This window comes from Micromys minutus (assembly GCF_963924665.1).
Source record: "Micromys minutus genome assembly, chromosome: 28".
Taxonomy (NCBI): domain Eukaryota; kingdom Metazoa; phylum Chordata; class Mammalia; order Rodentia; family Muridae; genus Micromys; species Micromys minutus.
Window position 1 is genome coordinate 17370154 of NC_137963.1, and position 102479 is coordinate 17472632.

A 102479-nucleotide genomic window follows, 5' to 3' on the forward strand; every position below is an offset into this window, starting at 1 on the left:
GGAGGAGAGAGAGAGAGAGAGACAGAGTTCAACTAAGATGCAAACTAAAAGAAAAAAAAAGTTGTGAATTTTTCAGTCATAAAATGTATTTTGTAAATTCAATACTTAGACTTAAAAGTGATTTGGCTGGGGCAGGGGTTCATTTGTAGAAAGTTTATCCCAAAATTATTAGTGGTAATTTTTCTAAGCAAATTTAATTGAATTATTGTGATTATTATTATAATTATTGTGATTATGATTATTATTATTATTATTTATGGGTGCTTTGCCTGCTTTTTGCATGTGTGTGCATCTCCCCTGTACACTGTCCAAAGAGACCAGAAGAGGGCGCCAGGTTCTCTGGATCTGGAGTTAATAGGATTGTTAAGATTCCTTGTCGGTTTTAAGATTGAAACCCTGGATCTTTGGAACAGCATCCAGTGCTCTTAACCACTGAACCATCCCTCTAGCCCTAAATTAAATCTTCAAATTAAAAGTAAATAAATAAGCAAATATACGACAAGGCTGAAGAGGAGGCTTTGTGGTTAAGAGTGGAGCGCTGCTCTTGCTGAGGACCCGGGTTTGATTCCCAGCGCTCCTGTCAGGAGGCTTACAACCATCTGTAACTACAGCTCCAGGGGACCATGATGCCTTCTGTCCTCTGCAGGCACCCAAACGTGGGCACACACACACACACACACACACACACACATGCACATGCACAAATAAATAGCCAGGCATGGGGACATAAACTTTTGATCCCAGCACTTTGGAGACGCATAGTAAAATCTGGTCTCAAACAAATTAAATAAATGTTAAGCAATGAAATCTTTTGACTGATGTTAAGTATTTTGACAGGTATTAAAGTGTGACTTGGAGTTATCTACAACCTTCCACAGTAGTGACTAATGAAACACACAAGTCAGCAGTGGTGGCTCTTGCCTCTACCTAGCCTTCGGGAGGCTGAAGCCAGCCTAACCTGCATAGTAAGATCCTATCTCAAAACAAACAATGCTAGAGGTTGGTCGTGGGTAAGAAGGAGAGGACGTATTAATATTAGGTATGGGTTTACAATGGGAGCAGTTTGGTTCAAACTTTAGGATTTCTTCTAGCAGCAGTGTGGATGATACCTTCCGAAGAAGATGGAGACACAGACGCCTATAACAATGCCATGAATAAGGAAAAGCAATAATGGGGGAAATGGAAAGATTTAAGAAATAGAACCAACCAGATCTAACTAATGATAGACACGGAGTGAAGAAAAGAAGATGGTGTCCAAGGTGACTGCCAAGTTTCTGTTATAAATTCCTGGGAATCTAGTGGTGCCATGAACAAAATTGGAAATATAAGACCAGGAGTTCATTCTGTGTCTGGTCACTATCCTCTCCCCGAGACTTCTGTCTCTCCAACCACAGTGATACATTGTGTAGTAAAGTGTTGTGATGAGAGTAAGTTCCTGCCAATGGCACATCAGCAGAGTTAGACAACTTCTGTATTACTATTATGATTTGAACAAAGTTACCCATGATCATGACACATTGTGTTTGAGCCAGTAGGAGTGTCTGAGTCAGGGTTTCTATTCCTGCCCAAGCACCATGACCAAGAAACAAGTTGAGAAGGAAAGGGTTTATTCAGCTTACACTTCCACATCGCTGTTCATCACCAGAAGAAGTCAGGACTGGAACTCAAGCAGGTCAGGAAGCAGGAGCTGATGCAGAGGCCATGGAAGGATGTTGCTTACTGGCTTGCTTCCCCTGGCTTGCTCAGCCTGCTTTCTTATACAACCCAGGTCTACCAGCCCAGGGATGGCACCACCCACAATGGGCTGGGCCAGGGATGGCTCCACCCACAATAGGCTGGGCCCTCCCCCGTGATCGCTAATTGAGAAAATGTCTTACAGCTGGATCTCGTGGAGACATTTCCTCAACAAAGGCTCCTTTCTGTGATAACTCCAGCTTGTGTCAAGTTGACACAAAACCAGCCAGTACAAGGGGGTACTATTTGGAGAGATGGAACCTTTAGGAAATGGGACCTCTCTGAAGAGGTGAGTCGAGTCACTGGGCCACTGGACTTAAGAATTATATGCTGACTCCACTTCTCTCAGACCCCGTGTTCCTGACTGTAACCAGCTCCCTCACGCTCCCTCCACCCCAGCTGGGAGCTTCTCCAAGACCTCCTCTAGGTTGCTTTGTCAGGTGTTTTGTCCTAGGAACAAGAGGAACAACTACCGTGCTTCCTTAGCAGAGCCATGGATATGGACCTTAGGTTCATGCAAACGAAGATAGAACTCGAACACAGGACTGAGGTTCTCAAACTTTAGCACGCACCACAGTCACCTGGAGATTTTACAAAAACACGGCTGGTGCACAACAGTGGTTTCTCAAAAAAGTAAAAATAAAAACTGATGTGTGATTCACCAGGTCTGACTCCAGCAAACTAAAGAGAGGCTTGTGCACCCACACTTGTATTGGTAGCAGCATTATTTAGAATAACCAAAAGGTTACAAGTGTCTGTTCTTTGGTGGGGATGGTAAACTAAATGGAGCACGTGCATGTCATGTGGTATCCACCTTGTTTGAAACAGGGTCTCTCTGTGGTCCTAGCATCCTGGAACTCACCGTGTAGACCACACTGGCCTCAAACTCACAGCCATCCTCCTGCCTCTGTCTCCCAACTTTTGGGATTCCAGGCATGCACCACCACCCCCTGAGGGAGTTGGCCTGGTCTGGTTGCCTTAAGAGGTATTATATGTTTTTCAGGTTAAAGTGCATGGCTCCTGGGGCAGTGTCTGGCTTCATGCTCCCCAGGCTGTGAAGCATTCAGAGCAATTTGTGTTTCTCTGTATGATCTTCTGGTGGCCAAGGAAGCCTGACAGGACAATTGGTCTTAGACATTAATCCTGTGTACCTTACGTAGCTTCCAAACATCATTGTATCCTGGCAACCACAACCCTATTGATTCTGGCAATTTGCCTTTATATTCTTTCTCCATAAAACTGTCACAGCCTCAGTCTTGCTGTGGCCCCTCCCACCCAAGCCTGGTTTCATTCTTTGCTGGCCATGTCAGGTGACCTTGGCCAGGTAAGTAAGCATGGGCGTTCATAACTCCCAGCTATACCGCTCAGTTTTAAGCAGCAAGGACATGCTAACACATGCTGCGACATGGATGAACTTGAAAACCTTAAGTTAGTAAGGTCACCGTAAGGAACAAGTGCTAGGTGACTGCAGTTAAATAAATTTGCCCAGCATTGCTGAGAGGCTACATGAGGAATCATTGCTTAATAGGTACAAAATTTGAATTTTAGAAGCCTTTTTCTTTTAAATACTATAATGGATAGATAATGTACTTGCTATGAACTTAATAATGGACGATAGCGCACTGGGCATGAAGCTCAGAATTAAAGCTGTTCTAAGATGTATGCCACCCTGAGTTTAATTCCCTGCCCTGGAGAATAAATGTTTCTTACTTAATACATTTTGTCACTTTTGCCACTACTAAAAGAATTTTGAAGTGTTTTTTTGCTTGCGTGTTTGTAATCTACTCCATGCATGCATTTCCCTCGGAGGCCCAAAGGGGGCGTCAGATTCCCAGACCTGGAGTTAGAAATAGTTGTGAGCCACCATGTGGGTGCTGAGAACTGAACCCTGGTCCTCTCTAAGAGCAGCCAGTGCTCTTAACCACTGAGCTGACTCTCCAGCCTGCCCAAAAATAAAATAATTAGAAGAGGAGGAACAGGAGGAGGAGGAGGCAGCAGCAGCAGCAGCAGCAGCCATCCACGGTGACACACACATCTGTAATCCCAGTTTCTTGCAAAGAAGAGCTACAAGACCAAAGCCCACCTAGGCTACACTGGGAGCTCAAGGGTAACACGGAGCAACTGAGTAGGACTCTGCCTGAGAGCGACACAGCCTGTCTTAAAACACGGCAAAACCACAGAATGTCCAACATCACACATGGACACTAATGTGAACCTCGGACTTAAGCTATGTCGGGGTTGGTTCGTTAATTGTATCAACTCTGACACACCAGTTTGGGGTGTTCATAATAAAGAGGGGTACACAGGCCACTGACTAATCTTCATCGGCAACTTGACTGACCAGAATCACCATAGAAACAGGTGTCTGAATGTGCCTGTGGGGCGTTTTATAGAAACAATTAATTGAGACACGACTCGCACTGATTGGATAGCTCAATTTTATGGGCTGGACTCTCGGGCTGAGTCAAAAGAAGGAAATAAAGCAAATGCCTTCATTTATCTCTCCTTTTCCAGGCTGTGGATGCAGCTGCCCGAGCCAGAATGAACCCCTTCCTCAGATGTTTCTGTCAGACATTTTGTCCCAGCAACAATTAAAGTATTAGCACAAGAGGAAATCCATACTTTCTGCTCAGCTTTTCGATGAGCACTAAACTGTTGTTCTTAATGTGTCTGTTCTGTTAAACAGCAGCAACGGAAACTAATACGGGAACTGGAGAGCTGGCTCAGCGGTTAAGAGCACCGACTGCTCTTCCAGAGGTCCTGAGTTCAATTCCCAGCAGCCACATGGTGGCTCACAACCATCTGTAATGGGATCTGATGCCTGGTTCTGGTGTGTTTGAAGACAGAAACAGTGCACTCACGTGCATACAATAAATAAATCTTTAGAACCAAAAGACAGAACTAATATAGTAGTAGCACAGAAGGAGGCATGTGGACCTGTGCAATGGAATCGTGGTCCTAGAAAGAAACCCATCTGTTGCCAATTGCTTTCATCAAGTACATAGATATCATTCAGTTTGAGCCAAAACATACTGTATTACAAGGATGTTAAGATGACCAGAAATCCACATGTGTAAAACTAGATCCCACCCTCACACTCTGGGGGCGGGGGGATCTGTGTGCAATCGATCAGAACCCTAAACATACCAACTAGAACTGTGAAGAAAACCCAGAGGTGAACACTCACAGCCTGGCCTTCCGCAATGGCTTTTAGGATTCCACAACAGAAGCACAAGCAAGAAGAGAGATAAAGGTATTGGGGTCCAGCAGGTTAGAACTTCTTAGGCAGAGGGGCTTCCAGGACTGTCAACCCTGCTGCCCCTTACCGGGTACTCAGTAAACTTAGTTTCTCCCTATCAAGTGCTTCCCCCATGTGGGAAGCCACCGCATTCGCCATTACAAGATGGCGCTCAGCCCCAAGGGAGGTTGGCCAGATTTGAGATAAACAACCTAAGTGCGCATGCACATATGCCTGTTTTGCTGACTCATGCTGACTTGTTCTCTAGGCCCAGTATGCTAATTAGGGCGCACAGAATACACCAATCAGGTAGCGACACATTCCTCCTAAGCATATATGAGGAGGGTTGATTTCTGGGCTCAGGGTCTTTCGCAACTGCAATCAAACCCATAATAAACGCCTGTAGAAGGATCCTGTTGTGGCGCATCTTCCTTGCTGGCGAGATAGGCGATTGCTACACCCCCACCCCAATTTTCATGCGTGAGTTGTATGTTCTTACATGAGTGGGGGTATAATTATGTGGTGCACATGTGTTTGCGTCCATGTGGTGGTCAGAGGTTGATGCCCAATGTTTTGTGCTTCAAAAGATGCAATCAAGGAACAGAAAGACAGCTGGGCATGGTGGTACACGGCTGTACTGTGGGCACCAGGGAAGAGGAGGTGGGTTAGGGACTCGAGGCCATTCTCCACTTCACAGTGCTCCTGCAGAGGTCCCAGCACCCATATGGCAGCTCACATCTGCTATAATACCTGTGTCAGAGGACCCAGGGTCCTGGTCTGGCTCTGTGAAATAGTGCACTTGGAGGCTGAGGCAGGAGGATCATTTGAGACCAAAAGTATGGCTTCAGACTAAGCAACCTAGAGACATTCCAACTCCGAAAACAAAAGCAAAAAAAAAAAAAAACAAAAAAAACAAAAAACAAAATAAAAAGGAACCTAATAGAAAATTCTCCCCAAAAGACATGCGAACAGGCAATAAACAGACAGGGAAACACATTAATGCAACTAAATACCACGAGATTACATCGCTTCACATCCACTAGGATGGCTAAAATCAGAAGGATAGAAAATAACCAGTGTTCAGAGGATAGAGAAATTGAAACCCTCAGAAACTGGAGCAAGAAATGTAAAACTTCAAGAAGCATTAGGAAGCAATTTCACAGATTTCACAGTCTCTCAAATGGCGGTCACACCAGTTAGACGTCCGTGCTCACGAGAGAAATGAAGTCAAGACTACCGCTAGGTGGCAGTGTTACTTTAAGATTCAATTTTGTCCACCGGAAACAGCATTGTGATAGACAATTAAAATTAATTTGCGTTAAGGCAAAAAAAAAAAAAAAAAAAAAAAAAAAAAAAAAAAAAATGCAAGGGTTCTTATAGGACTGCCATCAAGAAGTAAGAATACGTATAAATTCAAAGCAACCTTTAAAGAAAACTGTTTTGAGAGAACAAATAGGTTATATAAAATGTAAAGCCCTAAAAGAAGTGTTTTGGCCTCCAGCCCTCAGCGTTCCTGCTTCTGCCTCCCAAGAGCTAAGATTCCAGATACTGAACCCAGATAATTATACTTTATCATCAAACGCTCCTCCATCTGGTGGCTAACAACCGCCTGTAACTCCAGATCCAGGCAACCTAAAGCCCTCTTCTAATGAACTCCATGGGTGTGTGTGTGTGTGTGTGTGTGTGTGTGTGTGTGTTCATATGAGTGTATGATTGGTGCAGATTTGTATTGCTTATATATACATGTGTGTGTTATAATTAAATTTTTTTAATTAAATCTTTAAGAAAAAAAAAAGAACTGTATATCATGACCAAGAGCAGATATTTTCAGTGACTTTAGGAGAGTCAAGGGTTTATTGAAAATGTTCATTTTCTTCAGACACAGGCTAGGTCACTTTGCCCCAGGGTGGCCTTCTGAGAAGTCCCTGGAGTTTCCAGAGTGAGGCAATTGCTTCTGATAAGGTACCAAACCCTACACATAGGATTCTGGTGTCCCTTTGGCTCACTTCGTCACTGCCAGTGGCTCTGCAGACGTAGGAGGCTCTCACCACAGCTCTTTCCTGTGTGTTTCCTCTCGGGCTGTGTAATCCCAAAGACAAGGGAGGGCGAGCATCCTCTTCTAATACTGCTCTCTGTGCTAGAATTACATTTTTCATCTCTTTTAAGATTGAAACATTTACATGAATTCCAATAGATTTTTTTAAAGCAGGGGGAAGATCTTACATCTACTACACTGTATTGAAACATAGTTTTGTTCTTGTTTTTATGTTTAAGATAGGGTCTTCCTATGTAGCCCAGGCTGGTCAGGAACTGACATTTCTTCCATGTCAGCTTTCCAAATTCTAAGATTACAAGGTATGTACTAGGAAGTCCACTTATACCAAAAAACCCTACCTTAACTCTGTGCATGTGTGTGTGTGTGTGTGTGTATATGTATGTGTGTGTGTGCTGTAGGTGAGTGTGTGTAAGTCAGAGGACAATTCCATGGAGTTAGTTCTTTACCCAACCTTTAAGGGAGTTCCAAGGATCAAACTTGAGGAGTCATGACTTCATGATAAACACCTTTGCCTTCTGAGCCATCTCACTGGTTCCTTTCCTTAACTTTTTAAAAGTAGTTTATAGTTTTTCTTCATATGAACATACTCCAAATTAATGTATCTGTGATGAAACACAAGGTAAAGACATTTAGATATTTTCAAACTTGTCTCTATGATAAAGTATCTCCATAAAAAAAAAATACGGACATGCATGTACTCTTGCTCAGAACCCATACTCCCCTCGAACAGATTTCTGAAAGTAAAACTGTTTGCTCAGTGGATATTCACGATGCCACTAATAACTGATACCAAGATTTCCCAACCATGGAATGGTTGGCCTTTGCGGTTAGATAACCCGCTGTTGTAAAAGGCTGCCCATGGGTATTACCTAATAAGACCAATAGCTTCCTGGTCTGTAATCTGCAGATGCCAACAGCACTTACTATAGTAAAGTATACCTAACATAAAGTCCATCACTTTAACGGACTTTATAAGTAGAACTAGCGGGGCAGCATTACATACATCACAGAACATATTTTATATATGGCAGCATTACATACATCACAGGACGTATTTTATATATGGCAGCATTACATACATCACACTGTTGTGTCGCTTGGCCTCATCCGTTGCCAGTTCTGAGTTTGAACAACCAAACATGGCCCTTAAAATTGCTAAAAAAAAAAAAAAAATCTCCAGAGGGCAAGTAGTTGTGATGGTTTGCAGCTCCACAGGGATGACTGAGAAATCTAGAAAGTAAATGTCATGAACTTGTGGCAGTAGCGACAGAAAGCAAAACAGGCTGAGGTGGTTAAAGGAAAGATAACAGCATGCCGTCCGGGATCCAAGTCTCGTTCCTATAAAGAAAAGACCTGGCTACAGAGAACATCACTGAAACCAGGTTGTGGTGGTCCGTGCCTGTAAGGCACCGACAGGGAGGCTGAGGGGAGAAGGGAAGGAGGTCCAAGCAAGCCCTGGACCACATAGTAAGATTCTGTCTCATAAAACAAACAAAAGGAAGTTTGCTTCTAAACCTGTAGTGCCTTTTGTTTGTTTGTTTGTTTGTTTTTGAGAAAAGGTCTTATTTTTGAGGCCCAGGCCAGCCTCAAGTGGATGGCAGCCCTCCTGGTTCAGCCTTCTAAGTAGTGAAGCTATAGGCACGAACTGGTTCCTGGCGGCAATATGTGTACAGGTATTAAACATACACTGGTTTTTAGTATGTTGGATTTTAAGTGGCTTGCTGGATCACAGAGTATGTCAAGTTATTCACAGGCTTGGATCTTTCTAAAACCTACCTTAATAAGGGTTCTCAAATGTTTTGACAACCCCCTACCCCTTCTAACCCACCATCCAAAGGTAGAGGAGGAAAGACAATAGGATAAGAAGATGGGAACCTGTTTAGAAGTAGTTCTTTGGCAGAACTTCCTGCTTCACGAGTGACCTGAAGCTTTATTCATGGCCCGGAAGAGAACAGACGGAGGGATGGGTCCCACAATCCAGTGGGAAGAAAAGCTCCCAGCAACCCAAAGTCATCCCACTAGGCCTCCTCTTCGACATTCCTACCATTTCCCACTAGTCTTAAACTGGGGGCAAAGCTTTCACGGACCTTTCCAATGCTTTTCCAAACCCAAACTATAGCAGGGACGCACCCAGGAAACAGTAAAGGCCTTTTGCCAGTTTTCATATGTAGCTGGGGTTGAGAATCACTGATCTTGGTCAATATAATCTTTATCCTTTTGCCATTGTCTTGGATAGAAATGGGTGTCTAATCAGGTTTGAACCCATCTGGGAAGATCTTCTGGGGAAAATGGCCTGACTTTAGGAAAGCAATCCCATGCTACATATTATTCCTAGAAAGACATCTCTCCAGAGTCTTCGTGGATCACATGTAGAAGATGACAGGTCAGACAGCTAACAGTTCCTCAGATGATGTCAACAAGAGGCAGTCTGGGATAGCACAGTGTGCACATAGCATAGTTTGGGATGGCAGGCCCCAACTTCTCTCACACACGTGTGTGAATAATGCCCTGCTTTGCTCTGTTTTGTTGTTTTTTTGCTCAGTGTAACACTCATACAGTTGATCCTACTGGGTCTTGCCTCGCCTTCCCTCCAAGAATGGAATGACCACAGCTGAAGAAAAGCAAGGAGAACTCTTATCTGCTATGCAGGATTAACTATTTAAACAGGAAAAACTTGAATAGGCCCCCAAACAGGAAACTTCTCAGTAGAGGGTACCATCCCACAGGGTGCTGGAAAATTACAGCTCTAGGCTCTTAGCTGGCCTGTGGAAGCCAACTGACAGCAGTCCTCTGGAGAGTGTGTGGAGAGTGGGCTGCTGAAGTGACAGGTGACAGAAACGGCAGCGTTAGGTGAGTCTATCTCTGGAGTTTTTTCCTTAGTAAATAGCGAGACTGACCTTGAAGTCTTCAGTCTTTCTCTGAAATCTGGGCTCTGACACCAGCCCTCCCCATGCCAAGCTGTCAAACCCTCTCCATTTGTAGGGGCTCAGACAGGCCCTGGTTCCTTTGGTGTGTGTATGTGATACTGGCTAGTAGTCCGTTCTTTTTCTCTGTCAGCTAAAGAATTAGATGACAGAAAAGATTCAGAGCAGCGCAAAAGCACAAACGTATTTGTAAGTGTCACAGACTCTCTGAACAGAGAGAGGTGTCCCAGAAATGGATGCCTCTGAGGACAAATGAATTTGGCTTTTCTTTTGGGTTTTCAGTGCTCTGCCTGGTGATTTCCTCCTCCCCCTCCCTTCTCCTCCTTCCTCCCTCCCCTCCCCCCCAACACCAGTCTAAAAGTGTTGATGAACCCTTTCTACTGGTTCCCTGTCTCTGCCCAGAAATAGAAGTCCCTGACCTGCTATGTATCAGTTACTTTTCTGTTGCTATGATTAAAAAAAAAAAAAAATCACCAAAAGCAAATCACAGAAGAGTTTATTTTGGCTTATGGTTCTGGAAGAAGAGTCAGGAATGGTAAGGGAAACATGCCAGCAGGAAGCCTGAGCAGGAAGCTGGTTGGTCACATTCCCTCACACAGGAAGCCAGGAGAGTGGACTGGAAACAGGGAGAGGCTGTACACTTTCAAAGCCTGCCCCCAGTGATGTACGTCGTCCAACAAGGCTCTAGGTCCTAAGAGTGCCTTTACCTCTCAAGCCTCTCCCCAAAAAGGAACGAGTCTTCAAATACATGAGTCCACGGGAGGACACTGCTCTTTCAAACCACCACAGTGCACAAGTGTGGCCATAGCTGTAATGGTGTCCCTTGCCCTGGTGCATGAATATGCAAAGTTGTTGGGGGCTGGGACTTGCTGTTGGCCCCAACTCTCTCTTTCCTTTGTGGTATAACATGGACAGACAGACTCACTGCAGGTAAGGGAAAGTGACTTGGGAAAGATAGAAACTTACTGCTGGGACCAAAAAGCTACATAAAATGATGATGATGATGTCTGGAACTAGCGGTGTAGACCAGGTTAGTCTCGAACTCACAGAGATCTGCCTGCCTCTACCTCCTGAGTGTTGGGAATTAAAGGTGTGCACTACTACCACCTGGCTTTAATATATATATTTTAAGTTGAGAATTAATTACCAGAGAGAGTGAAACCCGAGGGAGAGAGGACAAGTCAAACTCCTCAAAGGGATTCCCAAGCAAGTTCGGTGGCTCCCGTTTCCCTCTCCTCCCTAAGTTGTCAGAAGGGCATAACTGGACAGCCTGCACCCAGGAATTCACACGTGGTTCTTGGAAGTCTGTGACTCATCACTCGTTAGCTGGAGGCCATCAAAGGCAGTCCTTGAAGGCTCCCCCAACCCCACCCCAGGCTTAAGCTCCAGGCCACTGCCAGGGAACTCCAAACCTTGCAGAGTCTCTCCTGTTTGGAACACTTCGCCATGTAAGAAATAAGAGTTTTCACCTTCTATGACCACAGTTTTATTAGAGATTGCTAGTCACTTTCTGAAGGACCAGAGGCTGATGGTGTGGCTAGTCCAGCTAACCCTGGCCCTAGAGATCGTTCTTCCTGTGGCTGAGATTATGGGTGGGCTGCCACACCGACCTTGCATTTACCTGGGTGCTAAGCATCTCAACTCAGGCCCCTGTGCTTGTGCAACAAGCCCTTTACCCACGGAGCCATCTCTCCAATCTCTGGACAAGCTTTCCAAAAGACCTTTCAGCCACTATAATACTGAGAGTCATGTACTTACATGATGAAACCAAATGGAGACTGGGTTTTTAATGAACGTGAAATGCCAAACCAGCCTTGAGTCCGTAACTTTGAACTTCTTTTGATTGAGTATGAATTTTCAAAAACAAAAATGAAAATTTTCTCCAGTTACTTTGGGTTTTCTGTTAAATGTGGGTGGACCTAAGTCTTAATGGATATTCTATTTCAAGACCAAAGGATGAAAAGAATATGACCCATTATCAGGTTCTTAGGCTCACTTACACTTCTAATGTGTTTCTCTCAGAGAAAATCTCCTTTCTTCAGATTTCCTTCATTAAAATGGCCTTTCCTCTCTTCATCTCCTGCTGAACATCTCACAGAGTTGCTCTCACACTAGAATCTCTCCTTTCTCAAGTCAAATGTCTTCTTGTCTGAATTATTCATTTTGTTTTGAAAGTAGCTTTAGCAAGAAGTTCGGGGTGAGTACGTGGGGTCCAGTTCCCACCGTAGGTATCCCACCTAATTCTTCCTGGTATCCTGTCAGTAAATATATCAATTGTAACTGCATTTCCCAGAGACTGATATGACTTTTGAGAAACAAAATTACTGCATTTACATGTTGAGAAATACTTGACATTCCTTTGATGAACACAAGCTTCCTCCTTCCTCCTTGATAATGGTAAAATAGGGAACAGTTTCTTTACATCTGGCTTTCAGACTGTACCAGATGTTTGAAAGTAGTTTTAAAAATCAAGCCCTATAGCTTCTTCCTACTAGATCTCTTAATGGCCTGTGGTTTGCTACACAAAGGTTAAGTGCTGGAAATACTGTGTTTCTACTCTCCGGCAGATTACATTCCTCCTATGCGGTCCTCCTGCTGCCCTCCACGAAATTAAATTTTTGATTAAGGTCTTGTCCTCCCTATGTTTTGGAAGACACACAATAAGGAGATGTAAACCCTCAGTGCAAATGACCTACTGCATGGTGGGAGTGAGACAGGGAGGTTCAATTTCCCAGTGACATAAATAATACATTCTCGGGGAGAAACTTTCCAGCCAGGGTTCTGTTTTCTTTGTGTGTGTGTGTGTGTGTGTGTGTGTGTGTGTGTGTGTGTGTGTTCTCTTTTAGAATGACCTTTTGCTTATTTGCCTACTCAAGGTTGAACATTTGCCGGGTGTCCTGTGGAATCAGCAGCAGTTAAACATTTTTAGAGCCATACTGGGAAGGGAGAACAGCTCTAGCCAGTTGTCTGACATTCCAGGAACTTTTCCACTGACCTTAGACTATAGCCTGTTTTTTGCGTAAGGCTATTCTTTCAACAAAGGGCAAGTCTGGAAAAGGAAAATAGGTACACGCTAACCAACCCACTTGGCTCTTTGTTAAAGACTTCTGTCAAAGGATTCGGCAAACAAGTTTGAATTAGTGACCAGACTGAAGGCTTTGTTCTAATTGCAAAGTAAAATTTGTTTTTCCTGTTGGGTGTGGTGGCCTAAGCCTCTAATCCCAGTGTTTAGGAGGTAGAGGCAGGCAGATCTCTAAGAGTTAGAAGACAGCCTGGTTTACCAAAGCCAGTTAGGGCTACAGAGTGAGTACCTCCCCCCAAAAAGATTTATATTTCCTTCTTGTCACATAGTCTTAGATAGCCAAAAAGAGGCTATCTTTTCCCACATAGAACAGGAATAATAGTAATACTATATGGACACCTATAATATTTATCAACATAGTACTTCATCAGATGAAAGGTATGGTGAGTTAGTGCAGAAGCTGTCTTATTTTTGCACACACACACATACACAGACACACACACATACATGTGCACACACACACACACACACACACACTGAAGGAAAGTGATTTTCTGCTGCTTTAGAGTAGTTTTTTAGGACGAGGCACCAGTTGCTTAGTCACTCACATGTGGATCAGTTAGGAAAAGCTTATGTTGAGGGCTGGTGAAAGGCTGGCTGGGAAGAGTCAATACTTAATGAGAATGAAAGTCATGTGTGCTGCAGAGCTGAGAGTCATGTCCCTAGACAAGGAGTGAGAGTAGCCAGAAATGTCAACAGTAATGATACTAGCACGCTGATAGAGCCCACACACAGACGAGGAAGAATATTTGGCACTGTGTTCCCAAATCAGGGACAACAGTAGGGTTCGACAAAAATCAAGTCAGCACCATACTTAGCAAGTGAGATATTCCTGAAGGTTCAGTAGCATTTTGAAACTTGACAGAGTAAAGACTGGAGATAAAGTATGCGGTCTATAAATTAGGAACACCTCTGGGGTCCGTTCCCAGAACAGAGGTGGACTTGAAGAAGAGACAATGCGCCATCTGGTTTTATTTCCCAGGATTCAGGTTCCTGATCCAAGGGTGAGCGAGTGCTCTCAATGCTGACCTGTAAGTGTGACTAAAGTAGATTAAGGAGTTTAAGTTTACTGATCATAGCGTAAACATCCTACAACAGACACTGTGACAGTTCAATTGATAAAGAACCAAACACAAGGACTCGAATTTGATCCCCAAATTGTTTGTTTTTGCTTTTTGTTTTCTTAAAGAATGAAAGCTGTGTGTGATGGTGCATGTTTGTAATTCCAGAGCTAGGGGAACAGAGACAGGTGGATCCCTGGGGCTCACTGGGTAGCCAGTCTACCTTTATTGGTAAGTGCAGACAGTGCCTGGGGCTGTCTTCTGGCCTACACACGTGCCCACTCATGCATATACACCTGCACCTATATACATGTACACACACGTACACATACACACGCATACACACTACATGACTGGCTAGATCTTTGGAAATTCTCAAGTTAAAAACTTAGAGGCAGTGAGAATATTTAGTACCCAGATCTTGTTTTTTGACAAATGACTGATCCTCACATGGGGCACAAGATGACTCTGGAACATCTTGTAATACCATGAAAGTCAAGAAGTGTTCAATCAGAAGTAGTCGGGTAAAGTAGTTTATGCCTGTGGTCCTAGGCCTCAGGAGCTGAAACAAGGAGTCCTTGTATCCAGGAGTTTGAAACCAACATGGGAAATGTTTAGAGACTAAACAAAATTATAAAACACTCCCACTGATGTTATGTAGTGCAGATGTCAGCTTAAATAGCTCCCACTGGCCAATGGCTAGAGCAATTTGGATAAGATAAAATGACATTGGTTTAAAATCAGAGTATAAAATAAATGTCTGTGAGTCTGTAATGAAAAAAGTTAAATGATTATATGTACAAATTCATCTCATTTAGGTGAATGCTGTTCCTTCAAGGAAGTTGAGGATGATGCCCCATTCCTTAAGCATGAGCTGCCCATGATGCTGTCCTTTCAGAGAATACAATCTGGATAAAGAATGAAGGAAGGAAGGAAGGAAGGAAGGAAGGAAGGAAGGAAGGAAAGAAAGAAGGAAAGAAAGAAAGAAAGAAAGAAAGAAAGAGACCACTCTACAGTAATGACAACCATAAACTCATATCTTGATTGAGTGTTCAAAGTCAATCTCAGCCATAAAGAATCATGGTGCTAATATGTATTATTTTTATCTTTGTAGTCTTCCTTTCTAATCCTATAATTGTAGGACAGAAACAGCAAATTCCAGTTGAAGGAATCTGAAAAGTATTGTTTAAAGATGTGGGAGTTTGAAAAATGGATCCTCAGGGGACCTATTAACTTAATGTAATTTGCTATCTTCGATGGGATTATAGGACAGATAAACATTATTAGGTAAAATCTAAGAAACTCTTAGTAAAGACTTCAGTAACAACATATCAGAGTTATGTAACTTCATTAAAAATACAATCAATGTAAGCTACAGTAGCAGAAATGGTGTAGGATCTGCATAATTGATATCTTTGAAATTTATCTAAAATTTAAAATTGCTCAAAAATTGTTTATTTAAAAATCTTGCCAGCTGTGATGGGACATGTTAATAATTGTCACATTTGAGAATTGGAGGCAGGGAGATGAGGAATTCCAGGACACTGAATGGTTCAGGGACATCCAGGCAGAAGAGGTGTATATGGAAAGATACAGGGGTGGAGTAAGAGCTCCCATGCCCTCTCTGGGCACACTCTCTTCCCAACACCAACATGAACCCAGAAACATGGAAATTCATCAGATTTCTCTGTGCAGAAATTTTGTCACAGTGGCTGGAGAGATGGCTAGGTGGATAAGAGAACTGGTTGCTCTTTCCAGAGGACCAAGCTTCAATTCCCAGCACCCACATACTGGCTCACAACTATCTGTAATTCCAGTTCCAGGAGATCCAATGCCTTCTGGCCTATGTGGGCACCAGGCATGCCAGCAGTGAGTGCATGGATGTCCATGTAGGCAAAACACACTCGCACACACACACACACACACACACACACGCACACACACATCCTTCCCTCCTTCTTCTCCTTCCTCTTCTTTTTTTTTTTGGAACAGGGTTTCTCTCTGTAACAAAATCTTGGATGTCCTGGGATTCTTTGTAGACCAAGCTAGCCAGAGATCACCTGCTTCATGAATACTGGAACTAAAGGTGTATACCAATACATCAGTTAGGGGTACTAGTTTCAAGGACAGGGTATCAGTGTTTAAGGGGAATGATTTTTTACAATTAATTAATTATATATAAGTACACTGTAGCTGTCTTCAGACACACCAGAAGAGGGCATCAGATTTCACTGCAGATGGTTGTGAGCCACCATGTGGTTGCTGGGATTTTGAACTCAGGACCCCTGGAAGAGCAGTCAGTGCTCTAACCACTGAGCCATCTCTCCAGCCCTGGAACGATTCTTAAAACGTTAGTTTTTAATCACTCAGAACAGTCCTCTGGTCTAAACCCTAAAGATTTTCCTCTGACTAAAAATAGGACAATTACATTAAAAAATCGGCAACACAGGGAGTCTGGTGGTATAGAATGACAAAAAGACAGGGGACAAAGCCTCCTCTCTCTTTGAAAAAAATGCTTCATGCTGAGACCAGAAATGCCAAAGCATGTCCGGGGAGGGCTGGACACTGACTACAGCGAAAGGAGAGTCCTCTGCTCCAGGTGCTGTGCACGTGCAGGTGATTCCTCTGGGTTGGTCACAAGACAAGGAAAACAGATATTATCACAGGAGTTTCAGGGGAGGAATTTCTTAAGGAAACCAGAAGCAAAGCACAAAGAAACACAATAATAGATTATTTAGAACTGTCTTTCAGAGTAATCTGCAGTGAACACACAAGAAATACTTTGTAGGTACTGAAAGGATAAAAAATATAGCCTAACCCCTCCAAGGACCCCAGGCTAAAGGAGCCTAACCCCCGCACCTAAGAACCGCTAAATAACTCAAATTCCAAACCCTGCTCTCTGCCAGTAAGCAGATATAAGGTCACACTCCTTGCTGTTCTGGAGCCTGCTTTCTGTATAAAACTGGGTGAAAGGGCGTAGGACAGGCCTTGGATACTCGAGCTGGGCCTAGTAAGTTAACAGGAGATAAGCTGATTTAACTGCTTATCTGGCTTCTGCAAACTGCTTGCACCAAAGGACCCCCCCCAGTGACTTCTCCAGACTGCCATTGTCACCCCCACCCAGGAGACTGCGCAAATACAGACCTCCGATACTATAGGGAACATGATTGGTCCATGGAGCACGGGCTTAGATAGTTTAACATGATTGGTTCCCGGAGCATGGGCTTAGATGGTTTACAATGATTGGCCTAGAAAGCATAGGCTTAGATAATTTAAAATGATTGGTTTGTGATTCGCGGGCTTTGCTATGATTGGTTTGGGATTCGCGGGCCTTGTAAAAGCTATAGAAGCTGTCCTGATCCTGCACTCCTGGTCTGCAGTCCTCTACCCCTGCGCGGTGTGCGACTGTGGGCCCCAGCACGCTTGGAATAAAAATCCTCTTGCAGTTTGCATCAAGACCGCTTCTCGTGAGTGATTTGGGGTGTTGCCTTTCCTAGGATGGAGTGTGGGGGTCCTTGCTTTGAGAATCTAACAGTATGTCCACCATGGTGGGAAGAAGTTTGAAGAAGGGTTAATGTAACACAAGGGCAGGGCCTATCTGGTTTTGTATGTGCCAGAGAGTACAAGCTCACTCGAGAACCACAGTGAGGTCGCCTGAAAAGGAAGAATGCACTTGCTTTAGCTTTTTAAGTTGGTACTGTATCAGTACTGAACCAATAATCCAAAGGAACAATTAGACAACACTGAGCTCTTAAAACTGTTATTTTGAGATAATTGTAGTGCACGGAAATATAAAAGATAGTGGGACAAGGCCCCATGCATCCCTCACAGTTTCCTCCAACGGTACCATCTAACTAGAGCATATCACCCAAACCAGGAAACTGACACTGGTGCGTCCACATGTTTGTTACTTTTATAGGAGTCAGCACCTGAAGTTTATACAGTATTATCAAGAGAAGATCTGGATAAATACCCCCTCCCTGCGAATCAAGATTCAGAACTGTTTTCACCACAAAAAGTACCCCTTGCACAGTACCTTTTAGTCATAGGGATCTACTCCATGTCCTGTTCCTAATCCCTTCCAAATGCCAATCTGGTTTTTCTCTATGTAATTTCATCATCTTTGAAAATGCTACAGAAATAGAGTCACACAGTATATAAGGTTTTGAAGCTGGTCTTCTTTATGTAGTCTGATTTCACAAGTTTCTATTTTAAGGAATAGATGTTAATAGTTATAATTTTGAAATTGTCATGATATAAGCATTCCAGTAATGCTGTTCTGAGATTCACCTAATGGCTAGTATTATTTTTGAACTACAATGGCATCTTTTTTGATTGCTCTATGTCTTAAGAAGTCTTACCAGTAAACATGAATGTGGGTTAAATGTTAACTAACCACTGCATAGTAGAATAGCTTAAGGCAGGTGTTCAAAGGTTACTTTTGTGTAAACACAATAATGAAGGGGTGTGCCTCTTATCAGATAAACAAGTTTCAGGGGGGATTTCTTAAGCAAACCAGAACAAAAACTTGGGGGAGAAATAAGCTACATTATTTTGAACTATCTTTTCAAAGTATACAGTAATCTACAGAGATTGTTCTCTTTGGCATGAAGAAGACAGACTATTATAAAGTGCTTATACCAAAGTCAGGTGTGTAAAATCATTCTAAAAATCCAGAACCTTTGGCTGAAATTACAAAAGACCAAGTTCCGTCTATGCTATATAGATTATGGGAATACCTAAAATTCAGAACATAGGCTTTAAGAAGCAAACTCCATTTTACCCTCTGGCAGTTGTTGTTTTTGATGTATGTATGTGTGTACACTTGCAGAGACCAGACATTAGCATCAGGTGTTTCAACAATAGCGATCCACTTTAATATACTTAATTTATTCATTTATTTACTTTTTGGTTTTCAGGTCAGGATTTCTCTGTGTAGTCCTGGCTATCCTGGATACTACTCACTCTGTAGACCAGGATGGCCCTGGGACTGGGAGATCTGCTTGACTGTCTCCTGAGTGCTGGAATTACAGTGTCACCATGCGTGGCTGATAGGTTTATTTACTTGATGGATGCTTTATCTGCATATATGTCCGAGCACCATGTGTGTGCCTGGTGCCCTCAGAGGTCAGACGAGGGCATCGGATGCCCTAGAACTGGAATTAGTAATGGTTATGAACCACTGTGTGGGCCTGGGTGCCGTCCTCCAGAGCAGCAAGTGCTCTTAACCACTGAGCCATCTCTCCACCTTCCTTCACTTTGTTTTTGAGCCCAGGTCTCTAATGAGCCTGGAGCTCCAGGATCTGGCTTGATGAGACCACCGTGAATCTCTGCCTGAGTCATCTCCCAGGCCTGTCTACGGATCTGAATCAGAGTGACACTCAGGCTCATACCAGACATTTGAATTTAGGACAAAGGGGCATGGAAACCTTTTTTTTTTTTTTTTCCCCACCTTGTTTTCTGTTTGTAAACTGTTTTCAATGATTTTGACCTCTGTTATGAAGCCAGGCTTGTTTAGGAAATAAGTGCTTTTGTTACTTTTATTTGGATATAGTCTTTTCATCTTAGACATTTCAGAGTGACTGGGAATAGATGAGTCTTGGGTAGACTTCATTATTAAAGAGTGACAACAGGGGCTGGAGAGATAGCCTAGTGGTTAGCAGCACTTACTGCTTTGTAGCGGACCCTATTTTGGTTCTTGGCACATAAGTCAGGTAGCCTGTAACTTTAGCTGTAGGGAATCTAATGTTTTTCTTCTTTTGGCCTCTCCACAGGTACTGCATTCACATGTTCACATACAAACACATTTAATATGCTTAATTAAAAAAAAAATTGCTAGGTGTGGTGGTGCACACTTTTAATTCCAGCACTTGGGATCTTTGTGAGTTCAAGGTCAGCCAGAGTCACAAAGTGGACAGTTAGGGCTGTTACCCAGAGAAACCCTGTCCCAAAAAAACAAAAACAAAAAACCTAGTAACAACTCTTATTTACTTAAAAGCCCAGAGCTAAGAGACATGCTGTTTTCAGTCATTTTTTTAAAACCTTGTATTGGCGTATTGTTTTTAGAATTAACTTCATGGTATTAATCAAACTTGTTGTGCTTATACCCTTTGCTCTGGAATTCTATTTATAATGTCCTCTTCCTCAGGTGTAATCATACGTGCTCATAGCTATGTGATGTTTTGTGTGGCGTTGTTAATTATTTTGAATATCTACAAATAAATTAAGCATCCACTATTTTGGAAAAAAAATAAAGCACATTAAATTATGAAGTACTAGGAGTATTAAAATGAAGTCAATTAAAATTCTGTAATTAAAAGTAGTTACAGTCGGGACCATATGTCCAAGTTAGAGGCCAGCCTGGTCTACAGAGTGTTTCAGGACAGCCAGGGCTACACAGAGATCTCAACCCTGTCTTGAAAAACCAACCAACCGAAACCAAACACAAAACAAAAAAGGGAAACTTACAACAAAATATACCTCTAATACAGCAACAGAAACACTTCATCAGCAGTTTCTCTCTCCCTCCCCTTTCTTCCTCCTCTCCCTCTCTTCTCTAGAGTGAGTTCTGGGATTAAAGTCATATGCTATTACCACTTTGGTTGGCTGCTTTTCTCTGACATTTTATTTATTATTATATCTTTCTGTGACCCAGGATGCCCTGGAACATACCATGTAGATCAAGGTGGTCTTAAACTCAGGTAGGAATTACATATAGGTACAGTTATGTGCCTCTACACCAAGTTGCTATTTTAAAATCCCACATAGCAATGTAGGGTAAAAATGTTTCCAAACATAACTTAATGTTTAGATTTAACATACAAAACGTTTTTGACATCTTGAAAAGGGGAACTGAAATTTCTTTTAAAATGACCTTCCTGAATTACAAACTGATTGTAATTTTGTTTTTAAAAAAATTAAGTGTCTACTTATTTTAAAGTAGGTAATCAGGAAAGATAGATTTAGTTGTGGGCAGGCTCCCTCTTTCATTTCAGACTTTGAAGACATGGTTCAAATCTCAACCATCTCTGAATTAAAAAAGCACTCAGTTCAGAAGTAGTTGTGATATAAAAGAGGGGAGAAAGCTATTCACATTATATATTGTAAGCTGTCCTATGTTTTACGTATAACTTGTTTTAGCTCATACCAGAGGAAAGGGCTTTGGTACAAACAAAACATTTTCTGGCTGTGAAATTTCAGAGATCTCCCGTGTATATGTTTTTCACCTGGAAAGATATTAATCCTTCCCTATAACGCTTTCCCCCTGCCCCGCCCCGCGGAGGGATGAATAAATATAAACTTTAAAATTACGGACATCACGGTGGCCATTAAATAGCTATGCAACGAAAGTTTCTTTCCGTGCTGCGCTGTTCGGTAGAAACGCACTCGGATGAAAGCCGTGTAAAAATGGAGATGGACTTCAGTCCAGGGTTGTCTCATCTACTTAATCTCTTTCCCAACCACACCTATCCGGCCGGCGCAGGTCTCAGAGGTTGGCCACGGCCTGGCGGACAGACTGCCGTCGCTGCTCTCAGGTCCGGCAAGACCACTGCCCTGCCCCGTGGCCGTCGCGCGGGTCCCCTGCCGTGCTGCCAGGAGTGTCCCCCGCCAGCAGCAGCTCAGCTCCGCTTCAAAAGTCCCCTGGGGTCCCGGAGTCTTTCTAGCCAGCCACCGTTCAGGGCCCTGAGCCTGAGTCCGGGAAGCCGGAAGGCCCGCGGGCTCGCAGGAGGGCGAGTCGCGAAGCGGGAAGCACAAGGCGCGCGTTCCCGCGAGCGCAGGCGCGACGCTGGGGGCGGGGAGCGCGCACGCGCGCCGAGGCCCGGGCCCGGGAGCGTGGGGTGGGCGGGGTGAAGAGGCGAAGGCGGGAAGAGGGCGCCCTGGAGTCCGGCCGAGCCCGGGGAGGGCGTCGACGCCGAGGGGGCGGGGCCAGGCGAGGCGGGAACGCGCTCGCGGGCTGGGAGGGCGGGGGCGCGGCGCTGGCGAGAGCGTGCCCGGTCCCCGCCCCTGTTTCCCACTCTTCCTTCCACCTCTGACCGGCCGGAGCTGCGGAGCGGCTCCGCTCGCAGGTTCCCCGGGAGCCGCCGCCCGCTTCCTCCGCCCGCGGCGAGCCCGTCAATCCCCGCGCAGTGCGCTCCTCCATCTGGGCCATGGATGGGTAAGTGCCGGGTGGCCGCTCGGGGGCTGCGCTGGCCTCGTTTCCTCTCGGCGACGCGTCCCGCCGAGGCCGGGGAGCCGGGCGCGACGCCGGCTAGCGGAGGAGCGGCCGGGGGCTAAGCCCGACGGCAGGGACCTGGGGAGCGCGGGGCTCGGTCCGCCGCGGTCTCCGCTTCCTGCGCGCGGCGCCCCCGTCACGTCCGCCCCTCGCAGCCTCGGAGCGCGTTCGGAAAGCGGAGAGGAGCCAGGGCCGGGGTGCCTGGCCGGACTCCCCACACTTCCTCTCAGAAAATGGTGCGCGGCGCTGGCGGGGGCGGAGGCTGAGGCGGCCGCGGCGCTCGGGGAGTTGCTGTTTACCGGTGGGGTGGGGCGCGCGGCGGAGCTTTCCCCGGCGGCGGGGCCCGGGCGAGCGGCGACAGCCGTCTGGGCGGCGACCGGGGCTCGAACCGCGGTCCTCCCGCGGGTCCTGACTCGGGGGGTGAGATGCGTTCGCCACTTCTAAATACCGAGCGTCTGCACTTTATCGCCAGGGATGCTTCCTCTTCGTTCCCCACCCCCAAGAAACTTCGTGAATTCGCCTCGGGCGATGTCTGATATTGTGTAAGTGCAGATTTCCGGGCGCTTTCAACTGCAGGGTTTAAATGGGGTCTGTGACTAAAAGGAAAAAAAAAAAAGAGGATTTACAGTCACCTTTTCCGAGCTGGTTAATTTTTCTGGGAACTCTGGAACGAGGGATAGGACCTGATGTATTTTAATAAAAGCGTGAATTGAAGGATCTTAGTAAATTGGGAGGGTCATATAATCAAGATTTTTAAAAAGCTCCAATTCAAGTAGAGAGTCCACCTTTTATTTATTTAAACCTTTACCGTTTGAGTTATTTCTTAACCCCTCTCCCCCGCCGACTTCTGTTAACAAGACTTCTATAAACTGCGGAACGGTGAAGCATATAACTTGTTTGAAAAGTAAAATCCATTTAGCAGGTCGCCGCGAAGTTGATCAGAGCATGCTACGTGTTTTTACTGAGGACACTAGAATCTTACAACAATTTTTGCCCTCGTTAGGTTTCGTTTAATCTTAATTTCACAATATTGTGATATATGGATTATCTCATTTGAATGCAGATTGCACACTGCTGCAGATATCAAAGTTCGGTTTTGGATTTGATTTATGGTTGTGACGTTCTTTAAAGTATTTTTATGTAGTGGGAACTTGTTTGCGAACGCTTCCCCTTGAGCATTGGCTTCTCTACCTGACGCTGATTCATTTTACGGGTGAAATCATTTTCAGTGATTTATGTCATAAATGTCATTATATCAGTTCAGGAAGGGCTGTGAGGTGTTCGTCTTGAGAAGGTTCAATTTAGAGTCTCGGGAAACCAGCTTTTTGTGTCGTGAGATTTAGTTAAAGGGCTTGACTTGCTTCTTCCCTGTGAAGTGCAAGCTCCACCCCCACAGCGCTCTGGTTGGGGGCGGGGGAGGGAGAGTAGGAATGGTCAGCCTTATTTAGCATCTATGTCTTTATCTGATCCAAAACATTAATTGCATAGACTTTTAGTCATCATTTGCTACTTACTACATCTTGTTAAAAATTGCCTTTTTAGTTGGCTTACAACATAATTGGTTTTATTACATTTCAACACAACACACCATCTCATTTTGCTCCTATTTACCCCTCTTAGCTTCCTTAAGTTAACTTTTGTTGATAGGTTTTGAGCACTGTCTTGCCTGTGGTGTTAAAGCTAAGACAGAGACGCAGATAGAGCCCTCAAACAGGGCGATCTTGTTCTGCCCATCAGGACCAATAAAGATCCGATCACACACTTTAAAGTATAGCCTATCAGTTTCTGTCAGGTTTACATTGCAGAGAGATGGATACAAGGCTCAGAACTCCACAAGGAAAAAAAGGAATGGTTATTGTTTAAAACAACGAAGTTTGCACCACTTGATGCAAAGACAGGTTTGCATACCTTTAGAAATTAGGACTTTATGGATTAGTAACAATACAGAACTTATTTGTAGATTTTTTTTCTTTTTAGGAAATATGGAGATAAACTGACAACTGAAGATGTGGAAGAGATCAATTTTTGTATAGAATAACTGTATAGGGGTTTTTACACATCTTATAGAGAGTGTGGCTTTTAATACAGTGAACTATGCCCTAGGCAAGCTTATTAAATTTCATTTTCCCACAGCTTGCAAAAAGCCCATTTCCTTTATTCTGGGTAGTTCGAAAAACAAAAAACCACTAGCCAACATATTTTTAGTTCCTCCTCAAATCCCAGCTCTCTGCCTGCTTGTCGTCCCCCCCCACCCCGTGTGTGTGTGTGTGTGTGTGTGTGTGTGTGTGTGTGTGTGTGTGTGTGTGTGTTCTCGTGTTCTTTCGTTCATGTTCATTTCTACCTAGGAGGAGTACTTTTATATTCAGAACAGTATTGATGGATAACATTTTTAAAAATAGCAAATCTTAAAGTTTGGCTTGTAAAAATTGGTGTTTGTATCCTAGCTCTGGGAGACAATCTTGTGTATATTTTTGGGGGTGATGAGATGCAGATTTACAACATGCTTTTGGTGTCTGGAAAGTCCAAGCCCAGGTTTTGTTCTTTGAGGCTTTAGGGTGTGATCACTCCTATCAGTAACTTGAAAGAATGAACTTTGGTGATTTAGTTTTGGTTTGGATTTGTCAAAGTGAGATAAATGCATGCTTATTGTATTGAAGCAGAGCTGTTCTTTCCTACACACTAGAGAATAATTTGTGTCTTGCATTGACCTTGAGGCTTTGCTTTTGATCTCTGCTGCTGCTACACTGTCCATTGTTTTTTCTTTAACATTTCACAGTTCATTTTTTCATTATTTGTTATTATAATGCCTTTTCTTTTTCTTTTATCTTATCTGTCTTTTAAAACTGGCTCTCTAACTTTGTTTTCCATTTTCTCTTTTTACTTTTTCCATACAGTGTTGTTACAGATCTTATAGCAGTCGGTTTAAAGGTAGGAATCTTTTACTATCCTTTCATAGTTTTTATATTTTAGTTTTGACATTTCCTCCCCAGTGGTGAAATTATTTCACCTGTTCACAAAATTGTCTTTTGTTCTGTGTGATAATAGTCTTTTACTTTTAACCCCAAAATAAGTAGGCTTGTGGTTAATTTTGGATTTTATGTACCTTTTGGGAGGAACTATAGTATTACACATAGAAAATTAAAACCACCCAAAGTAGTACTTTGTTTTTTTTTGGGGGGGGGGCTTTGTTTTTGTAGTTAAAAATAATCACAGGCTCTGATTTTTTAAAAATCTTTTGTGGCTGCACTTATGAGTAACAAAATAACAATAGCTGATGTTTTTTTATACTGCCAACTGTGTGCCGTGTGCTTTACATGTATGCTCACTAATCATTATAACATTCTTTCAAGATGGATAATTACTATTCTTATTTCAGAGATGAAAAATCAGGTTGAGAAAGTTTGTGCAAAGTGTTCAAATGCTTGCCTTCCTGTTCTGTTTTCAACGACGCCTCACCCTTTTTTGTCGCTGTTACACCTTGTTTCTAGCAATGAATGTTTCTTTATCTAAAGCATGAATATCTAGAGAACTCAATATGTCTCAATATGTGTAGTAATGATTTTTCCAAGATTCAAGTCCATAGTTACACCAGAGTCTTCTCATTGAACTAAAACATACAAATCAAGGAAACAGTGCTCCTCAATATGAGGGTTTTAAAAATATAGTTTGTCTTGGGGCTGGAGAGATAGCTCAGCAGTACTTACTGCTCTGGCAGATGACCTGGGTTCTGTTCCCAGCATGTATATAAGATGACTCGCAACTACCTGTACCTTCACTTGCAAGGGGGTCAGATGCATTTTTCTGACCCATACTCAGGCATGTACACATACATGAAATTTAAAGACAAATAATAAAAGATAGCTGTCATAAAGTTTTCTTTGATATCTTGGGAATTTAGTTCAATAGGCCACACTGTAGATTAGGAGAAAGTAGAACAAAAGCTTTATTTACCTTTGTATCTATTTTAAATAAGCTAGGTTTATTTATATAGTGTGATCACTTTCTAGTCTGTCAGAGTAAGCACACATCCCACCAGTGCTCCCTAGCTCTATGTTTTGTTAGTCATGTCTGGTTTTGTTTCTTTACATTTAAAGGATCTGATGGTAGTGCTTGTATTGTATGATTTCTTAAGAAATAAGCGTAACAAGCAGTTAAAGACTGGGATGTCTGAGACTAGCATAATTGAGAACTGTTACACTGTCTTTTGGGGTTAGGTAGAGTTGATCTGCGTTGGCAAGCTCTGAATATGTTTACGAGTAGGAAATTAATGAAGGCAGCCTTTTCTTGAACTGCCTCCTCCTTAGCAATACATAGAGATTAGAAATTAAGGCCTCAACTGCATGTCTGAAGGTGCCTGTGGAAGAAGAGATATTTAAATGAATTGTTTTGATCTTTAAAGATGTGTTTTCTGATTCTAGCTTTTTACCTGGCATGTAAATACAGCAGACATTTTAAAAAGTTACCATTTTAAGGTTAAAGTGCCTATTTTATTACGGTGAAAACTTATTCATAATAAATGAAAGAAAATTTAAATGTTATATTTAGGAATGAGATGTGAATATAAGATTTGGTTTTATGTTTGTATCTTTTGAAGAAAGCACCTTGAAAGCAACAGCTCTGAAAAGACAGTATGCTGACTAGTTGATTCAGCAGGCAGCCTATATAATAATATATTTATGTTATAAAATACGCATATTATACATTATTCAGTATCTACATACTGAAATACTAGAGTTGTGCTATAAAAATATTCACTATATGTACTTTCTGGCACGATTGTTCTTTCTTTGATTTCACCAAGGAAGCTTAGTTGTTACCACGTAATGAATCAGTAAGACTTGCATTTCATCCAGAATATATGAGAAATAAGTCAGTATTTATTTTCTTTGTTTGCTGTCTGAATACAACAACATAATTAATGGCTTTAATTAGTATCAATAATGGGATTTAGGATGTGTTCCTGAATTTTACTTTCCTGGATTAAAAAGGTATTTATTTAAAATTAGTTAAAATTTATTTTATGTGTATGAGTGTTTTTTTTTCTGCATGTATGTTATATGTGTGTCTGGTGTTTATGGAGGTCATAAGAGGACCATCTGGAACTTTAGTTATGGATGGTTGTGAGCTACTGTATGGGAGCTGGGATCTGAACCTGGAATTTCCAAGAGCAGGAAGTGCTCTCTCCAGCCATAAAAAATTATTTAGATTTTGCAAAAGGTAATTTAAAATACTTTTAAATATGAAAGTAATTGTTTTAACAAAGGGAAACTGAGTTGCTTTTAAAGTGATTTATAATGTGTCACAAAAGACATTTGTGAGACTTTCTTTACTATTGTTTCTAGTGTCTGATTATTATAAACTCAAAAACTGTTAAACGATGACTGAATGCCAGATTGTAACCCAGTGATGTGGCACACATGCTGGAACCCAATCAGAACCTTTCCGGTACTGCTGGAATTCTAATAGGCATACACTTCGTGAGAAAGGATTTCTTATTTAGATTGACATTGTATTGAAGACATGTATACATTTTCAGGTGTTGTAGTATTCATATCATGATATGCACCTTGAATGTTCCTTGTGGGGTATTATTCTTTTGTGTGGCTGTGCAGCCTGGCCTTGAGTTTGAACATCTACCTGCCTCTGTCTCCCAAGTGCTGGCATTAAAGTCATGCACCATCATTGCCTGGCTTGGGGGTATTAATTTAATATATAATATATATATAATATATGTACATACACACACGTATATATAATTTAATGTATGAGTGCTCTGTCTGCATGTACATCTGCATGCCAGAAGGCATCAGATCACATTATAGATGGTTGTGAGCTACCTTGTGGTTGCTTGAAATTGAACTCAGGACCTTTGAAAGAGTAGCCAGTGCTGTTAACCACTGAGCCATCTCTCCAACCCGGAATATTACTTTTTTTAACATCGCCCAAATTAAAAGATTAGCTTATAGAACTCATTGTGAAATATTTTTTGTTTTTGGGTTGTTGTGACGATCTTGTTAGTTTAACCAAGCTGGACTTAAACCTGCTTAAGTCTACCAATGTCTGGGGTCACAGGTATGCACTACTGTAACTGGCTAACTATATATGTATATTACATGTCTATAACACACACACACACACACACACACACACACACACCATCTATTCATTGAGAAGCAATGATCAGTGAATTCTTTAAATGAAGACACAATGTGGTGAGGAAGAGTGCTGTGGCATTCATTTTAGGGATTTAATGTATCATAAACCAGTGACAGCTTTCTAGGTAATGGCCTTTACTGCATGCCAAAGTGCATTTCCACCTTCCAGCTTATGCATTCAGTAGTATTAGCTGGCTACTACTCAAAATCTCAACGCCACATTTCCTATATTCCTATTTATTTTGGTCTTCCATAACTGTCATAGTCTTTTCTAATTTTAGTAGGTAGTTGAATATAGGAAAACACATGTTTAGAAAGGACTGTAATTGGCTTTCAATAATTGTCATGACGGCTTTGTAGAAAAGAACAATATGCATATCAAAATTAACTTTGAAGGTCAGTTTTCTCTGTGCTAGACCTTGGGGATTAACAAGCAGTAGCCCATGGGCACATCTGGCTTGCCACCTGTTTCTGTAAGTAGTTTTATTGGGATCTAGCCTAGCTTATTTGTTTCTATGTTGTCTGTGGTCACTTTTACATTCTATTAACAGAGCCGAATAGTGGTCACAGTCTGCAAAGCATGTGTTCACCTCCTGGCCCTTTACAGAAAAAGTTTGCTCACTGGTATGCTTCACTGCTGGAAATATGGGAGACCTTGGCTACAATTTTTTAAAAATGAGATGTTATTTATCTAGAATGCAATTCAATAAAATTTGAGAGATTTTAACACACTAATCAAAGCAATAGATTCCTGCTCCAGAAAGCTCCATTATCTCTTTCCAGGCACAGGCTAGGTAACTGTTCTGATTTTCATTAACATAGATTAGTATTACCTGTTTCTGCACCTCATATGAGCGGAACCACAGAGAATAAGCTGTCCTGTATGCCAGTTTTATTTAGCAAAATGAATTCTAGACTTACTATGTTGTTGTATATTGATGGGCACTTGAGTTCTTTCCCGTTTGGGAATATTACAAATAAAGCTTCTGTGAATGTGTGTGTAGGTCTTTTTTTTTTTAATTTATAGATTAGTGCTTCTTTCTCTGTCTCCATTTATGCCTACATGGCATTAGAGGGCAGTAGATCCCATTACAGATGGTTGTGAGCCACCATGTGGTTGCTGGGATTTGAACTCAGCATCATCTGGAAGAGCAGTCAGTGCTCTTAACCACTGAGTCACTTCTCTATCCCTGTGTGTACGTTTTTTAGTCTACTGTTCTATATCTTCTAAGCCCAGGAGTAGAAGTACAGGATGATAGGACATTTAGAGTTACCAGAAACTGTTACATTGTTTGGATCTTGAATGTTCCTCAAAGATCTGTATGTTAAAGGTTCACTCTGCAGGGTAGCATTTTGGGGTTAATAGAACCTTTTAGTAGGTTTAGTTTCCTGGGAAGGTTTTTAGGTTTCCTTTGCTTTCTGGACTCTAAGCGAACTGTTTATCTGTCATTCACACACTGGCATTTCTACCTGACCTTCTTACAGCAGTAAATCTGCTTGATCTTAGACTGAAACCCTCAGAACTATGAGCTGTAAGTTAGTTGTCTTAATTATTTCATTTTAATGATGGAAGAGCTGTTGAACCATTTTTTAAAGTATATGCACTTTACATAGTCTGCTTTATATTCAAGATCACATCTATGGTCATACATAATACCTTGAATATGCCTGATCTCCTAGTCCCATCTGTATTAGAAATCAGGTTGTTTTTCACCCTTTGCAATTCTTGGTGCTGTTCTTTTTTACTTTTAGGTATCTAAAGGGTGTAGCTGAATGGCTAGTATCAGTAATGTTTTATTATACTTGCAGCGTTGTTACTGATTTGATGACTTATTAATTTGATTACTTATTAATCTATGTTCTGTCTAGCTGTTCACTTGGTGGGGATATTCTGTGAAGTCTTTTTGTTGTTGATGGTTTTTCTTTTGTTGTTGTTTTGTTTTGGGACAGAGTTTCTCTTTGTAGCCCTGGCTGTCCTAGAACTTACTCAGTAAAACAGGCTGGCCTCAGACTCAAAGATCTACCTGCTTTTGGCCCCCCAAGTGCTGGTATTAAAGGCGTGTACCACCACTGTGTGGCTTTTTTACACCCTTTAATATAGTCTCTCCTCTCTTAACAAATATATCCAGTGGCTCTTAACCTTCCTAAGGCTGCAACCCTTTAATACAGTTCCTCGTGTTGTGGTGACCCCAACCATAAAATGATTTTCATTGCTACTTCACAAATATAATTTTGCTATTGTTATGAATTGTAAAGTAAATACTGGTGTTTTCCAATGGTTTCAGGTAACTCTTGTGAAAGGGTGATTTGACCTCCAAAGGGCTTTTGACAGCAGATTGAGAGAACCATTGTCCTAGAGTTGCAGATAGTTGTGAGCCACCATATGGGTACTGGGAGTTGAACCTCAGAGCAACAACTGCTCAATCCCTGAATCCTTCCAGGCCATCTATCTGTTAAGTCTTTAATTTTTTTTCTTTCCCTTCCTGCCTCCTCTTCTCCCTTTCCCTTACCAGACCAGGCTAGCCTCTACCTGTCTCTGTCTCCTGAGTGATTAAAGGTATGCACTATGACCATCCACCTCTTTACTGTTTCTTAAAGACAAAATTACTTTTTAAATGACATTTATTTGTGTGCTTACCTATTTAATTGTGTGTGCATATACCACAACATGTGAGTGGAGGTCAAAAAGCATCTTAGTGGAGTTGGTCTCCTCACCCTCCTCTCTTGTGAGTCAAGGGGACCAAACTCCAGGTTGTTAAGCTTAGTGACCAGTACTGTTCCCACTGAGAAGTTTCATCAGTCCCCAAAATACAGTTACTTTGTTTGCTTTTGTTGTTTTTGAGACAAGGTCTCTATGTAACCTTGGCTGTCCTGAAACAAACTTGTTTTTCTTAAAGTATGTTCTGATTATCTTTTAAATTTTATCTTTTGGGACAGGCAGGGTCTCACTATATCTCTGTGTAGTCCTGGCATCCTGGAATTCTTAGACCAGATTGGCCTCAAATTCAGAAGTCTGCTTGCTTCTTTCTGTCTCAAGTGTTGGAGTTATGATGAGCACCTTTACACCCACAGATTCTGATGATCTCTTTTTTATTTGATGTGATAGACTGACTGATCATGTTAGTGTAACTGACTAAATATATTAGTTACTTTCTTGTAGCTGTGACTTCTTGCCCCAAATATAGCTGATAGAACCCGTTTATGTATATCCACCAGCAGCTGGGGCATCTCCACCCTTTGTGTTTCTGGTGTAAATGACTTGGGCTCTGTGCTTGTGAAACCAGCTTGCTAAGTCCTTTACTAAGTAGCTCCCGAACGGCTGCCCTGGCCAAGGAACCTGGAATCCTCAGTCTGTCTGATACCATGGCTGGAGCAATAAGCTTATAGTTGGGAACTTCCTTACAGAGTTTGTTGTTTGTAGCTTTGCCAAGCAGGACGAGACTGTTCAGTTGTTACATCTGCCATCTTTATAACTTTTTGCTCCTTGTACTTGTTCTTGGTTTCTTCTGATTTTTGTTTCTTTTTTGTTCTGCTTTTGAAATGAAGTATTGCTAAATTTCAGGCTGGTCTACAACTTCAAATCTTCCCACATTAGTCTTCAGAGTAGCTGGAGTTATTCAAATTCTCCACCACATCTAGTTCCTTCTCCTGTGTTAGTTGAACATGTATTTGATTCAAATTTTCTCACTCAGCATATTAATTAGTTATATATTATGTAAACATTTTCTTGTAAGCTTTCTTGTAGTTAACATACGAATTTATAACTCACAAGTACAGCATCCAAAATCACTCTATTGCTTCATATGCACTGTAGGTACAATAAAAATAGCAGTCTGTTCTTTTCTGTCATTTATGACCTCACTACCCTTCATTTTTCCTAAGCATATGCGTTATCATCTTATACTTGAGAGCTGCTATTATTTTATGTGGCTATAGCATAATTATACTGAAAATATTTTATGTGTGCATGTCTGAGAGTAAGTTTGTATACCACATATGTGCAAGAGCTTGTGACGATCAGAAGAAGGTGGTGTTTCCCCTGGAACTGGAATTACAGGCTGTTGTGAGTTGCCATGTGTATACTAGGAATAGAACCCAGGTCCTCTGCAAGAGAAATAAACATTCTTAATCACTGAGCCATCTTTCCACCCCTGATAGCTCAATTAAATTAAAAGATTTTATTTTACCTTTACTTACTGATTTCCTTCCTGTAGATCCAACTTCCTGTTCAGTAATCAGAACGAACTTCTGCTTCCCCAGATAATTTCTTTTAACCTTTCTTAGAGATATTCTACTAACATTAGAGTCTCTTAGTTTTGGTACATCAAACCATACTGTATTGTGTGGAGGCAGTGTTGGGGATTGAATTTAGAGGCCTTGGACATTCTGTAGATGGGCTATGCATAACCCCAGCCCCGGCATGTTTAGTTCCTTTATTGTGAAAGGTACTTTCTGTACTAAGAATTTGGCATTGGCTCTTTCCTTTTCTCTAACACTTGAAGTATTTCAGTCTTTTTATCATGCTTCTGATGAAACCTTGTTTTTGTTTTTTTTTTTTTTAAGTTTTATTTATCCTACGTATGTGAGCACACTGTTGCTATCTTCTGATACACCAGAAGAGGACATCAGATCCCATTGCAGATGGTTGTGAGCCACCATGTGGTTGCTGGGAGTTGAACTCGGAACCTCTGAAAGAGCAGTCAGTGCTCTTAGCCATTGATCTCTCCATCCCACCCCACCCCCCATGAAACTTTGTTAATTGTTACTCCTAATGCTCTGTACATATAGACCTATCACTCATTTCTCCTTCCTCAAAGGGTTGTTTTTGTTTTTTTTTTTTTTTTTTTTTTTTTGGTCTAGTTTTCTATAGTTTGAACAATATACTGAAGTATAAGTTTGATTTTGGTATTTATCTACCTTGGTAATCTCTTAACTTCCTGGAACTGTAATTTGTAGTTTGGTATAACTCACTGATTATAGAAAATTGCAAGTCTTTGTTCCTTTTTTCTCTTTTCACCCCCTCCGTGTATGTGTGTGTGTGTGTGTGTGTGTGTGTGTTGTGTTACATATTATGGCCTCAAAATGGCTCTTGGGTCCTTCTACTTTAGTTTCCCCTGTAGCTGGGTATATAGAATGCACTAAGGAGTCCTATTAACCTTTTTTTTTTATTTTTACATTTTAAAAACAATTTTAATTTTTTTGAGGTTAAATTACATCACTGTTTCCTTCCTCATGACCCTTTCATGTATCCCCATTTTATATATGTCTCTCTGTGTGTGTGTGTGTATGTGTGTGTGTGTGTACGTATATACACCCACATTGTTTTTCCCCTTTTGAACATTTTGGCTTTTGACTCTTACTTATTTGAATTATCACACATTATTGGATGTTCTGGGGTTTTCGTGTTTATTTTCCCTCAGCATTTCAGTTTGTAAAGTTTATACTGAAATCCTTTCTTTTAGTCTCTGTAGCACTGGGGCTGAGCGTGTATTCTAGAACTGAGCTTGTACCTACAGCCCCTATTGAAATATCTTCAAGTTTATTGATTTTTTTCTTCAATAATATCTAGCCTATTAATAAACCTATCACAAGTTCTATTTTTTGTTACATTTGTATCTGTGTATATACACCATAGCATCTAGTTTTAAAGGTTTTTGTCCTATCTGGACATGCTGGTGTGTGCCTTTAATTCCAGCGCTGGGGAGGCAAAAGGCATGTAAGAAACCCTGTTTCAAAAACAAAAATCCCAAAAGACTTTCCTGCATGATTCTGTCCAGGGGTTTAATGTGTGCTTGTGTTTATATTTATTTACTTCTTAAAGTGACTTACTTAATGGAAAGTCAGATACAATATGTCAGAACAGAAGTTTAGAGGCAAAAGGTCCTTAGTGGGATGGGTTCTATGTTAATCTGTCTAGGTGTTGGGTTGGGTTTGGTATTTGCTTTAGTCTCCCCATTGTTCTTATGTGAGTCCTTCATTTAGAGACTGACCATGCAGCTCTTTCATCTGGAATTCATTGCTGTTACAGTGGAGCCTGTGACATGGTAAGATGCTAAGAAGGGGCGCATTCTTACATCCTTAAATTTCAGCTTTTAATAGACATACATCCTGTTCTGTGCTGTCTTAAATTCCCCATACCTCTATAGGTGAGCCAGTAAGGCTAGCCCGGGATAGAGTATGGGGAAATGCCCTTCTTTGAATAAAGTAGTTTACACATTAGTGTAGGAATGCATTAGTCTGTGGTCTCTAAAGGAAGGGAACTGATAGAATGAATATGTATGCGTATATGTGAATTTACTCAGTTGGCTTACAGGTGTGGACTGGGTAGTCCTATCATGACTGGAAGATGACTTTCTTGTTTAGTCCAGAAGGCTAGGAGGTGCCCCTGCAGTCCCAATTTGGTGCTTGGTATTGGGGGTAGGCTGGGGTGGATTCCTAGAGAGTTTTCATTCTAAATTGGATTTAATACTGGGCATAGAAATGGGATAGACGAATTTGCCAGGAAGGGCAAGCAGTCAGAAGAAAACTGCTCTGGCCCAGTTACAGCAGGTCTTCCTGCTTCGGATCTGTTTAAGGACAATCCCTCACAGGAAAGCCCAACAGCTTGATTTTTTTTTTTTTTTTTTTTTTTGATAAATATTCTAGGGCTGGGTGTGGTGACACATGCCTTTTTATTCTAGCACTTGGGAGGCAGAGGCAGGAGGATCTCTTTTAGTTTAGGGCCAGTCTCGCCTACATAGAAAGTTTCAGGACAGCAAAGCCTGCATGATTTTTAAAAAAATCATGCTTTTTTAAAAAAAAGCCCTGAGTTTAAAAATGAAACAAAACAAAAGTTGTGTATTCTGGTGATGTAAAGAAAGATTTTCTCATTTATTAAAAAAAATTTCTAGGCTGAATTGTTGGGCACTATTGTTTGAAATCAATTTACCACATGTGAGTTGGGTTGTTTCTGCTATATTTGTTTCTTCTTCTGTTATTATCACGTGTTCCTAATAATAGCAAGAATGTAATATATCTTAAAATCATCTGCAGTAGTTCCTCTAAATGGTTATTTATCAAAACTTGCTTCAGCTGTTCTAGGACATTTAAAATTTCGTTTTAAAGGTGTCAAAACTACCTGGATAACCATATGGAAACAAATGTATCTGAACTGCTTACAGGGGAATTTGAGGCTCATTTTCGTCATAAAACGAATGTGTTATATGTACTCATACATATACACACCATACATAGGTATGCACTAATGTAAAATTTCATTTTGTTTTAAATTATAAATTTAAGGGACAGTTGCAAGAATAGCACAAGTAATGTATATACCCTTTACCCATTTAGCTAATTGAGAACAATATTGCTGTGATAGGGTGTGTATGCTGACGTCAGAGGAAAGCCTTACTGAGTCAGTTGTCTTCCCTACCCTGACCAGGGTCCCAGGGATGGGGCTCACTCATGCTCACCTGCCCCTTTGTTCCTCATTCCCTGTTCTGTGTCTGTCTCTCTCTTTAGGGGATTGCTGGTCTTTTCAACTGTCAAGCCACATAGCTTTTCTTTTATAATCAGCAGTTTTAGAGATTTTTAAAAAATAGTTTATTCCTCCTGGTTTTCCCAACTGGGATCTAAGCCAAGTGCTACTTAGCACTCTTAAGTCCTGAGCACTGCTTTTCCCCACCTCTTAATTTTATTTTGAGACAAAAAAAAAAAGTTGCTGAAAATGGCTTTGAAGTTTCACACTTTTGATTAATATTTTCATTATTTCAAAATACCTTACAGTTTTCTCTTTTGTTTTCTAATTTTTCCTTTCAACCCATGGGTTATTTAGTACTTAAAAAAACTTGAATTTCTAAATACAATCTGTTCTTTTGTTACTATTTCTAATTCACTTCTTCTTTTTCTTCCTCCTTTCCCTCCTTCTTGCCAAGTCTTTTTTCCTTTCCATTATTTAGCTCCAGTAGCCTGGTGTACAATCCTCTTGTTTCACTGTCCTGAGTGCGGCCTTGTAGCATTGTGGCCTGCTTATTGCTTACTTGTTCACAGAAAAATAGTCTCAGTGGATTTCTTTGGGTGAAATTGAGACTTCTTTAACGAACTAATACAAGAATTAGCAAACTAAGGCTGAAGGGCTAACTACTCACTGTCATCTGTGTTTATATATCTTGTAAGCTAAAATAGTTTTTATATATGTGAGTGTTAAAAATAAGATTAGTAACTCATGACAGGTGAAAGATAGATGAATTCTAAACCTTAGTGTTTTACTGGAATAGAGCGGCTCATTTCTGTGTTGTGTATGTGTGGCAGCGTAGCTGAATAGTTGGCTCAAGACTCTTACTGTCTGGTCTTCAGTAGATAAGCTTACCAACCAGATACAGTATCTGTAGGATGCTGCCTTTCTTTTTGCACCTGAGATAAATGCTCTACCACTTAGTTATAACTGAAGTCCAAAATGTCTCCTTCTGTAAATCTTTATTCCTAGCTGTGTGTCTGGGTCTACATTTATCTGTTAGCACAGGTTACTGACTCATTGTTTCCTCTTGCCATATTTTTGTATGTTTAGTTTTTTAGTCTCTAAGAGGGATTTATTAAAAATTTAAATTATACTATAGATTTTCATCTTTCATTGGTATCATTTTCTTTGGGTTGCAACTTTTTTTTTTCATGCTAAGTGTTTCACCAAGATATCTCATTTGAGTGTGGGAGGGGTGTGTAAACATGGATGTTCCTCTGTGTGAGAGCTTATATCTTCATCAATTTCTCTATCTTGTGTGTACGAGGTATGTATGTGTGCATGTTCATGAGTTTGCATGTGGAGGTCAGGGGTTAATATATGTTGGGTTTGCTTCCACAATTGCTTTCTACCTTATTTTTAAATTTGTATTTATTTTGTGAGCATGCATATGCTGTGTGTGTGCCCATGCACTCACACATGTGGAGGTTAGAGGATAACTTTGTGGAATTGTTTTTCACCTTATCATTTTATGTGTGTGTTTTGTTTGCAGGGGTCTATGTGCATTACCTAGGTGCTCCTAGAGGCTAGATCCTCTAGAACTGGAGTTGCTCAGGGTTGTGAGCTGCCATGTGGGTTCTGGGACTCACACCCAGGTCCTCCAGAAGAGCAGTTAAGTGGAGCTATGTCTCCAGGCCCTATTTTGGTCTTTCTTGAATTACTGTTGGCTGTTTTTCTCTCTTGACTTGAATGATTTTCCTAAAGAAGTCAGCGTTTGCTTATATGGGATTATAGTTAGTGCTGGGATTAAAGGTGTGTGTCATTACCTGGCTCTCAGTATCTTAATTTCTGGAGCAAGTACATTTTTCTGGCTTTTGTAAATATCTAGATTAAATTCAGACATGATACTAAGTAAGCCATTCATTTTAGTTTCATTCTGTAGACCAAAGACCCATTGGCTAGCTAGTACCATGAGTATGAAAGACCGTAACCTAGAGACGGTTTTCATGAAACTTCCAAATTTGGTAGGTGATGACATGATTTTAAAGCTTCTGGGGAAAAAGAAGTGAGTTTTAAATAAGTGAAGGTTTGAGTCGACTGAAGGTCAGACTGGAAGCTTAGCAGTCCCACTACATGCTCAATGAAAACAGGAACACTACAATTTTCTTGAGAAAATAATTTTAACCCAGCACTGCAGTCAAATGACCTTTTGCATAGGTACAATTCTCACATATGCATGGGCCTAGAAACCTTACCTTGTTTTTAGTTATTTAGGGATACACTTAAGCAAAATGAAAAAGTAAACTATGGTTAGAAAGCAGTAATTCTAGATTTGAACAAGGATATTTTGGTGGGATGAATACCATCATGGAAAGCTTGAAATCAAAGTTGATATGATATAGGGCAATAATATGAGAAAAACCAAAACTAAGATGTCATTAAAGTTGTCATGGAAATCTAAACAAACAGGGTAAGGAAATTAAGGTAGTTAACAGACCAAATTAGATTGACATGGTATTATGAAATTAAATAGGACTGTGATAATTTATTTTATCTTAAATCTAGGAACAATTTTTGTCTTCAAATAACACCGTACCATAGACTAGAAAATGAACTGTATCAGGAATATGATTTCTTAATAATTACATAGTTTAAAAAGTGCTGTTTCTTGATTTTCAACTTTGAGTCAGCCTTTAGTCACCACAGGAATGGACAGAGCCTGTAATTTCAGGTCAGAATGTGACAATTACAATAATAAAGGGGTAACTGGGTAGAAGAGGCAGGGAGAGTACTACCTCTAACAGTTTTGTTTTTCACAGAGAGAATCAAGAGGTAATGCTGAATGGACAGATACACAATAAACATACGTTATTAAAGTTCAAAGGGCCAGGTGTGGTAGTACACACCTGTTACCTCAGAACTCTAGAGGCAGAAGCAGGAGGATTGCTAATGTCTTAGGATTTTACTGCTGTGAAGAGACACCATGACCAAGGCAACTCTCCTTTTTTAATGATCTATTTTATGTACATGAGTACACACACTGTAGCTGTTTTCACACACACTAGAAGAGCGCATTGGGTCCATTGTGAGCCACCATGTGGTCCCTGGGGATTAAACTCAGGACCTCTGGAAAAAAACAAAACAAAACAAACAAACAAAAAACCCCAAAAAAACCTCTGAGCCATCTCTTCAGCCCCAGAGGCAATTCTTATAAAGAGAAACATTTAATTGGGGCTGGCTTACAGTTTCAGAGGTTTAGTTTGTTGTCATTATGGTGGGAAGCATGGCATTGTGCAGGCAGGCATGATGCTGGAGCAGCCAAGAGCTCTAAATTTTGTTTAGAAGGCAGCAGAAGGGGACAGTATCACAGTGGCCAGACTTGAGCTTATATATGAGACCTCAAAGCCCTTTCTCACAGTGACCCACTTAGTCTAACAAGGCCACACTTCCTCCACCTCCTATTAGTGCCACTTCTCATGGGCCAATCATATTCAAACTACCTCAGCCAGTTTGAGAATTAACATAGCAAGAGCTCATCTCAAAAAGTCTATTCCATGAAGTACTTGAAGACTTTCTAAATTTTGGGAATGTCATGGATATCCAGCTCTAATAGGCTCAAAGGATTCATAGATTTGATCTTTCTTTAAAGATGCTCTCCAGGGCTTATAATGAATCCATCAAAAGAAGCAGATAAAGGGAATTCTAAAAATAGCAAGAAAAAAGGTGTCAAGTTAGGTTGTGGATTTAGCTTAGTGGTAGCGTTCTTGACTGGCTTGTATAAAGTTATGAGTTTGATACCAGTACCACGGGGTAGGGGGTTGGGTGGGGAGAAGCCAGAGAAATACATAATTGGAAGTTAAACTCACAACAGATGTTTCTGGAGAAACCGTTTAGTATAGAGTCAAATGGATGTCCAGAGGAGCATTGGGAGGAGCAACTAAGATTACTGTACCAAGTAGAGTAACTCTTTAGAATTGAAAAAGATGTGCTTTCCAAGAAAGCCAAAGCCAAGGGAATTAGCTATAATAAATAAAAATGTAAGAAAGTATGAAGCTCAAAAAAAAAAATCACTCTTAGAGAAAAACAAAAAACAATCAAAAGTATTTTAACAGAATAGCAAGACCATGTTTTATTAGTAATAACCTTGAATATAAGGGTTTAGTTCTTCAGCTAAAAGATATAAACTGAAAAAAGAAAAAGAAAATAAAGCATGTGGGACCAGTTTGTATTGCAAACTGCCTGTGAGAAACCCAGTTCATTAGTGAAGACACAAAAACTGAAAGTGAAAGGATCAAAGAAGATCCGCTTCACAAGCAGACACCAAAAGTGAGTAGATACACAGTAAATTAAAAACTGAAAAGATACAGGTCACTCTATAAAGATGAAGGGGTAGTTTAGCAAGCTAGAATTATAGTTATAAATATGTATTTGTGGGCTGGAGAGATGGCTCAGGGATTAGGAGCACTGACTGCCTTTCCACAGGTCCTGAGTTCAATTCCCAGCACCCACATGATGGCTCACAACCATCTGTAATGAGATATGATGCCCTCTTCTGGTGTGTGTGAAGACAGCTATAGTGTACTCATATATAAAACAAATAAGTCTTTAAAAAAAAGTATGTATTCCATTCTGGAGCCACCCCTTTATATAAAGCAGACATTACTAGTTATAAAAGAGTAGGCTTATAAGGCAAAGGTAGGCAGATTTCTGAGTTCAAGGTCAGCCTGGTCTACAGAGTGAGTTCTAGGACAGTCAGGGATTTGAAACCCAAATCCCTTGCAAAACTTACATGTCTAAAAATATTTATATTATAAATTCTAACACCAAAACTACAGTTATGAAATAGCAAGGAAAATAATTTTATGAGGGTCATCACAACATGAGGAACTATATTAAAAGTTCACAGCATTGGGAAGGTTGAGAACTACTGCACTGAATTATTTAAGCAAGGGTGCTTTGCGGCGTGCATGCATATTTAACGTAGAGTACATGAAAAAAGTTACACGTTCTGTGAAGGAAGTTATAAAGGAGAACAATCAGTAGGGTAAAAGCTCAATACAGCAGGGGACAAGATCCAGGACCCTGGCTGGGAATGGCAGAGGAAGTAAAAGGGGAAATACAATTAGACTGTCTTCTAGGCAACTAATATGCACATGTAATATAGTAACTCTATATAATTATACTTTATTTCTGTTTATAGATTACTAAGAGCAGGACAAATGAATGTTTCATTCTGGAAAGTTTTACAAAAGGTTGTTAGTTCATCTGCTTGAAGGTAGTACTTGGGTATTTATTTTAGTATTTCAAGAGTATGTTCATTTAATTAAAGATCCCAGAGATTTAAGACTTTTTTGATAGTTTCTCTTACAGTCTTGATAGGTAAAGAAATGATACCTTATCCTAGAATTACATGTGTATGTTATATCTGGTCTAAATTTAGATTTTTGGTTTAGTTTCAAAATCTTAAATTTTACTTCAGTGGCTTTCCTCAGTTGATGGATTGTCTTCTAATCACATTAATATTCTTTCTTGAATTGCAAATAAAACCAATTCCCACCAAATTTGAAAATGAAACTTTCGTACTGTTTACTCACAGTATTTCTTTGCTTTGTTGGCCCTGTATATTTAGTTTTCAGTCAGAGGGAGCTTCAATAATTGATGCTTGAAGCAAATGAAGCTGATTTATGTGTTGACATCATCATCAGAGAGCTAACAAGTCCACAGGAAATTGCTGGACTTACGTAAACTAACCATGTGTTTCTAAGGAGACTGTTGCTGCAGTCTTAACCTCTCTTCCACACCTGCCACATGATGTCTCAGTTTTCATTCTAGTAAGACCTTCTTGGCAGTACTGTTACTTGTTTACTCAGATGCACTCTTTCCTCCTGCTGAGCATCTTTGTTGTCTTGGAGGAGAGAACTGAGTCCCTTGCACACATATGCGTCACACAAAGGAGTAATAATAAACCTAACACAAGAGTGTGTCCTTTGTGATTGACCTCTAAACATTTGAGATTACCCTGTTCTGTGGGGTAGTAATTCATGTTCTTAATAAACAGTTGCATGCATCTATAAAGATATATTCTGTAATTGACAGTAGGTTGTTTCAGCTGCTCTGGTATGAACAGTGTTCTGGGAATATTCTTATATCTGTCTAATCCTGTATTGTGTATAAGTGAGCATATCTTAGGTGTGTGCATATCATTAGGTCACGGGGATCCTTCAGCTATCCATGTTTGGCTTTCGTAGGTTGAATAATGTTACAGGTTGTACCAGTGTATGTTCCCACTAAATCACATCCAGCTAAGTCCCAGTTAATTCTAAGAGTTTTGTTGCTCTGTTTTGCTACCTTTCTTCACATAATGGCATTTTGTTAGGGTCTTAACTTAGGTGTTCCTGAGTAACCGGTAAGAGTAAACTTGTTTTCCTGTGTTGATTGCATGTAATGCTAGGAAAATGTTTCTTGTTTATTTACAATGTGTGTGGTTTTACTTAATTCCTGTGCTGGGCTGTTAGACTTCTCTTGTGTGGGAAATAGTCTTGTTGTAGAGTGAAAGCAAAGAAAATAAAACCAACAAAAGCTATCCTATGCTTGGGTAGATGTTGTGTCCATACTTCAGAGGCCAACGTCTGTCACAAAACTACACTCAGTGTTGGTGAGGCAGAAGTTGTTCTCTCAAGCCAGGCTTCGAGTCATGGGGCTGTGTGAATGGAGGAGGGAGATCCTTTCACAGGAAGGGACAAAGTACAGGTGCTAGACAGTGGCCTCTTGGTGAGTTGCTGTTCATTGTCTTCCATTTGTATCTTAACTTATTCTCATTTCTTGTCTTTTGCTCTCTTATATATATTTTTAAGGCTTTTAAAAATGTTTTTAAGGTTATAAATGCTTTGTTTATTATACACACAAACATTTTCTTTCACTTGTTCATTTACTCTAAATACAAAACTTAACTTCCAAGTATGTATCTGTATTTTTTTCCTTTGCATTTTTGCTTTTTGTTGTCATTGTTGGTTGTTTGAGGCAGTTTCATTGTGTATTTTGGGTTGATCTGAAACTTCTGGCTCTCCTGCCTCAGCCTCTTGCGTTCTGGGGTTACAGGCATACACCTAGTTACTACTACTACTACTACTACTATTATTATTATTATTATTATTATTATTATTATTATTATTTTGTATAAGAAATAGTGCCCTACTCCATAATCACAGAGTTATATTCCATTATCTTCTGGAGTTTTAATTATTTTTCTTTTTACATTTAGCCTGTAGTCCATATACATGTATTTTTTAACATTTAAACATGATCATTTTTAGAGTATTCTGTGAGTTAGTTGGTCAGATAAGAATTTTAGAACTGTCACGACAGGCAGGGCCCAGCTACTGATCCTAATTGTGTGAGTGAAAGAAATGAGTAATTGTGAAAATCAGAGAAAGGAAATTTAATTAACATGCACCAGGAAGAGAAACGTAAAGAGCCCCCCCCCCCCCCCCCCGTCTGTGTCCATCTTTGTTGTATTAAAATAGGTTTAGGTAGAGAAGCATAGTAGTGGGTGGGCTAGAGCTGTGTGTAGCTCAGCACTGCTGATCTAGGTGCAGTCTGTTCATTGTTTCTTTTCTGGTGTTGCTTGGTGGTCAGGAGTTCCTACTACACTAGGGGACAAGCAGCTTCTCAGATTAGTCATGCTCCAGAGTGCTGCCTTTCCTTTCCATTGGCGACACTCACCCTCATTTGGGTCATAGTTTGTTGTGTGAGGTTCTGTTGTTTCTGGACCCCTTGGTGACTACAGGTTTAAGACATTGGAGACCTTTCAACATTTTGTGGGGATCTGGAACAGGACATTATAAAAAGCTGACCATAAGGTGCCTCAGGTACTCTTACATTTGTTCGTTGTGCCTTGAAGTGAAATAAAGTTAGTTAGGTATTACCTTTTTCCTAGGTAGTGATTAACATGCCTAGGTGCATAATTATGGCACATAGTTGCAAAGTGGGAGGTGAGATACCAGGATTTCATCTGCTTTTAGTGACTTTATGGGCCTAAGTGAAGGGTTGGTGGTTTTTGTTTGTTTGTTTTTTGTTTTTGTTATTTATTTATTTAGGTCTGTTTTGTTTTATTTATTTTTTTTAACAAAGGCAGGTTTTAAGAGCCTTTTACCAAACCAGCTGTATTTTGACACAAAACATATTGATACTAAAGACATATATATGTAGAGGATATATCTATTAGCAAAATACATTTTAACAAAATTCCATTTTAAAACTGTTGGATACATTAGAGAGAGAGAGAGAGAGAGAGAGAGAGAGAGAGAGAGAGTGAGAGTGTTTCTCCACAAGATAAGATTTCTCTGTATAGCCCCTTGAACTCCCTTCATAGACCAGGCTGACCTAGAACTCAGATCCGCCTGACTGCATCCCAGGTGCTGGGATTAAATGCCTGTGACACTACCACCCGACAAATTCCTACTGTATTTAAAACTCAGAACCTTAACTTTATCTGCAGGTAGACTGCAAGCTATAAAGTTTGTTTATTATCAGATCAAAAAGCACAGTAATACCTTTCATATCAGAAATTAGGAATTTCTGTGCTTTAATGATCCTGGTCTTTAGATTTGACATTTTTCTTTCATCCTGGTTGACTAATTTCTATGTTTTGGGGGTGGGGTGTTTTTGTTAAACTTGAGTAAAAGAGCCAAGGGTAGTAATTTCTGGATGCTTAAAGCGTTTTTGTTTAAATAATTGTTTTTGTAGTAATGGAGACATTTTGGAGGTTAGTCTTACCGCAGGAGCCAAAATGTTTGTAGTAGGGGTTGGAGGGCTACCTCAGCATCTTAAGAGATACTGCCTTTGTTGACTGTCAGCACCCACAGTAGGCAGCTCAGATGACCTTGTAACTTTGTTTCCAGAGGATCTAATGCCTCTTTCTAACCTCCATGGCTCCCTGACAGCCCCTACAACATACATTTACATAAGGAAGCACAAGTTTGGAATGAAAATAAGTATTTGTGGTAATATTATTCTAAAATTTATATAGTTAAATTTAAGTTAAGATTAAGTTTTATCACCCAATGAACCAAAATGCTTAATTTTTTTAAATCACCAGGATGAACAAAATTGATTGATTTGAAGTAGATTGGCTTTGCTTTTTATTTCATGTTTATTATTCTTTTATAACCTTGGTTATCTATATTAGGATTATAATGAAAAGACTTATTTGATGCATTTTAAGCGTTGAGTATTCAGATGTTCAAATAGGGCAGAACTCTTGCTTGAATAAGTCTGGTGGCTCATCCTGCAGTCCCTGCCTGTACTCAATGCAAGAGCATAGGGAGATCACCACTCAGTCTTGGCTATATAACAAGACTCTTACCTCAGAAAAGCCAAGGTCTGAGGCTGGAGCTGAGTCATGTTTGCCCAGCATGGTCAAATCCCCAGCACCAGAAGACAGACTCTTCTCTCTTTCCCTAAAATAATAAATTTCTAAAAACATATTTGCTTAAGAAATAGTATACACAAAGATAGTTTTTAGAATTAATGATATGGAAACTAATAATTATAAAACATTTGACCAGTATAGATATGAATTGTGCCCTTGTAGCTCTATTTTTAGAAATGAGTATTCAAAGTCAAGATTTTTTTATAAATTATTTGCATAAACAAAAACTGTCAGAATGTAGTCTCCTAAACACAGTTTAGTACTTCAAACACTGAATGATTGGAACTGTTAGAGGCATTTGCAAAATTTTGTCTCCAGTTTTTGCCTTTTTAAAAATAGGTATCTGCTGTCATTTTTTCTTACCACACAGTTTGCTCTCAATCTTCTTAAATATCTTTATACTTAAATAATAAAATAATACTTTTGGTTAATTTAATAGTAAATATAGAACATTATTTTAAAACTTGCCTTATTAATTGAGTACTAATTTTGCTTTTCAGCGGGGATCTGATGAGCTTCTTCCTTCTGGTGTCATTAACGGACCTTCTACCATGAACAATTCTACTCCTTCTGCAGGTGTGTATGGTAAGTTTTAACACCCTGTTCTGTGTTTTCTTTTTGTGAGCTTCTTCTTTTTTTTTTTTTTGTTTCATTGTTTTTATGTGTCACTGTTTACAATAAAAATGAGTGAATTTTACTTAATAAGAGAAGTGTAAAGAGTCAGCTAAGGAAAAAAAAGATAGTATTGAAGAAATTTAGAAATGGGTTCATCATGTTGTACATCTACCCCAAAATAATGAATTGGGAATATTTTGTAGGCAGAGAATTTGCTAATGTAAACATGTAAACAGTAATGGAGAGTTGAGACTAAAGCCAACTTTGTAAGTTGGGCTCACATTAGGGTCCCTGGAGACGAAGCTGGAGATCTGTGTAGTTGAGCTGGTAGTGCTTGTTATGTAGGCACGAGGGGAAGAGAAGAGAGAATCGTTAGTAGCCAAAACAAGGAGCTCTAGGTTTAGTGAAAGACCCTGTCTCAGAAATTAAGGTGGAAAGTGTTAGAGGAAGACACTCAAATCAATTCTGGCTGCTATGAGGATGCAGTGCATGGGTATGCACATGCATGCCAGGAAACACGGAAAGGTGAATGCTGATACTCATTACCTTTTCCTTTTTATTCATTCTAGAAGACTCGATCATGGGAAGATACTGCCCACGTTCAGGGTGGTTCTTCCCACATCAGTAAAGCCTCTTTGGAAAGCCTTCCTAGACTACACCCAAGGGTTTAGATCCCAGATGAGTCTAAGTGTCTTCAAGTTGGCAGTCAAGATTAACCAGCACACTTAGAACAACTTGGAAGCACTGAAAATATGCAGACAGCCCGACTTTGTGTGTGTGTGTTGGGGGGGGGGGGTGTTTGGTGTTTGCCTTTGTTTTTAAAGCTCTTAGGTCATGCATCAGAGATACAGATAGGCTTGAGCACCATTACTGAAATTTTTATTACCCTTCTCAGGAGTGGTCCAATTCCACAGAGTTGTTGCCTTCTGGGATTTCAAATAAAGGTCTGACCAGCACATCTGTCCTGCTTGGTTCTAGCTTCTCTTAGATATTTTGTCATTTCTTTCGCCTTAAAAAATATGCTATTTTGGATAATTAGAATATTTTTTGATTCACTTTGCCTTCTCCAACTTACTGTGCAAGCATGAGGTCCTGACAGATCACCAGAACCCATGTAAGGCTGGTTCCCATGAGGTCCTGACAGATCACCAGAACCCATGTAAGGCTGGTTCCCATGAGGTCCTGACAGATCACCAGAACCCATGTAAGGCTGGTTCCCATACGTGCCTGAAACTCCAGGATAGGAGTATGAGGGGCAAGAACAGCGAGTACTTGGAGTGTTGTTGAGTATTCTGTTTTGGAGGGTATAGTTTTCATTTCTCCATGTCTCTTATTTTTTGCCGAGGTGTGAGGTAATCTAGTCTTTACAAATGTTAGACAGACCCTACCCAGCTAGACTTGTTTGCTTTATGCCTCTTTTAATGTTCCTTCTACAGTGTCCTAGATTCTCAGAGCACTATGTCTTTGAGAGGGAGAGGGAGAGGGAGAGGGAGAGAGAGAGAGAGAGAGAGAGAGAGAGAGAGAGAGAGAGAGAGAGAGAGAGAGAGAGAGGTGGGGGTGTAGTAAAATAATAGTACTTTGAATTTCCCTATGATTTCCACTTAGTAATAATGTGAAATAAACTTTTATTTTATTATGCTGGAATTGGACCCAAGACCTCAAATATATTAGGATGAAGTTGTATCTTTAGAACCAAAGAAACCTTTAAAAAATAACTTCATTCTTGTAATAATCTAAACCCAGGTTTGTTTGAACTTGTGATATATCTGTCTCTGCCTCCAGAAGGCTTCTGATGTTACGGCATTCACCACTGTGACAATGTGAGTGTAGCTCATAACTGCCTGCAACACCAGCTTCAATGAGTCTAACATTCTCTTTTGGCCTTATGGGCATCCATATATATGTGGCATACACACACACACACACACACAGAAAAGTCATAGAAATAGACTTTGATACTTTCTTAAGATACATTTTTTTTTTTTGAAACAAGATTTCTTTGTGTAGCCCTGGCTGTCCTGGAAATCATTCTGTAGACCAGGCTGGCCTTGAACTCAGAGATCTGCCTGCCTCTTCCTCCTGAGTGTTGGAATTAAAGGTGCATGCCACCATTGCTCAACAATGTACAAACATCTTAATAAAGTTATACTGTGCACCAAAGTGAAAGCCATGAATACTGACTTGCTGAGTGCTCGCTTTTTCTTCAGTAGAATCAGAAAAATAATTGTAGATAATTTGAATATCAAGTCTAGGAAATTACTTTGTATTGGTAGGAATTTTTTTTGTTTGAAAACAGGAATTAGTTTGTATCAATCACTTTGAAGTACATGGCTGAGTCATAAAATTTTTGTTATGTGTGGACTTCAGTGATGGACTAATGATGAATGGCTATAAATTTATCAGAATATAGAAGAAAACTGAAGTAGGTTATTACAGACACTGTGGTGTATCTGCAGCAGGCAAGCTTCTGAAGGGTTTATGCCACTGAGAGGACAGAAGCCTTCTGTGCCTGTGGAGGAGCAGCTTATTCAGTCAACTCCATAGGCCATTTGTGTGGTCTAACGCTCAGGCAGAAGCCGTATCTGAAGGGACACACTAACATTCTGCCACCTTGTTAAATATTAAGCTTTATAGCACTAGTTGTTTCTCTAGAGGTAGATCTTTGAGTGTCAGGTGCCATGGGTCACTGGGACTTTGTCTTGGAATGTTGGTATATCTAGTAGCTAGATAAGGCTCTGTGCAGTTGAATGTTGATTGCTAAAGTACACAAACTTTAACATTTGTCTTGGGCCTTGTTAATCTCTCCACTTTTCAGTAAGAACAGTGTTCTTACTCTGATTATGTGGCACCAGTATTTACAGTTTAGTAATACCTCAAAATGTTCTCTTAGCCAGGACTCAGGAAGCCTAAGCAGGAGGATTTCAAATTTGTGACAGCACATTTCAGGCCAGCCCTCACTACAAAATTCTATCCTACCTTAAAATGATGATAATAGGGCTGGAGAGATGGCTCAGTGGTTAAGGGCACTGACTGCTCTTCCAGAGGTCCTGAGTTCAAATCCCAGCAACCACATGGTGGCTCACAACCATCTGTAATGGGATCTGATGCCTTCTTCTGGCATGTATCTGAGGACAGGCTGCCCCGTGTTCATATAAGTAAAAACAAAGAAATCTCTTAAGTGAATTTAAACATATTAGGTAGAGTTGCTCCTGTATTGTTAAGTCGGGATCCACTGAAGGAATTCAGAAGGATGTCAGTACCATGTAATAATTGATTTTTTTTTAAAGTTAGCAAATGATGACAAAATTGAACGGATACAGTCTGCTAATAGAGTTGCTGTCTCTTTATGGCATGTGAAATTAATTAAGGAAAATTGTGAGTTGATTTATTGCAAGCTTTGTAACAGGATAGTGATAAAGTTGTGTGTCATATATGCCTTGCCAGATTCCCACATTTTCAGCTGTTGGCCTGGCCACCAAGTGGTCCAACAGGATGGAAGTGGAGGCAGAAGGGTCTGAACTTGAGGATCATCCTTGGCTATATTTTTAAAAAGTGGAAAGGAAAGGAAAAGTGTGTGTGGTTGTGGTGGTGGTATGTGTGTATAGGCAATAGGTAATAAAGATTGAAAGCTGCTAGAAAAAACCCGACCCGATCCTTCTTATTCATATACTTTTGTACCTGCTACTTTTAAATCAAGCTCTGCATATTGTCCACGAGAGATAAAAAGAGTGTTAGTCTCTCATTATTAACTTGCAGATTTAACTGTTAGGTCTAAATACACAGAAACCTTCACACTAATGAATTCAGTCTACTAAATCCCATTCTTATTTTGGTACTGAAGATTTTATGCTTCATAAGGACACTGGAACGCTGGTACCAAGTTGTAACTCTCCAGGCAATGTCTCTTTAGATATTGTTTGTGTTGTTTTAAAATCTCATGTATGATGGGCTACTTGAGAGGCTTGGGAGGTAAAGGTACTTACTGCCAAGCCTTGTGACCCCTGAGTGTGATCCCTAGATAGTTCCTACGTGGTGGACGGAGTGAACTGACTCCTGTTGTCCTTTGACTTCTACACATCTGCTGTGACACACACATCTACATAAAATCAATAAATAAAATGTAAGAAAGCATCCTTTCTTTCTTGTAGGTACATGTTCTGTGAGAGCTTTAAATGGTGAAGCTTAGTTCTAAAATGAAGAATATCCCTTCCTATGAGCTTTACCTAAAATAAAATAGACTTAAAGATAATTTGACTCAACTTACATTAATTTGGTTTTTTAGATTTATTTATTTCATGTATATGAGTACATAAAATATGAATATCATAAAATGAGTAGCTTTCTTCAGACACACCAGAAGAGGGCATCAGATCCCATTCAGATAGTTGTGAGCCACCATGTGGTTGCTGGGAATTGAACTCAGGACCTCTGGAAGAGCAGACAACGCTCTTAACCACTGAGCTGTCTCTCCAGCCCTAATTTGTTTTTGTATGGTGCTTTTACTAGTGTGTGTGCTAGTGCACCCTTGTGCACAGGACAGTGTTTTTTATATCTGGAAACTTGAACATGGATCTGCGGTTTTAAGGCTTTTTTTTTTTTTAAATGTTCTGTAACTATGAAAACATTTCAGCACTTCATAACTAATATTATAACTTATGTTCTCCTTTTAAATATAGTTGAACTGATACTTCTGTTTACTAAAAGACCTGATTGTTATTTCAGACCATTGTTACTCGGATTAAATAACTACTTTTAAAGTCTTCTTTTTAGCTACAAGTGGCCTTGACTAATAAGTGCAAGTGTGTTATGGGACCTGGGGTCATCTCTGTATACTGTTGTCTGTTCTCCTACTGCTTGGAGACTTCTTTCATCTCAGATTGTAAAGACGGCGGTTACCTTTTAGCAAGAGAGACAGCCTAGAGCCGAAGTCATTCATAATTTTGTATGTTGCTATTACAAACATAATAAGCAATGTTGCTTAACTTCACAAGCATAATGTTAAATATTTAACATATATCAGTATATGTTATATTATTGGCTCATTTGCACAGTGCTTAAGACCATAAATATTAATCTATGTTGTGAGAAATCTATGCTTAGAAGATAAATGTAAATAGAAAGAGGAAAAACCTCATGTGCATAAAGCATTCGTGTGTTTCTGTGTGAGTGAATGTGTTATGTGTGGGTGTCTCAGGTACCAGTAGAGGTCATTGGTTCCCTTAGAACTGGGGTTATAGGTGGTCAGCCACCTGGTGTGGGTGCTGGAAACGGATTAGGGAAGAGTAGCAGCAAGAGGTCTTAACTGCAGGTCCATCATTCCAGCTCAGACTTCTTGATTGGCTGCTGATTCTGCAATCTATTTATGAAGCTATGATAATATTAATACTAAAATTTATTACTGGCCACAGTAAAAAAGGAAAGTTATAGAGAAATACTTTGATATAGTTATGAGCTCTAACAAATGTACACAAGATTAATACAATATATACATGGTTGGATATGTGAGTGTGTGTTTGTGTGTATGTATGTGTATGTATGCATATCTGTTTTCCTTTCCTCTCAAAACAGAATTTCCAAATTATTACTAGACTGACACACAAGAATACAAAACCAATTTTCTCCTCTCATTTGAAAGTGGAAGGTCAATGGTAAAGAAGACAGACAGATGAAGTCCAGCCTTACCCTCTTCTCCAAGGATTGGGAATGATGGTTGTTTAAGTAAGAATGGCTTCCATAGATCGAGTATTTGATTTGCTTAGTCATCAGGGAGTGGCAGCACTTGAGCAGAGTTAGGAAGTGTGACCTTTTTAGGATAGGTGTGGTCTTGTTGGAGGAAGTGTGTCACTGGGAGAGGGAGGGATGTCAAAAGGCCAGTGTTGCTCTCTCTTTTGGCCAGTGGATTAGGACAGAGCCATGCTTCCAGTCACCATGATAATGGACTAATAAACCTCTGAAACTAAGCAAACTCACAATTAAATGCTTTATTTTGCTCGAGTTGCCTTAATCATGGTGTCTCTTCACAGCAGCGGAACAGTGACTGAGCAATAAAGTGCAATTTTATAATTTGAACCAGTAGTCACAAGTTATAGTAGAAGATGAAATTAGAAAATCTGGTTCCCAATCAAGAAATCATCTACCCATATTCCAGAAGATCTAAAAATATACCACGTATGTAGTTTGTTTTGAATTACAGCACTCTCACCTATATTTGAGTTAACATACCATACTTAAATAATACTCCTATGATCAGCCTGGCTTAATCCATGCATACAAGAACAGGCCAAAACCAATGAATTATAAACTATGTCACTACATCAGATGAGTGAACAGAGACCCATATGACCCATTAATAAAAGCATAATTATAGCTATTGCTAAAGATACAAAAGGAAACAAGACAATTAGTGAGATAATTTTTGTATTCATATGCTTGAAATAATCTTCATTTGAGTCACTACAAAATTTGGAAAACTAATGACCTAGCATGTATGCAGTCCTAGGTAAAATACCCAGAAATACAGCATAGCAGTATACTAACAATACATACCTAGTTAAAAATACAAATTTAGGAGAAAGTGTTGTGTGGGTGGGCCATGGGGTATGTTCAATTTATATATATTTTAGGTCACGTTTGTATGCCACAGACACAACATTAAATATTGCTGTGTTTTTATATGGTCCTTATGGTATTTATTTATATAAGATTATAGGTAGTAAATTTTTATTAGTTTTTAGAAAAGGGATATTAGGAGTTTGGCAAGATTGTATTTTTCTGCCAATAGTGGCAAATATTATATTTAATATTTAAAAGGATTATAATAAAACATTTAAATAGTTATATTTGGCCTGTCTTTATACTATTCCTGGAAGAAAAATATTTCTGAATTTCATCTGCATAAACTTGAGTAATCATTATAGGCAAGTCAGTTGTAGTTAGTATGGTTTGAATAAAATCTTGGTATGTGCTAGACTAATTTGTTCATTTTTGCAGTGGCTGGTCTGAAATTTCCGAGCAGGACAGCATCATGGGGGACATAATGCACTGTAGAGTGCAGAGTAACATGCCTGTAGTTTGAAGTATGTAGGGGGTATTGAAAATGTATATTTCAACTAAAGTCTGCTTATAACTGTTGAGTAGGATTGTGGTAAGAACAAAAATTTAGCTAATAGAGTGATAAAGCCTGTAATGCTTAGGAAATAAACTAAAATTTTACATATAACTCATCCAGATCGTTTTGGTTGTATTAGGTACAAAATTTGTATCATAATCTTTCTTAAAACTTTTAGTTTGTTTGAGCCCTGACTGGTCTGGAACTCTCTCTTTAAATCAGGCTAACTTTGAACTCAGAGATCTGTCTGCCAGTGCCTCCTGACTGCTGGGAGTAAAAGGTGTGTGCCACCACAGCCTGCCTGAAAGTCTATTGTTTTAATTTTTTTATTTTGCAGTACAAAAATTTGAAAGGGTTCTTTAAAAATATATTAGTGGGCTGGAGAGATTGCTGAATAAGGTTAAGAGCACTGGATGCTCCTGCCGAAGACGCAGGTTCAGTTCCCTGTACCTACACGGCAGCTTAACTGTCCATGCTTTCAGTTCCTGGGACTCTAGTACCTATTTCTGGTTCCTTGGGCACCAGGCAAGCTGGATGTACATACAGGCATGCAGGAAAAACACACACACGAGACATTTTGAGTTTAGAGGTGTATATAAAGTCATACCTCAATCAGTGGTTGAATGCTTTCCGAAAACGCAGTGAGCGATCTAGAGTAGGGGCTCTCAACCTATGGGTCACGACATGTGGGTGTTGAACTGTCCTTTCACAGGGGTTACCTAAGATGATCAGAAAATATAAATATTCATACTATAATTCATAGCAGAAGCAAAGTCACAGTGATGAAGTAGCAACAAAAATAATTTTATGGTTGGGTCACCACAACGTGAACTGTGTCAAGGGGTTGTAGTATTAGGAAGGTTGAGAATGTCTGTCCTAGAGAGTGCTTACACAGACCAGGGCAGTACATTTACTTACTACACTTAGATGTATATGGTGTATGTGGTTTAGCTTATGCCCCAGACTGCAAACCTGTCCCTTTATTGATTACTATAGGTAGTTGTAGTTAAAGTGTTGTATATCTAAACATAGGAAAGGTATACTTGTGATTAATGCTTATCTCATGAAAGTGATACATAACTCTATGAAGCAATATAATTAATTTATCCTAATATTTTTCTTCAAAAAAATCAGACAACAATTAAACGTAATGGTCACAGTGAAAACCAAAAGTGGGCCCATTAAGAGGTGGTTGGTTTCATTTTCCACTCATATCATCAACCCGTAGCTCCATGAATTTCAAATCTGGTGCTAGGTCACGTGTAAAAAGTTAATGTAATATGTCAACCCAAATTAGTTTCAGTAATTTAAAAAAATCTTATGTTTTTTTAGCTAATGGGAATGACAACAAGAAATTTAAAGGAGATAGACCTCCCTGTTCGCCTTCCCGTGTTCTCCATCTTCGAAAAATTCCATGTGATGTCACCGAAGCAGAGGTCATATCATTAGGTCTACCATTTGGCAAAGTAACTAATCTTTTGATGTTGAAAGGAAAAAGCCAGGTATGTAATGCTAAAGATGGGCACTGAGTGATTATTTTTGAGTGTTAGTATTTCTTACCTATTGATTTGGGGTCATTTTCTTTAAAACCTATTTTGTATTTACTTTATGTTTTCAACTATAGGATGATAACTAAAAATATACTGTACTATGAAAGAGACCCTATTAGAGAAATTATAAATTGGCACTTCATTTGTCCAACTAGAAGATCAGTTAAGTTTTCCTAACAATGCAGTTATCACTATAAGCTAAAGCTCAAATTGGCTTTTACATGGGATTTAAGAGTTGGGAGCAGCTGGGCATGGTGGCACACACCTTTAATCCCAATGCTAGAGAGGCAGAGGCACGTGAGTCTCTAAGTTCAAGGGCAGCCTGGAGATTTCCATACATGGTAAGTTCCAGGACAGCTAAGGCTATGTTGAAAGATCATTTCTCATAATCAAAACAAACAACAGCAACACAAAGGTTGAATTTTAAAATTGAATGTTTAGCTATATATGACTGAATCGTTAGTGTTTTAAAAGAAAGCAAACATTTTTTTGGAGGCTAGAGATTTAGCTCAGCAGTTTAAGAGCCCTTGTTCATGCGATGGGCCTAGGTCCAGTTTCCATTCCCATAGCTGGCTGCAACTGCCCTTCCAGGGTCATCTGACACCCTCTCTAGAGCTCTGTGGGCATCAGGCATACACTTGATGCATACATGTGTATAGTTAGGCAGACACATATATAAGGTAAAGAAATGAATCTTTTTTATAATGGATTGGCTTACAGTAGGTCACTTTTCTTGTAAGAGTTCATTTCTTTTTTTTATCTTTTAACAAAACTGATTGATGTTAATCTTCTTTGCTTTTGTCTGTTGTATATGTAGCTGTTGCTTTAGGCTAGCCCAGAACAATGTCATGTCTCCTGTTTCCATAAGACCATTATGCATATTCTAGTTAGAGAATTATTGTATAGCTTCTTTAATATTTTGAGAGACATAAGAGAAGCTTGATTGTACAAATGAGTGTTTACATTAAATTATTATTTTAAGATTTTATTACTTATTCTTGGTACTTTTGTGAGTTTCACACATGGTTGGTTATGCTCACCCCTCTTTCCAAACTCTCCTCATACCATCCCCTCCCTACCTATCACACTGTTTTGTTTCTTAAACCTTTCAGGATACATGCAAATATTCAGTCTCTGTGTATAAATGGGATATTATTTGATGTTTTAATTCATGAATATATCATATATTTAAATTAGATTCAAAACATCTGAAACATTCTTTCCATTCTCTCCTCCCCACCCTTTGGCTTTTTGAAGGGGGTTTAGAGTAGAGAGAGCAGTTCTTAGGGTTTGCCCCTAGGGCTTTTCTTATGCTGGCCAAATACTCAAGCTACAACCTGATAATATTATTTCTTTTTGATGAAAACATTTAAAATCCTATTTTCTAGTCTTTTTAATTATACAGTGTATTACCATTGCCTTTAAAGCCCTTACTAAGAAAGAGCACAATAGAATTTTTACTTCTAAAGATAGCTTAGACAAGCTTAATCCAACTGTTCTCAACCTGTGCGACAAGAACCCCCTTCATGGAGGTTGTTTATCAGATCTCTTGCATATCAGGTATTTATGTAATGACTTATAACAGTAGAAAAATTACAGTTATGAAATAACAAAAATTAATTACGGTTGGGGGTTGCCACAACATAAGAAATTATTGTGTTAAAGAATTGAAGCATTAAGAAGGTTGAGAACCACTGGTAGACATGTTTACTGATCAACTTTCCCCAGGTCTTGTATCTCAGTAATTTCCTAACTCTGGTAACTGTCATTCTATGCCTAACTTGTGTGAGAATAGCATTTGGAAAGATTCTATATTGCAGTGAAACAGTGCAATGTTTATCTTTCTGTTCTTGGCATAGTTTGAACACAACAGTCTTCAGTTCCATCCATTAAAAATAGTAGGTGTTCTTTTTCAATGGCTGAATCTTTTTTTTTTTTTTTTTTTTTTTTTTCTATACAGACATCACATTTCTTTATTGACTCACTGGTTGGTAGACACTTAAGTTGGCCGTGTTTGGCTGTGAGGAAGACTAAATAAACAGGAGGGTGCAGATGTCTCTGTGCCCTGATTTTGTTGCTTTTGGATGAACATCCAGTAATGGATTGCTAGCGCTTTAATTTTTTATAAAAAGGAATCTCTATTCTGTGTGTATAATAGTTACATCAGTTTATGTTCCCACTAGCACTACAGACAAGGCTCTTAATATAATTGTTTTTGAGACAGTGTCTTACTGTGTAGTCTAGGCTGGCCTTGAGCTCAAAGACCTTCCTGCTTCTGTCTCTTGATTTCTAGTATCAGTGATATATACTCTCATTCTTGGCCTTGCCCTTTATCCCCTTTGGCAATAGCCATTTTATTGCCAAACAGCTAATTTAAAGTCTGATTTTTTTTTTTTTTAATTTCCCTGAATGAGCTTTTTTTTTCTTTCTTTCAAATAGCTGTTGACCATTTGTTTTCCATTGGAAAAAACAAAGTAAAACTTTTGTTTAAGTCTTTATCTGTCCTCTACCCACCATGGACAGGTCAAACTGTCTTTTCAGCTTTGCATCTTGAGAACCTCTTGCCTCTACCTCCTACCGACTGGCATTATACCTGTGTACAATACTAGTGCTCTTACTCCTGAGCTTTGGAACTCTCACCTTAGAGCTGTGTATAAACAGGCCAAGTTCTATTTTTAAAAATATAGAATCATTTTTTGATCACATTATTCTTGCATAAAATTTGAGATACTTTTGTAGGTAGTTCTGAGTACTCAGTATGGTTGGTATGTTTATATTCTTGTTTTTACCGTCCATTAAAGTAGGCAGACCTTAAACATTCTATTGCCAACTGCATGTGGTGATAATAAGTCTTTGATCTAAGCACTCAGGAGGCCAAGGCAAGGGCATGGTCTACATAATGAGTTCAAGGACAGACAAGGTCTAAGTAGAAGAGACCCTGCCCCTACCCTAAGATTACAAAAACAAAAACTAATCAAAATGTTTTATTTCTAATTTAACCCATCGCAGAAGTTCTAGCAGTCTACATAGCTAAATCCATACATAGGATAAGACATGAAATGTTAGGAAGCTTCTTACTTCTCTGTCTTTCCCCATGCCATTTCTCCCATCCTGTGTTAGTGTAGTAATTATTAGGTACCAAGTGTCACTTGAGTGATTCCAGTCAATATTGACATAATGTAGGAAGTTCCCATAGGTCTCTAATTTTATCCTTTGATCTTATTTTTAAAATAATCTTTATTTGGAGGGTTTGAAGCTATTTTATTTTCTAATATCTCCAGATTTTATGTGAAATATGATAAATATATGTGTATTTGTGTTTTCGTTGTTTGTTTTTTGAGATGGGTTTTTCTTTGTAGCCTGGGCTGATGGGAAACTTGTTCTGTAGACCTCACATTCAGAGATCCGCCTGCCTCTGCCTCCCAATCCCAAGTACTAGGATTAAAGGCAAGAGCTACCACCATTTGGCCAAATCTCAACACTTATTTCTAAGCCCTGAGTAACATTAACTAAACTCTTGTGACCAACTAGAGGGTGGTGAATAAAATTGTATGGTAGTAAGTATATGTTCAAAAAGATGTCTTCTTCATAAGATTTGGAGCAAATATGACTTAAGTGGATATGGAATGTAGCAAATTCTTGGTATCTTAACACTATCTGTTGATACTGTGCACTTGATTTCTCAATGTAGGTTAGAGTTTTAAATATTTAAAGAAATTCTTATTATACTCATATTGGGAAACTTTTAAGTAATTAAAAGCATCTCACTTGTATAATGAAAAAAAGTCAAAAGCAGAGAATTTTTTTTTTAGTGTGATATTACCCAGTCTTTGTTCTTTGCTGCTAATAATTCAAAGTGCCGTGTGTATGTGTATTGTGTGTGTCTGTGTATTTTTTGTGTCTGTATTGTGTGTGTCTGTGTATGTGTTTTGTGTGTGTAGGTCAGAAGTATAATGAGAAATGAGACAAAACTGAGTGTGCGGGCACTGGCTGCTCATTTCCAACTGTCTGTAACTCCAGTCTGGGGATCCGGCTCCCTTTTCTGGTATCTCTGGGCAATGCATTCATATGTCTATAGACATACATGAGACATAAAACCCCATACACATGAATAAAATTAAAATTTCTGAAAAAGGAACCGGAATGCATATGCTACTATTTGAAGTGGATGCCTTCATACACTCTAGTTCTTTCCTGCAGAATCCTGGGCAGACCACCTAACTAGCACTCTAACCTAGCAATCATTCCGTGTTTGAATTATGAGTTTATAGATTGCTTATGTAGCTATACATTTTAATAGAGGAAACTGAGGGTTGCAGGTGTTTGTGACCAGATTACAGTAGGTAGAGATTTAAGTCAGGTTTTTATCCAGGCAGTGATGATCTCCCATTCCCTGCTATCAAGTCAGATATGTTGGCTCCTTGGTGGCAGTGTGATGAGAGGAACTCTGAAAAAGGAACATTCCATTTCGTCTGAGATGGCTGGTGTATAAAAATGAAGATGATCTTATTTGAGAATTTAGGTAGAGTAGTACTTTTCAACCAACTGTCCCCTTTTTCCATCCTCTAACAAACAACTTGTCTTGTTTGTTTTAAAGTAGGGCCCCATTGTCCTCTTTCCCAGGCTGTCCTGCAACTCAGAGGCTCTCCCAGTGCTGGGACTAAAGGTGTGCACCGCCACATTCACACTTGGACTGTTGTTTTTAACCACTGTTTGCCTTTATTGTTTAGCCCAAGATTTTACAAAATAAATAAATAAATAAATTATAACTCCTAAGAATATTTATTTGTAATGGTGATATAAACATTTATTTTTTAGGTGTTTGAAGAAACAGGAATTTAAAAACAAACAGAAAACATAACAAAATAATTTAATCAGCTGGCAGTTTCCTAAGTTGGAAACTTTTATTTGACCCAGTTTTTCTAATTTATTTTATCCTCTTGTATACAATGTCATGGTGAGAATGCACAAGTTTAGACCAATATGGAGTGATTCTTAACCATCTTCTTGTGTTTATTGCAGGCCTTTTTGGAAATGGCTTCTGAAGAAGCTGCTGTTACTATGATAAATTATTACACTCCTGTTACTCCTCATCTTCGAAGTCAGCCTGTTTATATCCAGTATTCCAATCACCGAGAGCTTAAGACTGACAATCTGCCTAATCAGGCTGTGAGTATTACATGTGTGGCATCATAACTTAAAGTTAACTATCTATACTTCAGAGAAGAACCACTATATACTTTTCTTTTAGTACACTTTATTAGGATTTTTTTGTGTGTATGTAATTTATTCTTAAATGCTTAATAGTAAAAACAGTTTCATTTGGAAACATTGGAAGATATAGTGTTAGAAATGACACTGGGCTGGGCTTGGGTGGCATTCTTGTAATTCTACAAGTAGGAGGCTGGACTGCTCAGAGAAACTTTCTCCAAAATAAAAAAAAGCAAAAAGTAACACCCCACCCCAAAACAGTTTTCATAATTAAGATAAAATCCTGTACCTCCTAAAATCAGAAACATGAAAGAAGTGCTGGACATAGTTGGATTTACCCTTGTTTTGACAAAAAACAAAAGCCTTGAGTTTGCCTTCCAAGGTTCTCTGTGTGTGTGTGTGTTTTAAGCACTCTCCCAGGATCTGCATCCCTAGCCAGGAGAAGTTCTCCGTTGAGACATTAGGGAAGCAGTTTAAGATGTAGAAAATTTCTCAGAAATTTTCTTTAAGTGAGTTTTCACTCCTCGGGTGAATCTGGAATAGTATCTAACAACATAAAGCTTTTATGTGTGGTTTCTATTTTGACACAGTTCATGCTGAGTCTTTTGTGTCTTTCCAGGCTTATTTTAAGTTGTTAAATAGAAATTTGATTTAATATGAAAAGAAACTTATCTACAAAGCAAGTGCATTTTTAAAAAGCATGTGTCTGTCTGTCTGTCTTATTATGTGCATGGGTGTTTTGTCTGCATGGATAACTGTGTGAAGGTACCAGATGCCCTGGAGCTGGAGTTACAGACAACTGGAAGCTGTTGTGTGGGGGCTGTGAATTGAACCCAGATACTCTAGAAGAACAGCTGATGCTCTTAACTGCTGAGCTATCTCTCCAGTCTGTGAACTTTATTTTTTAAATATTTTTAAAAAATATTTATTTTTAAATATTTTATTTGAAAAAATGTTTATTTTTCAAAGAAAAATGGCAATAGCCAATTGGAAACCTACTTATTCTTCAACTCCAATCTTGTTTTCTTTAAATTTAAGGTGACTTGCTGATTTACTATTTAAAGCAATCCCCTTCCCCTTTAAAGTGTTCACCATCTACTCGTGCTGAATCCTTCCAAGGCTCCAGTGTATATCTCCAGGACCTCGCTTTGCTTCTTTTACCAAAAAACGCAAACAGAATTTAATCCTGCATCTTACGGGCTCCAATTGTCAAAAATAGGAAAAAACTCTTTGGAATAGCCAATCAAGTTGAATGAAAAAAAAAATCCACATGGATGCGGTTTGGTTGGGGCAGGAAGGAATCCACTTTTATGTTCCTGGTAATCTGATCCCACTCCATGAATCCTGGTAATTCGTCCTCCCTCTCCTATCCACATTATGATTTGAATCCAGTGATCCAGCTCCAAGGATTGGGATCCAGGGAGCCCTCTCCAATCCAAACCTTTATAACCAGAAAACCAAAAAAGAGGAGGCAAAATGTTAGATACTGTAACCAATAAAGGTTTCTGGGAATGATGAGTTATATCTGTCATTAGTTTACAGATGTACATCAATAACTATCAAATTCCCCAAAACAAGTTTCTGCTTGGTGTTCAGATAAATTTTAGAAACTTAATCACTATAGAGACTAACTGGAAGAAGCACTTTGTATTACATACAGTTCAATTGATAAGGCCGACATTTGTTACTGTGCAGGTATTACAGGTTTTTAAAATACCTTTAAAATTGAATTTAATTATATCACTTTCCTCTTTTTTTCAGTGCCTCCCAGTCCCCACATTTCTTATTAAATTCACAACTGCTTTTTCTTTAATTACTATTTTTATTATGCATGTGCTTTTGCTATTATCCATCCTCAACGTAACTCACAGGGTTTCTATGTGTAGCTTGCTGATTCTAATAAGTGTTGCTTCTGTGTATATGGTTTCAGGGCCTGGTATTGGATAACGAATTTGAATATTCAGGGAAGGCTAATTCTTCCTTGCTCCGCTGTTGTTAATTGGTGGCTCTTTGCTTAAGAGTAGAGACATAGGAGATTTCTCTCTTCCACTTTAGCATGTTTATCTGTGGGTGGTGTTCTTGCTTAGGCAGTCATATATTAAGGTATGTATCATGGATGTGACTTCCCTGTCATTTCTAGGAGATACGGTCTCACAATAGACTTCCTATCTTTTGGCTTTTATAGTTTCTTACCCCTTCCCCGATGCTGTTCTTGAGCCTTGGATGCAGGAGTTGTGTTGTAAATGTATCATAGGGGCTAGGCGCCAGGCCCAGTTGCTCTCTGGATTTTGACCAGATATGGTTTTCTATAATGGTCTCCATCTGGTGCAAAGTGAAGCGTCTTTGATGAAAAGTGATCTGTGGGTATAAGGATAAGTATTTAGGTTAAAAGTATCGGTGAGATTAGGAATTCAGGTCCATACACCTAAACATAATAAAAAGCAATATACAGCAAACCAACAAACAACATCAAACTAAATGGAGAGAAACTTGAAGCAATCCCGCTAAAATCAGGGACAAGACAAGGTTGTCTACTCTGTGCCTATCTATTCAATATAGTGCTCAGAGTTCTAGCCAGAGCAATTAGACAAAATAGGAGGTCAAAGGGATACAAATTGGGAAGGAAGAAGTCAAGATATCACTATATGCAGATGATACGATAGTATACATAAGAACACCTAGAATTCTATTAGAGAATTCCTATAGCTGATAAATAATTTCAGCAAAGTGTCTGGATTTTAATTAACTCTTAACAAATCAGTATCCGTCTACTCCAAGGATAAATGGGCTGAGAAAGCAATTAGGGAAATGACACCCTTCACAATAGTCACAGGAAATACAGAATATCTTGGTGAAAGATCTGTATGACAAGAACTTAAAGTCTCTAAAGAAAGAAATGGAAGAAGACCTCAGAAGATGGAAAGATCTCCCATGCTCATGGATCGGCAGGATTAACATAGCAAAAATGGCCATCTTACGGAAAGCCATCTACACATTCAATGCAGTCCCCATCAAAACCCCAACTCAATTCTTCACAGAAATAGAAAGCAATTCTCAAATTCATTTGGAATAATAATAAACCCAGGATAGTGAAAACTATTCTCAACAATAAAAGAACTTCTGGGGGAATCACCATCCCTGACCTCAAGCTATACTGCAGAGCAATAACGATAAAAACTACATGGTATTGGTACAGAGACAGGCAGGTAGATCAGTGGAATAGAATTGAAGACCCAGAAATGAACCCACACACCTATGGTCACTAGATCTCTGACAAAGAAGGCAAAATCATCCAGTGGGGGGGGGGGAAGCATTTTCAGTAAATGGTGCTGGTTCAACTGCCATCAGCATGCAGAATAATGCAAATTGATCTATTATCTCCTTTTACAAAGCTCAAACTCAAATGGATCAAGGACCTCCACATAAAACCAGATACACTGAATCTAATAGAATAGAAAGTGGGAAAGACCCTTGAACACATTGGCACAGGGAAAAATTTCCTGAACAGAACACCAATGGCTCATGCTCTAAGATCAACAATCAACAAATGGGACCTTATAAAATTGAAAAGCTTATATAAGGCAAGGGACACTGTCAATAGGACAAAATGGCAATGCACAGATTGGGAAAAGATCTTTACCAACTCTATGTCCAATAGAGAGCTAATATGCAAAATATACAAAGGACTCAAGTTCCAGAGAACCAAATAGCCCTATTAAAAATGGGTTACAGAGCTAAACAAAGAATTCTCAACTGAGGAATCTGAGTGTTTGAGAAGCACTTAAAGAAATGTTCAACATCAGGGAAATTCAAATCAAAACAGCCCTGAAATTTCACCTCACACCAGTCAGAATAGCTAAGATCAAAAACACAGGTGACTGCAGATGCTGGCGAGGCTGTGGAGAAAGAGCAACACTCCTTCATTCATTGCTGGTGAGATTGCAAGGTGGTACAACCACTCTGGAAATCAAACTGGCGGTTTCTCAGAAAATTGGAAATAGCTCTACCTGAAGACCCAGCTGTACCATCTACTGGGCAAATACCCAGAAGATGCTCCAACATATAACACATGCTCCACTATGTTCATAGCAGCCTTATTTATAATAGCCAGAACTGGAAACAACCAAGATGTCCTTCAGCAGGAAAATGGATGCAGAAAATATGGTACATTTATACAATGGAGTACTACTCGGCTATTAAAAACAATGATTTCTTGAAATTCACAGGCAAATGGATGGAACTAGAGAATATCATCCATCCTGAGTGAGGTAACCCAGACCCAAAAAAACACACATAAGTGGATATTAGCTCAGAATACCCAAGATACAACCCACAAACCGTATGAAGCTTAAGATGAAGGAAGACCAAAGTGTGGATGCTTCAATCCTTCATAGGAGGGGGAACAAAATAATCACAGTAGGTAGAGGGAAGGAGGGACGAGGAAGGAGAGGGGACAAAACGGAGACAGGGTTAGGTATTAGAAGGGACAGGAGAGACATACAGAGAGTCAGGAAGTAGAATAGAAATATGTAGCAGTGGGGGATGGGGATCTGGGTGTAGCCACTAGAAAGTCCCAGGTGTCAGGGAAGCAAGAGGCTCCTAGGACCCAAATGGGTGAATTTAGCCAAAAATTTTCACATTAATGCAGGAACATTTCCTGTACTTAATTTCTGTTTTAGGACATAATGACATGCTTCATTTTCTTTTGGGGGGTCAAATTTAGAGCTTAAAGCATGCTAAGCAAGTACTACACTGTTGAGCTATAGCTCAGACTATTAAAGTAATTTAATGAAAATTGTGTTTATAGAGTACAAATAAGAAAACTGCTCATAGTTAAACAATCAATGTAGAAATATATGAAGAAAAATATAAGCATTTGTTTGACCAGAGATAACTGATAATTGGTGCTAATGTTGTCTTATGTATTCTTCTGTGTGCTGTGTATGTCACTGTTTACAAATGAAATCCTGGTGTGCGATGGGTTTTTGATTTTACTCATTATATATTGTGGACATTGTCCTGTAGCAAGAGACAGCTGCTTTTGGAATTTTAGTGACCACTGTTATTCCCTGATATAAGACCTATACTTAGTCCAGGTTTTTGATAAGCATTGAAATGTTTTTCTTATTTTAAGGTTTTATAATTAGTACAATAGTACAATAATAAATTTTGCACACATGAAACTTTATCTTACTAGGTCTTGTTTCTAACAGTGAGATCCTTGGGTTGAAACATATGCATGTTTTAATATCTATCATGATTGATTTCTGTATCTAATGTTGTTAATTCGGTTTTAAAATCTTGTGTGCATGTGCTCATGCACAATGTATTCATGTTTGTATGTCTTCATGTGGGCATAAATGTGTGACTCTTATGTGTAGAAGTCAGAGGACAACTTTGGGTGTCATTCTTGCCCTCAGTTTGAGACTGTTGTTTGACACTGACCTCCAGGCTAGCTGACCCCTGAGTTTCTGAGTGCTCTGTTCTCACTGACATCTGCTTAGGAGCATAGGATATGGAGGTACCTGACAGCTTTCCTGGAGTCCTAGGAATTCAAACTCAAGTCCTCATGCTTGCATTGGAGCAGATGCTTTTAGATGAGCCATCTCTCCAACCCTTAAAATACACACAATAAATTCATCTTTAAGTCATTTGTAAGTGTATATTTTAATAGTTGTTAAGGACAACCATTAACTCTTCCATCTTTGGAACTTTTCCCGTTCTAAACTGAAATTCTTTGTCTTAAACAACTTTCCATCCAATTCCTGTTTTTTTTTTTTTGGCTTCTATCAACTACCATTCTTCTTTCAGACTATGACTTTGTGTTTAGGTAATTTAAAAATCATTTTTAGATTGTGGTAACTTCCCTCAAGATTGTTATATTATTTCATATCATGCTCCAACATAACATTAAGATTAAAAAAACCCAAAACATTTTGTATTTAAAAATACATTTATGTTTATAAATCTATGCAGGTAGTTGCTTGGAACTTAAGTCATGGATGGTTGTGCCACTCTGCGGGTGCTTACAGACTCAACTCATGTCCGTTCTAAGAGCAACGAGTGCTCTTAACAGCTCAGCCACCTCTCCAGCCTCTCTTCCATTATTCTGATTACTTCTGGCTTGATATTTAAGTCTTGTTCTCTTGGATTTTTTGCTTGATATATGTGATACCTATATGATATATGTGATATATATTATTATAAAGGTAGCACTTTATTCCTCCTAATGGCAAGATAAGTTTCTTCTGGTTTATTTATAATCCAATTATTAATCTACTGATATGCAATGTACCCTGGTTTTATATCATCCCCTTTCTGCATGCTTACAGTATTACTTATTTACACTTGTTAATAAGTACTTGTTACATTCTGTGTTTATGAATTCTCTTCACTTGGTGTGAACTCCAAATCCTAGCTTGGACCTGACTTTCATCAATCTATTCCTGCTTTAGTGTGTACTGTAACTTAATTTATTGTAGAGCAATATGTTATCTCCTCAGAATTAGCTAATTATAGTCCTTATAATTATTTTTATTAAGTCTTGTTTCTTTTAAAAGGTGGAATTGGATTGATTTTTTTTTTTTTTTTTTGTAAATTCGGATATAACCAACATATTCTTCTCTGAATCTTCAGTACCAGAAGTTTTGTTTTGTTTGTTTTTCTACTAAGGGTTTTCAGTAAAATTTAAACATTTCTTCATGTAAATTGTACAGTTTTCACCGTAGTTTGATTCCTAAGTATGTTAGTATAAATTACCAGAACAAAAGTTAATTTAATAAAAACTTAAGAGATTGAATTATGCCAAAGGGAAACAGTGAGAAGTCCCAGTTGCTAGGCAACCACAGTCACCCAAATGGCCTCGTTTATTCTTGGATAGCATTGATTTCTTCCCAACACTTTTTATTCCAAAACCCCCACCAGATATAAGTCAAAATGGAAAGTACCTGTTTGCATATCTATAATGCTGCTTATAGTTTTTCAAAGTCAAGGAATCAGATTCACACCCCTTCCTTTTTTTTTTGAGCATCAAGATACCCCAAAGCAAGCATGTGATGCTCGCCTGTGTACACAGTTGTCAAGGGGTCAAGCCAATATGAAGTAGTTTTATCCCCTTGTTTTACTGGAGAACTATAATTACTAAATATAATTGTTTTGTGTGGTTCAGCATTTGAAAACTTTGCGTTTTCTTTATGAATTTGCAAAACTAACTTTATAAGATTTTACCTTTAAAATGTTCTCCAAACAATTATTAAAATAAATACTACAGACTAGCATATTCAGTCTATTTTAGTTTTTATATTCTTCACATTAGAAATGTATTTTTAAATCGTACAGATACTTTGCTTTATTTATTAAGGTAGGGACTCTTGATACTCAAGTTAGGTTGAGCTCACTTGTTAGCCCAGGCTGTCCTTCTGCTCCTTTCTTCCTTTGTCACTTGTAAGTGCTAGGATCACAAGTCTGTGCCACCGTGCTCCATGGCTATCACTCTAACTTACTAAAGTCTTTGTACTTGTTTGATTATACAGATGTCTGTTTTTCTTATTATGTTTAACAATTCTAGTATTGTTGCTTTAAGTGCCTAAAATATTTCCCACAGTAGTAATGTTATTGCACCATAATTGTAAGCATCAAATGCATTTTCCTCTTCAAACACTTTTGTTTTTCTTAAGTTTTTGCTTAGTTAAAAATTGTTACTAAGAACTTGGTGTTGTAGTAGTGCATATTTACAATCCCAGCACTAGAGAGGCTAAGGACATAAGATTTTAGTTCAAAATTGTCCTTGGCTATACCATGAAACCCTGTTTCAATACAAAATCAGAAAGCTCAAAGTCTTATAATTATAAAATATATCTACCATATTTTTCAGGTCTCTCCCCTTTTGTACTTCTATTTTCAAAAGCTTCTTTCTCCCCTTCCTTTCCCTCCTTTCCTCCTTCACTCCTTTCTTTGCCTCTGATCCCCCTTACACTTAGGTGCCATCTTACCTTTTTCAGTGCTGACATTGAACGTGTGCACCACTGCACGCACTTTAAGTGCTCTGAGCACCAGTGCAGTCTGTATTGAACTCTCTGTAGTGAGGTGGACAGTGTGCATTATTACGTCTCTTCCTCTTCTGCAAAAGAGAAAAAGTGAAGAGTGAACAATAACAGTAACTACTTAGAATTAAAATTAATAGAACAATTATTAGCATGAAGTAAAGAAGTGAGGTCAAATTTGTTTTTAGTTGCACATGCTTTTGATGTGAAATTATTTTAATGTGAGATGAATATTCGCTTATTATGTCTTTGCCTAGATACTCCAGACTGTCATACCCATTGCAGAAGCAGTGTCTGTGTTTAACTAATTATAAAATTCAGCCCCCCAATTACTGTGTCATAATTGCCTGTCATATGGGTTGTTTTGTTTTGTTTGTTTTACAAGACAGGTTTTTTTTGTGTGTGTGTGTGTGTGTGTGTGTGTGTATTCCTGGCTGTTGTGGAACTCACTCTGTAAAATAGGCTGGCCTCAAAGTCACAGAGATTTGCCTGATGTGATTAAAGACTGGAGCCCCCATTGCCATCGCTTGAGACACCAGCTGTGATATTGAATGGGTAAAATCTAGTCTTTATCACAGGAATCCGTTGGCTGTAAGATAGCACTAATTAAATCTCATCCTCCTCAATTTGTGGAGTGTGTAGAACAGTTCACATACTGATCTTACAGTTGTCTGTTAATTCTAAGCCTGTATCATTTTTTGATTGGTATCCCCCACCTCATACACACCAATTAAAATTTCAAATGAAGTTTGAGTTGGTTTTCAAACCTGTAAAAGCAGTACCATCCTCATTCTCTAATAAACATCTTACTGAGAAGGCCAGAATGAAGTAAAAGAGGCAGAGCCATGTTTAAAGCAAAGCTGGGCCCTAGACACCCCATAGTGTTGGCTACAGAGAATAGTTTTGAGAAGTAATGATACTAAATGTTCTTATAAAAGTAAGGTTACAAAATTACTTTTTTTAAATTAATAAGGTTCTTTTAATTCACAAATATTTTAAGGTGATAATGCTTTGGGAATTTAATATTGGGTTATTTTGTATTATAATATGTAAAGAATGCATTGACATAAAACTCCTCGTTTACTAACATTAGAATGGAGACAGATTAATGTGTCCTGTGCACATGTGCAAATTTGGGAAATATTCTGTATATTATATTTTCTCAGCCAGGTATGGTAGGTCACACCTTTAATCCTAGCACTTGGGAGGCAGAATCAGAAAAACCTCTTGTGAGTTCAAGGCCAGCCTGGTCTGCATAGGGAGTTCCAGGGTTCTGTTGCATAGGGAAACCCTGTTTCAAAAGGAAAAAAAAAGATTTTCTCGGCGCATAGCTTTTCAAGTGCATGAGAGGCAAAGACAGTAGGAGATTTGTGAAATTGAGGCCAGCCTGCTCTACACAGCGAGTTCTAGGACAGCTGGAGCTACATAGTGAAGCCCTGTTTCAAAACAGAGTCAAACAAAAGAAAAAAAGAACAAATATAAGTGTAAAAGCTGCGATTTGTTAAGCATACAAAAGATAAAAGGCTTCCAAGTTTGAGAAAGGCACTTATTTTAGTAAAGTTCATTATAGCAAAGTGCTAAGAACACAAGCATTTCACAGTGTAAATCTGTAAACAGAAATTAAAAACCATAATTAATTATTTAAAATATCAATTCTATGATTAAAATTTTCTAATTGAATATATGAAAATGGAAGTCATATTAAATTTGTAGAACTTTTTATTTCGATGCACATTTTCAATTATTTCCACTTTTAAGAAATAACTGTGGCTAAGCATGAAGGGACATGTTGTAACTTTAGCACTTAGGCCGAGTTTGCAGCCAAGGCACTGAGGTGGAGAGGGTGATTGGGAGAGGGAGCACCTTCATGGAAACAAGTTAAGGGGGAGGAGGGAGGGGAATGGGGGGAAGGGTATAACATTTGAATGTAAATACAGAGAATATCCAATAAAATTGGGGGAAAAGGAAGCTGAGTTTGAGGCCAGCTATGGCTACATACTAAAACTTTTCATGTGGGGTGGAGGTGGAAGACACAAGACCTCTGCATAAAGAAATTCAAGCAACTAAGAAAAGCTAAAAGCTAGAGAAATAGTCTTCCCTTGGGAAAAGTACACTGAAGATTTTAGCCTACAGCAAAAGGTCAGCCCTGAAATAAATATGTATACTCACACACACATACATATACATAATGCAGTATATAGTTAATATTATACAGACTAAGCAGATTGTACTTTTTCACTTCAGTTTTAAAAATAAATATTGTAAGATTTGAGAATATTACATACAACTGTAAGAAAAAATGTGGGGGCTGGGGAGATGGACCAGCAGTTAAGAGCACTGGCTGTTCTTCCAGAGGTTCTGAGCTCAGTTCCCAGCAACCACATGGTGGCTCACAACCATCTGTAGTGGGATCTGATGCCCTCTTCTGGTGTGTCTGAAGACAGCAACAGTGTACTCATCTACAGAAAATAAATGACTATATCTTTTAAAAATGCAGGTGAAGTATAAAGTTTCAGTTTTCAAGCCTTTTGAGTGTTTGACCAATCATTCTTCATTATTTACTGATTTTTGTATATGCAGTGTACAAATGAGGAAATTTCTTTTATAGACTAGAGTTGGGTAGTCACCCTAGCTTAGGTTGGTGGCACAGGCCTGTAATCCCATTTACTTAGGAGGATCATGAGTACAAGATCTGTTGAGCCACATAGTATATTTTAAGACCAGCTCAAGTAACTTCCTGTAACTTCCTGTAACTTTATCTTGAAGTAGAAAAGCACTTCAGGAAGGCTCTGGTAGGATGCTTACCTGGTGTGCATGAGACCTTGAGTCCAGTCTCTACTACTGGCCCCAAAAAGAAAAAAACTAAGAGATTAATATTAATACTTTACACCTGTCATCTGTAGATCACACTCATATTTTGCTAATTGTTCTATTAATACCTGCATATGGCAAAATGATATAGTTAGATTCACATGTATGTTCTGTTTGGTTATGTCTTTTTAGTGATTTTAGACAAATTCTGCCTTTCTTTTAATCTGATGTCCTTAGCATCGTTTCATTGAAAATGAAAGGCAGTTTATTTCCTGTAACATCCCTCAATGTGTGTTGGTCTAACATTTTCTCGTGATTTAATTCAGAATATGTATCTTTGACAAGTACATGTAGAAGTGACATAGTCGTGTTTACCAGGTTTCTGTACTATGGAAGAAGGAAAGCTCTCCTATTACCCATTGGGGAGGGTAGTAGTTTGGTTGGCTGTTGACTGGATTCTCATTTTAAAACCCAAGGATGCTAAAGGTACTTTTGTACAGTGGTGTAAAATCTGTGTATACCATAGCATACATTATTATGTATACTTTAAATACCCTCTAGATTATCTAATATCTAGTGCAACGTGAAGGCTATGCAAATCATTGTAATAGTGCCAGATGTGCTGACATACTCTTGTAATCCTCAGCATTTAGGAAGGAGCACAAATTCTAATCCAGACTTAGCTACATAATAGTGAGACCTAGTTTTAACAAAAGCTCCAAGGCAACTGTTATATTGTTTTGTTTAAGGCTTAATGACAAGTAAACGGGGTGTTTGCATGTTCAGTATAGATCAGTAGGTCTCAACACTTTCATGTTGTGGTGACCTCCAGCTATAAAATTATTTTCATTGCTATTTTGTAAGTGTAATTTTGCTAGTTATGAATTATAATGTAATTTTCTGTTATTCAGATAGTCTTAGGAGTCCTTGTAAAAGGGTCATTCAGCCCCCAAAGGGGTCACAGCCTAAAGGTTAAGAACTGCTAGCAGAGACAGATTTTCCATCCGTGTTTAGATGATATACCTAAAGATGTGGAGGGCCTACCTTTACTTAAAAGGGGGAAGAAGTAATATCGCATGTATATGGATTTACCATAAGTGCTAGTCTTACGAGCTGTTAACATTATGGACTTAGGGATTCTTGTTTATGTATTACTTTTGATGTTCAAAATTCTCAGATTGGGCCAGTGGGAACCCCTTCAAGTTATCTTTTGTATTTGACATGTATCCTTTATTTCAGTAATTTTTCATTCTGGAAAATGTAACAAAAATACCACAAAACCAAAATTACTTCACACCTTCTGTTCCTCTTGCCACAGTTCTGAACCATTAGCTTCATAGAACACCCTTTTTCATTTCAGTAGAAGTGTATTAGAAGCTTGCCTTACACTAACACCCTTTGTCAGGTTACCCGAACGACAGGTTAGCCTGATCACACTCTAGACTCAACAGACTAGTTCATAGCTTGTCTACCCCATGGACCTCTTCACCCTTCCCAGGCTGTCTCATGACATTAGCTGCCCCGCCTATAGCTAGCATTGAAGCTCCCTATCCCCATGGAAACCCACCGTGAATACCTTGTTTTCCTTGTCTGGGTTTCTACTTCCCTTTGCAGGGCAGCTCAGGCCTGTGAATATGCTCCTCAGCTAAACAAGCTGTTGGCTGATATTCATAGCAGGGAGGCCCACTTCTACTGATGGCCTGTGTTCCCCACGTACAACAGACACATTTACATGGGCTCCATGACAGCCAAGACCACACATAGAAACCCTCACTCCCAACGTAATAGTGCTGGGACTAGAAGCGTGCATGTATCACTGCTCCCACTTTCAGCTTTTTCATGTAGATTTAAGGAACAAGCTCAGATCCTTGTGCTTACACAACAAGCACTTTATTGGTTGAACTATCTCCTGAGCCCCATAAGAAAGAAAGGAAGGAAGAGAGAAAGAAAAGAAAGGGGGACGGAAAGAAACCAAACACAAAACTTTGCTCTTAAACACAGCAAACTTGAGAGGTGTAGCCAGGATTTGTATCATGTCGGATGAGCTTCAGGGTACACGCACTGCTTCTGTGATCAAGAGTGCTCATTTTTCTTTTTTATTTATTTTTTGCCTTGTTTTCTAGAGAGCCCAAGCTGCACTGCAGGCTGTCAGTGCAGTCCAGTCAGGAAACCTGTCCCTTCCTGGAGCTACTTCCAATGAAGGCACATTGCTACCTGGGCAGAGCCCTGTGCTCCGGATAATTATTGAAAACCTATTTTACCCTGTCACTCTGGAAGTTCTCCATCAGGTAAGGAACAACTCTTCTGAAAGCAGAATCAAACCTGCTTTTTTCGTAATTTTTGATAGTTATTGTTTGTTTTATAAATTGGATGTGATGGGATACTTTAATCCCAGCACTTGGAGGCAGAGGCAGACGAATATTTGTGAATTCAAGTCCAGCATAATCTACAAACCGAGTTCCAGGATAGCCAGAGCTACATAGACCCTGTCTTTAAAGGGGGGGGGGGGGTTGGTTTTTTACTGATTTGATCAAATACATTATTTGCTTATATAATAGGAAGAAATTTACTATCCTGATTTTATAGAAGAAATTATATCAGGTTTTTGTTTTGATTTGATTTTTTTTGTCTTCTCTTCTAAATTTTGTGTTTTTGAGACCTATGAACCACTGTCCTAGAATTTGCTATACAGACCAGATTGGTCTTGAACCCCCAGATATCTGCCTGCCTCTGTCTCCCAGGCACTAGTATTAAAGATGTGTGTCCCTACACTTGGCCTAACTTGAAGGCTTGGGGTGCAGCTGAGTGGTGGTAGAGCATGTGCAATGAGGAACTTTCATGCATGAGTTCTATGTTCATTCCCTAATACCAGTAATTATAACAATGCCAAACACAGCAGGGAAAACAGTAGATAGGAACGTCTAAATTTTGCCAGGTTTGGTAGTACACTTATAATTCTAGCACTTGAGAGGCTGAAACAGGAGGATTTCTACAGAATCAAGTCCAGCTCATAGCAAAACCTCCGTCATTGCTTTAGTGCTGTGAAAAGAAACTATGCAGAGCAGTTTGTACAAAAGAAAGCATTCAGAGACTTATTCATTGTCATGGGAGGGAACATGGCGTCAGACAGGAGTAGTGCTCCAGAAATAGCTGGATGCTGTATCCTGCCACAGGAAAGCGAGATTGGGAATGGCGTGGGTTTTTAGAACCCTGGAGCCTGCCTCAAGTGATGAACACGTTTTCCCCAACAAGGTACCTCATACTTCTAATCCTGTGAAAGAATTATATTCCCCGGTGACTAAACATTTAAATATATGAGCCCATGGGGCCCATTTTCTGAGTGTTAGGATTATAGGTTTAATTTTTTTTAATAGCTAAGCATGAAAAAAAATGAAGTATAATATCGTTGATAAAATCTAGAAAGTTTTAGTCTCTTCAAAATTTTTGTCCCCACTGAATACAACTAATTTATTTATTTACTTATTTGTTCCTTCTTATATTTGAATATTTTCAGTTAAAAGTCTGAGGTGGGAGCCAGTGAGATGGCTCAGCAGGTAAGAGCACTTGCCTCTTAGCCCAGTGACATGAATTTAGTCCCTGGACCCATATGGCAGAAGAGATCTGACTTCTGAAATTTTTCCTCTTACTTCCTCACTTGTACTGTTGAACACATGAATATATGTGTGCATGCACAGAAATACATATACATAAATACATTTTTTTAATTCTAAAGGGAAGATATATAGTAAGCTTCAGTATATAACATATATGATATGCATTGTGTTAGATAGTCACTTGTAATCCAGTATAATCTTTGTAGATCATTTGTTAGCACATCTAAACTATCTTATCAAAGATAGTCTACGAAATTGGAGCTAGTAAAATTTAAATTTTAAATATTTAAAATTTACCAATTGAAAGATCACCTGAAAACACGATTTTCTGGTGGGTAAAACTAGACACATTTCCTCCAATAAGGCTATATGTCCTAATCCTTTCCAAACAGTTTCACCAATTTGGGACCAAGTATTTAAACATGAGCCTTTGGGAGCCACTCTTACGGCTCCTTGGCATCTCCATAGCAACTATAGGCTTGTGGCTATGTCATAATGTAAAATCACTTCATTCACTTTCAAAAGTTCCCATAGTCTTTCAGTCTCTTATGGTTTAAGGGGGCCAGGCCTTAATCCTAGGCAAGCAACTGAACATGGCAGTGTCGTCTATGTGGGTTTGGCTTTAGCATCATGAAGGACACATGAGTAAAGGTGTTGTGGAATCTTGTACAGTTAAGGAGAACCACTGTGTGCTAGCTGCTTGCTTTGGATAGATCCTTGCTACTTTGAACGGCAATGTTTAAAGGTTCAAACTCCCTTTTAGAACTCAAGGAAGTTCCTAACTGTAATCTCCTGTAAAATCAAAAAGCAAAATTTATAGTAGCACAGAATGTACATTATTACCATTCCAAAAGGGAGGAATGGAGGCATAGTAAGAAAATACTGAACCAAAATAAGATTGAAGCTCAGCAGGGCAAATTGTAAACCATGTGGCTCCATGTTCAGTGTCAAAACAGCTTAGATGACTCCATCTTTCCAACTTTGCTGCCTGTAAAGATAGATCTCTTCGCTTGGCTTGTTTCATTCCCCGTGTGCAGTTTTCCTTGGTAGATACCTCATAGCTCTGGCGTGTTTAATATGCTGGCATCCCCAGTGCAGTCCAGGCTGTTTGCCCTCTCAGGGCCTTTGTATAGGGACATGCCTGGCATTAGTGGTTCTCCTAATCCTGGAAGATTTCATGACCTCTTTACTGTTGTATCCTTCATGACTCTAAAGTTAGAACCACATGGATGACACCACCATGTTCAGCTGCTTGCTTTGGGATGGATCCTAACCCCCTTGAAACACATGTGTAGTGGCTTTTGTTGTTTTTTTTCCCATAGCAGAAAATTCCTAATGCCTTTTCTTTAGATAAGTTGGTAGCCTGGCGGGTAGAAGCTTTGCTGGAGAGCACCTCTCTCTCTATTTCATTTCAGGGCGAGCCTCTCCTTACTTATTCTTTACTCTTTCAGCACAAGCCTTGGCTCCTTTCTAGGGGCTCTTCTTGTTGTCTTCTCTTCAAATTGTGCCTTTTGTACTTTTTTCCCTTAACTTACTCTTACTCACTGTAGATCTGCACAAGTGTAATTACTAATAACCACAGGGCAGAGTCAATACTAAGCTGTCTTGAAATTTCTTCCACTAAAGAAATTAGTCTCTTACTTTTAAATTAAGTTGCAGGCAAATTCTTAGGACAAGGGCAGAAAATAGCAAAAATATCACAAAAAAATGGTCTCTAGACCAGCTGCTAATGGTATTCACCCTCAGAAACATCTTAAGGCAGGCCTCCACAGTCCTCTTAGCTTTCAGCACTGTTGTCTTTCAAACTTCTACCAGGATGGCCTAGTAAGCTCTGCTTATAGTGTCCAGTCACTTTTCTAATTCAGAATCCCAAAGTCTTTAATGTTTCTCAAAAAACCAGCCATGGCCAGGTCTGTCACTACAATATTCTGTTCCCTGATTACAGTTTCTAGGGACCAAGTACTCAAATGTTTGAGCCTGTTGAGGGCATGCTCATTCAAAGTACCACACATGCCTTTGGATCTATATGACTAAATAAAGAGTTGTGTGTGTGTGTGTGTGTGTGTGTGTGTGTGTGTGTGTGTGTGTGTATGTACAAAAATGAAATGTATCTAAACTCAAAAATTATAAGTAATCTAGAGCTCTTAAACAGCCTTTTACTTGCCCATCATTATATTAATTTATGATGGGACTTCCCGTGTTCTTTACTGTGCATGTAAATTCTGATTATACTACTAGTTAGTATGACTACTTTATTCCTTTCAGTAATTATCTGAGTACCAGTTTCAAAATAAGTACACCTGTAAAGCATGTCCTAGATGCTTTAACAGTGGTGTTCATAGACACCCTTGTCCTTCCCTAAAAACGGTTCAGTAAGTTAATGATAGGTCGCATTGTTCAGTTAAATTTGTTTTCTGTTTATTTCACAAAGTAGCATTTAACAATCAAAGCACTGGAGGCTTGAATTGTAACTGGTTTTTATTTTGTTTATTTCACAAAGATAATAACCTATATCACCCATCAATAGAGAGTTTACATTTGCTTCAGTAATGCTGAGGTAATTTATATTCTTATAAAAGATAATTTTAAACCTATGACTCAACACTGCCACCACCCAGCAGGTGTGTTAATCAGTGTCATGAGGTCATGCCTAACAGCCTAGTTATCTTTTCCTGGAAACTAATAGACTTTTTTTCATATAGAAGTTCCTAGAGACCTGGACTATTTTCAATCTTCAGTACCATCAGTTGGATTAATACTCTCAGTCTTTAGTTACAGAAATCATTGTTTAATTCTTCCCAGTGCAGTTGGAAAAAGAAAAATCTTCACCATAGCCCGTTAGGCCCCACAGACAAATGTTTCCCCCTTCCACAGCCTTAGTACCCAGCATTTTCCCCTTAACACCTTGGCCTTTCTGGTGCCCTGTCTGTCTCTCTGTTCTCTGGCCTCCAGGTTAGCTCTGTCTTTACATCCCTTTGTGTTTCTTGGGTTTGGGATCTGTCCCAAATGCTTCCTCCTTACGGAGTCTTCCTTCACTTACTTTAAGTCCTCTCCCTCAACACTGAAGAGGGAGGCAGGGGTTGGAGCAGTAGCTGAGGCCTACATTCTGAACTTTTAGGCCTAAGAGAAACTCTGAGCATGGCATGGCCTTTTGAAATCACTAAATCCACCCTCAGTAACACTTCTTCCAACAAGGTCACGTTTCTTAATCCTAATCCTTTCGAATGGTATGAGCCTATTGCAGCCATTTTGATTCAAACCACCACACCATCCAAGAGATAGTGTGGTTAAAGTTAGAGGAGCTGGTTTGAATCTTGCTCTAATGCTGTTCTGTAATCTTGGTGTGTTAATCACTTTTCTCATTTCTGTGACAGAATACAAAAGCAATTAAAGGAAGAAAGGGTTTATTTTGACTCACAGTTTGAGGGTTCAGGTGCATCAAGGCAGAGAAGGCAAGACTGACTTTACAGTAACTGCAGGGATGGACTCAGCAGGTCATTTTGTGTCCTCAGTCAGGAGGCAGAGAATAAACTAGGTGTTAAGATGGCTTCCTCCTTTGTTTCTTTTTATTCAGTCCCAGAAGGGATGGTGCTGCCCACATTCTGGGTGGGTCTTCTTTTCTTTTCATCCTGAAACAGCCTCTAAAATCACCTAGAGGGGCTGTAGAAATGGCTCAGCTGTATGAGTACTGGCAGCTCTTCCATAGATTTGATTCCCAGCATCCACACAGAGTGATCAAGCAACCAACTGTGTTACTTCAGTTCTGCGAGATCTCACATGGTCTCTGGCCTCTGCGGAAACCAGGTGCACAGTGGTATATAGCAGCAAGCAAAATATCTTTAATCCCAGCTCTTAGACAGAAGCAGCTAGATCTCTGGAATAGATTTGACCCTCACCCTGGAAAAATAAATAAAAGTAAATGAGCACTGGTAACTATAGATCTATTAGGACTATTTCCCTGTATTCTCGTTTATTCCTTCTTTTTATTTTATTATTTTTTGAGACTAGCCTCAATCCTGAACTCACAGAAATCTACTTTCTCTGCCTTTCAAGAGCTGGGATTAAAGGCATGTACCCCCATCACTGTCTTAATGACACCAGAAGAGGGCATCATATCCTATTACAGACAGTTGTGAGTCACTATGTGGTTGTCAGGAATTGAACTCAGGACCTCTAGAAGAGCAGCCAATGCTCTTAACCACTAGGCTGTCTCTCCAGCCCCCTAGCTTTTTTATTTCTCGTAACAGAAGAAATTTCAAGAAGACTGGCCTTAACCACTTTCCTGCTCTCACTAGAATCCCATTTAACCTCAGCCCTCTCTCCTCTTATTTTTCTTATACTTTTGTTATAGTATCCTTTGCCTGTTTATTGTCTTAATAATAATAAATACATCTTAATAAATAAATAAAACTTACGGTATCTTTTGCCTGTTTATTTTTTTTAACAAAGCAGAAAATTTTATTGCTTTCTTTTTTTTTGGCAGCATTTAGTAAAGTCTCTTATAATTATTGAATTAGTTGAACAAGGTTTTCTTTGAGCATTTTGTATCCGCTTATAGAAAGAAGCCTTAGAAGTAGCTGATGACTTAGAAGGATGAAGCAAATTATTGACTCATTTGACTTTTTTCCAATTCATACACTTGTGATATTTCATCAAACTATTAGTTAATTACAGTTGTTACCTTGTGTTTTAGAATTTGTACCATTTGTACAACTATAACTGGTTAGATGTTCAGTACCTGTGGTGTGCCAGCAACATGTGTAGGCATTGAAATAATAACATCTTAGGCTTTAAGACATTTTGTACCAGAAATTGTAACAAAATTATTTATGTTTTATATATTAATGGATGGCAAGCAAACAAGCAAGCAAAAACCCTAAAGTCAAATGGTTATTCAGAAGTCACCGTGTAATGTGATAGATGCCTGTAATCCAACTCTGGAAGGGTAGAGGCAGGAATCAGCCTAGCTTATATGGGTCCCTGCATCCAAAGGGGGAAAAAAAAAATCAAAACTGAAACCTAGAAAAACAAAGTAGGATAAATAAATACATACACACATAAATAAATAAATGAATATCTTTTTTTTCCAGATATTTTCTAAATTTGGCACGGTGTTGAAGATTATCACCTTTACAAAGAATAATCAGTTTCAAGCCTTGCTTCAGTATGCTGATCCAGTGAATGCACAGTATGCCAAAATGGTGATTACACTTTGTCTTTCACTCTTAGTCACTCTCTTCGGAGACATCTGAAGGAGCCATCACGTCTCACTTGCCCCAGTTTATCTTGTGCTTCATTGTGATCCTTGACAGTTGAAATCTGTCGTTTCCTATGTTCTTTCTTACACGCTGAAGCTTACAGCTCTTCCGTCGGAAGCATCTGCAGTCTACCAGTTCTCAGACCGCCAAGACAAATTGCTGTCTGTTGTGTTTAAATCTGTGCTGACATGTAGTGTTCCTGGTGCAGTCTGACTGATAACTAGATGTCTGCCTCTGGTTTCATTTACTCGTTTTTAATCAGCCAGACACTGATTTCACTGCTTTTGTAATTCAGCTCTCATTATTATTTATCTCTGAGTTGATAAAGATAGGAAACATTAAGAAATACGCTACTATCAACTTAGGGTTTTTTTTTATTTTAAGCGCATGAATCTTTAATTTTTGTTGTAATGAAACGAAGTGACACATTTGGTCACATTAGATTCATGAGCTCTCCAAGAGAGCTGTCGTTAATGTTAATTCTGCTTCATAGTGGTTTAGAGATGGAGACTGAAGTTGAACACACTTTTGTTTTCCGTAGTTTGAGAAATAAATACAGCCTTGAATTTCCTATTCCTCTTGCTTCGTGGGGTTTTTAATATTATGTTTATAATTGTCATAGTCTTTGGTTTCTGTGTCTGTTTTTACAAATTTGGTTATTTGTGAAAGTAGGTAGTAAGTAGCCAGGTAACCCACCTGTACAGTTTATTCCTAGGAAGGGACTCATTACTGATCTTTAATTAAGAGTGACTTCCTTTGTTCCTTATTCAAAAAAAGCAAGTACAAAATAAATAAAGTATGACAGTTAATATTTTATATATTATGAGTAACATACCATTCTATTTCCCGAGCCTTTGCACGTTTTTCTCCATTTGATCTGATCACTTCAGACAACAAGAGAGTACCTAGTTCTCTGCACTCTTGGCCTTTGCACTCTGCTAGTTGCTGGATTGCCACTGTCTCAGATAAAGAGGCTCCTTGGTTTGTCAGTGTGATCTCAACGAAACACCAGTTTTGTTCTCATCTGCTTTAGGCTCTGGATGGCCAGAATATCTATAATGCATGCTGCACCCTCCGTATTGACTTCTCCAAGCTCACCAGCCTTAATGTGAAATACAACAATGACAAAAGCAGAGACTTCACTCGCTTAGACCTTCCCACTGGTGACAGCCAGCCATCCCTTGAACCTCCTATGGCTGCTGCTTTCGGTGAGTAGTTCCCTGTTCAGTCATGGCAGCTCTTCTGAAGTTACAAGTTTCACATACTTGTATCTGCCTTCTTATGCTCTCTCGGGATTTCTAAGGGAAATCGTGGAACAAATATGCCCATAAATTAAGCCTTAATATAAGGTAGTTCTTTTAGTTCACAAAACACACAGGAGCCGAAATTATGTTCCAACTTATTTTTCTAACATTAACTCATTAGTATTACCCAAAAACTACTTACTTGCTTTAAAATAATTATTAATTATTTTAATGGTAATTTTAAATTACCATTAAAAATTTTGTATGTGCAGATTTCTAAACAAAATTTTGACATTAAGTGCTCTTGAGAAAAATTATTCTTTTTTCAAAGTAATAACTTCTAAATCAGTGTCCTAAATTAGCAATGTCTTTTCCTTAGTCAAAGAAAGCTGATTTTATTCCGTTTTACTACTTTAGCAATAAAATTTTATCTTTGTCTTAGGCTGTGTGCATATTAATGTTTTACATTAAATAGACCTTGAAAATAATTTGCCTTTTAAATTACCTCTGTAAACCTTTAGAATGTCTGAGTAGGAGGTCATCCTGGTTTACATAGTGAGTTCCAAGACATCCAGGGCTATACTAGAGATCATGTCTCAAACAACCACAGAGTTTTAAAAAAAAATACAACCTTTATATAAAGGCAAAAAAATTTTTTTTGATTGGCTACTTTGTACATGTCAATTAATACGTGCCACTTTTTAGTTTTATACCTCTAAAAAGTAAGGTTTATTATTCAGAAAAATTAAATTTTAATAGCCTTATAATTTGTTTTCCTCTTCAAATAACACCTTAGAATATTGTTGGTGCCTAGGGTAGTATTAAATTCATCCACCTTTTGTTTGTTTTTTGAGACAAGGTCTCTCTGTGTAGCCCAGTCTATCCTGAAACTCACTTAGAGACCCACCTGCTTCTGTGCAGTGATTAAAGAATTGTACTGTGATACCTGGCCTCAGTTTCTAAGTGGGAAAGTTAAAGAATTAAAACAACTAATTGGTTTAGCTTGTAGTTCTATTTTAAAGTAAAAGTTTTTGTCTTTCTCATTACCATTTCAGTACAGAGTTAAAGAAATTAGGGCAAATTTAAGCTTGCCAGAACTTGTCTAACAATACAGAATGAGCTTTATTGCAATAATTGAGTGAGTGAGTGTGTGTGTGTGTGTGTGTGTGTGTGTGTGTGTGTTTGTGTCTTCGTGATTAATATGCTCTATTAGTAGGACAAGAGGAGAACCTTTGAAAAATACAGTTAAGAATTGTTTTTTAGTCTGGGTGTGGTGGTACATACCCTTAATCTCAACACTTGAGGCCAGCCAGGTCTATAGATCGAGTCCAGTAGAGCTTGGGCTACACAAAGGAACCCTGTGTGTTTGAGTGCAGGTGGAGAGGGGGTTGTTCTAAACATAAGTTATTAATAAGAAAAGGGTCTATGTTATAAACTTAATTTATCAGATAAAAGTAGTTTTGTGTCTTATATGAAAGTTAGTCTGTTTCTAATAATCTACAGATTCCCTCTGTGCTTGTCTTGGTTTTGGAGATAGTACACTTTCCTTCTTATATGACGTTAAAGATTGTGTGCGCACACACTTGTCATCTTCTGTCACTCTCCACTTTATTTTCTGAGGCACAGACTCCCACTGTACATGGAGCTCACTTAGTCACTGCGCTAGCTGGCTAGCAAGCCCCAGGGATTCTCTTGTCTCTACTCAGGCCTTCATGTTTTCATAGTAAGAACTTTGTGGACTGAGCAATTTTCTTAGTCCCTGTAGTGGTTTGAATATGCTTGACGCTTTTAGGAAGTGTGGCCTTGTTGGAGGAAGTGGGCCACGGTGGGGAGTAGGCTGAAAGACCCTTCTCCTAGTTGCCTATGGGTGGTCAGTCTTCTCCTGGCTTCCTTTTGATGATGTAGAACTCAAGTCCTCCTGCACCATGCCTGCCTGAATAATGCCATGCTCCACCTTGATGATAGTGGACTGAACCTCTGAACCTGCCTTGGTTGTGGTGTCTCTTCACAGCCATGCAAGCCTATCTAAGACAGAAGTTGGTATCAGGAGTGGGGTATTGGTTGATAGGTCTGACTATGCTTTTATTTGGAAGAATGTGGATTTGGGGATTTTGGATTTGGAATGCTTTCAGTGGGGCTTAATGGACTGTCTTAGTAGGAATATGGAAGACTTTGTTGCTGAGGGTGATTGATTTAACTGCAAAAGCGTAGTTCAAAGGGGAATTTTAATATGTGGCCAAGAAACTGGTCTTGTGATATTTTGTTGACGAGTATGACTGCTTTTTGCTACTGTCCAAAGAGCCTACCTGAAGCTAATGTGAATAGGTTTAGATTAATTGCTTTGACAAAGGAAGTCTCAGAAACCCCAGAATAGACTTTGTTCTCTGGTTTAGTCTCATGAAGAGCAGCTTCATGAATCATAACAAGCTTTGAATGAAAAAAATACAAAATGTACTTATCAACTATTAAAGGGCACCAGGAAGTAGAATGGAGCTGGATCCTATGCTCAAGGAGATAAACAGATTAAGGGAGTAGTGACCTTGAAGCAAGATCCCACTCTGCTAAGCTTATTATTTATAAGCAGTCAAACAAGAGACTTATTATTTTCATTTTGACTTTCATTCTGAAATAAAGTACAGTCCAGAAATGGAGAGTACAGCTGTGATTCAGATCTTGAGGAACAGTGGCCATGAAAAGCTTAGGCCTAGGCATGGTGGTACACACCTTCAGTCCCATGAGACAGAGGCAAGCAGATCTGAGTTCAAGGCCAGGTAGGAATAGAGCAAGTTTCAACTAGAGAAAAGCTTAAATCCAAGCGTGGTGGTACAATACCTTTGATGCCAGCATTCAAGAGACATGTAGATCCCTTGAGTTCAAAGTCTATCTACAGAGCAAGTTCCAGGAGAGACAAGCTTAGACAGTATAGGAATTGAGAAAACAGAAAGCTAGTGACAATGTCATAGAAAGAGGGGCCATGTTCCAGCTCCAACAAGCATCAGAACTTGGCAGCTTCTGTCATGTGGCTCTGGCTTTTGAGTCAAAAGTAGAAGAGACTACAGGGACTTGCGATGCTGGTTAGCTGGAGCTAAGTGTTTTCTGAGACCACAAAGAAGTTATGTTCCATAGATAACCAAGGTTGTACCTCATGCTGCAGTTGGACTTGGTAATGTGTAAGAGTTCCTCAGCTGCTACTGGTTTTGAAGGTATAAAGCGGTCATGGAGAGCAGCTGAAGCTTGACACGCTGAGAGGCTAGAATGTCCATTGGTGAGGGTGCAGCCTCAGTTGCTTAATGGCCCAGGCTGCAGGGGTCATGCAAAGAAGCCTGTGAAAGGCTATTGGTGAAGCCTAGTTGCAGCAGAAGACCTCAAAGTATTGGAGAGGCCAGTACCATGGGATGATCACCAAGAACAGCAGCAGCAGTGGAGTGGAGTCAATCAGGACCTAGAGTGCTACAGAGGGCAGAGCTGGGGAAGTGACCAAAACCCTTTGGAGGAGCCCAGAAGATCATGTGTGGATCCCAGACATTGGAATAAAAAGCTGTGAAGTTGACATTGTCTTGGATATTAAGATGTTGAGATATCAGAGCTGTCAAGGAAAGCTGCAACAGGGAGTAGAACCAGATCAGGAGAAAGTTTGTTGCAGACAACAAAGATGAAAGGAGTTAGAGATCTGAAGAGCACTTTGACATCAGACAAGGAGATGCAGATTTTGGAATTTGCCCAGCTGGTTTTTGGTCTTGTTTAGTCTAGTATTTAACTATGATGTTTTAGAATGGTAATGCTGATGTTGGAACCAGATGATCTGCTTTTTGATTGTGATTTTATAGGGGATTACAATTAAGTGATAGGCCAAATCTCAGAAGAGACTTTGAATTTTGGACTTTTAACATTGTTTTGACTGTTAGAGATTGTAAGATTTTTGAAGTTAGTCTTAATGTACTTTTCATTATACTATGGCTAGATGTAGCCCAATAGATTGACATATTTTGGCAAGCTTATGGGGACCAGGGAGTGGAATGTGGTGGTTTGAATATTCTTGGGCCAGGGAGTGGCCCTATAAGAAAATGTGACCTTATTGGAATAGGTGTGGCCTTGCTGGAGGAAGTGTGTCACTGTGGGGGTGGGCTTGGAGACCCTCCTCCTAGATGCCTTGAGGATACTCAGTCTACTGGATTCCTTTGGTTGAAAATCTAGAACTCTTAACTCCTCCAGTGCCATGCCTGCATAGATGCTGCTGTGCTCCCACCTTGATGATAATGGACTGAACCTCTGAACCTATAAGCCAGCCCCAATTAAATGTTGTCCATATAAGAGTTGTCTTGGTCATGGTGTCTTTTTCACAGCCATGCAAACTCTAAGACCACCCCTAATGATATCTTAACATAGTAGTTTTTATCACAATTATTAACATTATTACCGTTTTTCCGTGTGTGTGTGTGTGTGTGTGTGTGTGTGTGTGTGTTTGTGTGTTTGTGTGTGTTAAAGTTATAAAGATACTGATAATGGATATAGTACTGCATGTACCCATTACTCAGGAAGCTGAGACAAGGATTGTGAGTTCAAAAGTAGCCTTATATAAAGAGACCCTGTCTCAAAAACCAATTTTTTTTTAATAACAAAAGAGCATTATTCTAAAGTTTGTAGTATGTTAAGTGACTTTGTCTTAGATAACGTAAGCTGTAGGAATGGCATGAATAACTCCGTTCAGATTTCTCGGTTGTGTTGTGCTGTGCTTGTTCTGTCTTTCCAGTTGTGTCTGTACACACTTACAGTTGTGTCTCCCCCTTGAAACCATCAGACAGTAAATTGCAAATGTGTTAGACTTTACTTCTAAATGCTCAATGTATGTTTACTAAGAAGACAGGGCATCCCAGGATGGCCTTGAGCCTGCCTAAGCTAGGCTTATAAGTTTATAAATTTATAAGCCAATAGGCTTAGCAATCAGTATTCTTAAATAAAATCAAGTTTTTAAAATTAGAAAATTGACACCTACACCACAGCATCTAACCAATAGAACTTTTGAAGTTTTGCCAGTTACAAAAATATTATGTAGCCATTCTTTCTAAAAACTTGGAACAGGCTTATCCACTGAGCCATTTCTCTAGCTCAACAATGAAAACTTCCAGTGGCACTTAGTATGATGGTGGCTTTGTGTGTATCTGTCTGTCTTTATGGTCATATGCATGCACAAATACGTATATTTACTTGCCTGTGGAGGCTATAGACAAGCTTAGGCATCATTATGTAGACTCTATCTACCTCTCTTCAAGACAGTAAGTATCTCATTGGTGTGGGGATTGTCAGTTAGGCTAGGCTGATTGACTGTGAGTCTACTATCTACTGTATCTGCCCACTGAAGGTTGAGTTTCTAAGCATGCCCTGTCAGGCCTAGCTTGATGTGAGTTCTGAGGATCAAATGCTGGTCTTCTTGCTTGTATGGAAGGCACTTTCTCAACCTTCTTTAAAAAGTTAAGTTTTTTAAAACAAATTATTTTGTATATATGAGTACACTGTAGCTGTTTTCAGACACACCAGAAGAGGGCATTAGATCCCATTACAGATGGTTGTGAGCCACCATGTGGTTGCTGGGAATTAAATTCAGGACCTCTGGAAGAGCAGCCAGCCTTTTAGCTCCCATTTGTAATCTCTTAATAATATGAAAATATGTAGGCTGCTTTCAACAGAGTACTCCACCTGGAGAGACAAATGGAAAAAGCTCAGCTTTTGCTTGGTAGGATTTTTTACTATTCCCTGAAAACTATGTTTTGGTTTTGGTGTGTGTGTGGTATAACTCGTGTTGAAAGACGTCTACTTAATTTGGAAGTATTCCACAGGACCCATGGATCACTTTTTTTTTTTTTTTTTCCTATTTCTATTTCTAAGGCTTTGTCTTTCTTTTCCTCATCAGCATAATATTCTCTCTTTCCCTTTAGCCCTGATCACCTTACTGTTTTGTGCCCTTTTACTCAAGTTTTCATCTATAGGCCCCCAGTGGCTAATGCAGCATAATTACTAAGTCTGTATATTGCTTATAATTGTAGGTTTGCCTGGGTGTTTTCAGTTGTGTGTCTTACAGTTGGTCACCTTGCACTTGATTCCTCCATTGGAACTGCTTTGTTTTATTGATAGTCAAGGCTTCCTAGAGAAGATGCTGGCATTGTTTGTTTAGACTACACAGAGCACTCACAGTACTTTGCAGTTACATACTGTGTAGCTCAAACTTTCCCCTAACGTCCAGAGTGAAGCCTCTAGGACTTCTCCATAGTCCACTTTCTGGGTTATATGACGGGAGGACCCTCAGCATGTGAATTTCTGTAACTCATTCTCAGTGACAAATATTTGATCTCATATTGCTTGTTTAAACAGAATCGCGCGGTGTAGCCCAGGCTCGCCTTGAAATCTATGATCTTGCTGTTTCAAAAATGGAATTAAAAGCACATGCCAGATTGTCTATTTTTTTTAATTGATCGGCCAAGTACTCCTTCAACACAGTACAGTTTAACAAGCATTTGATGTCTTTTCATATTAGGAAAAAAATGCTCTAGGTAGACACCAGAATCATCCTAGTCCAGACTCCATTAGCAGCTAAGCTTCATCCTTGAACCCAGTTGGAAGGTCTCAGCCTTTGGAGGTAGCAGGAGCTTTCTGTACTTTCGGGATTACCGACTGACCTATATGATTCCATCTTCAGTTCCATTTATAGCATATTTCACAGTGTGTCGATAACATACATATAGCAGGCAATATATTTATTACAGCTTTTTCTTTACAGGTGCACCAGGTATAATGTCCTCTCCATATGCAGGGGCTGCTGGATTTGCCCCAGCCATTGCATTTCCTCAAGCAGCAGGTGAGTTTTTTCAGGTTGAATTTGAAATGAATCTTCAAATGAGATTCTTTGTTTTCTAGGAGCTTATGAAATTCGGACAACTTAAAATAAAGGCATTAGGTATAATAAGCATGCAGTAACTGTATGTACAACATCTTTACATTTATAAATAATTCTCGTTTCACTGTGTACTCCAGTAATTCCACTGTGTGTCATGAATCACTTAGTTAACTATGGGTTAACTACATTAAACTAGTAAACTGTTAAACCCATGGCAGGTTGTTAGATAAGGCATATGATCTTCTTGCTTCTTTCTTTGTTGATAAGCTTGTTATGTGTTGAACAAACCAGAGTTTTACTCGTCTTTGTGTCTTCACATTTGAGAGAAACATAGCCGGTAAAGCCGTAAACACTGAACATCTGTGGAGAATGTTTTACCTTTGTGAGTTCTTAATAGTACCAATGCAGGGTATGTATCACATCTAATTCAGGGGATGCGATTTTTTCTGGGGATGTTTATGGAATAATAATTATTATTCCTGGAATAATTAACAAGTAGGAACTAGCTCTGGCTGTCCTGGAAATCACTATGTAGATCTGTCTGATTTTTGCCTCCCCTAAGTGCTATGATGCCACCACCACCCAGCTTTATGATTTATTTTTTTAATCATATACTTTATGGTCTTATCTCCATAAATAAAACAGGTTTGTAATTAAGTGGTATGCTATGAACCTGATCATATATTAACTGATTTTCAACTGTTTGTGAACGTAATAGCTGTATTCTACACCTACCGTATTGCAGCTTCTCTCCAGCAATTACTTTTGTATTCTAATGTTCTAATTCTGGACATTTTAGTTACTGTCTCTCTATTGGGCAGAATAGAATTAACTGAAAAGAAGACTGATTTTGAGAATAAAGTTTAACTCCTAGTTTGTTTGGTGGTTTAATACGTTGTAATACATCTTTATGTGACCATTCTGGCTATTTTTAGAACAAAAAACAGAAACAAGACAAAACATAAAAACCCCCATAGAGTTTGCTTTTAGAATCTCTTAGAGTGTAATTTTTGTTCGTTTGGAAGTGAAAGATTTGTTTTTCTTTGTTTCAGATACTTTGTTTAGACACACTGTAGTTTTAAAACACAATGAATAATAGACACTAAGGAGTATGAGAAAAATTAATGAATGTTTAATTTGATGAGACTTGTAAGGCTAAGTAAGTAGGGCACACACTGTAGCTCTACTTTTAGCTGATATATAGCCCACTGTAGGTATTAGCAAAATTGCATCTTTAGATTAGAAGGGTGTGAGAAGGAGATCGTATGAAGGAGAGATAAATTAAGTTAGTTGTGGTTGTGCACTTCTCCAGCTGAAGCACTCAGGAGGCTGGATCTTTGAGTTCTAGGCCAGCTAGAGATACAAAATTGAATCTCCCACCAAAAGGCATTCTATTGATGAGTGGGAAAAAGAATGTTAAACGGAAAGAAGCACATTGAAGCTGGGGCACATCATGGCTAGTGACAGTGTTTGCCTAGTGCTTAGGACCTGGTTTCATTCCCTGTCTTGAAGATAAATAAGTAAAGAGTTGTCTCCTTTTATAGGATCAGAGGTTTCTATACCCTTAAAAGGTATACTGAAAGTATACTTTAAGTATATTCTATATAGTTAAAGCAAAGCTGTAAATAGTGGGACTAACGAGACAGTTCGGTTTAAAATTAGTACATCAGCCTTTTCAGTAGTTCAAGAATACCTAGGGCATTAAAAGTCTGAAATTCTGTTACAAAATACGATAAATTATTACTTTACAGGGTTAAAAGATGCTTTCCCATGTAAGCTATTATATAGTACTACCCAGCATACATCTTTGACACTTCTGTTGAAGGGCTATGCATGTGTATACCACCTTGATAGTTTTGAATATGAAAATTACATTTATTTGACATAAAGATGCTGGATAGAAAAATGTTTGTAGATAATAGGTCCTCTGAGACGCCTGGGTTTTTGTGGTGGGGAGCGGAGGGCAGAAGGTTGAGACAAGGTTTCCACTGTCCTGGTCCTCACTCTGTAGACCAGTTGGCCTAGAACTCACAGAGATCCACCACTGCCCAGCTTCCTACCTGGTTGCTAAGACCATTGAGTCCAGCTGCTCTGTGGTGCACAGTATGAATGGTATTAATTATGAATAATGTCAACAAATAGTCCTCTCATCCTTCATTAGACTATGGGAAGCTGGCCTTGGAAAACCTTTAGGATTAATCCTGACACTTTTTATGTTTACTTCCTTGGCTTAAGTTCTGTCCTATCAAATGTTATTCTTCAGATGAGTAGAATATAAGAAACACTGTTGGTGTTTTCAAAGGTCTGTCTGTCTCGGCTGTTCCTGGAGCCCTTGGTCCTCTAACACTCACCTCCTCTGCTGTCAGTGGAAGGATGGCCATTCCTGGGGCAAGTGGTATACCAGGGAATTCTGTTCTGCTGGTCACCAACCTCAATCCTGACGTGAGTGGAAAACTGATCCAAGTCTTTCAGGAAGTGGGATGGTGGGTTCATATACAGAGTCCAGCTTTGTGTTACAATGCTGAAGTTTGTTTTAAGAAATTTAAATGAAAATTGTCAATAGGTTATATAGAAGCATAAACAGTGCTGTAATAGAATAAATTGTCTTTATATTATTGTAAATAGTTGGTTTTAAGTTGTGCTATATTTAGTTATATTTTGTTATCCTTTTCAGTTTATCACACCGCATGGGCTTTTTATCCTATTTGGTAAGTTTTTTTTTAATTGTTTTTAATATTATCTGTGATTGTGAAATGAGTGTATTTTATTCATTTAGAAATTCTTGTTTGCAGAGTGGAGGCTGGGAAGGGGGACAACACTTGAAATGTAAATAAATGACATAACCAGTGATTTTAAAAAAAGGAAATACTTGTTCATTACTTTTGTATGCTTTGTAATATGTGTGACACTGGAGCTAGAGCGAAGACTCTAACCAGGAAAACCAAGATGGTAAGTGGTGATCCAAGCAGGGAGAGCTTACCTAACTGACTCACTAGAAATGCTAAGTAAGCTGACGTGCTAAAAATTAGGATGAGTCACCCCAGGAGACATAGTGAGTGCATGTCTGCACCAGTACAAGTGAGAGATTTCCTGCAATATGGAATGTACAGGAAAGGAAGCCCAACTGAGTAGAAAACAAACATGCTGAACTGGGACTGGCGAGTCATAACGTATTTATAAAGTATAGGAAGAAATTTGGTTCCATAAGGAAAATAAATAAATGGGTAAAGCATACCACTTTAAGCAAGACTTTGAGGTGTGATTTTGTTTTTAGAGTACTGGGAATCAAACCCAGAAACTTTTCTGTGCTATGCAAGAACCGCGCTACCAAATCTCACCCTGGTTTTTCTCAGGCTAGTGACACCCTTAAAAAAAAAGAGAAGCTTGGAAACTTTATAACAGTCTCTCCCTCTCAGTTAAAAGCATAATAATTAAGCATGTATTCTAGCTTCATGGGATTAATTATTTATACATCAGTCTTTTATTATACTCATATGCAGTTTAAACACACAAAAATGAGAACAGTAAAATGAGCGGTACTTCAAAAATTAAAATCGTAATTAGAAATAGAAAGTTCGGGGCTGGAAAGATGGCTCAGTGGTTAAGAGCACTGAGTGCTCTTTCAGAGGTCCTGAGTTCAACTTCCAGCAACCACATGGTGGCTCACAACCATCTGTAATGGGATCTGATGCCCTCTTCTGGTGTGTCTGAAGACAGCTACAGTGTACTCATAAGTAAATAAATCTTTAAAAAAAATAGAAAGTTCAAATGGAAATGTTGCGTTTTTGCTGTACTTCTTGCACTAATATTTTTATCTGAATCCAGACCTTTTTGATATGCTTTACCTAGAAAACATGTTTTCCTGTTAGCAGATTTTGAAAACTGTTGTATTTGAATGTCTAACAAATAGGCCAGGTGCTCATTTCCAAACTCTGTAAATGGTAATGGTTGTTTTTTCAGACCTAGAGGTCGAACCTGGGACCTTTGCTTGTTAGGCAAAATATCAACCATTGAAATGGAGTCTCTTTTTTTCAGCCCAGTATTTCTGCCTTGGTCAGAAAATAGCTAGGGTTACAGCATGCTGCACTGTACTTTGCTGCATGAGGCTGTGAAGTTTTAGGGTTTTTTTTTTGTTTGTTTGAAAGTGGAGATATGGTGCAATGGTTAAGAGTGGATATTATACCTGCTTGCCTATTGAATTCAGGTACTTATTAAAATTTTTATTATTTTATTCATACATGATGTATGTATGAGTTCACATGTGCTGCTGCATACATGTACATACGAATGTTAAAGAACAACACTAGGGTCAGTTCTTTCCTTTTGCCTTTTTTGGTTTTTTGACAAAGGGTTTCTGTGTGGCCTTGTTGTTCTAGAACCCATTCTGTAGACCAGACTGGCGTTGAACTGAGAAATCTGCCTGCCTCTGTCTCCTGAACACTGCGATTAAACATGTGAGCCATTCATGCCTACCTGTATTTCGTTTTTGTTTTTTAAATGTCTACTTCAGCTTCTTGTCATTTTTTATTAGAAGGGCTGTAGATTCAGAATACTTGATTCTTTTTGTTTGTTTTAAGATTCATCTCTAAGTTAAATGTTGTCTTTAGTTGCTAGAAAACTAACCTTTTCTTTGTGTGCCTTGAAGGCATTTGTAGCCAGGCTCTTAGAATTAGAAGTGTAGTGATAATGCCTCTCTGCATCTGTGACGCCAGTGATAATCTGAGCTGTAGGAACTGCAGACTATGATGGGACATGGGACCAGGGGTGGGTGGAGGGTGATGGAAAAGGGCTTTCTTAAACGGTAGGCCCTCCTGTCTTTCATTATTATACAGTGAACGTTCATAAGATGTAATTTTTCTTGTTAGTCTTTCTTTTCACGCTGAAATTATTTTCCCTTTTGTGATAGATGACTGTGGGAACCACTAATAATAAACAAATAACTTGTATGGTAAGATGAGCTAGGTGTTCGGTAGATGTTGAGTCCCTAGGAGAGCTATGATGGTAAGGATAGAAATGGACTGTTGAGAGCTTGGTACACCATAAATTCCAAAGATGCTGGGGATTGGCTGAAAGTTGTCAGAAGCTGGTATCTGACTGGAGCGATTGTGTACAAAGTGTGCATTTCTCTTTAGCCAAGGTTACCCAACGCTAGAAATAGAAAGGTGTGGCAGGGATTGGATCCGTTGGGGAATGTACTGGATGTGATGTGTTTCTGAGACATCTGGGACAGCTTGAGAACTTGTTACAACAGTATTTATAAAATTGCCATGGCATGGTATGTGGCAAGTAAAAGAAACCTGTGGATACAGTGACAAAATTACTCTGCAGCCAGGCATTTAAATTCAGTGCTGTGTTTTGCTTTCATTAGGAGTGTATGGGGACGTGCATCGAGTGAAGATCATGTTTAACAAGAAGGAGAACGCCTTGGTACAGATGGCCGATGCGAGTCAAGCCCAGCTAGGTACTGACAGTGGTGACGCCCGTTTGCATGTTCCTTCCGAGTGAGCACTGTAGAATGGGAACGATGGAGTTCTGAGGCAGCTCTTCCTTATGGTAGTTTTCATCATCAGCTGCACCTGCTTCACTGGAGGCTCTGAGGTTCATTGTGTCAACACATCACACATTGTCCGTGCTCACAGCTTGGACTCTAGGACTTTCTCCCATTTACTTTAAAGTAATAAACATGTCTCTCCCCCACCCCCCCCCACTTGTTTATATGGGTCTTCTGGGTTTTTTGTTTTGTTTTGTTTTTTTGTAAACTGAAAAATGAGAAGAAACAAGTATTTTCCAAGTTAAATTTTCTAGAACTGTTGATTAATGTAATATTTTTGGCAAATTTACTAATAATGGTACAAGAACATGCTTTTCCCAGACATTAAAGTATAGCTACTCACATTTCTTACAACCGTTCCTTGAGGGTTCCCATGCTTGTAGCTTCCTGGCTTTCTGCTCAGAAGTTACTTTAGTTGTGTTAATTTTTAATTGCTTTTATTATAAAGTAAAGTTATTTAATACATGTTCCTATCTGCTCTTGAAGTGCTTTTGATTCCTAAAGTTTTATGTGTATGGGTATTTTGTCTGCATATTTGTCTGTGTACCACATGTGTGCCTGTTGCTCGCAGAAGTCAGAGACGGTTTGAAGTTTGCGTGTGTATGCTGATCGTTGAGCATGGGTTCTCTGGGAAAGCAGCAAGTGCTCCTAACCCATGAGCCATCCCTCTCTCTAGCCCCCGATCTCCTGATTCTTAAACCTTCAAACTGATTACAATTTTAAATGACTAAATTTTTTTAAATGGTCACATATTTTTTGAGCATGTTAATCTTAATACTCAAAAGTTTTCCTATTTCCTTCCTATCGGACAGCCATGAACCACCTGAGTGGTCAGAGGCTCTATGGGAAAGTACTTCGTGCTACACTGTCCAAACATCAGGCCGTCCAGCTCCCTAGAGAGGGGCAAGAAGACCAAGGTCTGACCAAGGACTTCAGCAATAGTCCCCTGCATCGCTTTAAAAAACCTGGCTCAAAGAACTTCCAAAATATCTTCCCTCCGTCAGCCACACTGCATCTTTCCAACATTCCGTATGTATCTAATAAATCATTTAGGTGATTAATCTAAGGTAACAAAAGCCATACAACCTTCTGAAACTTAATAATTATCTTGGTTGATAACTTCTTTTATGTACCATCATATTCCAAGGATCCTGTATTTCTAGTCATGTCCTTAAAAGTGAAATTATCAGCATTTGAGGATTTTCAAATAAGTAGTTTTAATTGGTTGGTTCTGTGTTTAAAGAGGACATAAAATTGGTAGACATTTGTGTGTATGCGGTATAAATTCATACATTACCTGTGCTGCTTTGGATGCTTACAGCAGAGATTGTAAAGTCCACACAGCATGAGATACTTAGACTCTGAGCCTTCAAAGAAAACATTTATTGTAATTCCCAAATATTAAAAAAGTTAGCAATTTTTGTCTATTTTAAACTTACTCATGAAAGGGGAAGCCTTGGGATAGTGCTAAAAGTTGTGGGAATGTATTTGTATATTTATGTGTGTACAGTTTAAAAACTAAGGGAATGGATGAGTCAAGTTTGGAACCTAATTATAAGAACATGAACTAATGAGTAAAGAAAAATAACATTTCAAATAGTATTGACTGCTTCAGATTTTCTGTTGGTTTACAGTCAGGCTTGATGGGAATTTTTTTATCTAAATTAGGCAGTAAAATCAAACTTCATACTAATTATACAAATAGAGAAGTCATTTTAAGAAACTCTTAAAGGAGTCACTTTAAGAAACATTCTTAACATACATGGATTTAAAAGTAAATCAACAGAGCAGTGGTAGCGCACATTTAATCCCAGCACTCAGAGAGCAGAGACAGGTGGATCCCTGAGTTCAAGGCCAGCCTGGTCTACAGAGTGAGTTCCAGGACAGCCCCAACTACACAGTGAAAACCTGCTTTGAAAACCAAAAAGTATAAGCTCATTGCTGTCCACTATCTAAATGAACCTGTTATTTTTAAGTGTATGTTTGTATGTGTGTTTGGTTAGTTGGTTGGTAGGTTTTTGTCTTGTTTTGTTTTTCAGTGTCTACACCCAGGCCTCATATATGGTCAGCAAGTTCTCTACTATTGAGCTAGACACCCATCTTTTTGTTGTTGTTGTTGTTGTTGTTGTTGTTGTTGGCGCTTCTGAAACTTGAGACCTTCCTATTTTGTCTTCTTGACTAGCTTAGACCGCTGCCCAGTTTATTTGTTCCTTAAATATAGCACATTATGTAGGAGCTGGTCACATTATAATTTGCATAGACATTATAGGTGAAGAAATACTAGTATTTATAAGTTCTGTGCTAGTGTTTTACACGTCTCACTTCATTTTATCTCAACAACCTGTTTTAAAAATTAATTTTTATTTCATGTGCATTGGTGTTTTGCCTGCATATTTGTCTGTGAGAAGGTATCGGATCTCTTGAAATTTGAGTTACAGACTGCCATATGTGTGTTGGGAATTGAACCTAGGTCCTCTGGACCCAGTGCTCTTAGCCTCTGAGCCATCTCTCCAGTTCCTATAACATCTTTTTTTTAAATCAAAACTTTATATAACAAATACATAAATTTTGACTGTTGTAAGTTTATTATGCAGTGTACATTCTCGTTAAGTAATTCATATTGTTTTGTAATTATTGATTCCTATCTGCATCACCATCATCCCATCATCCAAGTGGAAAGTGTCCCACTAAGCAGTCACACTCCACATTTCTGTGAGCTCTAGTCTGGTCGCTAACTGTTCTACCTTGATTTATCAGCTTATCTATAATAACCTCTGAAGCAGTCATTAGGTTCAGTTTATTGATGGTACTCACACTTAGAAGGATCATTCATTCCAAAGGATATATAAATGAGAAAGAACTCAGTGTAAGCACAGCTCTGTTTCCTTGAAGAATCTGATAGCTTTTCATCATGTGACTGTAATAGACCACACCATGTTAGTTGTTATAACACTAGATAACATTACTCCTAAACACAGCATAGTAATAAATATTTACTGTCTCATACTTCTAATCAGCAATTTAGCGGTGGCTCAGCTGATCTCTGAGGCTGTGCTTAAAATACCAGACAAAGGAGTACCAGAGAATACAGCTCAGTGGTAGAATTTGTACTTTTCATGTGAAAAACCTGCTTTCAGTTCTTGGCACATACTGCTGTTTTTGGCACATACTGCTGTTTCTATGATAGTCTAAGGGTTTCAGAGGACATGTCACTGTAGTGTGAGAGAATAGTCAGGATGTAAATATTTAGAGGTGAAAGTAATTAGGGACCATTGCAGAGATTGGGTATCCCACGTGTGTTTTGAAACCTTGGAAACTATAGAAAGTGTATAATTCTAGGCTATAGCAGGTAAGCCAGACTGGGTGTGGAGCTTTGTTATTACTGTTAATTACTAATGCCAGCAGTGTGAGAATAATAATCACTTTGAAAAAATACCTACAGTTGTTATTTTTTACTTTTGCTTTATATACTCTCACCATCTCCAGACGTGTATGTATGTGTATGTATCAGTCCTGACTGTTCTGTGATTCAGAAGATATTGTTGGGGATGTAAAGTAGTCTAGAAATTAATGACAGCCAAAGCGCATCGTTGATTAGTTTGCAAGTGGGGCTAATGTAGTTGACACTCTGATATTTTCACAGTCCTTCTGTGACAATGGATGATCTGAAGAACCTGTTCACAGAAGCTGGATGTTCAGTGAAGGCTTTTAAGTTCTTTCAGTAAGTCCTTGCTTTCAAAAAATTAATTCATATTTTATTTACCATGGATTGCTCTTTGTTTTTTAAAGTAGTTTAGCAAAGTCCAAAGGAGAAAGTTTAAAAGCAGCATTAATTCTAAGTATTTTGTGTATTTTGTCATTTTAGGAAAGACCGTAAGATGGCTCTCATTCAGCTGGGATCTGTGGAAGAAGCAATCCAGGCCCTTGTTGAGCTTCACAATCATGATCTGGGAGAGAATCACCACCTCAGAGTTTCCTTCTCAAAATCCACCATCTGATCTTTCTGTGAAGTTCTCTCCTTATACTGGACCATGGTTTCTATAAAACCCTCAGGCAGACTGAAGCAGCTCTAGACCAGTCTTGCCTCTTCACAACAGTGACTCTTTTGGAGTTTGATTGATATTCAAGTACATTCAAAAACAAGAGATATTCCTTTTTTTTCCCCTCTCATTTTCCCCACCAGTGTATGATCAAAAGTTTGTTTTTCCTTTGTATTGTGGTTTCTATGAAAATAACTTTCAGGAAAATATTTTTTAAATAATTTAATTCCCAGAATTAGATTTCAAAAGGACAGAGTTTCTTTATGTTTGGGTCCAGAACAGCCTTACATGACATTTCTAAATTCCTTTGTACTTTGAGAAATTTAAACATACAGACTTTTACAATTTTTTCATGTAATTTAAATCACCTACAACTAAGTTTTTTACTTTATGATTCAGAAGTTTCCCTGTAGAAAATGACATTCATTCACTTAGAAAAATTATACCAGATATTTGTATAACTCCAGATGGTTATACATAACTACATGGAGTTATATTGGAAACAGGTTTATATAAACATGCATGCTGTCTTTCAGATTTCTTTTTTTCCCCCACTGCATTACACTCCTTTGAATAATGCATATCTTCTCTTTTTAAGACTATTTGGAAAAGCAAAGTGTTGCAATTGTCCCCAGGGAAATAGAGGTGAAATTCATCCTGGATCTATTACAATATCAGCATAATTAGTCATTTTAGAAAAAAAATCATGTTTTAAATTTCAAAATGACATTTGTCTAGTAATGTAATGTGATCTTGGAAAATTTTAAAAGAAAAATAATTCTACTTTTTTATAATTGTTTTCAGATAAAAAGTTTACAGTCTTAAGGAAAATATTCAGGTCTATCATATGGTTTGACAGATTTTTTAAAAGTTATTTTTGGTAAGGTCTTCTTTTAGAAAAAAAAATCTCAAGGGTTTTTTGTACCACTATAATCTCTAATAACTCAGAATTACTGTGTATTTACTTAATTTCTTATTATGTGCCTTATTATGTGCTTAAGATAAAATAGATTAGAATTTTATCTAAATAGCTAGAAAGATAAATTGTGGGCTTGGTGAGCAGTCTGTTCTTTCTTCCCTGGCTTGGATTTTAGGGGTTTTGGTTGTTTTTGTTTTTACTTTTTTCATCGCAATTTTAAGTGGTTTTCAATAAGTAATAGTTTCTATTCAGATTTTTGGTGCTTTGGGATAGTGAAGGGTGAGTGGTTGGGAATAAATAACTCAGTGTGCACCTGTAGGCCTCTGTGTCATGACTGTTGGTGTGGCCTGAAGTCAGAGCTGTACAGCTGCCGCCTCGGCTCTGTGTCTGTCGAACCTGCCCTGTCTCAGGATTACTGGACTCTTTCTCAACACTCAAGTGAGAACTTGATTTCCTTTGTTAATGCAACTTCATTACAGATGGCCCACAATGTTTGGAGTATGAGAAAGTGGGTTATTTTTTATATTCTGGCCCTCTTACTGTTTCGGTTGAATGTGTAAAAGTACATATTAATGTTGCTTCAATGATTGTGTCATGTAAAATTATTCTTTTTAATATGAAACTGCTTTCGTTAATTATTTCTTCAATGCTTGAATGGTTTTTAAAATACAGAATTTGTCAGAGGGATCAATTTTGTTCACCCCTACTCACTCTTAATAATCTCAGAGTGGATCATCTCATCTTTGAAAAAGTATCTCAGTCCTTACTTTCAGCCATTAATTTGAACCTTCTTTTTTTTTCTTTTTAAAGAAAGGAAGACAGTTTTTATAGAAGCTGAAGGAGATAATATAGGTTGGTTAAAGTCAAGTCAGAATTCCCTCAATACAGAGCAACTGTTGATAGGCTCAGCAGGGAAATGCTAGATTGGGTTTCAGATGGGTCACCCTTCATGTTGACTGAATAGTTAAGTGTGGTGATTTTCCACTGGGTGTTTTCCCACTTATATTTCAGGTGTTTTTTCACCTGACTATTGAATAAGGGAGGGAAAAAAAATTAGGACTGTCTCCTCAAATTTGCTTTTTTTCCTCACACAGAAATTATATTTATATCAGTGTCATCTTAAATTGGATTGCTTCCTTTGTTTTGAGTTGGGAACTACTGTGTAATTTATTAATTCATAACATCCAGCATAAGTGTAGCAAAAGTCATTGAGAACAGAGGGAATCACACTGGTGTTGAGTGTAATTCTCAAGTAGGGATGGCCTTTAAATTTGAGAGAGAACATTGAAATCCTTTTCAGGGATTTGTGTAGATGTGTGTGCGTGTGTGTATATAAATAAGTGTATATACATACATATACTCTCCTAATGTTATAGATACATATGCACATTACGTACATTTTAATTTATTGACAAAATTAACAATGATTTGGAACGTAGGATATGCTTGTTTTAAAAGAGCATGTTTGAAGCCATCAGATTGTGTCTAAAATTAGCTGTAGCAAATGGATGCTGTCCATATTTGAACTCTTTACTGTTTGAATTATAGAGGTCTACAGTATTTGTGTTGGCATAGTTTTAAATATCAGGGTGGTGGAAAAATTCGATCTATGTAATTTTATTTTGGCATGCGCTTATTCAGTATCTTTTAAGCAGTGGTTTATTTGTGCTGTTGATCTGTGATGATGCCTTGCTGAGTTAATTTACTTTATTTTTCACTTTTCAGGGTAGCCTAACTTTTACAAAGCATATATATTCAGGACTTAAGAAAATAGCAGTACACATTTAATAATAGTGTTGTATATCAAGATGTTTTACTTTGGGATCTTGATGTGTTTTGTGACGGATGAGAATATACAAATCATGTATTCTGTTAATTGACAATTTGTTAGAATTTCAGGATTACCTGGTATCCCCATAGACTGTCATGAGATCTTTGGAACTCAATACTAGAAGCAGCTCTTTGTAGCAGTGTTTGCACTGAATGTTTCAGAGTCACAGTTGCGGTCTTTTTAATTCCTTCCTCGTCTTCTCCTATTGTGGTGTTTAAGGGTCCTGTTGCTGTTTTGGAATTAGCCCTTATGATCCAGGCATAGCAGCACACCACTGCAATGGAAGCACTGGAGGAAGCTGAGGCTTGTGACTTTAAACCCAGCCTGGACCGCAGGCTGTGCTTCAATACTAGTTCCTATTACGGAAGACCCTGTGCCCTCCCCTCCCCCATTAATCTACTGTCAACTTTTCAGTCTTTGTGTCCTCAGGCAGAGCATTTACTTGGGTATATTACTGTGCAGTTCCTCGTCTGGTCCCATTAAATATTTCTGGATAGAAAAACGGCAAACTCCGAAAAATAATGATCTTTTGTGCCTCAGTGAATCTACTTGTAACCTTAGAAATCTTGTCTCTTAGAAAACCCAGTGTGTACTGCTATTTTTAAAACCAAAAAGCATGACTATGATCGGAGCATTTCTCTCAGCCTTTCCTTTGTCTTGATCTATTGTCAATGCAAATAAAACTGCCAGACTTAAAATACTCACTGTTGTGCTAAAACAAACACAATTTAGGTTGTATATAACTTTGCAGTGTAACTCAACTGTCTCTTCAAGGATTGTGTTAGGTATAAGACTGTTTGCAGTCCTTTTTCAGAGCAAATCCTAACAGGTACTTGTGAATTGTTTAAAAAATAGAAAACTACAGAAATTTTAATTTGGGGCAGGGGCTTAAAGGGAAAAAAACAAGACAGGACCAAAGTTTATGTGCCTTCTTCAGTAGTCTTAATTGACCTTTTCTTCCTATTTGAGACTAAGGTAGCATTGGTATTTTGGTTTCAGGAAATGTATCTACTATATAGATTAAGAGAATACTGTCCCACCAAATGGTCATAAAAGCAGATGGTTATAACTTTTCTATAAAGTTACACTTTCGCCTTCAGCATATAGTGCAGAGCAATATACCAGTTCAGGAGCAGCTCTGCTCTGTCTGCGGCCACCTTAGCTTTCCAGCTGTCAGGGACCTTGGTGTTAAAAGCAGTCACAGCTGAAAGCTTCTTACGGCAAACTTCACTTAACACTGTCAACAGAGTTCTATTGTCATGTTCTTTGTAGTAGTTGTAAGAACAGGTATTTTAGGTAGGAGATTTTTGTTTTGTTTTTATGTCATTAAGACTGTCATACTCTAGTCGTTTTTTTGTTGGTTGGTTGTCTTTTGTAGTTTGTTTTTCCCTTGCCACTCATTGTTACCAGATCTTTACAAACACATCCCATATCTAGGAAGTACTAATTACAAAGATTGCTGAGACCACACCAAGTTTTACATTGAAAGTTCACCTCATTGCTCTGACCAAAGACTGCTTGTTCTGGTTTTAACTCATCGGTGGAACTCTTTTCTGAAAATGATCCCATGCAAAGCAGCCTTGACTTTTCATTTCCTATGGGAGAATAGACTGCTTAGAGAAAATGGGAGTTCACTATGAACAGAGTAGGACAGCAAAGATGGAAGGTCATCCTCAGTGCTGTATTTGAGGGGAAATAGCACAGCTAGAAGCCTCTAATGTCCAGTGTCTTACATGGTCTGTTCATAAAATTCCCTTTTTCTACTTGTAAGAATGTTCATCTAACAGAAGAAAATGCTGTAAATATTTGTAACAACATTTTTAAAAACCAGGCCAAAAAGGAAAAAAAAAAAAGGTTTTCGGGAACAAGTTAATATATAAAGTGGTTTTATATAAAACAGCGATTGTCTTGTATATTTTGATAAGCAGCAGTACCAGATTTCATTTGTAATACAGTTTGTGGTATTGGAAGAAAAGGATTCTGTGATTGTCTTAAGTGAATTATGTTATAAATGCAAAGAGGAGAAAATATTAAAAACCATATTTTCTAACTGTGTAGTGCATGGTTAATTCAAGCTCTGTACACTACAATATTGATTTCATTTCCCCTTGGTTTGTATATTTGATAACTGTTCCTTGGAATCTCAGTCTCTTTTCCTAACACATGCAGCATTGTAGCATGCCTTTTAATAAATGTCATGGCATCTCCACTCCTTAAGATTTCTCTGTGTTCTCGTCTGTACTTTGGGTTCCCCTTTGTCTTACTGTAATTCCAAGGATGTCGTATTTTCTTTTTTCCCTCATGGCCACACATCTCAATTCATACTGGATAGCAAGTACTTAAACAACTTTAAACACTGGGATTTAAAGAAAAGCCAAAGTCATCTGTTCTTTGGGTATAATTCTCATTTTAAGGAGCAAAGCACTTTATTTTTAATGCACTGCTTTGTTAGACATCCTCCAGTGC

General features: G+C 38.9%; 1 protein-coding gene across 2 annotated transcripts; it reads left to right on the forward strand.

Annotated features, from left to right (window-relative positions):
• The first annotated feature begins 22128 nt into the window (after positions 1–22128).
• PTBP3 (polypyrimidine tract binding protein 3) lies at positions 22129–102230 on the forward strand. 2 transcript variants are annotated; one of them, XM_080940281.1, is made up of 14 exons: positions 22129–22250; positions 45831–45915; positions 54386–54555; positions 59626–59772; positions 72791–72955; positions 79372–79482; positions 80573–80747; positions 87556–87633; positions 89975–90114; positions 90347–90380; positions 93041–93133; positions 94036–94252; positions 96867–96944; positions 97089–102230. In XM_080940281.1, exons 2-14 carry the CDS (start codon positions 45882–45884, stop codon positions 97219–97221), a joined length of 1575 nt encoding a protein of 524 aa, XP_080796407.1. In that variant the 5' UTR covers positions 22129–22250; positions 45831–45881; the 3' UTR covers positions 97222–102230. The 2 variants fall into 2 exon arrangements, with proteins under 2 accessions (XP_080796407.1, XP_080796408.1); XM_080940282.1 differs by lacking the exons at positions 22129–22250; positions 54386–54555 and having other exon boundaries at positions 45849–45915.
• Positions 102231–102479: the final 249 nt, after the last annotated feature.

Coding starts and splice junctions, on each gene's coding strand:
- PTBP3 (XM_080940281.1), top strand. CDS start 45,882: ATGAACAATTCTACTCCTTCTGCAGGTGTGTATG. Junction 72,956..79,371: donor CTCTGGAAGTTCTCCATCAG/GTAAGGAACAAC, acceptor TTTTTTTTCCAG/ATATTTTCTAAATTTGGCAC. Junction 93,134..94,035: donor TGCGAGTCAAGCCCAGCTAG/GTACTGACAGTG, acceptor CCTATCGGACAG/CCATGAACCACCTGAGTGGT.